The 144,179-nt window shown below is 42.0% G+C and overlaps 1 protein-coding gene and 1 long non-coding RNA gene across 3 annotated transcripts; one reads left to right on the top strand and one right to left on the bottom strand.

The window, feature by feature from the left end:
• Positions 1–28,235: 28,235 nt before the first annotated feature.
• Positions 28,236–125,450, top strand: LOC140727025 (interleukin-5 receptor subunit alpha-like). 2 transcript variants are annotated; one of them, XM_073044186.1, is made up of 11 exons: positions 28,236–28,306; positions 63,270–63,391; positions 73,814–73,956; positions 79,814–79,961; positions 83,021–83,141; positions 87,352–87,533; positions 88,762–88,901; positions 93,371–93,509; positions 107,055–107,151; positions 116,157–116,247; positions 121,320–125,450. In XM_073044186.1, exons 2-11 carry the CDS (start codon positions 63,304–63,306, stop codon positions 121,380–121,382), a joined length of 1,212 nt encoding a protein of 403 aa, XP_072900287.1. In that variant the 5' UTR covers positions 28,236–28,306; positions 63,270–63,303; the 3' UTR covers positions 121,383–125,450. The 2 variants fall into 2 exon arrangements, with proteins under 2 accessions (XP_072900287.1, XP_072900288.1); XM_073044187.1 differs by lacking the exons at positions 116,157–116,247; positions 121,320–125,450 and adding an exon at positions 109,346–109,856.
• LOC140727026 (uncharacterized) lies at positions 88,895–106,894 on the bottom strand. The gene is made up of 3 exons (XR_012098777.1): positions 106,774–106,894; positions 100,300–100,351; positions 88,895–89,076 (listed from the first exon to the last, which is right to left on the bottom strand). It is a non-coding gene; the product is annotated as an uncharacterized lncRNA (long non-coding RNA).
• Positions 125,451–144,179: the final 18,729 nt, after the last annotated feature.

Here is a 144,179-nt window from a genome sequence, read left to right as displayed (position 1 = left end):
ATAAGAAATATGTTTATATATTATATGGGGCAGCAGAGTAGTGTGGTAGTTAGCACAATGCTTTACAATACTAGCGACCCAGGTTCAATTCCTGCTGCTGTCTATAAGGAGATTGTATGTTCTCCCTCTGACAGCATGGGATTCCTCCAGCTACCCTGGTTTCCTCCAAACAGCCCAAATTTGTACCGGATAGTAAGTTAATTAACCATTGTAAACTATCCAATGATTGGGCTAGGGGTAAATAGGTGGGTAGCTGGGTGACGTGGCTTAAAGGGCTAGAAGGGCCTGTGCTGTATCTCAATAAAATAAAATCAAACGTGTAGTGTAAGAAGGGAGCTAAAAGGAACAGTGAAATAGCGGACATGGGCTCATTTTCCATATTGAAATTTCATTACTGAGGGGTAAAACCTTTCCTAAAACATTGAGTCTGTGTCTTCAGACTCCTGTAGCTCCTGCTTAATGGTAACAATAAGAACAGGGCATGTCCTGAGTGCTGAAGGTCCTTAAAGATGGATATTGCCTTTTAGAGGCATCGCCTTCTGAAGATGTCCTCGCCTGTTCTTCAATTATCCAAGGTTTAATTGTCCAAGGTTTCTCAACCTGCCTTCTCATCAACATCCTTTTGGACTCACATCTCCAAGACCTGAATCCTCACACTCCTCGCCAGCCCTATCTCTAGCTCTCATAACCGAGCAGTGAATAGACATGATTCCTTACTTTCCTCTCTAGACCTCTCTCTTTCCACCTCAGGAGATTCAGATATATTTATTTATCATATGTACATTGAAACATGCACTGAAATACATCATTTGTATCGACAAGTAACACAACACATGGATTTGTGCGTGGAAGGTCATGTTTGACAAATCTTATTGAATTTTTTGAAGAGGTTACTAGGAAAATTGATGAGGGTAAAGCAGTGGATGTTGTCTATATGGACTTCAGTAAGGCCTTTGACAGGGTTCCGCATGGAAGGTTAGTTAGGAAGGTTCAATCTTTAGGTGTTAATATTGAAGTAGTAAAATGGATTCTACAGTGCCTGGATGGGAGATGCCAGAGAGTAGTGGTGGATAACTGTTTGTCAGGTTGGAGGCTGGTGACTAGTGGTATGCCTCAGGGATCTGTAATGGGTCCAATGTTGTTTGTCATATACATTAATGATCTAGATGATGGGGTGGTAAATTGGATTAGTAAGTATGCAGATGATACGAAGATAGGTGGCGTTGTGGATAATGAAGTAGGTTTTCAAAGCTTCCAGAGAGATTTAGGCCAGTTAGAAGAGTGGACTGAAAGATGGCAGATGGATGCTGATAAGTGTGAGGTGCTACGTTTTGGTAGGAATAATCAAAATAGGACATACATGGTAAATGGTAGGGCATTGAGGAATGCAGTAGAATAGAGTGATCTAGGAATAATGGTGCATAGTTCCCTGAAGGTGGAACCTCATGTGGATAGGGTGGTGAAGAAAGCTTTTGGTATGCTGGCCTTTATAAATCAGACCATTGAATATAGGAGTTGGGATGTAATGCTAAAATTGTACAAGGCATTAGTAAGGCCAAATTTGGAGCATTGTATACAGTTCTGGTCACTGAATTATAGGAAAGATGTCAACAAAATAGAGAGAGTACAGAGGAGATTTACTAGAATGTTACCTGGGTTTCAGCACCCAAGTTACAGAGAAAGGTTGAACAAGTTAAGTCTTTATTTTTTTGGAGCATAGAAGGTTGAGGGGGGACGATAGAGGTATTCAAAATTATGAGGGGGATAGATAGTTGATGTGGATAGGCTTTTTCCATTGAGAGTAGGGAAGATTCAAACAAGAGGACATGAGTTGAGAGTTAGGGGGCAAAAGTTTAGGGGTAACACGAGGGGGAACTTCTTTACTCAGAGAGGTAGCTGTGTGGAACGAGCTTCCAGTAGAAGTGGCAGAGGCAGGTTCGATATTGTCATTTGAAGTAAAATTGGATAGGTATATGGACAGGAAAGGAATGGAGTGTTGTGGGCTGAGTGCAGGTCGGTGGGACTCGGTGAGAATAAGTGTTCAGCACGGACTAGATGGGCCGAGATGGTCTGTTTCCGTGCTGTAATTGTTATATGGTTATATGGCTATAATCTAAGGAGGTGCCATGGACTATGCAAGTCTTACACTAGGGTGTCTAACACCTCACACTTTCCTGCATTAAATTCCGTCTGCCAGTTTCAGCCCATTTCTCTACCTTGTCCAGATCAGATTCAGATTTATTTATCACTTGTGCATGGAAGCTTACAGTGAAACGCATTGTTTCCTTTAACAATCAACACGTCTAACGATGAGCTGGGTGCAGCCCGCAAGTGCTGCCTCTCATCTGGCACCAACATAGCATGCCTGCAATGTTTGGCAGAACAACTGAGAGAACACCACAAAACAGAGCAACATGAGAACAACAGCAAGGCAGGCCCCTTTTCTCTCTTGAACCCATCCAACCACCAATACACCCACACCGACAGTCCACGGCAGGCCTCCAGCAGACTAACCACCACTCCTTTCTTCCTTCAGCCCCCTCACATTTGCTTTGATGGTGACGCATCCCAAATAGACTCCTGAAATCTGCAAGTTTATATTTTTCTTTTATATTTAGTGAGTAACGCAGTAAACTGAAAACAGAAGACGCTCAGTGTCTGTGGAGAGTTAAATCTGGTTAACATTTTCGATCCATAAGCTGAATGGTTCAGATGAAAGAGGAATTCAGAATCATGTTGAATTTAAACACAAAATGCTGGCAGAACTCAGCAGGCCAGACAGCATCTATGGGAGGAGGTAGTGACGACGTTTCGGGCCGAAACCCTTCATCAGGAGTGAAGTGACATGGGATGGTCGAGGGGGGATAAGAAGTGGGAGGAGGGATGAAGAGAGAGAAAGACAACCAGACTAAAATTATAGATAGGGATGGGTTAAGGGTGGGGCAGGGTTATCAACGGAGGTTCTCTTTCTCTCTCTTTTCCCCCTCACTATAATCTCCCCCCAGCCCTACCTTTCTTTCTCTTTTATTTCCCATAATTCTCCACCTTCCCCCTAGCCCATTTCCCTTCAGCCTATCACTTCCGAGCTCTCTACTTCATCCCTCCCCCCACTTCTTATCCCCCCTCGACCATCCCATGTTACTTCACTTCTGATGAAGGGTTTCGGCCCGAAACGTCGTCACTACCTCCTCCCATGGATGCTCTCTGGCCTGCTGAGTTCTGCCAGCATTTTGTGTTTTTATTTATTTCCAGCATCTGCAGATTCACTCGTCATGTTTAATTTAATTGGCATTTGTCATGAAAGTTGCCGTTTTGCAGCAGCAGTACATTGCAATACGTAACAGTGAATTACAGCAAATATTTATCTATATATTAAAAAGATTAAATTAAGTAACAGTGCATAGAAAGAGAAAAATGGGAGTGATTGGATGGGCTAGGTGAGTTTTACCAGGAAGGAAAGAGTTTTCTTTATTTCACATACTTTGAGATACAGCATGGTGACAGGGTGATTGACCCTTCCAGCCCAACAAGCCCACCCTGCCCAATTACTGTCATGCGATTAATTAGCCTGCTGTCCTATATGTCCTTGAATGTGGGAGGAAACTGGAGCACCCGGAGTAAGCCCAGGCAATCACAGGGAGAAGGTTCAAGGTCCTCACAGACAGTGGCAGGAATGGAACCCAGGTCACTGGCACGGTGATAGTGTTACACTGACTGCTACAATACCATGCCATCCCAGCTAAAGGAACTAAGGAGTGATGTGATAGAGAAATATACGTACAACTAATAGAAGTATAGATATGGTAAATATTCAGAATAATTTTCCCATGACAGGGTATCAAAAATAAGGGGGTTTAGGATTAAGGTGAGAAATGGGAGATTTAATATGTATCATTGATAATATTAGTTATTATCACATAGATGTACACCATTACAGCATAGTGCAGGCCATGATCAGCCATGATGTCGTGCCAGTCTTTTAGTCCACTGTCAACTAACCCTTCCTTTCTACATATCCCTCCATTTTTCAATCATCTATTTGCCTATCTAAGGTTTTCTTAAATGCCCCGACCACCGCTCTCTGTGTGTTTATATAAAAAAAAACTTGCCTCTGACATTACCCCCCACCCCGTACTTTCCTACAGTCACGTTCGCACTTTGCCCCCTTGTATTAGTCATTTCAGCCCTGGGAAGAAGTCTCTGGCGGTCCACTCAATCTATGCCTCTTATCATCTTGCACACCTCCATCAAGTTACCTCGCATCCTCCTGCCGCCAGAGAGGAAAGTGGAGCTCACTCAATCGAACCTCTCTAGACCAGGCAGCATCCTGGTGTAACGCGCACGTTCTAAGATGCGTACAGTGAAAAGCTTCTGTTCACATACCAGTCAGCTAGATCGCGGTAAACGTAAGTACATCAAGACAGTAAAATGCAAACAGAACCAGAATCAGATTCATTATTGCTGACTTTTACATATGATGGCACAAATACAATGAAAAGATGTAAAATTTGCTGTAAATTACAGAAACGCACAAGTGCTTCAAAAGAAGGGAATGGCAAGGTTGCATTGTTGGGTTCATGGATTGTTCAGAAATCTGATGGTGGAGGGGAGGAAGCTATTTCTGAATTGTCGAGTATCGCTCTTCAGGCTCCTGTACCTCTTCCCTGATGGTGGTAACTAGCAGAGTTCATGTCCCAGATGGTGAGTTCTTCAGTAATGGATGCCACCTTCTAGACAAGGGTTCCCAACTTGGGTCCCACAGAACACTCAGTTAGTGGTAGAGGGCCATGTCATAAAAAAGGGTTGAGAACCCTGTTCTAGAGGCACCATGTCTTGAAGGGTGATTGTGGGAAGGTTTGTGCCTGTGATGGATCTGGCTGAGCTCTACACAAACTCTTGCAAACCTTTGTGTTTCAAACTCCACAGCACGCTGTGCTGCAGCCAGTCAGATTGCTCTCCTCTGTACCTCAGAATACAGAATATAGCAGAGCTGCCACGGAGGCAAACAAATAAACAATAAGGGCTTCAACCAGGTCGGTTGGGAGATCAATACAATGTTCATCTTTATGATGTAAGGCAGCTATTTTGTCTGAACTTCCGACTTCGGTGGAAGGAATAATTAACCGTTGAGATTCATTTCCCAGAATACACTGTATTATGTTTTCAAAACCCTTGGTGGCCAATTCAGTTCATATTTTATTCCTCCAGCCACATGAACAATTCCTCATGTATGGGAATCGTTCACAGTGTCTGCTTTATATTGCAACAAACAAAACCATTGGATACTGTGGGAGATAGATCCAAAACTAATAAAAACAATTTTTGCGATTAAGCAATTGTTAAAAGATGTGATTACATTGGAAAGCAGACTGAGGGGATTGACAGCAGACTTTGAGTGAAAAACAGTAGCTATGATTATAGGTTGACTAGGCTCCAGTTATTCACTTTGGAACAGAGGTGGCTTAAAGGAGGCTATAGAGTCACAAAGTTTTTTAAAAAATTTCTTTTAGTTTTGGAACGTGGACATAATTTTCATGGATTCCTTTTACTGTCCATTGTTCATTGTCCTTGCGAAGTGGGTGGTGAGATTCCCTCAAGAAAATCTGCAGTCCTTCTGATGAAGGTCCACACACAGCACCGTTGGGTACTTGTTTCTGCATCTAGGGCCCCAAAGATGGAGGAATGGAGACATACTTCTTAGTCAGGAAAGCTTGCAACTCGGAGGGGAATCTTTCAGCGGTGTTGTCAGAGCCAGAGAGAGGTTGAGCATTCCAGCAGCTTCTGGATGGCTACGCTGCTAGTTTGATAGAGAGGGAGAGAGAGAGAGAGAAGAGTCAGCTTGTGTAAGAGATGGAGACAGCCGAAGAGAGCGAATCAATGTGTGAGATAGAAATAGGAGATTTGGATTTAGAAATTTCTATAGATGTGTAGTGGAGAGTATGTGGAATGGCTGTGTCACAGCCTGGTATAGAAGCACCAATGCTTTTGAATGGAAAACCCTGCAAATGTTAGTGCATTTGGCCCAGTCCATCACGGTTAAGCCCTCCCTACCTATAAGAAGATCTACATGAGGTGTTGTCACAGGAAAGTGGCATCCATCATCAGGGACCTCCACCACACAGGTCATGCTCTCTTCTCTCTTCTGCCATCAGGAAGAAGGTACAGGAGTGTCAGGATTCACACCAGCCAGTACAGGAACGTTTATTACCCCTCAAACATCAGGCTCTTGAACCCCAAAGTAGATGACTTCACTTCCCCGTCATTGAAATGTTCCCACAATCAATGGACTGATCTTTCTCTTCATCCCATGTTCTCAATATTTATTGCTTATTTATTTATTATTATTTCTTTCTTTTTGTATTTGCACAGTTTGTTGTCTTTCGCACACCGGTTGAAGACCAAATTTGGTACAATCTTTCATTGATTCTGCAATTGTTATTATCCAATGGATTTATTGAGTGTGCCCACAAAAAATCAATCTCTGGATTGTATATGTACTTTGATAATAAACTTACTTTGAACAAGAGTAGTGTCATTGGCTAATTCATAGATGGCATTTGATGTGTACCTTGGCACAATCATGGGTGTAGAGAGAGTTGTGCATTGGGCTAAGCATCTAATCACATTTATGGACATTAGTCTCATAACTGTTTTCAACAAATGATTGTGCGGAGCCTCCTTGTGAGAGTATATTATCTGTGACCCTCTCCAGAGAAGCTAGTTAAATAATGGAACATGTGAAGGGGACAAGAAAGAGTTATAAAGAGTTAAGTGAGAGTCAAGTAGAGAAAAAATGTAATGTCAGAAAATGTAAAATTATCCACTTTGATTTAAAAAAAAACTGAAAAGGGGCGTATAACCTGAAATGTAGAGAAGTCAGAATTTTTCACAAAAGACCAGCACAGCCAGTATCTAGGGTAATCCATTAGATCACTCATTGGCAAAGCAACCTAATACAAAGATAGGGGAATTATTTTTCAGTAAAGTTTGGTTTCGATGAAATCAACAGCTGGAGTACTATGAACAATATAGACTTACTGAGGAAGTATTTTAAAGTGTTGGAAGCAGTTCAGATGATTTATATAATAATAATAATACTTGGAATGGGTGGGTTGTCTTTCTGAGGAAGAGTTGGTCAGGCTTGGCTTGTATCTGGGGGAGTTTAGAAAAGTGAAAGGGAATTTAACTAATACATGACATTTATACTTGATAATCTAGAACAAATATTTCCAAATAAGGAATTATCTATTGAAGACAGAGATAAATGAATTTTAATCTTTCAGAAACTGGTGATCTATTCACTATCTCATATACAGTGAAAAACTAGAAAGATCCATCCAGAGAGATATTTCTATATACCAAAATAGTAAAAAGGTAATCAGAATGCAAAATAATAATGTTGCAAACATAGAGAATGTGGAAAGCAAGTGGAAAAATAAAGAACAAGGGCCATATCAAGTTAAATTGAGAAATGAAGAGTTTATCTTTATTGTAGAAGAGATCCCTTCAAGTAGAAGCTGTCCTTGATGCCGGTGATGTGTGTTTTGATGTTTTTAATATATTCTGCCCTTGGAGAGAAGGGAGAGGAGAGAATGATCAGTGTGGGAGGGATCTCACTTTCTTAAGGCAGAGGGAAATGTAGGTTGAGGTGGTTTCCTTGATGCTGTGTCTGAAACTCCTTGCAATTTCTTGTGGCCTCAGGCAGAGCAGTTGCCATACCGAGCCATGGTGCCCCTGGATAGGATGCTGTCGATGGTGCATCTGTGAAAATTGGTTGAAGAGTCAATAGAGCTCTCTTCCTCAAAGGACAGGAAAGTGGACTTTTTCAATATTTTTAAGGCACATAGATACCCATTATCAGAATGCAGGCCAGCAGAAACTCCAGTTATCTGAGCTTGTGTATCCAAATGCTCTTGAAGGGCGGAATACCCCAATTCTTCTCCTATGCCTTATGATCTTATGGTCTTAAGTTTCGCATTCACACTTCTAGAAAAAAAATCTTCTTTGGAAGTTTGGGTTTCATCCTCAAGCTTCTAGAATATTAAATGAACTAGCCAGAGACATTGAGAAACACATGAACTGGGCTAAATAGTGAACAATGAGTGTGAATATACAGTACTGTGCAGAACTCTTAGGCACGTACAGTGCCTATTAAAAAGTATTCACCCTCTGGGAAGTTTTCATGTTTTATTGTTTTACTACATTGAATCACAGTGCATTTAATTTGGCTTTCTTGACATTGATCAACAGAAGTGACTCTCTTGTGTCAAAGTGAAAACAAAAATTCTACAAATTGGTCCAGGATTTATTCAGATTATTAAACAATAAAGCATGAAAACTTCCAAAGGGGGTGACTACTTTTTATAGCACTATATATAGCTAGGTTGCCTATGACTTTTGCACAGTATTGCACTAATTTTATGTATTGTACTGTATTGCTGCTACAGAAAAAAAAAACAAATTTCACGACGTAGGAGTGATGATAAACCTGATTCTGATATGGATCTCTATTAAGGACTGAGAGTGGGAAAGGGGCAGGGAGAGGGGAATCATGATTGGGAAAAGGGTTAGGCAGCGGAAAGGATCAGAGAGGCAATCTGTAATGATCAATAAACCAATTATTTGGAACCAAATGACCTTGCCTGGTATCTCAGGGCTGGATGTGATTGCATCTGTGCCTCCCCTTCCCCGGCATTCCTTCTCTGCCAGCTGTCCAACACCCCTCCTGCGACACTCTACCTTTGCCGTTTTCGCCTTTCCCATTCTCTGCTACCACCGCATTTACAAACTCACTCTCTGCTCCACGTTGACAGGTAGAGTACTGTGTTGGAGGGACTCAGCGGGACAGAGGGTATCTACAAAAAGGAATGAACTTCCAGGCTGGCTCTTCATCAGGACTTCCGATGAACGTTTACTCCGATGCATAGATGCCAACTAGCCTGTTGAATTTTGTGTTTATTGCTCTGGCGATGAGGGGGTGCTACTTTTCCAAAGAGTAGCAAATCTGTGGAATTCTCTGACCAGGGAAGCTGTTGAAGCTACTTCTTTAACTATATTTAAGACAGAGTTAGATAGATTCTGGTACAGTCGGGCAATTATGGGTTATGGAGAAGACATGGGTAGGTGGAGCTGAGTCCGTGGCCAGATCAGCCATGATTTTATTTAATAGCGCAGCAGTCTTGATGGTTGGAATGGCTAACTCCTGCTCCTAACACAATTACATTCTCATTGTTATGTTTTATAACTCCAAAAACTAATCAGAAGAGAAACATGGGGACTCAGGGTAACTTGTCTATTTAGTTTTACTTTTGTAAGGAGCTCACATAAGACATGGTGGTGTAATGACATAAGCCATTCACGTACTCTCATATAATCAATGAATTACATTAAAAAATGCTTAATCAAACAATATATTTACTGAAATATTGAATTCACTACGCTCCACCCTGATTAACCTTAAACTCCAACTCAATGCATTTCAACTCAGATCTGTAACATTTTGCTCTCCAGTCATTAATATATATGTATAAAATACAGTATACTATATTATAGCTACTATATAAGACTTCCACAGCATACTAGATTTTCAACTGTCCCATTCAGCCTAAAGATTTTATTGCCCTGAAGGATTTCTTACTCTTGGGGCATAACAAGGGGAAGGGTGTCACTTGGCTTGGCAGGTGAGACTTGTGGCTGTAAAACAATGTCAGGTTCCGGGGCCTCCTCTGTGCTGGTTGTAGGAGTTGACTCTGGGACAGCAGGAAGTGGTTCTGACAGCTCCGGACACCTTTCTTCTCTAACAATTGACTCCGCTCTCCCCAAATGATCGATGTGTCATCTCCAGATGACATCAGATGTAATCTCCACTGTGCAGGAGTGTGGTCCAGTTCTGCCCTTAATCTTTCCCAGTACCTAATTTTGATTATCTATTTAGCCCCTCACCAAGACCGCTGGTCCAGGAGTGAAACATTAATCCTCCTTGTTTGAGGAGACCTCAATTTGTCCTAAATACTCCTTCTGAGATTGGGATTGAGGAGATCCAAGTGTGAGTGCAAGGGACAACACATCAAGAAGTTTTGGTTGTGGAGTGTGCTGCATTGTAAATTGCAAGGAGAAAACTGATGAGTTTCTGATTCAGTGTGAGTATAGTCTTTTCTGCTGACCTTGCTCGCAGTACGTTCTTTAGATTAACTTTCTGCCAGCCCATCTGTAGTTGAGTGGTACAGTGCAGGTGTAATATATCTCATTCCACTCATCTTTAGGAATTGCTGGAACTGTTTCCACAACAAACCATGGACCATTGTCATTGACTAAGTGTTCTGGAACAGCAGTCTCTGAGAAGAGGCTTCCCAAAACATCAACAGTGTGTGAAGCTATAGTGGAGCAGAGCCCATCTCCGCATTCATGCTGCTGTTGTTAATGGAACGCACTTCTATGAATTGAAAATGGATCCCAGTGGCTGATGACCAATAATGACAGTAAACTCCCTCCCATACAGGTACTGGTTTAAATGTTTTACACCCCAAACCAGATTCAAGGCCTCTCTGTCAATCTGTGCAAAATATTTCTCTGCTATGATAAGGGGACATGATGTGGGGACTGTGGGGCGTTCACTTCCATCACTCATAACATGTGACATGACTGTACTTATACCATAAGACAAGGCATCACGGGCAAGCTTCACTGGACAATGTGGATCATAATGTGTGAGTACAGCGTCTGAAGTCACCAGTTCACTTACCTTTTGAAAAGCCTCCTCACATTGCTTTAACCATTGCCATTTCTTCCTGATCTGCAGTAATGAGTTCAAGGGATGGAGCACAGTAGTAGGTTTGACAAGAGCCTATTATAATAATTGAATTCTAAAAAAGGACCAAGACTCTGACACGTCCTTTAGCCTTGGGGCTTCCACTACTGCTTGAGTTTTCTCAGCACACTTAAGTAAATCTTGTGCATTGATGGTATGAATGCAGAAAGTGATGTTTAATTTAGGGTGTTCACACTTGTATTATGCTCTGAGCCCATAATCTTCTAATCCTTTTCGCACTTTTGAGATTTTGGAGATAGTCCTTGTCATTCTCACCGGTAACAATGATGTCATCCAGGTAACACAGAATGCCTGGGCAGCCTTGTGGTATCTGGTCCGTAGCTTTCTGCCAGAGTGCAGGTGAAGATGCTACTCCAAAAAGAAGCCTATTATAGTCAAAAAGCCTTTTGTGAATGTTTTTGTGGAGCAATGTCTTTGTCTCTTCTTCCATCTCTATCTGTAGGCAGGCCTCAGCTAATTCCACTTGGCTGAACTGTTTCCCTCCTCTATCCTCAGCAGCGGGTACTGATTTACTTTCAGTACTGGGTTGATGGTGACCTTAAAATTACCACAGATTCTGACAGACCCATTCTTCTTGGCTACTGGGACAACTGGTGCTGCCCATGGGCTCCCCTCAACCTTGGAAATAATTCTCTGGGGCTCCGTGCAATCTAGCTCACTGCCTATTTTATAACGGATTCTATAAGGAACCGGATGGGCTTTGTAAAACTTTGGTGTGTCATTTTCATTTAATACTATTTTACCCTTGATATGTTTGTGCTTTCCCGTGCCATCCTTGAACACTGTTGCGGTGTCATCCACTACCTTTCCTAATTTCCTTTCAGTTGACTCTATTGCAGGAGACGTGACATGCAAGGGGTGGATCTCCAATCAAAATATAGTTGTCTCAGCCATTTGTGGGTTCACAATGCTGGCCCTCTTGCTTTTACCATATACAAGCCCAATGTGGCTTGTTTGTTGTTCTGTTTCGCTACTACGAATATCGGTCCCACAAGAGTAATATTTTCTCCAACATAAGTTCTTATTTGGATATCTGCAGGCTTCAGTGCAGTATCTTTGAAACCCCTCTCAAACTCATTTTGTTCAATAACTGAAACAGCCGAGCCAGTGTCGAATTCCATTTTAATTAATTTGCTGTTCACTTCTGGTAAAGCCATATTGCTGGTATTACCTAAGATTTTGCATTATAAGTCTTAAGGCTACTCAATCTGTGTCACTTTCATCATTATCAGATTTTTCATCTGCAGTATGCAGATTAGAACTCTTTATGAAACTACAACCGGACTTTTCATTTTCTCTCCTCGTGCAGTCCTTTATTTTTGTCTCCCAACCTTCACTTTGTATGGGACCTACTTTGTTGCATTTTCTGTAAGTTTTGCCTTTAAACCTGGATTGGTCTATTGTATGTGAGCTCCTGCCACAACAGTAACACAATTTGTTCAGCCAGGCAGGTGTCTGTTTTAGACATTGCAATTCTTTTTGCACTCACTTTCATTCTGACTGCAATTCACTTGCGTCTGTATTGGCTCGAAATGTTAGCCATTGATTGCTATCCACAGACACTGTCTGACCCGTTGAGTTTCTCCGGCACTTTGTGTGCGAGATGAAGGTTTTACTGCTGGGTTCAAGAACTGAATGGTCGAATAAAAGTAGCTATTTGTGAACCTTTCAGTCATCACTCCATATTGCTTGTTTTCTGGAGTGGAAGACAAAACTGCTGGAAGAGCTCAGCATGTCAAGCAGCCTCAGTGGAAGCAAAAGCATGGTTGACATGATGAAGGATCTTGACCCACAACATCAGCCACTCCTTTCCCTCCACAGAAGCTGCTCAGCCTGCTGCATTCTTCCAGCTGTTTGTTTTTGCTCTGGATTCCATCCACAGCAGTCGCCTGTTTCTTCCCCTCTACCTTTTCTAAATATATTGTGCCCTGAAATATTCAGTGCCCAGTCTGCCATCTCTTGAAGCATGTTTCAGTCATCTAATTCTAATGCCACATTATCTTTAATACTTCCAGCTCACCAACCCCCATCACCACATTTAATGGGTTACTGACATGCAGTGTAAACAGGCTGTTGTGTTGCTTGTAATTCCTTTTAAGCTACGTCCACACTACACCAGATAAATCTGTAACCGAAGCTTTTTCTCTTCGTTTTCACCCTCTGTCCACACTAAAACGGCGTTTTCGTCCCCCAAAACTGGAGCTTTTCAGAAACGCTCTCTAGAGTGTGTATTTTTGAAAGCACTGATTCGGCAGATCAGTGTGGATGGGGTAACCGGAGAAATCTGAAAATGCTGTCAGACGGCAGCACACAATTTCATTGTTTTCTTTAATGCAACCTAACAATTTCAGAACAGACGGCAACGAGACTGACGCCAGAAGAGTTAGAAATGTACTCACCAAATACTTTGACCCATAACTTACTGAATAAATAAGTATACTCACTTTGCCCTGTTTTCTGTCCTTGCTTGTATGAAGGTGGTTTACCTATTTATGCAAGTACTTCTCTGACAATAGATGTGTAACAGCCTAATGTAACATTATGTGGAAATACACGATAATACTGATGCAGACATGTTTTACACATTTAACAAGGTGCTTTATTAAGGCAACAGAGTTAGTCAGTTTTTCAATGTCTGTCGTCAGCCGGGTCAATCTGTCCGTGAACTCCCTGTCGGTCGCCTCCATACGCTCCAGTATTTGTTTTTTTACTTTTAAATTCTCCTGCGCGAGAGCCAACAGCTGCCTGTCGTTTAAGTTTTTCTAGTCTGCAACTGCGCAAATACGAACTGTCTTTCACGGCGAGATTTGACACCAAACATGTCGCTTGTTTTCGGTAGATGTGTCCTGCGCATGCCCAGTAGGAGGAGATTCACCGAAATCTCCGTTTCAATGTGGACAGAGATATTTTTAAAAATGCATAGTGTGGATGCCTATCGTTTTTATGTGAAACCGGTGTTTTCAAAATTATCCGGTCTAGTGTGGATGCAGCCTTAATCTGCTTCTGTTTAATGCGGTACTACTTTCTTCACTAATCACATGTTTATTCTTTTATGCAATTTATTTGGCTGTCCTGTCAGGCCAAGTAAGTGCACCAGTGACCCTATTTTGCCAGGAAGCTAAAGAAATTTATCCCTTATTAATTTTTATCAATGCACCATAGAAAGCATTGCGGACGCCTTGTGGTTTAATACAGTGGACTGTCCTGCCCATGACTGCAAGAAACCGCAGAGCTGTGGACACAGTTTAGCACATCATAGAAAGAGCCACCATGCTGTAGAGTCAGAAAGGGGACTCTAGTGTCAGCTCTTACATGAAGGTTGCTATAATCTCTCAATATGAGATGAAGTCATCTCTCTATAGAATAAGGCATTCTAGATTGTTATGATTACAGGACTTATTCACGAGCAACAGTAATCAAATTATCAATTCATTGTAAATGTAGAAGACTTCTCTCCTTAAAAGGATATGAAAGTTTATGACAAGAATAAAGTCGTATCCTGAATTGGCATGGCATCTGATCTATCCTTGAACTCCAGAAACTGTGGACTGTGAATACAGCTTAGCAAATTTAGGAATCCAGCTACCCCTTCACTGATTTTGTCCACAATTGCTGCCTCAGTGAAGCAGCCAACACCTCAGGTATGCTCTCTTCTTCCCTCCCATCAGGAAGAGGATACAAAAGCCTGAAAGCATGTACCACCAGGACCGAGGCCAGTTTCTGCACGCTGTTATAATTGTTCCCTAGTATGATGAGATGGACTTTTGACCTCACAATTTACTTTGTTATGTTCTTGCATCTAATTGCCTGCCTGCACTTTCTCTGTAACTGGAACACTTTATTTTGCATTCTGTTATTAGTTTTCCTTGTTCAATGTAGGATGTGATGAAATTATCTGTATTGATTGAAGGTTAAATCAGGTGCTCCCAACCTGCGATCTATGGACCCCTCGGTTAATGGTATTGGTCCATGGCACTAAAAAAGGTTGAGAACACCTGGATTAAAGATTAGCTTTAGTTATAGCATGTATGTCAAAACATTGAAGCAAAGAGTGAAATGCACCCACAACAAACATAGTCCGAGGATTGTGCTGGCGGCAACTCGCAAGCATCGCCACGAGTCTAGGGCCAGCAGCACATGCCCGCAACCACTACACCTAACCGTACATCTTTTGGAATGTGGGAGGAAACCAGAGCACCTAGAGGAAACCCACATGGTCATAAGGAGTAGGTAAAACTCTTACAGACTGCAGTGGGAATTGAACACCAATTGTGCTAATGGCTATGCTACCGCGCTACCTAAACGCTACCAGATGATATGCAAAATAAACTTTTTCACCCCATCTCAATACAGTTGACAATAATAAACCAAATTGGCATTTCTACATGCTGGTTCCCTTCCCCTTTACTCCCTCAGGTGCTTCATTCCAAAAAATAGCCAAATTCAACACACACTTCACATACAACATATTGCCGTTCTGATCTTCTCATTGCCCTCCTCTGGTGTTTTTGTTACCGGTCTTGAACCTGTGTCTTCTTGAGCCCCTCTGTCAGTGGGAGTCAGTTCAAAGTTTATTATCGAAATACACATATGTCACCACAGACCAGCCCGAGATTCAGTTCCTCAGGGCATTCACAGTAAATACAAAGAAACACAATAGAATCAATGAAAGACCTCGCACAAGGAGAACAAACAACCAACATGCAAAAAACAACAAAATGTGAAAATACAATAAGAAAAAAAAGTAATAAATCTTGAGAACATGAGATGAAGAGTCCTTGAAATGAGTCCATGGGTCATAGGAATAGTTCTGTGTTGGGGTGAGTAAGTGAAGTTGAGTGAAGTTATCCTGTCTGGTTCAAGAGTCTGATGGTGAGCGATAATGACTGTTCCTTCCATTCCAATCCATTATCACTTCAGAGTTGAACAAAATTCTTGAGGGCCCACTAAAGGTTAACATTGTGTCAATGGGTGGTTTCAGTTTTTGTGTTATCACAAGAGCCACAAGGCTATTGCTTTAACCACTGCCAACTTCATCCTTTTCTGAATTCCTCTCCAAGTCAACATGTTTAACATATGTTGAGGATATGTCACTCTGAGTGTAACTATGTGATAAATACATCCATTTACAAGGAAAACTCTACTTTGTTAGTTGTGACACGCATCATACATCACAGTCAGCAAGGACATATTTATTTATAACATTGTTGTGTGGTTTTCAACTGAAGTATGTACTTGCTATCCTTAGTAAATCAAATAAAGTTGCATTGTCATGCCTTGCTGAGAATTTGTTGTGCAGCACTGAAGGAAGCCATTCAGCCCTTCAGTCCATCTGATCTATTCTGATCAGGTCTCTTTAGAACAGAGATGTGGAGGAATTTCTTCAGCCAGGGAGTGTTGAATCAATGGAATTCATTGCCACAATGGCTGTCGGAGCCAAGTCACTGGGTATATTTAAAGAGGATCATGATAGATTCTTGATTAGTAAGGGTGTTTACAGTTATGTAAAGAAGACAGGAGAACTGGGTTGAGGGGGAAAATAAATCAGCCATGATAGAATGGTGCACAGGCTCAATGAACTATATCTTTGTGGCATATTGGATTTTGTCAATAATGAATGAACGTCTGTCAGGTCAAATGACCACTTAACTCTTTGAGATCATGTAGCAAGTGAGGTCTGTTAGTAAAAAAAATATCTGTTAATGTCTATAGAATGTCTGTTGATAGCTGGATTCTTTCTTCAGGCTTACCACTCATATGTAATTGTTGATGCCCTTTCTAAGTCAAAGGAATGTTGTGTGCGATTCAAAGCATATTTATTACGTATGCAGTATACAACCCTGAGATTCACCTTCTCACAGACAGCCACAAAACAAAGAAGTACCATAGAACCCTTTCAAAGAAGCCATCCAACACCCAACAGCCAAAAAAATAGAACAGATTGTGCCAACATGAAAAAACAAGCGATAAACAGAATATAAAACATCAAACCGCAGAGCCATTGACACAGACTGGGAATGTTCAGTTTAGTTCAAGTTAGTGCTGTGTTGTTTGTTGATTGTAGGCTGCAGAACCAGTCAGCCCAGTCAAAATCGTACAAAATAGGAATTTAAAAAAAGGAGTAACCAGAAACTGGAAGCACATTATATCATGAACTACAGACTCCAATCCACAGACCCCATCGATTAAACCTTCCCAAAGACCCAAGAATCCGGCACCATCATCTGGCGGCATTGAGTGAGAGGGAGAGGGAGACCAGTCACACACAGACATCTTCCTCTAGGAACAGTGAACACGAGCGAGAGAAAAGGACTGCTCAAACTCAGGGAGCTTCCTCTGACAGCAGTGAGTGAGAGGGCGAGGGAGACTGGTCAAACGCGCTGAACAGCAACTCCGCTTTCATCCTCATCGATTTCAATCTTGCTCGACGCTTTAATTGGAGAGATCAGTGAGAAATGGAGTCGATCGTGGGCTCACATCTTGGTCTCCAGGCTGCACCTTCCACTCGAAACCTCACTGAACTCCCTTGGAGAAAGCAAAGCAACAGATCACTCACTCACCTGAAAGCACACCATCGAAATGTAAATAACACACACAAAATGCTGGAAGAACTCAGCAGGCCAGACAGCATCTATGGAAAAGAATTAACAGGGTCTCGGCCCAAAACATTTTTACTCTTTTCCATAGATACTGCCTGGTGTGCTGAGTTCCTCCAGCATTTTGTGTGTATTGCTTTAGATTTCCAGCATCTGCAGATTTACTCATGAAAATGCAAATCATAGGAATTTTCACAAAGAAGTAAAAGGAGTGACCATCAAAATATCTAATTGATTTATGAGGGTGTGATAAACGCTGTGTTAATGGATGGGTATTGTTTGAATGAAAGAAATCAAACTGAGTTAATAGCATGAGAACAAGAAAACAAAGGGTTTGTCTCTGTGGTTTCTCTGTGCTTGTGCAACTTGTACAAATTAAAGAATTTTTCATTCATTCTTTGGACTGTAGCTGGGACTAGAAGTCGCAATCGGTGACCCGGAGTTTCCACAAGAACAGCAACAATCAAGTGGCGACTAAGAATCGAGAGCCAGAAATCTTTGAGTTGCTACATCATATTTTGTGTTATTTCTTTGTGCTTTCCTTTTTTTATGATAATAAGTTGGGCTTTAGCAGCTTTGTTGTGCTTGTATGCTTATTACCACATCTCCTGGACACATGAAATGTTGGGTCTGATCAACCCAGCCCATTACAGTCTTATGATCTTGTGGTTTTCTGCTTAGTCCCAGCCATCTGCACCCAGACATAAACCCCTCATTCATGTACCTACCCAAACTTCTCTTAAATCTTACAATTGAAATCACATCTACCTTTTCTGTTGGCAGCCCATTTCAGTTTGTTTCTTCTTAGTTCTTGACTCCTTCAGTCAACTCACAGAGCGATGTTTCCTCCTTTGTGTTGTTTCCTCATTATAATGAGCTTAATTAATTGAAAAGAAAATCTCTCACTTTTCTTCTAATTGGTGCCAAATATTGATTGAGGTGCAAAATTGGACAATCGCACCAACATCTAACCCTGTGCTTTGTTCTGGACATTGATTTCAGTAATGTCAGAGAGTTATAGAACACTACAGCACAGAAACAAGTCCTGTGGCCCATCCAGTCCATGCTGAATTAGCCTTCTGTCCAGCCTTATCTACCTGCACCTGAATCAAAGCCCTCTAGTCCTCTCCCATCCATGCACCTTTCCAAACTTCTCTTAAATTTTATAATTGAACCTACAAATATCATTGTGTCATGTCTTGTTTTTTTGCCTCATTTGTTAAAATAATTATGATTCCAATCAGGAACTTACCATTGTTTCTATAAAATATGTACAGACCTTATACCCACTCTACACTGGATATATAAACAAATTGAGTAGAAGGGTGGATTGCTAACTTTGCATATGACTTAAAGGCTGGTAGTGGTGTTGATGGTAGGGAAGGTCATCATAGGTTGCAACAGGACATTGACGGGATGTGGAGCTGGACTGAGTTCAATTAGGAAAAATGGGAAGTGGTTCACTATAGAAGGTCAAAGTTGAAGGTAGAATGCTGGGGTTAACAACAGGATTATTATCAGTGAGGAAGATGGAGTTATCATGATTATCATGGAGTTCATACAAATGATCCATAAAATTTGCAACACAAGTTGATAGGATGGTTAAGAAGGCATATAGTGTGTAGCCTTTCATTAGTTGGGTTTTGAGTTCAAGAGCTGTGAAGGAACGTTCCAGCTCTATAAAACTCTGGTTGGACCACACTTGGAGTACTGTATTCAGTTCTAGTCTCCTCATTACAGGAAGGATGTGGAAGTGTCAGTGAGGGTGCAGAGGAGATTTACCTGGATGCTGCCCAGACTAGGACATGTTTTATGGGAATAGGCTGAGTGAGCTAGGGCTTTTCTGTTTTTATTTATCTAATTTTCTAACAAGATACAGCATGGAATAGGCCCAACAATCCCTCGATTCAATCCTAACCTAATCACGGGACAATTTACAAGGACCAATTAAGCCACCAACCTGTACATCTTTGAACTGTGGGAGGAAACCCATGTGGTCAAGGGGAGAACATACAATTCTTTACAGGCCACTGCAGAATTGAAACCAGGCCACCGCTATTGCAAAGTGTTGTGCTAACCACTGTGCTACCGCGACACCCCTTGGATCAAAGGAGGGTGAGAAGTGATTTGATAGAGGTGTACAAAACAATAAGAGGCAGAGACAGAGTGGACAGCAGAAACATATTCTGAGGCAGAAATGGCTGGTATAATGGGGCATAACTTTAAAGTGTTTGGAGGAAAGTCAAAGGAAGATGTCAGGTATAGGTTTTTTTTAAACACAGAAAGTGATAGGTCCCTGGGATGCATTGCCAGGATGGTAGTAGAGGCAGATGCATTAGAGACATTTAAGAGACTCTTAGACACGTGGATGAAAGAAAAATGGAAGGCTATAAAGCCATAGAATCACAGAAGAGTACAGCACAGAAACAGGCCCTTCAGCCCATCTAGTCCATGCCAAACCATTTAAACTGCCTACTTCCATCGACTTGCACCAGGACCACAGCCCTCCATACCCCTACCATCTATGTACTTATCCAAACTTCTCTCACCACTTGTGCTAGAAGCTCATTCCACACTCTCACGACCATCTGAGTACAAAGTTTCTCCTCATGTACCCGTTAAACTTTTCATCTTTCACCCCTAATCCATGACCTCTGGTTGTAGTCCCATCCGACTTCAGTGCCAAACCTGACTATACGGGACAAAAGGATGAGATTGAACTTGCAGTAATTTAAAGGGTACTGCAGTGTGCTGTTCTATGTTCTATACCCGATGTTTGATGTTACATTAGACCATTAGAGGTGGACATTTTGAGGGATTAAGGTTTCTGTGCTACTTCTGTCCTCACGAGGCTTTGAAGCAGTTCTGTTTTTAACATTCGTTTTCAGGATTATGGATTCATTGGCAAGATCTATGATTTATGTCCAGATTGTGACTGGCCTTGCAAACATAGCAGTGAGTTCCCTTCCGTGGAGCAGACTTGATTGACTGATTGGCCTAATTCTACTCCGATATCTTTGGCCGTCACTGCATTCATTCTGGTGAGAGCACTCCCCTTTTGGTGTTAGGGAAGCCTTTTCAGGATTTGGATTGAGCAATAACAAAAAAAAAACCAGATATATTCCCCCATCAGGTAACACTCAACAAATTTATAAGCAATAAGTGTTATGCCTCATTCCTGATTTCAGAAGAACCTCTGGATCGCAAAGAACATCTGGATCTGTTAGTATTATGTTGAAGAAAACTGACCTTGGCTTTCAAGTATGTTTGCACTTATCTATTATCTATTGTGCTTGAAAAATTCTTTGTTGGCTTTCTATTAAAACTGGATGTGAATTTTCAGGAATGGTTATGTTGTCCATCTCCATACTGGCATAGTTTTCTGTTCTGGCACACAGAACTCACAGGAATGATATTTGCATTAATACCTGGACATTTTACAAAGATTGTGGGAAATACTTTCATCCTTTTTAAGGTCACTGCGTACTGAACGCCTCCCTTGTTGTGGCTTGAAGGCTTGGTACCGCTATGACTTCAGCACCGGTGGAGTCAGGGCTTTATACTTTGGCTCTTGGTAGGGTCACCCATGCCAAACAGGTCACACGGTAGAGGCCAGACTAAGTGTGGTCTGCCTGTCCTCCAGGTTCAGGGGTTCAGCTCAGGGCTACCAACGCTGATTGGTAAAACAAAAATTGTTACGGAAACGGCGGTGGAGAATTTTCCACATCTGAGTATGATGGTATTCCTGAGTTTCCAACCAGGACCTGCATGACTGACAGTAGTGAAAACTAAGAGGAAGCTATTGACATGAGGAAGGAAGCTCTGAACACTGCCAGAGATGGATGTCCATCATTGTTGCACTAAATGCCAGCAGCGTAATGAGCAGTAAGTAAGAATGTGACAAAAGATCAAGGCAAGCGTGGTTAGGACCCAAGTGCTGAAGTATCCAAGACTAGAATAGAGACACAAAACAAAACTGAAATGAGGATAGGATTCTAAGCTAGATACTAGATGAGAATCCAAAGTAGAACTGACAGTTTTACACTGAACTTTCTTCGTCTTCTTCGTCTGCTTTTGACTTTTAATGGCAGTTGGCAGTCCAACTTAAGGGTGCATTACTGCCACCAACTGGACTGGAGTGTGGTGCAGCGAATTGGGAAATAAAATCCCTGCTAGTTTCTTAACAAATGAAGACTAAATTACCCCAGAAAGCCCTATAGATTGTAAACAGTGTAAAACAACACTGTGACTTGAATTCAAGTTCAATTCTGTGATTTGAAGTCACTTTTCCATATCTTAATTAAGTACTTAAATGAAAACTATCAACTCCCAAAGATAGTAGTAACCTGCATTTGGTTATGTCCATAAGGCCATAAGACACAGGAGCATAATTAGGCCATTTAACCCATTGAGTCTACTCCACTATTCCATTATGGCTGATCCTGGATCCCACTCAATTCCAAACACCTGCCTTCTCGCCATATCCTTTGATGCCATAACCCAATCAGGGAACTATCAATTTTCATTTTAATTATACCCAAGGACTTGGCTTTCACCACAGTCTGGGGCAGAGCATTCCACAGATTCACTACTCTCTGGATAAAAATAAATCCTCCTTACCTCTATTCTAAAAAGTCACCCCTCAATTCTGAGGCTGTGCCCTCTAGTTCTGGATAACCCCACCATAGGAAACATCCTCTCCACATCCATTGCATCTGGTCCTTTCAACGTTTGGTAGGTTTCAATGAGATTCCCACACATTCCTCTAAATTCCAGTGAGTACAGGCCTAAAGCTGCCAAACGCTCCTCATATGTTAACCTCTTCATTACCAGAATCATCTTTGTGAACCTCCTCTGGACTCTCTTCAATGACAACACAACCTTTCTGAGATATGGGGCCCAAAACTATTGGCAGTACTCCAAGTGTGGCCGGACTAGTGTCCTACAAAGCCTCAGCATTACCCCCTTTTTTAAAAATTCTATTCCCCTTGAAATGAATGCCAACATTGCATTTGACCTTCTTTACCACAGACTCAACCTGTAAATTAACCTTCTCGGAATCTTGCACGAGGACTCCCAAGTCTCTCTGCACCTCTGACATTTGAATTTTCTCCTCACTTAGACAATAGTCTGCATTCTTGTTCCTTTTACCAAAATGAATTATCATATATTTCCTAACACTGTATTCCATCTGTGAATCTTTTGCCTATCCTTCCAATTTGTCGAAGCCCTTCTGCAATCGCATTGCTTCCCTAACACTACTTACCCCTCCACCTACCTTTGCATCATATGCAAACTTTGCCACAAAGTCATCATTCCATTATCTAAATCATAAACAATGTGAAAAATAGTGGTCCCAATACTGATCTCTGAGGAACACCACTAGTCACTGGCAGCCAACCAGAAGGAACCCCCTTTATTCCCACTCCTGCCTGTCAGCCATTCCTTTATCCATGTCAGTATTTTTCCTGTAATGCCATGGGATTTTATCTTGTTAAATTAAGCAGGTTCATGTGTGGCACCTTATCAAGCACCTTTTGAAAATCCAAGTAAATGACATCCACTGCCTCTCCTTTGTCCACCCTGCTTGTTAATTCCTCAAATAACAGACCTGTCAGGCAAGATTTCCCTCAACTGAAACTATGCTGACTTTGACTTATCATTAGTGTCCAAGTACCCTGAAACCTCATCCTTAATAATAGACCCCAATACTTTTCCAACCACTGAGGTTAGGTTAACTGACCTACAATTTCCTTTCTTTTGCCTTCATTCCTTCTTAAAGAGTCAGAGTCAAGTGATTCTTGAAAGATCATGACCAACGCATCTGCTATCTCTACAGCAACCTCTCTCAGGACGCTGGGATGTAGTCCACCTGGTCCGGGTGACTTATCCACCTTAAGACCTTTGAGTTTGCCGAGCACTTTTTCCTTTGTAATAGCAATGGCACACACTCCTGCTCCCTGACACTCATGGACCTCTGGTGCCTGCTAGTGTCTTCCACAGTGAAGACTGATGCAAAGTTCATCCGCCATTTCTTTGTCCCCTATTACTGACTCACCAGCATAATTTTCCTGTGGTCCAATATCAACTCTCAGCCCCTTTTACTCTTTATATAACTGAAAAAACTTTTAGTATCCTGCTTTATATTATTGGCTAGTTTGCCTTTATATTTCATCCTTTCCCCCTAATAGTTTTTTTTGTTGCAATTTGTTGGATTATAAAAACTTCCTAATCATCAACTTTGCACTCACTTTTGCTATATTATATGCCCTTTCCTTGGTGTTTATGCAGTCCTTAACTTCCTTTGTCAGCCACGGTTGCCTACCCTTGCCAATTGAGAACAACATCTTCTATGGGATTTATCTATCCTATGCCTTGTGAATTATTCCCAGAAACTTCAGTCACCTGCTCTCTGCTGTCATCCCTGCCAGCATCCCCCTCCAAACCACCTGGTTAAATCTCTGTAATTCCCTTTATTGCACTGTGGTACTGATACATCTGACTATATTTCTCCCTCCCAAATTGCAGCATAAATTCAATCATATCACTGCCTCCTAAGGGTTCTTTTATCTTAAGCTCCCTAATAAAATCTAGATTATTACACAACACCCAATCTAAGATAGCCTTTCCCCAAGTAAGCTCACAAGGTGCTATAAAAAGCCATCTCTTATGCATTCAACAAATTCCCTCTCTTGCGAACTGACACCGACCTGATTTTCCCAATCCCTTGCATACTGAAGTCCCCCATTACAATTGTGCCATTACCTTTATTATGCGCCTTTTCCAGCTCCCTTTGTAATCTCAACCCCACATCTTGGCTACGATTTGGAGGCCTATATATGATTTCCTTAATTTTTTTTTCACCCTTGCATTTTCTTTACTCCACCCATAAAGATTCAACATTCTCTGACCCTAATTCACCTCTTTCTAAAGATGTAATTCCATCTCTTACCAACAGCACCACACCGCTGCTATTGCCTTCTTACCTGTCCTTTTGATACAAAGTATATCATTTTTATATTAAACTGCCAATTATTATCTTCTTTCAGCCACAACTCAGTGATACCCACAACATCATACCGACCAATCTTATTTATTTCAACCTTATATACTTTATACTGTAAAAGAATGTGTTCAACTGTTTCGTAATGATGTCAAAACCTACACAACTCAGAGTGATGTTTTCCAACAAGATTCAAGGAATAATTAGGCACAGTGTACCCAGTTATGAGTTGAGTCAATATAATTCCTTCCCTTCTTGTTTTACCTCCTTTTCCCATCAACCCAACGGTTTTATATATTCTTTAAAGGTTTCTCCCCTTATGTCCATTATTCTAATTCTAATTGCCATAACCCCCTAATTCTTAATGCCACCAATTTGTTACCTTCTGATTTTCTATGTGGACGGTCTATTATCCACAGCTGAACGTTTAATAGCTGTTTTAGCTAAACAATCAACCCGCTTATTCCCCGAACACCTCTATGTGCAGGGACCCATAAGAAGAAGACATGTAAATTAACACTTTCAATATGAAATAAAGTTTAAGAGCTTCCAGCAGTAAATCTGACCTACTGCTCGAATGATCCATTTTAAGACTTTTCAATGCTGAACAAGAATCTTTGCAAGGACAAATTTACCAACATTCCTAGTTAAACTATCTTTTGATCCAGAAGTAAAAATGTTAAACATATAACAATTTTCTTTAACATATTAATGAACCAACAAACCCTCAGGCATATCAGAATCCTTTGACCACTAAATCATGTAACCAAAAATCAACAAGTTATTCAGAAAATAAACAAAGAGGAGTTATTGAGACAGCTACAGTGGGACATATTGCACAATACAGCAGGCACACATTACTAGCGTGATAAGAACCCAGCCATCCAAAACTAAAAACACTCTTCTTGTGATGTTCCCAACAGTTCTCCAACACACCTTTAACAGGATGATCATTTCTTTGCCCCTCAAATTAATCCAGCATCAATCAACTTCAACCTCTGCAGTTGTAAGGGTAATTGTCCTAATAAAGCTGAAACAGGGGAGGAACTTTCTGCACAACAACACAATCTTAAAGCCTGTGCTTGTATCACACTCAAACATTTTAAATTTGAAGATGAAGCCACACAGCAATAATCAAGCACAGGTCTAATTAAATAAATATAAAGGGTCAACAAAAGATTTTTATGTAGCACCTGAAGAATACCCACATAGACACCTGAGAATATTTAATGCTTCTTTACATTTATCAGTTATATTACTGATAAAGCACTGAATCGCATTTCTGGTGCCCTTTAAATATTAAACTCCTGATACCAAAACATGGGCACCAATTAGCGGGGTCTTTAAAGGGGTTGTGCCAGCTATCCATATTCTGGGACAGACAGACCATCCAAACTCCGGAAGCTGTTGCGGACTGGTGTGTATCATAAACCGGTAGTAATATACTGAGTGGGACTCTTGTTGAGTTTGTCACCTCAAAGACTTTTGGAATATTATTCTATGCTTCTATTTCTATGGTAATTAATAATTGCTTTATTATTCTTCTGTTTGAATGCTATCAATCCTAACTTAAGTATGTCAATGTAATGCCAAAGGGAAAACAAATAGCAGAATACAGAATATAATGTTACAGCTACAGAGAAAGTGTAGTGCAGGTAGACAAAGCAGATGCAAAGGCTGTGACAAGATAGCTATAGAGATTATAGTTCGTTTTTATTGTACAAGATGTCCATTCAAGAGTCTGATAGGAATCTGTCCTTGGGCCAGGTGGTACATGCTTTCAAGTCTTCACATCTTTTGCCTGATGAAAGAGGGGAGAAGGAATGACAGGAGTTAGAGGGATATTTGATTATGCTGGAGGCTTTCCTGAGGCAGCGGATGAATTGGGGCTGGGGGTGGGGAGAGGTGTTTGTCGAAGAATGGGACAGGTTATCATAATAGACTGGGCTGAGTTGACAACTCTCTGCAACTTCTTGTGGTCTTGGGTAGATTAGTTACCATACCAAGCTATGATGGACTGGTGGGAAAATCAAGGCAGTGTTGAGAGAACAGGTTACAATAGAATATGAAGATTGCTCTGGCATAGACCAGGATCAGGTTTAATATCACTGACATATGTCACTCTGAAATCTAATAGCAGAGTGGAAGAAGCTGTTCCTGAAATGTTGAGTGTGTGCCTTCAGGTTCCTGTATATTTTCAACGGTAGCAATGAGAAGAGGGCATGTCCTGGGTGATGGGGTTTTTAATGATGGACGTCTTCTTTCTGAGTCATCACCTTTTGAAGGTCTCCTCAATGCTGGGGAGTGCCCATGATGGAGCTTGACACATTAGGGTCAAGGTCCAGTGACATGGCATCCAAGATGATCAGGGACACTTCAGACTTCCTCTGCCTTTACTGCCATTATGATATGTCATCATCTTTCACCAGCTTCACCACTGGGTCCCTCTTTGCCTGGAACCCAGCCCCCCCCCCCCCCCACCCTGCTCCTGATCTTCTCACCATGGATGACCCTACCAGTAGCTAAGCTCCAGGTTACATTCCTCCTGGGGATCTCAGGAAGTCAGAAGCTTCACCACCATGACAAGGTGCCGATCTCCGGAGAGGTCTCCCTCCAATGCAGAACTGGTGGTTGAGGCGATGTTTCACCTGAATTAGAAAGCGTTAGAAAATAACCAAGTGTCACGTGGAGAGCAAGGAGAAGATAGAAGAAATAAGAAGTCTGGAGTGAACAAAGGAAATCAGACGTCAAAAAGGATAATGATGTAAAGAAAATATCAGAGATAAACATGGATGTCAATATTGCATTAATTAGTAATTTATGGGCATATTCATTTTTAGGCTATGTATTATTATGGATTTTGGATTAAATTTCATCTTCATTGATTTACTCACGAGGTGATTCAACTGCCATAAGATATCTCCCCTCTGGTCTGTTCTACCAACCATGATATTTACACTTAGTGGGCCACTATTTTAGGTACCTCCTGTATGCTTATGGTCTTCTGCTGTGGTAGCCCATCCACATGTTGTACATTCAGAGATGCTCTTCAGCAACACCACTGTTGCGATGCCTGGTTATTTGAGTTACTGTTGTCTCCCTCATGGCTTGACAGTCTGAGCATTCTCCCCTGACCTCTTGCATTTTCACCCACAGAACTGCTACTCACTGGATGTTTCTTTTGTTTCTCGCTCCATGCTCTGTAAGCTCTAGAGACGGCAGTGCGTGAAAATCCCAGGAGATGGGCAGTTTCTGGGATACACTACTCAAACTACCCTGTCTGGCACCAATATTCAGAATCGATTAGATCACCTCTCTTCCCCTTTCTGATGTTTGCAATGAGCAAACACCTGCACCTCCTGACCATGTCTGCATGCTTTTATGCACTGCTGCTGCCACATGCTTGGCTGATGTTATTTGCATTACGGAGCAGGTGTACGGACGCACCTAATAAAGAGCTATACCTAATAAAGAGATTGAGACAAGAGACTGCATATCCTGGAACCTGGACAACCAAGAAACTGCTACAGGAAGGGCTGAGCAGCATCTGCGAGAGGAAGCGAATTATCGATGTATCGATTTGAATACCCAGTCTCGATGCGGAGTTTTGACCCAAAACATCAACACCGTCTTCCCCCCCCCCCCCCCCGCCCAACAGATGCCCCTCGACCCGCTGAATTCCTCCAGCAGATTCTTGGGTGCTCCGATATTTACATGGTTTGTTCTGTTAAATTCGGAACGGGATAGTGACGGAGCGGGGAGCAGGAGATGGGTGGAGCTTGCTTAGAATAAAACCGAAGAACGTGCCTTCACGAGGCTGGAACATAACAGTGCAGCGCCTCAGTGTCTCTGGACAGTAATCCTGGGGAATCCCGCTAGGTGAGTTCAGCACTCTTAGCGCTCTACTACCCTGAGCGGCGGCAGTATGGTAGCCGATAATGTTTAGGCGAGGCGTGATCATTACTCTTTGAAAACGTTTATTCTTTATCAGTGAACACATTCGGTAACTTTCTTGTCAGGACACCTCTCATTCTATTGTAGCTTGGAGGTGACTTCTGTCTAAAATGAATAATTCTCACAGCTGGGTTATAGAGTGGACATTAGCTTGTAGGGTGCCCAGAATTAAGGGATATTTCTTATATATACGTAATTAAGAGACAACATATATTCTGTATATGTTGTCCGACTCGACGGGTAACAACAGTCGATAGATTCTCAGGCACCCAAACTCCGTTTTTGAGACCGAAGCACAGAATTCTCAACCAGAGAGCCGTTGTGTAATAGCGAGGAGGCGTGGAAAAACGGTAAATCTTGGAAATACTCTGAACCGTTGTTTCTCATTTGTATTTGGGCAAAGTTTCTTTTTGAACATCAGGACAGGTTAGACATTATCCCGTGTTTTCTTGCCGTGCTGCCGTGGACAGCTTACCTACAGCATTGTCGTGGTGCTTTCTTGTCGTGGACCCTTGATAATTGGTTCCTTCTCGGTGTAACGGCGTCAGCACATGAGAACGCCTAACTGGCAGAAAGTACGTACAACTCTCAGCAGTGCGTGTCGAAAGTCAAGACGCATTAAACTTGAAGTGATGACTGCACACGAATAGAGTACGCACTAGGGTCTGCGGCTGCTGGAGTCCGGAGCCGCAAGCAAGTTGTTGGAGTGACTCAGCAAGTCAGGCAGCCACTGTGAAGGGGAACAGGGTAGTCGATGTTTGGGGTCGAGGTTCTTCATTTAGACTGCACTGGATGGAAGTGGTGATTGACGTTGAGAATGCTTAGATGCATGTAGTATTAGGAGCGCCTGTACTCGCTGGGGCTTAGCAGAATGGAGGTTTTGAAGTTCAGAGGGAGATGATGATACCTTCAGAGGTAAGGGGATAAGGCGAGAGAGGGAAATGGGAATGGGGAATAGTGAAGGAAGGGGCATTACCGCAAGTTCGAGAAATCGATGTTCATGGCATCAGCGTGGAGGCTACCCAGACGGAATATACGGTGTTGCTCCTCCAACCTAGGTGTGGCCTCATCACAACAGTAGAGAAGGCCACGGACTGACATGTCGGAATGGGAATTGGAAGTGGAATTAAAACGGGTGGCCACTGGGAGATCCCGCTTGTTCTGAAGCGGTCTCCCAATCTACATCGGGTGTCACCGATATACGGGAGGCCACACCGGAAGCACTGGATACAGTAGATGACCCCCCAAAGACTCACAGGTGCAGTGTCACCTCACCTGGAAGGACTGAGGTTCTGAATGGTAGTGAGGGAGGAGGTGTTGCGGCAGGTGTCATACTTGTTCCACTTGCAAAGATAACTGGCATGAGGGAGATCAGTGGGGAGGGACGAATGGACAAGGGAGCGATCCCTACGGAAAGTAGAAAGTGGGGTGGGGGGAGAGAGGGAGGGAAAGATGTGCCTAGTGGTGGAATCCGGTTGGAGATGGCGAAAGTTATGGAGAATTATGTGCTGGATGCGGAGACTGGTGGGGTGGAAGGTGAGGTGAGGACAAAGATGAACCCTATCTCCAGTGGGCAGATGTGCACGAAATGGAACCGATGCGGTTGAGGGCAGCTTTGATGGTGGAGGAAGGTTAGTCCCTTTCTTTGAAGGAGGAGGACAGCTCCTTCGTTCTAGAATGAAAAGCTTCATCCTGAGAGCAAGTGCGGTGGAGACGGTGGGGAAGTCCATTTCTTATGGGCTAGTGCTGCTTTACAGAACAAGCAATCGGCTGTGGGGGATTTCCTCAGCAGATTGCCTGTTGCTCCAGACCCCAGCATCTGAAGTTTCTTCTATCTTTTCCAAGTGGTAGGTGGTGATGAGGTTAGTGCTACTCGCTTCAGTACTTGGACGCCAGCTATGTATTGCATGTTTTCAATGTAATGTGTGCAAAGGACGCAAGGCTCCGGGTGACTGAGCTACTGGGAATGCAGAGAGGTTCCTGTAGTATTTATTGGGCGAGGGCAGTGAGCGGGCAGATGCAGCAGAATTTGAATAAACAGGATGTTATTTATCTGCTTGACAGCAATAGCGAGAGCACAGGAATGAATTGTGATAGATATGGAAAGTAAATTGATATAATGTTTAATTATTGTCATATAAGACCATCAGAACCTAAGACATAGAAGCAAAATTACATTTCGCCCATCGATTTGCTCTGCTATTCCAACTACATTCAACCACATTCCCTTGCCTTCTTCCTTAACTATTGATGTCCTTGCTAATCAAGAACCTATCAACCTCCACTTTAAATATACTGAAGACTTGGACTCCATAACCATCTGTGGCAATGAATTCCACAGATTCACCATCCTCTGGCTAAAGAAATTCCTCCTCATCTCTGTTCTAAAGGTTGCTTTTGTATTCTGAGTCTGTGCCCTCTAGTCCCGGACTCCGCCACTATGGGAAACATCTTCCCCATCTCCCTGTATCCAGGCCTTTCAATATTTGATAGATTTCAGTGAGACCTCCACCCCCACCCCACCTCATTTTTCTAAACTCCAGCCGAGCCATCAAATGCTCACCGTATTTAACCCTTTTGTTCCCAGACTAATTCTCGTAATCCTCCTCTGGAGCCTTTCCAATGCTAGCGCATCCTTTCTTAGATGAAGGGACCAAAGCTGCTCACAATACTTAATGGTTCCATGGTTCAGATTAATATCAGAGAATGCAACCTGAAATCCTTACTCTTCACAGACATCCGCGAAGCAGAAAAAAATCTCAAAGAACAAATGACAGAAAAATGTTCGAACCCTGAAGCCCCCCCATGCACAAGCTGCAGCAAAAGCATTAGCCCTCCCCTTCCCCCCCCACTTGCTCCAGCAAAAGCATCAACCCTCCCCCCCCCCACCACCCACCATGCAAGCAACAGCAAGCCCCTAGAGACCAACATCTAGGGTCCATCAAAAACTGCTGTCCATCACAACAACATCAAACAGGCTTGCTCTCTCACTAATGAGAGAGAGAGAGAGATTACTTCTGCCACAGCAAGAGGGATCTGACAACAGCCTCACAATTCCACATGTACTGAGGTACAGTAAAAACCTTTGTCTTACATTCCATCCAGTCAATACCTTGAGGTAGTACAAGGAACAAGCATCATCATAATTTAGATTATCTGAATTTTTAGATAATTCCTGATCCAGGAGCTCAGCCTGAAACATCGACTGTTTATTCCTCTCAATACACGCTGCCTGACCTGCTGAGTTCATTCAGCATTTTGTGTGTGTTATTGTACTAAGCTCTTTGGGCTTGTGTGGAGAACCGGAGAGTGTTGAGCTGTGAGGTTCTTAAGAACACCTGATTGTTGTTTGATGAGAGTTGTTAATCGTTTAGAGGTCCTTGTGTTTTCTCTCCAGTAATCTGCTTTTTATAGTGTGGTCTTCTGTTGCTTGTGCATGGGGGGTGGGGGGAGCAGTGGTGCCGAGCCACTAATGTTCTGCTGGAATTCTTATTAATAAATTATAGTCACCCCTCTACATTGGAGTCTGTCTTTCCTCTGCACTTGGGTTCTGACATTGCCAGCACACATCGTAACAATTATTTAATGTGTGTGTGTGTGTGTGTGTGTGTGTGTGTGTGTGTGTGTGTGTGTGTGTGTGTGTGTGTGTGTGTGTGTGTGGGGTGGGGGTGCTGTTGGTTTGTTTCTTGTTGTGTTCTGTGTTGTGGGCCAGAATGTGTGGCAACAATTAAGATCGCAAGATATAGGAGCAGAACTAAGCCATTTTGCCTATCACGTCTACTCCGCCATTTCATCATGGCTGATCCATTTTCTCTTTCAGCCCCAACCTCCTGCCTTCTACCTGTATCCCTTCATGCCCTGACTAGTCAAGGATCTATCAATCTCTATCTTAAATATACCCAATGACCTGGCCTCCACATGCACCTGTGGTAACAAATTCCACAGATTCACCACTCTCTGGCTAAAGGAATTCCTCCTCATTTCTATTCTAAAAGGATGCCCCTCTATTCTGAGGGTGTGTCCTCTGGTCTTAGACTTTCCCATCATAGGAAGCATCCCGTCCATGACCAAGACCAACACTGTCGGGGACAACGTACAAATTCCTTCCAGGTAGTGCCGGCAGTTGAAGCTGGGTCTCCTGCACTGTAAGGCGTTGTGCTAACAAATACGCTACCATACCGTCCCACCTGCAGGCTGCTTCGGTTGCTTTGGTTGCTAACAATTACTGCATTTCACTATGTGTTGTGGTGCACATGAGGTAAGTAAATGAATCTGAATCTGAACACCGTATTGCAGTTGCAGAAAGTGCAATGCAGACAGACAGCGAGATACAAATCCATGACGAGGTAGATTGTGAGGTCAAGGGTCCGTCTTGTTGGGCAAGAGCCCTGTACAATAGTTTTAAAAACAGCGGAATAGAAACTTGTCTTGACCTTGGCGGTATGTACTTTCAGTGGATGGGGTGGCCTTTAATTATGCTGGCTGCTTTACTGAGACAGTGAGATATGTAGAAAGAGTCCATGTTTTTAAATTAATTAATTAATTCACTTAGAGTCATGGAGTCATAGAAAACTACAGCATAGAAACATCCCTTTGGCCCATCTACTTCACGCTGAGCCATTTAAACACCCTACTGTCATCTACCTGCACCGGGACCATAGCCCTCCATGTCCCTCCCATCTATGTACCTATCTAAACATCTCTTAAAATTTGAAATTGAGCTCGCATGCACCACTTGTGCTAGCAGCTCGTTCCACACTCTCACTACCCTCTGAGTGAAGAAGCTTTCCCTCATTTCCTTAAACATTTCACCTTTCACCTTTAACCCATGACTTCTAGTTGCAGACCCACTCAACCTCAGTGGAAAAAGAGATACAGTGCGGAACAAGCCCTTCCGACCCAACGAGCCACACTGCGTAGAAACCCCACCTATTTAACCCTCGCCTAATCACGGTACAATTTACAATGACCAATTAACCTTGTAACTGGTACGTCTTTGGAACGTGGAAGGAAACCAGAAAGGAACATGCAGCCTTCTTACAGATGGCTTCAGAATTGAGCTCTGAACTCTGGCGATGGGCTGAGCTGGGTCCACAGCTCTGCAATGTCTTTCAGTTATGGGCAGATCTGTCGCCATACCAAGCTGTGGTGCATGCAGATAGGATGCTTTCTGTTATGTAGCTATAAAAGGGTAAAGTTGCAACAAGACTTCGGTGTCCTTGAGAACGGGTCAATGAAAGTAACCATACAGGTGTAGCAGGTAGTTGCACAGCAAACGGTATGTTGGCTTTAATAGCAACAAGGTACAAGGAGGCTTTACTACAGGGCCTTGTGAGACCACCCTGGTAGCAATGTATACCATTTTGGTCTCACCATCTGAGGACAGATGAGGAGGTCCCCGTCTGGGGCAATACAATAGCATAGCAATTTAGTGCATTGCTTTAACAGTGCCAGCTGTAAGATGGGAATTCGATGCACACCACTGACTGTAAGGAGTTTGTACATTCCCTCCGCAGCCATGTGAGTTTCCTCTGGGGGTTCCGCTTTCCTCCCGCATTCCAAAGATGTATGGTCAGGGTTAGTGATTTGTGGGCATGCTAGGTTGGTGCCAAAGAAGTTTGAGAAGAGTTGGCATATCAAAAACACTCAAACTTCTACAGATGTACTGTGGAGAGCATTCTAACCGGCCTCATCACCGTCTGGTATGGGGGGGGGGGATGGTGGGGGCTACTGCACAGGATTGAAGTAAGCTGCGGAGAGTTATAAACTAAGCCAGCTACGTCATGAGCACTAGCCCCATCGGTATCCAGGAGATCTTTAAGGAGCAATGCCTGAAATAGGTGGCATCCGTCACTAAGGATCCCATCACCCAGGTCATGCCTTGCTCTCATTGCTACCATTAGGAAGGAGGTACGGAAGTGTGAAGACACACACTCAATGATTCAGGAACAGTTTCTTCCACCCTGCCATCTGATTTCTGAATGGATGTTGAACCCACGAACACTACCTCACGACTTTTTTATTTCTATTTTTGCACTACTTATTTTATATATATATATATATATATACTTACTGCAATCTACAGTTTTTTCTCTATTATTATATATTGCATGTATTGCTGCTGCAGAGTCAACAAATTCTTTGACATATTAAACTTGATCTGAAGTGTGCCGATACTTCTGGGTTGCCCGTTACAATCCTCGTTGAATTGATCTGATGCAAGCAATGCACTTCACTGTATGTTTTGACGTAGGTGTGACAAATAATCACCAGACTGATTTGTAAGCATATCCTGCTCCTGTGCATCTGTTGCTTCTGGATCCTCCTTTTGGCTGCTTTCTCCAGAGGTCCGGTTGTCTATCACAGGTTCTGCACATATTGCCCTTCTCTAAGATGTTGCAGGTAGCACAATGCTGTACAGCTTCAGCTGTAAGATCGAAGTTCAACTCCCACTGTTTCCTGTAAGGAGTTTGTAAGTTCTCTCCGTGACCATGTGGGTTTATCCCGGATTAGGATTAATGAGCTATGTTGGCATTGAAAGCGTAGCAACACTTGTGGGCTGCCCACCACAGTCTTCATTAATTTGCATAAATGCAAATGTTGCATTTTACTGTGTCTTGATTAGCATATGACAAATATACAGTACTATGTAAAAGTCTTAGACATATTCATATAGCTACAATGCCTTAGACTTTGGAACAGTACTGTAGTCATAAAGCTGCCACAAAAATCAAGAAATTTCATGACATATGTGAGTGATGATGAACCTGATTTGGATCTCTATTGTGTATTGAGAGTGGGAAGGGGTAGGGAGAGGGAAATCATGTTTGGGAACAGGGGGAGGGAGTGACAAGCATCAGAGAGACATTCTGTAATGATCAGTAAACTGATTGTTTAGATCAAACGACTTTGCCTGTAAAGATGTTTGGTGTCTCAGGGCTGAGTGTGTCTGCACTCAGGGTAAGCTGTTGATTGGAAAGCTCACTTTCCTGTAAGGCTGTCTCTCATTTTCTTTTCATTTCTATCTAGAATTAATAATCCTCGTTAGATTATGGACTATAGTCTACGTTTGTCTTGGATTGATAGTGGCATTGGCTCTGTTATTGTCAAGTGTGCCTGAAGTGGTCTTCAGGAAGGTACAGGTTGACCCCTCTCCATTGCACGTCAATGGCTATGCCATGAAGAGTGTGAGGAGCACAAATTTCCTGGTTGTGCACATAATGGACGATCTAACCTGAACCCACAACACCTCATCACCAGTCAAGAAGGCACAGCAGCATCTATAATTTCTGAGGAGACTGAGGCATACACAACTCTCCATCCCATCCTAACGACTTTCTACAGGAGCATTAAAAAAAAACAAATTTCTTGACACATGTGAGTGATTATAAACCTGGTTCTGATATGGGTCTCTGTTGTGGACTGAGAGCGGGATGGTGGCTTGGGGAAAGGAATCATGGTTGGGACAGATTGTCATCATGATTACCCTTGAGAAAATAGCTGATTCTTCAATGTGACTCCTGAAAGCCTCCAGGACAAAGGAATGAATTGTTAAGCATCCTTTTCTAGCCATTGCAAGGATCTACACCAAAGTCAGAATGATTGTAGAATTGGTGGGAATGTTATGGATGATCCACCTACTCATTTTGTACTTACAGATGCTGGAAGTCACCAACTTTGAGGGTAACTCAGGGTTTCAAGTACTTTGAGACCTTTTTGAGACCTTTGACTCTCCTCTCCCTTCCCTTTCTTCCATGGCCTTCTGTCCTCTCCTACCAGTTTCCTCCTTCTCCAGCCCTCTTTCTCTTTCATTAGTTCACTCTCCCCCTCCTGATTTCACCTATCACCTACTACCTTGTACGTCCTCCCCTCTGCCCACCTTCTCACTCTGACTTCTGATATCTTTTTTCCAGTCCTGAAGAAGGGTCTCAGCCCGAAACATCGACTGTTTACTCTTTTCCATAGATGCTGCCTGGCCTGCTGAGTTCCTCCAGCATTTTGTGTGCATTACTTTGATTTCCAGCAACTGCAGACTTTCTCTTGTTTGAGTCCTTTTTATTAGTTTGCCAAACAGATTGGAATTTATTTCCAATTACTAATGATGGTGGTAGTGTTGAGCTGCCTTTTTGAAGCATTGCATTTCTTCTGCTAAGTATGTTCCTACTCTGCTGTTGTGTGGTGAGTTCTTGGATTTAGATACAATAATATGGACAAGTGTTCCCCAACCAGCGGTGCATGGCTTAGAGAAGGAACTGAAGGGGCTGGTGTTCTGAGGGAATTTAAATTAGGAAAATGGCTTGGTAGAAAGGCGAGTCACCCAGTGGGTTTCTATTAACGACTAGCTGCTTTAACTTTGATTGGGCTTCGGCATATGTTGGCAAAATCGCATTAGAGAGGCAAGAAAGTGAAATATTGCACATAGCCAAAAACTATATAAAAACACCAGTGTGTGTTAATAGTGCAATAAGTTACAAACATTGTAACTCTGGCATTTGTTTTTATAAATTAGGTCATATTGTTTATTTTCTGATGTGTGTAAGATTTACTGCATTTATCAATTTAGAATTCCAATGTAGAATAAATGTATTCCGTTTGGAATTGTGCCACAGTGAAAATGAATCAGACCATGCTGGCCTTGTCTCTGTCATAGTTTTGAAATTTTTCATGAATCTTATCAAATTCCCTCGTGGCTCTGCTCACACTCACTCCAGTGTGATGCAAATCACTGCTTGCTAAGTAAGAAAAGTTTTTAATGTCCTCCTCTGATTCTCTTTTCACATATTTTTACATCCTACTCATGAAATCACCAGACCTGTATCAACTCACTTACAACATCTACAAGGACTCCTGTCACCCAGGCCATGCTCTCTTCTTGCTGCTGCCATTGGGAAGGAGGTACAGGAACCTTTGGTCCCACATCACCAGGTTCAGGAACAGTTATTACCCTTACAACCATTAGGCTCCTGAACCAGTGTGGATAACTTCTCTCACCACAACACTGCACTGATTCCACAAACTATGCACTCACTTTCAAGGACTCTACAAGGTCTGTTCTCAGTGTTATTTATTTATTTTGTATTTGCACGGTTTCTCTTCTTTTGCACATTGGTTGTCAGTTTTTGTTTGTGTGTAGTTTTTCATTGATTCTATTTTATTTCTTTGTTCTACTATGAATGTTTGCACAAAAAAAAAAGAATCTCAGGGCTGTATATAGTGAAATATATATTGATAATAAATTTACTTTGAACTTTGAACTCCGTTGATGATTCTTCATGCCCAATTCATAGTACATTTGGTAAAGTTTCTTTCTCTGCTTGTCTGAATTTGGATATTAACTGGATGGAAGTAAAATGGTTAAGGGAATGATGGTGTAATGCTTAAAATTTTGGGCACCTCATCATTCCTTCTGTGGGAATAAATTTCGATCCAATCATATCCACTGCTGAATTTACATTCAATTAATTCAATAAATCTAGTAATAAGAAGCTGTGTCAAAATTCAAAGTAAGTTTGTTATCAAAGTGTGTATATGTCACCATCAGCTATGTTGAGACTCATTTTCTTCACAATTTGTACAGTCCTGGGGTCCTCTATCAGGGCGTCCTCTCCATGCAATGTGTGGGTTTTCACTGGGTCCTCTGGTGTTCTCCCATAGCCCAAAGTCATTCTGGGTTGATTAATTGGTCATTATGAATTGTCCCATGACTAGGTTAAGGTTATGTTGGGTTTCTCGGGGTTACAGGGAGGTGTAGCTCAAAGGGCCGGAAGGGCCTATTCTATGCTGTATCTCTAAATTAAGTAAATAAATAAGTAATACTGAGAACTTGAGTTGGAAAGTCCTTGAAAGTGAGTCCAGAGACTGTATTCAGTGATCAGTTCAGTGTTGAGGTGACTGAAGTTATCTGAAGCTATCAGTAATGATCCATGAAGGGATTGAGTTGCTCTAATCATCCAGCTGGTTTACAAGTGCCCCAGAGGGGAGGAAATCTGCTGTGATCATCCTGTGTATCTCCAGCCAGTGTGCATCATCCCTGTCTGTCCCTGTCTGAAATACACTGGAGGAGAAGCTGAGACTGGCTTCTCTCGAGCTGGTCTTGCCGGACATACCCATGTGGTTTAAATTAATAAAAGCAGCTGCTTTCACAACAAATACTGCTGACAGGAATTTGTGCAATTTCCAGAGTGACCTGCAGTATTACAGGATTTGGCCTCCACCCACCCTCGGTGGTAATGAATTTCACAGATTCACCACCACCCTCTGGCTGAAGTAATCCCTCCTCGAGCATTCCTTTAGTCTGATGGCGCGTGCTCCGATCTCAGACTCTCCTACTAATGGAAACATCCTCTCTACGTCCACTCTGCCAGGCTTTCAGTGTTCAGGAGGTTTCAATGAGGTCTCACCCCTCAATCTTATAAACTTAATCAATTATAGGCCCAGGATATCAAATGCTCCTCATATTTTAAGCCCTTTACTCCTGGAATCATTCTTTTGAATATTCTCTGGACCCTCTCCAGAGACGGCGTATTTCCTTGGATACACAAACCCATATTTCTCATAATATTCCAAATGTAGTCTGACCAAAGCCTCAAATCTACATCCTGGATGTTATATTCCAGTCCTCTTGAAGTGAATGCTAACATTGCACTTGTCTCCTTTACTGCCAACTCATCCGGCAAATTAACCTTGGACTGGGACTCTCATGACTACTTGAATCTCTGATTTTTGAATTTTCAGGCCATGTAGAAAATAGTTTGCATTTTTATTCTTTAACCAAAGTGTATAACCCCACACTTCCTTGGTCACTCTGCCAACCAGTCTAGGTGCTTTGACAGACTCTGTCACAGCACTGGGTCTTCCACCTATTTCTGTATCTTTTACAGCGCTGGCCACAGCGCCATCGCAAATTTAATGCATCAAGTGAAATGTTGAGGTCCCAACACTGAACCCGGTGGAACTCTAGACTAGACACCTAGGGGAGGAGTCGTCGGAGGTGGTGTGGTGCGGCGGGGGTCCGCACTGGGTTGGGGGCTGACTTCTCCAGTGTTCGCCCTGTGGAAAACAAGCTGGATTGCATTCATCTGTGGCTGCACTAGCTCATAACGAGGACTGCTGTGTGCTTGTTCCTGCGGACAACATCCCATGCACCATCAATATACAAGCCATAACACTCAGGGACGTAATTTTCTCCTATTGTAATTATTGTGGTGTGTGTGACTGTTAGTATCGTGGGTGACACCTTGGCTGTATCCATGCGTGCGTCTGAATGACAATTAAGCTTGAACTTTAACTTGTAAATGTATTATTAAAGTATGTATATGTCACCATGTACTACCCTGAGATTTATTTTCTTCCGGGCATTCACAGGGTAGTACGTGATGACATAAAGAACGTACTTGGATAATAAATTTATTTTGAGTTCCTCCATCATTGTGTGTATGTGTCTGTTGCTCTGGATTTCCAGCATCTGAAACATCCAGATGAAGGGTCTTAGCCCGAAACCATCTCTTGATTCCTCTCCATAGGTGCTGACTGACCTTTTGAGATCCTCCAGCATTTTGTCTGTGGTGTTAATCAGCTGAAGGAACTCAGCAATCCCAACCTCACAAGTTTTTCCAACTCCCCGCCTTCCAACTCACGGCTTTTGATCCCCATTTCTGCTCCCTTTTTTTCCCCTCCAGGTTTCATTTGCCTAAAACCCACATGCTTAACATACTGGGCCTCCTGTTCCTTTCCCTAATTGGTTTCATCTGTCCAGCATCCCTCCTGCATCTAGCTCCACCTATCATCTTCCATCGTCTGGCTCTACCTTCACCCTTTTCCTGATCCTGCCTAGCTCCATCTGCTTTATCTCTCTCCTTATCTAAATCACCCTTTCACCCAGCAGCCCACCATCTGTTAACCCCACCCACTTACCTTCCTCCTGACTTCATCCCTCCATCATCACTCTCCTAATTTACTCATTCCCCTGCTTAGTGCTCCTTCTTACGTCTTTATACTGGTCACCTCCCCTCTGCAGTCTCAGCTCTGATGCAGCGTCTCAACCCAAAATGTTGACCATCCCTTTTTCCTCCACAGCTGTAGCTTGACCCTTTGAATTCCTCCAGCGTGCTGTCTGTTGCCTTCTGATTACTTCATCTGCATTTTCCTCACATCATCTCTCCAGAGACTTATTGGCAGACCATATAGGTCTACAACTGTGCGTTGAATGTTAAGAGAGCCAGTTTGGAACCCATTCATGTGTTCATCTTGGGGATTTCAACGTGGTTCAATTAACAACTCTCTTGTTTCCTCTCTGTGATTTAAAATGGGGCAAAACTGAGGATGCTCTACACTGTATCAGTAAGATCATAAGACAAAGGAGCAGAATTAGGCCATTTGATTGTGGCTGATGTATTATTCTTCTTAATCCCATTTTCACCACGTAACTTTTGACACCCTTACTGATCAAGAAACTACCAGCCTCTGCTTTAAATATACCCAATGACTTGATCTCCACAGACACCTGATGCAATGAATTCCACAAATTCACCACCCGCTGGCTAAAGAAATTCCTCCTCAACTCTGTTCTGTGCTTCTATTCTGAGGCTGTGCCATCTGGTCCTGGACTCCCCAATCTAGGAAACGTTCTCTCCACATCTGCTCTATCTAGGAGTTTAAATATTGGATAGGTTTCAATGATGTTCCCCCTGCCCCCATATTTTTCTAAACTTCAATGAGTACAGGCCAGAGCCACCCTCATTCCTGGAATCATTCTCATGAACTCTTCTGGCCCCACTTCAATGCCAGCATATCCTTTCTTAGCAAGAGGGACCCAAAAGAGCTCATGATACTACAAGTGTGATCTGACTAATGCCTTATAAAGCCTCAGCATAACATCTTTGCTTTTAAATTCTAATCCAATTGATTTAGCAGTTTGGCAGAATAATTAGCAGTTTGCAGATCCCAGCTGTAGCAGTTCTAACAATTGTGTTCTTAGTTTAACTGCTAAAGAACCACCCATACACTGTCCGGTCCCACGGATTATAATGTGGTAAAAGGACAGGTTATTTGTTACGGAGATGCAAGATGTTGGAATCTAGAGCAATGCACAAAGTGCTGGAGGAACTCAACAGGTGGGAAATGAACAGTCAATACTTCAGGTTGAGACCCTTCATCTAGATTATTTACTTATTTATTGATTGAAATACAGTGTGGAACAGACCCTTCTGCCCCTTTGAGCCATGCCACCCAACAACCCTGGATTTAACTGTAGCCTCCTCATGGGACAATTTACAATGACCAATTAATTTACCAATCCCAAAGTCTTTGGACTGTGGGAGGAAACCAGTGGAAACTCCTTAAAGACAGCAGCGGGAGTTGAACCCTAATCTTTCTGTTTCCTCTGATTAATAGATAATACTAACCAGGACTGAGAAGAACACCTTTGTTCTCCTTTGAAAGTACTGAAAGATTTTTTACGTCTGCCTGGGTAGAGAGAAGTGGTTTTGAATTCAAAGTAAAATTCAAAATACAATTTACAAAAAAAGTATGTATATATTACTATTTGCTATCTCAAGATTCCTTTCCTGCGGCCATTTACATATAAAGAAATATAATAGAATTTATGAAAAGCAGTACATGAACAAAGACTGCCAAACAACCAATGTGCAAACCAAGACAAATTGTGCAAATAAAATAAATAATACTGAGAACTTGAGATGTAAGAGAGTGAGTTCAAAGCCTGATGACTGTAGGTTAATAACTTCCTGAACCTGGTGGCTTCTGTACCTTCTTCCTGATGGCAACAGCAAGAAGAGTGCATAGCCTGGATGGTTGGAGTCCCAGATGAACATTAACCATTAAATGAACATCAATCAGAATCAGATTTAATATCACCGGCATATGTCGTGAAATTTTGTTAACTTTACAGCAGCAGTACAATGAAATACATGATAAATAAATATAGAGGAAAAACAATGAGTTACGTTAAATATATACATGTCTATTAAGTAGTTAAGCTAAAGTCAGTAGTGCAAAAAATAGAAATTAAAAAATAGTGAGGTAGTGTTCATGGTTGAGGGGGAAGAAGCTGTTCTTGAATCACTGAGAGTGTGCCTTCAGGCTTCTGAACCTCTTTCCCAATGGTAACAGTGGGAAGAGAGTATGTTCTGGGTGGTGGGGATGCTTAATGAAGCATTCTGCCTTCCCTAGGCATTGTACCTTGCCGATATCTTGGATACTATGGAGGCTGGTACCCATGATGGAGCTGATGAATTTTACAAGTTTCTGCAACTTAATTCAATCTTGTGCAGTAGCCCCCCCCCCCACCCCCTCCCCCGTACCAGAAAGTGATGCAGCCAGTCAGAATGCTCCCCATGGTACATTTGTAGAAGTTTTCGAGTATTTTAGTTAACAAACCAAATCTCCTCAAACTCCAAATGAAATGTAGTGCCGTTTTGCCTTCTTCTTCGCTGCATCGATACGTTTCATCCAGGTTAGTCCTCAGGGATATTGCCACCTAGGAACATGAAATGATTCACTCTCTCCACGACTGATCCCTCTATGAGGATTGGTTTGTGTATCCCCCGTCTTACCCTTCCTAAAGCACCCATCTACACTAATCCCACACTAGTTCCATTTGATTCTCCCATCAACCTCCCTCTGATTCGATCACCAGGAATGTTTGAAAGGGGCCAGTTAATTTACTAAATCACTTGCCATTGTAATAAGAGAAAAAGATGGAGCACCTGAACGAAATCTGTATTAATAACATTGCGAACATGAGTTGTAGTGTTTTGAAAGAGAGTCCATCGGTTGTGGAATCAGTTCAGTTTTGAGGTGAGCCAAGTCATCCATGCTGGTTCAAGAGCCTAATAGTTGCAGCATGATAAATGTCCCTGAATCTGGTGGTGTGATCTGTTCAAACAATGCTGTCCTTGACTGTGGCACCTCTGCAGTACAGAAGCCAAAAGCTGGCCCTAAATCTGGCCTCACGTCCCTGGAGTAAGACTTGAAGTCTGAACCAGAGATGAGAACGCAGTCGACTGAACCACACACAGCTTAAGGTCAGAAAGCAGGTGCACATCTAATAGGCAAATCTTTATGGTTCATAATCCCTTGGGCCAATTGTTGCAGAAGGAGTTTGATTTGGTTCAAGCGAAGTTCACTTCATGCTGCTGGTCTCTTTGCCCCGGCTGAACTTCCCATCTGGGTAGATAGAAGAGCTTTCCTTGAGTTAAACGGCAGTTAGCACTCCTCCTCAGCTCTGTAGGGAATAATTCCATGGATTCAGCACTTGGGGAATCCAACCCAGTGGTCTTGACCCAACGCGTAGCTGGCAGTGGAGTCAGCTGCGCTTAACCCTATTCTTGAAAGCTGCAGCTTGAGTCTCTTTAATTCTCTTCTCTTCAGGAAAGATGTAAATTTTTATGTGCTTCTCCTTCCCACTGCCCATCTCCAATCCTCCTCAGGTTCTCCGGGGCCACGGGAGACAGACAAGTGGGTCACAGTCAGGATGGGGAAGGGGAAGAGTCAGGTACTAGAGAGTACCCCTGTGGCTGTACCCCTTGACAATAAGTACTCCTGTTTGAGTACCGTTGGGGGGGAGGGGGAAACGGCCTACCCGGGGGAAGCAACATTGGCCGTGCCTCTGGCACAGAGTCCGGCCCTGTGGCTCAGAAGGGTAGAGAAAAGAAGAGGAAGGCAGTAGTGACAGGGGACTCTATAGTTAGGGGGTCAGACAGGCGATTCTGTGGACGCAGGAAAGACACTCGGATGGTAGTTTGCCTCCCAGGTGCCAGGGTCCGGGATGTTTCGGATCAAGTCCAAGATATCCTGCAGTGGGACGGAGAACAGCCAGAGGCCGTGGTACATATTGGTACCAAGGACATAGGCAGGAAAAGGGAAGAGGTCCTGAAAAAAGTGTACAGGGAGTTAGGAAGGAAATAGAAAAGCAGGGCCTTAAAGGTAGTAATCTCAGGACTACTGCCTGTGCCACGCAACAGTGAGAATAGGAATAGAATGAGGTGGAGGATAAATGCGTGGCTGAGGGATTGGAGCAGGGGGCAAGGATTCAGATTTCTGGATCATTGGGACCACTTTTGGGGCAGGTGTGACCTGTACAAAAAGGACGGGTTGGACTCGAATCCCAGGGGGACCAATATCCTGGTGGGGAGGTTTGCTAAGGCTACTGGGGAGAGTTTAAACTAGAATTGTTGGGAGTTGGGAACTGAACTGAAGAGACTGGGGAAGAGGAGATTGGCTCACAAATAGAGAAAGCTTGGGGACAGTGTGAGAAGGAGGATAGGCAGGTGATAGAGAAGGGACGCGCTCAGACCGAAGGTTTAAGATGCGTCTATTTTAACGCAAGGAGTGTTGTCAACAAAGCGGATGAGCTTAGAGTGTGGATCGGTACTTGATGTGGTGGCCTTTACAGAGACTTGGATGGCTCAGAGACAGGAATGGTTACTTCAAAGACCGGGTTTTAGATGTTTCAGAAAGGACAGGGAGGGAGGCAAAAGAGGTGGGGGCATGGCACTGTTGATCAGAAATAGTGTCACGGTTGCAGAAATGGTGGACGTCATGGAGGGATTGTCTACAGAGTCTCTGTGGGTGGAGGTTAGGAACAGGAAGGGGTCAATAACTTTACTGGGTGTTTGTTATAGGCCGCCCAATAGTAGCAGGGATATCGAGGAGCGGATACGGAAACAGATCCTGGAAAGGTATAATAATAACAGAGTTGTCGTGATGGGAGATTTTAATTACCCAAATTTCGACTGGCATCTCCCTAGAGCAAGGGGTTTAGATGGGGTGGAGTTTGTTAGGTGTGTGCAGGAAGATTTCTTGACACAAGATGTAGATAAGCCTACAGGAGGAGAGGCTGTACTTGATTTGATATTGGGAAATGAATCTGGTCAGGTGTCAGATCTCTCAGTGGGAGAGCATTCTGGAGATACGTAGTTACCATAATTCTATCTCCTTTACAATAGCATTGGAGAGAGATAGGAACAGACAAGTTAGAAAAGCATTTATGTGGAGTAAGGGGAATTATGAGGCTATCAGGCAGGAAATTGGAAGCTTAAATTGGAAACAGATGTTCTCAGGGAAAAGTATGGAAGAAATGTGGCAAATGTTCAGGGGATATTTGTGTGGAGTTCTGCATAGGTACGTTCCAATGAGACAGGGAATTTATGGTAGGGTATAGGAACCGTGGTGTACAAAGGCTGTAATAAATCTAGTCAAGAAGAAAAGAAAAGCTTACAAAAGGTTCAGAGAGCTAGGTAATGTTAGAGATCTAGAAGATTATAAGCCTAATAGGAAGGAGCTTAAGAAGGAAATTAGGAGAGCCAGAAGGGGCCATGAGAAGGCCTTGCCGTGCAGGATTAGGGAAAACCCCAAGGCATTCTACAAGTATGTGAAGAGCAAGAGGATCAGAAATGAAAGAATAGGACCTATCAAGTGTGACAGTGGGAAAGTGTGTACGGAACCAGAGGGAATAGCAGAGGTATTTAATGAAATACTTTACTTCAGTATTCACTATGGAGAACGATCTTGGTGATAGTAGTGATGACTTGCAGCAGGCTGAAAAGCTTGAGCATGTGGATATTAAGAAAGAGGATGTGCTGGAGCTTTTGGAAAACATCAAGTCGGATATGTTGCTGGGACTGGATGAGATGTTCCTCAGGCTACTGTGCGAGGTGAGGGAGGAGATTGCTGAGCCTCTGGCGATGATCTTTCCATCATCAATGGGGACAGGAGAGGTTCCGGAGGATTGGAGGGTTGCAGATGTTGTTCTTTTATTCAAGAAATGGAGAAGAGATAGCCCAGGAAATTATAGACCAGTGAGTCTTACCTCAGTGGTTGGTAAGTTGATGGAGAAGATCCTGAGGGGCAGGATCTGTGAACATTTGGAGAGGTATCATATGATTAGGAATAATCAGCATGGCTTTGTCAAGGGCAGGTCATGCCTTACGAGCCTGATTGAAGTTTTTGAGGATGTGACTAAATACGTTGATGAAGGAAGAGCAGTTAATGTAGTGTATATGGATTTCAGCAAGGTAGGTGATAAGGTACCCCATGCAAGGCTTATTGAGAAAGTAAGGTGGCATGGGATCCAAGGAGATATTGCTTTGTGGATCCAGAACTGGCTTGCCCACAGAAGGCAAAGAGTGGTTGTAGATGGGTCATATTCTGCATGGGGGTTGGTCAGCAGTGGAGTGCCTCAGGGATCTGTTCTGGGACCCTTACTCTTTGTGATTTTTATAAATGACGTAGATGAGGAAGTGGAGGGATGGGTTAGTAAGTTTGCTGATGACACAAAGTTTGGGGGTGTTGTGGATATGTGGAGGGTTGTCAGAGGTTACAGCGGGACATTGATAGGATGCAAAACTGGGCTGAGAAGTGGCAAATGGAATTCAACCCAGATAAGTGTGAGGTGGTTCATTTTGGTAGGTCAAATATGATGGCAGAAAATAGCATTAATGGTAATATTCTTGGCAGTGTGGAGGATCAGAGTGATCTTGAGGTCTGAGTCAAAGCTGCTGCGCAGGTTGACTCTGTGGTTAAGAGGCATATGGTGCATTGGCCTTCATCAATCATGGGATTGAATTTAAGAGCCGAGAGGTAATGTTGCAGCTATATTGGACCCTGGTCAGACCCCACTTGGAGTACTGTGCTCAGTTCATGTCGCCTCACTACAGGAAGGATGTGGAAACCATAGAAAGTGTGCAGAGGAGATTTACAAGGATGCTGCCTGGATTGGGGAGCATGCCTTATGTAGGTTGAGTGAACTCGGCCTTTCTCCTTGGAGCGACGGAGAATGAGAGATGACCTGATAGAGTTGTGCAAGATGATGAGAGGCATTGATCGTGTGGATAGTCAGAGGCTATACCCAGGGCTGAAATGGTTGCCATAAGAGGACACAGGTTTAAGGTGCTGGGGAGTCAGTACAGAGGAAATGTCAGGGGTAAGTTTTTTACTCAGAGAGTGGTGAGTGCGTGGAACGGGCTGCTGGCAACGGTGGTGGAGGTGGATACGATAGGGTCTTTTAAGAGACTTTTGGGTAGGTACATGGAGCTTAGAAAAAGAGCTTAGAGCTTAGAGGGCTATGGGTAAGCCTAGTAATTTCTAAGCTAGGGACATGTTCGGCACAACTTTGTGGGCCGGAGGAGCTGTATTGTGCTGTAGGTTTTCTGAGTTTCTATGTTTCCCATTTTTTGCTGCTTTTCAATCCCCCTCTTCCATCTTTTCTCCCTCACCCAGCACACAAACAGGTTTCTCTCTCTCATCAGTGCCACCTAGACCTTCCTCCTATATCTGGATCTGGTTCCTTCTGCCATTCACCTCTTCGCTAATGATTCCTATTCTCACCTTCTTTGCCTATCAGATGGCAGCCCATTGTGCTTCTACTCACCTCCCTCCACCTTCACTCAGCCCTTTCTCCACCTTGCTCCAACACTTTATTTCTCTTGTGTTTCTTTCATGTCTGCTTCCACCTTCCACTCTCCTCCAACTCTATCTCCAACCTGATCGTACACCGTTCCAATCACCTTCTCCTGGTCTTCCCACTCCCCCTCTCCTCTTTATTCTGGCCACTCTCCACTCTCCGTCCTGGTGCAGGATCAGGGCCCAAGCTGTAGACATTTCCTTTCTTCCCACAGATACCGTCTGACATTCTGAGTTCTTCCAGCAGATTATTTGTTGCTCCAGATTTCAGCATTGTGTCTCTGAGACATTAAATTCTTATTGATGACTATTTCCTTACAAACTGGAGTTCATATTTAAATTCTGCACAGCTGGCAGGACCATCATTTATTGCCTATAACTAATTATCCCTTAGTAGGTGAGAGTGAGTCAACCTCTTGAACCACTTCAGTTCTTCTGCTGAAAATCTTCCTACTGTAGCCTACTGGGTTGCTACGGTAACGTAGCATAGCAGTTAGCTGGGTATGTTGGAGTTCAGTGTTCAGTTCTGGCGTCCTCTGTAAGAAAGTTTGTGCATTCTTCCCGTGTGCATGTGGGTTTCCTCCTGGTGCTTTGGTTTCCACCCACGGTCCAAAGCCATCTCGGTTAATAGGTTAATTGGTCTCTGTAGATTGTTTTGTGATTAGGCTAGAGTTAAATCAGTGCATTGCTAGGTGGTGTAGCTCAGTGGGCTGGAAGGGCCTGTTTATTTCTCTAAAATAAATAAAATATAAAATAAATAAAAATATCATGCCGTTGGGGAGAGCACTCTCCGATTTAGACCTGGTGAAAATGAAGGCACAGTGATAAGTTTCTCTCAAGTATGGCAGCACAGGTAGACAGGGTGGTGAGGAAGGCCCTTGATATATTTGCCTTCATTGCGGTGGCGAGGTGGAGATACGTCTGTACCAAAGGAGGTACAAAACGCTGCTTCCCTCCACTCGCCTGCAGGTTACCCTTGGGTAAGGTGTAGCACCTGCTTAGTTCCCCCCTCCTCCCCACCCCCCCACCCCACTGATCAGGGTCACATGAAGCCATGGGAGCGGGAGGTGGATGGTCACATGAGCAGCTGGAGCATATCACAAGTTCTGGATATGCGACCACTGATGCCAGATAGACAATCTCTGAAGAGTATTGATTATGGCTGGGGTCACCTGTCTTGTAAAGACACTGCCCTGAAGAAATCAATTCTGTTGGAAAAATTTGCCAAATACAGTCATGGCCACCATGATTACCTACATCATACAATACAGCACATAATGATGATGCCTGTATTGATCAGGATGTTGAGTGCAGGAGTAGGGATGTCATGCTATAACGGTACAAGACCACAAGCTGTTCTTGTTGCCCTGCTTTAAGAAGGATGTTATTAAACTAATTTATTCATTATGTGCATGTTGAGGTCACAAGACTATGGCACAAAATGATGCAACAGAATTCAGCCCTGACCTCCAGTGGTGTCAGTATGGAGTTTAGACAGTATATCTGTGATTCTGTTGGTTTTGTTACACAACCCATGGACATCATGGTCTAACTGGGTTAACTGGTCACTGTAAATTACTCCTTGGGAGTTAAAGGGGAGGTGATGGGCATGTGTGAGGGATATTCCCTGTAACCCATAAGGAGCATACATCCCTCTGTTATAGGGCTAAAGGAAAAAAAGAAGAGGAGAAATGTGAATAATTGGATTTCTTTCCGGGAAGCTGGCATAGACCTACTGGACCAAATGACCTCTGTTTTTTTCATCATTATATGCATAAGGGCAAAAAAGGAGACCTGACTGGGGTAAAGGAATTTATAAGACTCACAAATCATCAACAGAAATTCTGCAGATGCAGGAAATCCAATCACACACACACACACACACACACACACACACACACACACACACACACACACACACACACACACACACACACACACAATGCTGGAGGGACTCAGCAGATCAGGCAGCATCTATGGAAATTAAAAAACAGTTGACGTTTCGGGCTGAGCCTTTTTCAGGACTGGAAAGTAAGGGGGAAGGCACCAGAATAAAAAAGGAGGGGCGGGGCGAGGGGAGGGAGGTTAGTTGGAATGTGATAGGTGAAGCCAGGTGGGTGGGGAAGATCAAGTGCTGGAGATGAAGGAATATAATAGGAAAGGAGGGTGGGCCATAGGAAGAATGGAAGAAGAAGGGGCCCCGGGGGAAGTGATAGACAGATGAGACTGGAATATTTTTTAAATGATGAAAGGGTTAAAGGCACTAGTGTGTTTTCAAAATGTCCTAAGTGATCTTGCACATGAATCACTGTAAATTAACGTGTAGTAGACACATCAGTGATCAGACATTCAATATAGGGTCTTCACATCTTTCCTCAATGTGACACTCTTCAGCACAGCACTTCAGTTGTGTTCCAAACCAATATTTTAAAGCTGTTTATTGACTTTTTTCTCTTGTACTCACTGCCACTATTGACAAAGATAAGAATCCTGGAAATGTTTTTATTTTAACCACGTCCTCAGTCTGCTCTCCCATTTCCAGAGGTCTGTTCAAACATACTCCTATATCTCTTTGCTCTAGTATGTGTTTTAGTGTTGTGCTCATTAGACTGAGTGAGTGCACGGGGAGAGCGAGGCTTGTTTTGCTGTTGTTCTGCCATGCATTGCGTGCATGTTATTTTGGCGACAGAATGTGTGGAGACACTTGTGGGCTGCCCCCTGCACATCCCTGGTTAACACAAACGATGCATTTCACTGTATGTTTTGAAGCAGAAGTCTTGGACACATACATATAACTGAGGTGCCCGAGACTTTTGCACAGTACTGTATATTATGTCTTTTCAGTTACCAAATAACACTTAATTCTACTGAGGAAATACAAAACTAAGTACTCCAATTTCTGTTTCCCAACCACCTTGCTGATTTAAACAATATACAGTACTGTGTGATAGTCTTAGGCACCCTGGCTCCATATATGTACCTAAGACGTTTGCATAGTACTGTACACATGATAAACTTGAATCCTTAACCTATTCACAGTTCACTGATAATCAGACAACTTTCAGATTTTGCTAAGTGTCAGCCAAGTCATGGCTAGGAGGGCAGAAAGAACCTCTACTCTTTGATTTCTCACAGCAACAGCATCTCCAACAGCGCAACACTCTCTCAGTTCTGCTTCGAAACCTCAGTGTTAGTCAATCTTGCACGTTCACCTTACACGTAGTGCAGGATTGCTTGATATTTTGATGCCGAGCTGAAAGCCGTTGACACTCAGGCATAGATTTTACCTCAGCTTCTGCATCTTGCAGCATAAATTCATAGAGAGGAGGAATCTACAATGCATACAAGAGGAACTGAAATACTCTGAGTATTGTGAGGGGATGAGTGCAGACCATCGATGATGGCAGGCAGATGCAGAGGGCTGGTGATTTAGGTTCCGTATCTCTTAGCACTTATTTTAGATATAGGAAAAAAAATGTTTGTTTTAAACAGCTGTTAGAAAGATACAATACAGAGAGTGGAGAGAATAAAACAGGAGGTCATTGAGGCATAACAAGTAAGCAAACAGAAGCTGCTCGCTGTACTGGGCACTACTCAGTGACGGCTGTAGAGCGTTCCATCACAATTGCTGAATGGAGATGTAATTGAGGTTCAACACAGGGTTACTGCTAAGTACACTTTGGTTGGACAAAGAGGGTATTGCAAGTGTGGAATGAGCTGCCAGTGGAGGAGATGGAGGTAGGTTCATTTGCACAACATCATGGGCTGAGGGGCCTGCACAATGCTGTAGCTGGTTGGGTTGAATTGTTTTCCGATCTTGGTAATCCATTTGCAAACGTTTCATCACCATACAAGGAGACAACATCAGTGTGCTGCTCACTCGTGAGTCCTCCAAATGCTCGGCTTTTATATACAAATGGTACTTATCAATCGGTTGGTTGGTTGTCATTACGAAAACTCAGTTGTGACTTGAGGGTTTTGGTTGCATGGCGAGCTCTGTGCGTTGTCTGGAATTTTGTCCAAATTAGTTTATAAATGGAATCGCGATCTACATGTCTCTTTATAGAATTGTTTGCAGAAAACTATGCTTCTAAGAATTCTCTTCCATGCCGTTGTCTTTGCTTGCGACATAACTTCACTGATGCCCAGTCAAATTTGTGCCCCTCTGGACCTTCATGGGTAGAGACTAGGGAGCGCTGGTCATGGTGCTTGATAGTCAGTTGATATTCATGGATCCTTGTGGATAGCTTTCTCCCAGTTTGACCAATGTAATATTTTCTGCAGTCCCCCTTTTAGATTTCGTAGACCATACTAGTCTTGTCCAATAGCTTGGCTTGTTCTTGGGATCTGCAGGGTACTCTCCTCAGTGTTGCTGTTGGCTTAGGCACGACCAAATTTCTATGTTCTTGGAGCAGTCGGGCTGTCATTTCCAAGATATTACAAGACGTGTCACCTTCAATCCCATTTATAAGCCAGTGTGGGCAAAATTCTGAACAATGCACAGAGTTCATTTCTCAACCAATCAACAGCGAGACCCCCTGTCTATGTCGTAACTGAGTTTCCATAATGACGACCAATCAACTGATTGATACTGTTAGTATCTAAAGGCCAAGCATTCGGAGGACACACCACAAGTGAACAACACATTGGTGATGTCTCCTCATATGGTGATGAAATGTTTGCCAAGATCAGAGAACAACTCAAGCCAACCATCAGCCACCCGAGCTACACATTTTCTGAGTTAATTCCCATGCTGTAATTTTCTACGTTTTACCTTCTAAGAAAAACACACTTCCATACTGTATAACTCTTTGACTATGAACCTGTTGGATTGAGGTGGAGGTGTATTTGACTGGTAAGCATGAATCAACCAATTGGAGATTGAAGGGCCCATTCACGTTCCAAATGAAATAGGAAGGCGATGACTCCCGAGTTTTAACGTGCCCAATGAATCGTGGGAGATGGGGAGCTACAAGTTCTTGGAAAAAGGAATTTATACTGAGGATGGGCACTGCCCCTACCAATGAAGAGCAAGAGTTTGGGTACAGTGATTGGAAGCAGGGTGTCATGTGATAAAGATCTGAAGAATGTGTTTGGAGAATGCTTCTTTAGCAATTTCATGTGATAGATAGATAGATAGATAGATACTTTATTCATCCCCATGGGGAAATTCAACTTTTTTTCCAATGTCCCATACACTTGTAGCAAAACTAATTACATACAATACTTAACTCAGTAAAAAATATGATATTCATCTAAATCACTATCTCAAAAAGCATTAATAATAGCTTTTAAAAAGTTCTTAAGTCCTGGCAGTAGAATTGTAAAGCCTAATGGCATTGGGGAGTATTGACCTCTTCATCCTGTCTGAGGAGCATTGCATCGACAGTAACCTGTCGCTGAAACTGCTTCTCTGTCTCTGGATGGTGCTATGTAGAGGATGTTCAGAGTTATCCATAATTGACCGTAGCCTACTCAGCGCCCTTCGCTCAGCTACCGATGTTAAACTCTCCAGTACTTTGCCCACGACAGAGCCCGCCTTCCTTACCAGCTTATTAAGACGTGAGGCGTCCCTCTTCTTAATGCTTCCTCCCCAACACGCCACCACAAAGAAGAGGGCGCTCTCCACAACTGACCTATAGAACATCTTCAGCATCTCACTACAGACATTGAATGACGCCAACCTGATGGCACTCTGCGTGTAGGGCTGGAAATTGCACTCAATGGCCACTTTATTATGTACAGGAGTGGAACACACCACAGTATTCTGCTACTGTAGCTTATCCAGAGTGGCCGCTATGCGTACTTCTGTACGTTCATTGTTTCCAGCTGCACTAGTCTACCTCACTTAGTTTGACACGTTGTGCATTCAGAGATGCTCTTCTGCACACCACTGTTACTTGAGTTACTGTCACCTTCCTGTCAGCTTGAACCAGTCTGGCCATTCTCCTCTGACCTCTCTCATTAACAAGGCTTTTTCACTCACAGAACTCCCACTCACTGGATGTTCTTTGTTTTCAGTGCTATTCTCTGTAAACTCTGGAGACTGCTGTGCGTGAAAGTCTTAGGAGATCAGCAGTCTGAGATATTCAAACCACTCCATCTGACACCAACAATCAGTCCACCATCAAAGTCACTTAAGATCTCAGTTCTTCCCTGTTCTGACATTTGGTCTGAGCAACAACTGAACCCCTTGACCATGTCTGCATGCTTTTATGTAGTGAGTTGCTGCCACATGATTGGCTCATTAGATAGTTGCATTAACAAGCTGGTGTACGGATGTACCTAATAAAGTGGTCACTGAGGGTGTATCACTGTTCGTTATTGCTGTACTTTAAGTGCTGGAGTGCCCTGTACAACAGCACTGTGGAATTGCATTAGATGCACAGTACTGGAACAATAGAGGGACATCCTTTATGAATAGAGATAAGGAGGAACTTCTTTAACCAGAATATGGCTGTGGAGGCCATATATTAGGTATAATTAAAGGCAGAAGTTAATAGATTCTTGATTATTCAGGGCATGAAGGGATATGGGGAGAAGGCAGGAGATTAGGGCTGAGAGGGAAAATTGATCAGTCATGGTGAAATGGTGGAGCAGACTCAATGGGCCAAAGGGCCTAATTCTGCTCCTATATCTTATGTCTTATGGTCTTGGGACATAAATATCTATAAATCATAGAAATAAGTAAATAGTGCAAGAGAAAAGAAGGACAATATAGTGTTCAGGGGTTCCTGGACCATTCAAAATCTGATGTTGGTGGGGAAGAAGCTGTTTCTGAATCATTCAGTATGGGTCTTTAGGCTCCGGTACCTACTCCCCAATGGTAGTCAGATACATCCTTTCTTAGGTATAGAGATCAAAATAGTACATAATAATCTGAGTAAGGCCTTAGCAAAACACTGCACAATTGCAATAGACTTCTAGTAATTAGATCCTGTCTTAATTATGAACACAAAAGATTCTGCAAATGCTGGAAATCCAAAGCAACACAGACAACATCTCAGGCAACACACACAAAATACTGAGTTCCACCAGCATTTTGTGTGGGTTGCTTGAATTTTCAGTATCTGCAGATTTCCTTGTGTTTGCGCAGACAGCATCTCAGCTTAGTGGAGCAACTCCGCAACTTCATTTGAGTAGCCTCCAACCAGCTGGCATGAACATTGCTTTCTCTAACTTCTGGTAATTTTCCCCCTCCCCCTTCCCTCTTCTTCCATTCCCCATTCTGATTCCCCTCTTACCTCTTCTGTTCTCCTCACCTGTCTAACGCCTTCCCCTAGTGCCCCTTATCTTTCCCTTTCTCCAATGGACTACTCTTCTCTCCTATCAAATTCCTACTTCTCCAGCCCTTTACCTTTTCCACCTATCCCCCACTCCCCCAGCTTCTCACGTCATTTACTATGCCCCAACCCACCTGGCTTCACCCATCACCTTCTCTCTTGTACACCTTCTCTGCCCCCACCTTCTTAATCTGGCTTCATCCCCCTTCCTTTCCAGTCCTGTTGAAAGGCGTCAACCTGAAACATCGACTGTTTATTCCTTGCTATGGATGCTGTCTGACCTACTGAGTTCTTCCACCATTTTGTATATGCCCTCACTTAGAGTCATACAGGATGGAAACACACTCATCTATACAACCTGTCCATGCCAACCATGGTGCTATTTGTCCATGTTTGACCATAATCCTCAACATTTTTCCAATCCATATACTTGCCGAAATGTCTTTTAAATGTCATTACTATATCTACCTCAACCACTTCCTTTGGCAGCTCATTCCATAAACAATCCACCCTTTGTGTGAAGACATTGCCCTCAGCTTGTTTTTAAAATCCTTTCTCCTCCAGAAACTTGAGAAAATGCCTGTACATTCACCTTATCTATGGCCCTCACGATTGTGCACACCTCTGTAAGAGATGTAGACAGTCTCCTTTGCTTGAAGGAATAAAGCCCCAGACTGCTCCATTTCTCAGTCATAGAAACATAGAAAATAGGTGCAGGAGTAGGCCATTCAGCCCTTCGAGCCTGCACTGCCATTCAGTATGATCAAGGCTGATCATCCAACTCAAAACCCTGTACCTGCTTTGTACCTGCTTTGAGATCATCCAACTCAAAACCCCATATCCCCTGATCCCTTTAGCCACAAGGGCCATATCTAACTTCCTCTTAAATATAGCCAATGAACCGGCCTCAACCGTTTCCTGTGGCAGAGAATTCCACAGATTCACCACTCTCTGTGTGAAGAAGTTTATCCTCATCTCGGTCCTAAAAGGCTTCCCCTTTATCCTTAAACTGTGACCCCTCGTTCTGGACTTCCCCAACATCAGAAACAATCTTCCTGCATCTAGCCTGTCCAATCCCTTTAGAATTTTATACGTTTCAATAAGATCCCCCCTCAATCTTCTAAATTCCAGTGAGTATAAGCCTAGTCAATCCAGTCTTTCTTCATATGAAAGTCCTGCCATCCCAGGAATCAATCTGGTGAACCTTCTTTGTACTCCCTCTATGGCAAGAATGTCTTTCCGCAGATTAGGGGACCAAAACTGCACACAATACTCTAGGTGCGGTCTCACCAAGGCCTTATACAACTGCAGTAGAACCTCCCTGCTCCTGTACTCAAATCCTTTTTGCTATGAATGCCAACATACCATTTGCCTTTTTCACCGCCTGCTGTACCTGCATGCCCACCTTCAATGACTGGTGTACAATGACACCCAGGTCTTGTTGCACCTCCCCTTTTCCTAATCGGCCACCATTCAGATAATAATCTGTTTTCCTGTTCTTGCAACCAAAGTGGATAACCTCACATTTATCCACATTAAATTGCATCTGCCATGAATTTGCCCACTCACCTAACCTATCCAAGTCACCCTGCATCCTCTTAGCATCCTCCTCACAGCTAACACCACCGCCCAGCTTTGTGTCATCAGCAAACTTGGAGATGCTGCATTTAATTCCCTCATCTAAATCATTAATATATATTGTAAACAACTGGGGTCCCAGCACTGAGCCTTGCGGTACCCCACTAGTCACTGTCTGCCATTCTGAAAAGGTCCCGTTTACTCCCACTCTTTGCTCCCTGTCTGCCAACCAATTCTCTATCCACATCAATACCATACACCCAATACCATGTGCTTTAAGTTTGCACACTAATCTCCTGTGTGGGACCTTGTCAAAATCCTTTTGAAAATCTAAATATACCACATCCACTGGCTCTCCCCTATCCACTCTACTAGTTACATCTTCAAAAAATTCTATAAGATTCGTCAGACATGATTTTCCTTTCACAAATCCATGCTGACTTTGTCCGATGATTTCACATCTTTCCAAATGTGCTGTTATCACATCTTTGATAACCGACTCTAGCATTTTCCCCACCACCGATGTCAGACTAACCGGTCTATAAGTCCCCGGTTTCTCTCTCCCTCCTTTTTTTAAAAAGTGGGGTTACATTAGCCACCCTCCAATCCTCAAGAACTAATCCAGAATCTAAGGAGTTTTGAAAAATTATCACTAATGCATCCACTATTTCTTGGGCTACTTCCTTAAGCACTCTAGGATGCAGACCATCTGGCCCTGGGGATTTATCTGCCTTTAATCCCTTAAATTTACCTAACACCACTTCCCTACTAACATGTATTTCCCTCAGTTCCTCCATCTCACTAGACCCTTGGTCCCTTACTATTTCCAGAGGATTATTTATGTCCTCCTTAGTGAGGACAGAACCAAAGTAGTTATTCAATTGGTCTGCCATGTCTTTGTTCCCTATGATCAATTCACCCGTTTCTGACTGTAAAGGACCTACATTTGTCTTGACCAATCTTTTTCTTTTCATGTATCTCAAGTCCCTCAAGTTCTAGCAACATCCTCATAAATCTTTTCTGCACTTGTTCCAGCTTAATATCAGAATCCGAATCTGGTTTACTTTCTCCAGCATATCGCGAAATTTGTTGTCTTTGTGGCAGCAGTACTGTGCAATACATAATAATACTGAAAAAATGTGAATTACAGTAAATATTTATGTATATATTAAATAGTTAAACTAAATAAGTAGTGCAAAAATAGAAATAAAAAACAGTGAGTGAGGTAGTGTTCATGGGTTCAATGTCCGTTCTGAAATCAGATGGCAGAGGGAAAGAAGCCGTTCCTGAATTGCTGAGTGTGTGCCTTCAGGCTTCGGTACCTCCTCCCTGATGGTAACAGCGAGAAAAGGGCATGTGTGACTTGACTTGACTTGACTTGATGTCCTGGGTGATGGGGGTCCTTCATTTTGGATGCTGCCTTTTTGAGGCATCGTTCCTTGAATATATTCTGGATTCTACGGAGGTTAGTGCCTGTGATGGAGCTGACTGAGTTCATAACTCTTCGCAGCTTATTTCGTTCATATGCAGTAGCACCCCCCCCCCCTCCAGACTGTGATGTGGCCAGCTAAAATGCCCTCCATGATACATATGTAGAAACTTGTAAATGCTTTTGGTGACGTATCAAATCTCCTCTAACTCTTAAAACAATATAGCTGCTGTCACGCCTTCTTTGTAACTTCTTTCCTGCAACACGTTGACCAAAATTGAACACAGTACTCCAGGTGTAGCCTCAGGAGCATTTTGTATGACTGCAGCACAACGTCCAAACTCTACTTCCTCAGAAGGTTAAAGAAATTTGGCATGTTCCTGTTGATTCTTGACAATTGTTATCGATGCACCACAGAAAGCTTTCTGTCTGCATGTACAGTATAATGGCTTGGTTTAGCAACTGCTCTACACATAACCACAAGGACACTGGTCAGCACATCACAGACACCTACCTCCCCTCTATGGACTCTGTCAATACTTTTCACTATCTCAGTAAAGCAACCGGCATTGTCAGGGACCCCACTCAGTAAAGTAGCCGGCATTATCAAAGACATTCTCTTTTCTCCCCTCTCCCATCAGACCATAGATACAAAGGCTTGAAAGTACATCCCACCAGACTGAAGGACAGCTTCATTCCCACTGTATTCAGATTGCTGAATGAACCCCTTGCACCTGAGATAGACCACTGACCTCACAATGTACCTTGTTACGATTGTACACTTTGTTTGCTGATACTGCACTCTCTCAATTACATTTTTATGATTTTTATTGTTTATCATTTACCTGGACTGTATTCTTTTGGTAGTTTTTATACTTTATTCTGCATTATTATTGTTTTACTTTTTTTCTACTTCAATGCACAGTGTAATGATTCGATCTGCATGAATAATATGCAAGGCAAACTTTTTAACTGTATCTTGGTATATGTGACAAGTGTAAAGCAATATCAATACTTGTGAATTTGTGCTATGTAATCAAAGTTCAATGTTGAAAGTTCAAGGTAAGTTTGTTAGGTTATTTTTGGGGTTAGACATATGGTACATAACTTGAACACCTAACTTCAGCCACCCATCATCAGAACTGAATATGGACTGTAGATTAAATTTAAAAGGCAGCTCTGCACAATGGGATCCTAGAGCTGTGAAAACAACAGTTGGCTGAAGAACCAGACAATGTTGATTAACATTGCTTGGAGTGTAGGTGTGAGAGTTATGAGTGGTTCAAAGGTAGCATTGTACAAACCCCATTTCCAGAAAAGTTGGGATATTTTCCAAAATGCAATAAAAACAAAAATCTGTGATATGTTAATTCACGTGAACCTTTATTTAACTGACAAAAGTACAAAGAAAAGATTTTCAATAGTTTTACCGACCAACTTAATTGTATTTTGTAAATATACACAAACTTAGAATTTGATGACTGCAACATACTCAACAAAAGTTGGGACAGAGTTAAAATAAGATTGAAAAGTGCACAGAATATTCAAGTAACACCGGTTTGGAAGACTCCACATTAAGCAGGCTAATTGGTAGCAGGTGAGGTATCATGACTGGGTATAAAAGTAGCGTCCATCAAAGGCTCAGTCTTTGCAAGCAAGGATGAGTTGTAGCTCACCCCTTTGTGCCAAAATTTGTGAGAGAATTGTTAGTCAGTTCAAAAGGAACATTTCCCAACACAAGATTGCAGATAATTTAGGTATTTCAACATCTACGGTACATAATATTGTGAAAAGATTCAGAGGATTCAGAGACATCTTAGTGCGTAAAGGGCAAGGTCGGAAACCACTGTTGAATGCGCGTGATCTTCGAGCCCTCAGGCGGCACTGTCTAAGAAACCGTCAAGCTACTGTGACAATTATAGCCACCTGGGCTCGGGAGTACTTCGGAAAACCATTGTCACTTAACACAGTCCGTCACTGCATCCAGAAATGCAACTTGAAACTGTACTATGCAAGGAGGAAGCCATACATCAACTGTATGCAGAAACGCCGGCGAGTTCTCTGGACCCGAGCTCATCTCAGATGGACTGAAAGACTGTGGAACCGTGTGCTGTGATCAGATGAGTCCACATTTCAGCTAGTTTTCAGAAAAAACGGGCATCGAGTTCTCTGTGCCAAAGATGAAAATGACCATTCTGATTGTTATCAGCGAAAGGTGCAAAAGCCAGCATCTGTGATGGTATGGGGGTGCATCAGTGCCCACGGCAGGGGTGAGTTGCATGTATGTGAAGGTACCATTGACTCTGAGGTGTATATTAGGATTTTAGAGAGGCATATGTTGCCATCAAGGCGACGTCTCTTCCCGGGACGTCCATGCTTATTTCAGCAGGACAATGCCAGACCACATTCTGCACGGGCTACAACAGCGTGGCTTTGTAGACACAGAGTGTGTGTGCTTGACTGGCCTGCTGCCAGTCCAGATCTATCTCCTATTGAAAATGTATGGCGCATCATGAAGAGGAGAATCAGACAACGGAGACCACGGACTGTTGAGCAGCTGAAGTCTTATATCAAGCAAGAATGGACAAAATTTCCAATTGCAGATCTACTACAATTAGCATCCTCAGTTCCAAAACGATTAAAAAGTGTTATTAAAAGGAAAGGTGATGTAACACAATTGTAAACATGCCTCTGTCCCAACTTTTGTTGAGTGTGTTGCAGCCATCAATTTCTAAATTTGTGTATATTTACAAAATACAATTAAGTTGGTCAGTAAAACTATTGAAAATCTTTCCTTTGTACTTTTGTCAGTTAAATAAAGGTTCACGTGAATTAACATATCACAGATTTTTGTTTTTATTGCATTTTGGAAAATATCCCAACTTTTCTGGAAATGGGGTTTGTAGATACATTGGTAAATATAGAATTGTCCTTTGATTTTTAGCATAGAAAATAGTATATAGTGTTGGGTCGAATTGGCTTCTTCCTCCGAAAGAGTCTCAATATGATTGCTGCAGTGTCTCATTTTGTCGAATAAAAGACTACTCCATTTCTACGAGCTATGTCTCTCCAGTGACTTTATTCACACAACAACATTGTCACCATATACGTCCCTGAGATGTATCTTCCTGCGGGCATACTCAATAAATCCATTATAGAGTAATAATCATAATGCACTCAATGAGAGACTGCACCGACTTGGGAATTCAACTAGTGTGCAAAAGACACAGACTATGCAAATATAATGAGAAAGAACCAAAAATAAATACGTGACAGATTCTGAGAATGTGAGATGAAGAGTCCTTGAAAATGAGTCCATAGGTTGTGGGAACATTTCTATGATAGGGCAAGTGAAGCTGAGTAAAGTTATCCCTTCTAGTTCAAGAGCCTAATGGTTGAGGGGTAATAACTCTTCCTGAACCTGGAAGTGTGAGTCCTGAGGCTCCTGTACCTTTTTCCTGATGGCAGCTGTGAGAAGAGAGCATGGTCTCTGTGTTTTCCTACAACAACAGTTCAATGGTGGGTAGGGCTTTGCCCGTGATGGACTGGGCCATGTCCATTACTTTTTGTAGGATTTTCCATTCAAGGACATTGGTGTTTCCATACTAGGCTGTGATTAAGCTAGTCAGTATTAATAACTTGTGTCATAACCTAACAGGAATTTGCGAGTAACACGTGCAACACGCTGGAGGAACTCAGCAGGTCGGGCAGCATCCGTGGAAACGAGCAGTCAATGTTTCAGGCCGAGACCCTTCATCAGGACTGAAGAGGGAGGGGGCAGGGGCCTATAAAGAAGGTGGGGGGAGGGTGGGAAGGAGAAGGCTGGTAGGTGCCAGGTGAAAAACCAGTAAGGGGAAAGATCAAGGGGTGGGGGAGGGGAAGCAGGGAGGGCATAGGCAGGAAAGGTGAAGAAGGAATGTAAGGGGAAAGCACTATGGGTACTAGAAGGAGGCGGGATCCTGAGAGAGGTGATAGGCAGCTGGAGGAGGAGGCAGAGTGAAACTGGGATGGGGGAAGGGAGGGAGAGGGAATTACTGGAAGTTGAATTCAATGTTCATGTCAAGGGGCTGGAGACTACCCAGACAGTATATGAGGTGTTGCTCCTCTAACCTGAGTTTGGCCTCATCATGACAGTACAGCAGGCCATGTATGGACATATCCGAATGGGAATGTGAAGCAGAGTTGAAGTGGGTGGCAACCGGGAGATCCTCTACATCAGTGAGACCCGACGTAGATTGGGGGACCGTTTCATCGAGCACCTCCGCTCCGTCCGCCACAGCAGACAGAACCTCCTGGTTGCCACCTACCTCCTCTACTGCCATGATGAGGCCAAACTCAGGTTGGAGGAGCAACACCTCATATACCGTCTTTGTAGTCTCCAGCCCCTTGACATGAACATTGAATTCTGCAACTTCCGGTAATTCCCTCCCCATCCCTTCCCCCATCCCAGTTTCACTCTGCCTCCTCCTCCAGCTGCCTAACACCTCCCTCATAGTTCTGCCTCCTTCTACTACCCATAGTGCTTTCCCCTTACATTCCTTCTTCACCTTTCCTGTCTATCCCCTCCCCCACCCCTTGATCTTTCATTTTACTGGTTTTTCACCTGGCACCTACCAGCCTTCTCCTTCCCACCCTCCCCCAACCTTCCTTATAGGGCCCCTGCCCCCTCCCTCTTCAGTCCTGACGAAGGGTCTCGGCCTGAAACATTGACTGCTCGTTTCCACGGATGCTGCCCGACCTGCTGAGTTCCTCCAGCATGTTGTACGTGTTGCTTTGACCCCAGCATCTGCCGTGTACTTTGTGTTTAAGAATTTGAGAATTACATTCAGTAGGAATACACCCCACTCTTCTGTATCCAGAGTCCTTAAGCTGAGTTCAAAGTTTAAAATAAATTAATTACCAAAGTACGTATATGTCATCATACACAACCCTGATATTCATTTTCTTGCGGGCATACTCAAATTCATAATGGAATAATAATCATAATGGAATCAATGGAAGACCTCACCACAATGACTTTGGATGAACGTTGTTTGCTGCTGGCTACAAATAATTTACTCCAATGTGATTGGGTATTGGGGGCTGTTTAATTAAATAAAATAATTAAATTAAAGTGCACTGCAGCTATGAAATACATCACAAAGTTTATTTTAATTTGTTGTACACTCTTCTTTAGGTTTCCCTGGAATTTTTATTGCACTTGCATTGTCATGACGCTTACAAAAACCTTCCTGCTCCTGGCCGCTTTTGGGGCTGTTAAAGCACCTCCAGCTATCCTCAGTTCCCTGAGAGAAATGAGTGAGTAAATTCAGTTGTTTCATATTAAGTTAATTGATGAACAAGTGTATTCCATTTAGGAATCAGATGGCAGAGGGGAAGAAGCTGTTCCTGAATCGCTGAGTGTGTGCCTTCAGGCTTCTGTATCTCCTACCTGATGGTAATAGTGGGAAAAGGGCATGCCCTGGGTGCTGGAGGTCCTTAATAATGGATGCTGCCTTTCTGAGACACCGCTCCCTAAAGATGTCCTGGGTACTTTGTAGGCTCGTGCCCAAGATGGAGCTGACTAGAGTTACAACCTTCTGCAGCTTCTTTCAAAACGTTTGGTGTGTTTGAGTATACATGTTATGCCGACCACTGACACTTAAAGTTTAATGTTAATTCTGTATGGAAAACAATCTACTCTCATACTTAATGCCATTTGATAAATTATTTTCACCCCATGGTACACAGTAATTTGTTTGTTATCTTTACCTTAATAAATGGCCAATATCATAAAGATGCAGGCTTGTCTCTTCACTGCCTGTTACACCACTGGCATTTAGGGCAGCAATGATGGTTCACCATCCCTGGTGGTGTTCATTGTGCCTGTAGCTCAATTTTCACTGATGTCAGTCATTCAAGTTCTGGATGGAGACTCAGGAATACCAACACACTCAGATGTAGAAGGATTATTCATTGCTGTTTCAGTAATCATTTTTTTTTTTATCAGTCAGGGTTGTTAGCCCTGAGCTGAACACCAAACCTGGAGGACTAGTGGACTACTCTTAGTCAGGCCTCTACCCTTTGACCTGTTTGGCATTGGTGACCCTACCAAGAGCGGAAACATAAATGGAGCTCTCCAGTTCATTGAGGCAGACAAGGAGCACAGACTTGTCTGTGAGCATGATATTTTTTGGGCTGGACTGCAAATCTTGACATCATTAATAGAACATTGATCAGTACAACACAGAAACAGGCGCTTTGGTGCATAATGTCTGCACCAAATATGATACCAAATTAAATTAAATCTTTTCTGTCTGCACATGATCCATATCCCTCCAGACTCTGTATACTCATGTGTTTATATGTAAATACAACTATCGTATTTACTTTCACCACTGTCTTTCTGAGCCTGTTCCAGGCACCTAGTCACTCACTATGTAAAGAAAATATTGCCTATACATCCCCCTTTACCTTTACCCTCTCTCACCTAAAATGTATGGCAAGGATTAAGGGTCAAGGGTCAAGAGTCAACTTTACCCATCATATACATTTGTACATGTAATTTGCCATATGCATTTATATATATACAGTACTGTGCAACAGTCTTTCACACACACACACACACACACACACACACACACACACACACACACACACACACACACACACACACACACACACACACCTAAGACTTTTGCATAGTACTATAGTAAATTTATGTATGGCATTGCATTGCTGCCACAAAAAAACAAATTTCATGACATATGTGATTGATGATAAACCTGATTCTGATATGGGTCTCTGTTGTGGACTGAGAGTGGGAAGGGATCAGTAAGAGAGGGGAATCATGGTTGGGAAAAGGGAAAGGGAGAGGGGAGGGAGTGGGAAGCACCAGAGAGACATTCTGTAATGATCAATAAACCAGTTGTCTGGAATCAAATGACTTTGCCTGGTGTCTCAGGGCTGGGTGTGTCTGCACCCACGCCAACCTCCACCCTTGGCACTCCTCGCCATTCTCAACATCCTTTGCTACACCAGATTTACAAACTCACTCTCCACTCCATGTTAACAAATATAGTGCTATGCAAAAGTCTAAGCACCCTAGCTATATATGCTGTAGGTGCCTAAGACTTTTGCATGGTACTGTACGTATATTAGAAATTTGCTGTGTTATGTGGTTGGGAAATGTAACAAAAGACAAAAACATCAACAATTCTATGGAATGAAGAATTATTGAAAATAAGTACAGATATGGACAAAATATGCATAAATACCAGAATGTATTTACAATGTCCTCAAGTATTGTAATTGATATTTCTACTCTGGGAGAAAGATTCTAACTCTTTTCCCTATCATTGAGCACATTGATATGAAATCTTGTTGTAGAAAAGCAGCATCCATCACAAAGATCTTCACCACCGAGGCCATGCTCTTTTCTCACTGTTGCCATCAGGTGGAAGGTACAAGAGCCTCAGGACTCGCACCACCAGGTTCAAGAACAGTTACTACTCCTCAACAATCAGGCTCCTGAACAAAAGGGGATAACTATATTGTTACGTACCCGTGACACGTGACAGTGGTGTACTTGTCACGTGACTGGGGTTGAAGCTATACTGGACGAGGTAATGGTCTTGTGATGGTGGAGTGACGTCATTTTCCCGCCAGTAGAGGTCATGTGACATGTTTTTTTTACAGGGTATAAGAGGAGGACCCCTCCCTGTGAGGAGGGGCAGTTCGTGGCTGGATTTGCCATGTTGACTTCATGCCGCTGCGTGATTTAATGTTATGACGCAGTTTAGTTGAAAGATGAAGTTTTATCTAATGCCTAAAGTTTAAAAAGTCATTGCCAGCAGTTTCTTTATAATACTGCTAGTTGAGAATCAGTGGAGAGTGAAGATCGGAGTTCGGGAGTTAAAGATCGAGGAGAATCGATTTCGACGGTGAAACAGGTTCGACCTTGTTTGATCCTTATTCGGAAGGAATTTGTTGAATATTCTCGTGTTAATCCCTGCGAAATAGCAGAAAGGATTGGGAATAGTTCTGTAAAGGAAAGGTCAGTGCCTTTAAGCCGTTTCGTTTCGGTACGTAAATTCATCGTGGGAAAAGTTCGATCTTGGGAACCGAAGCAACACGACGTGAAAGAGAATTTAAATCGACTTAAAAATTCTCTCCCTTAAATGGACTGTGAGCATTCTGAACTTTTGGCAATACTACTTTGAAGAACTGTTTTTGCAACATCGCTTAAGAACTGTTTAAGCTGCCGCAGAGCAGCTGATTTCCGGTTACGTTAGTGATTTGTTTATTTTTGGGGGGTTTGTTTTCAGTGTTTAATAAATGTGTTATTTGTTATAAAAACCCCTGCCTAACTCATATATTTATTGTTGCCTGAATCCGTAACATAAATATGGGGGCTGCGTCCGGATTGGATCATTTGAGTTTAAATGCTTGTTAAATTTTGAGTCGGTGTTTTGGAAACAGGGAATACTCGATTTTTTGATTGGCTTGTGTGTGGTATTTGGCAACAATGAATATTGATGAGTTTCTGGTTTCGCCAGGCGCGGAGTTGCTAGTGAAGGCGAAAAAAACTGAGGTGTCTGAGATAGCTAGTAGATTGCAACTTAAAGGTATTTTGAAGACTACATCAAAGGCTGTAATACAGAGAAAAATCGCGTCACACTATGTGGATTCGGGTGTTTTTGATGAATCGACTTTAGAGTCGTTTCCAATAAGTAATTTGGAGATGCAGTTGCAAATCGAACAAATGAAGTTGGAACAAAGTAAAGCAGAATTGGAGCATTGTAGGTTAGAAGCTGATCAGAAAAAAAGGGATTTGAATATGCAATGACCGAATTAAGGTCTGGGAATCAGTCTACTGGTTCTAGAAAACCGTTTGTTGCTGGTCAAGAAATTAAATTGGTCCCTCCATTTAGTGAAACAGAAGTGGAAAGATATTTCCAACATTTTGAAACAATTGCTTGGATGTCAGAGTGGCCGAAAGATAAATGGTCAGTGTTGTTACAGAGTGTAATCAAAGGAAAAGCACAACAAGTTTACACAGCTTTAACTGCTGCACAAGCATTAGATTATGATATTGTGAAAATGCATATTTTAAAGTCATACGAATTAGTCCCAGAAGCGTATAGAGAAAGATTCAGAAGTTTGAAGAAGTCTGTGGAAAAGACTTATGTGGAATTTGCCTATGATAAAGCTATGTGTTTCGAGAGATGGGTTTCTTCTAAAAATGTAAATGAGGACTATGGTACATTGAAAGAGCTGATTTTAATGGAGGAATTTAAAAGAAGCATTCCTGTTGAAGTAAGGACCTACTTAAATGAGAGGGATACTGATAAATTGTAGGACAGTGCTAGATTAGCTGATGAGTATGTTTTAATCCATAAGAATAAATTTCCTCAGGGCAGAATTTTTAAGAGGAAAAATAACATGGAGACCCAAGGTAAATCAGAAATTAAATCAGAAGTTAATGAGAAAGGTAAGGAGGAAGGAAAACCTGTGAAGGAAAGACAGTTTGGTCTTATTTATAACTATTGTAAGAAATCTGGCCATGTAATAGCTAACTGTTTCAGATTGAAAAATAAAGAGAAGGAAGCAGTTCCAGATGCTTGTGTGCAACATACTGAAGCACCTGTAAAATTACAGGATTCGATAAACACAAATGAGGTTTTGTTAGAGTCTGACCAAGTTAAAAAGGGATATGATCATTTTATATCTGAAGGGTTTGTATCCTTGAAAGAAGGATCTACTCTGGTGCCAATAAAAATCCTTAGGTATACTGGAGCTTCTCAATCACTGATGTTAGACAGTGTATTGAAGTTTAATGAAGAGTCTGATACTGGTGAGGTAAATTACATAAGAGGTGTTGGGAGTGGTTTTATGCCTGTACATTTGCATAAAGTAAATTTAAAGTCAGGGTTAGTTACAGGATTTGTTAAAGTAGGATTACAGCGTAGCTTACCTGTGAAGGGTATTTCTTTATTGTTAGGTAATGACTTGGCAGGTGGACAAGTTTTTCCTGAAGTGCATTTGACAATGGAGTCAGAGGAACCAGAGATGAATTCTAACACAGATCCTTCCTGTGTTGTGACTAGAGCTATGGCTAAAAAGATTGATGCGCAGAATGAGGTTGTTACTCATGACTGTTCAACTCAGGATTCGAGTTTTGAGAATGTGTCAGAGACTTTCTTACCTTCGTTGTTTGAACAAGATTCTTGGAGTAAGTCTGACTATGAAGATTTATCTCTGTCTCGGAAGGAGATGATAGCAGAGCAGAATAGAGACCCTGAGATTATAAAATTAAGAGAACAAGCTTTACTAGATAGTGAAATTGAGAAGGTGCCAGTAGGATATTACTTGGAAAAAGGAGTGTTGATGAGGAAGTGGTGATCGCCTACAATTCCTGCAAGTGAGGAATGGAATGTTGTTTATCAGGTAGTTGTCCCTAAAATTTATTTATTAAAATAAAATTTATTGAAATTATTAGCTCATAGTGTGCCTTTAGGTGGACATCAAGGGGTAAGGAAAACTGTGGACAAGATTTTAAAACATTTTTACTGGCCTGGTCTAAGAAAAGATGTGGCAATGTTTTGTAAAACGTGCCATACTTGTCAAATTGTGGGTAAACCAAATCAGGTTACACCAGTAGCTCCATTACAGCCTATTCCAGCATTTGGTGAACCATTTTCTAAAATTATTGTAGATTGTGTTGGTCCATTATCAAAGACAAAAACTGGTTATCAGTATTTGTTGACTATCATGTGTACTTCGTCTAGGTTTCCAGAGGCAGTACCACTTAGGAATATAAAAGCTAAAACTGTGACAAGGGCTCTTATAAAATTCTTTACTTATTTTGGATTACCTAAGGAAATACAAACTGATCAAGGCAGTAATTTTATGTCTGGATTGTTTCAACAGATAGTTTATAAATTGGGAGCTAAGCAAATCACTTCGTCTGCATACCATCCAGAGTCGCAAGGTGCCTTGGAGAGGTTTCATTCTACCCTCAAGAATATGATTAGGACATATTGTGTGGAAAATGAGAATGATTGGGATGAGGGTATAAACTTACTTTTATTTGCAGTAAGGAAATCGGTACAGGAATCTTTAAGTTTTAGTCCATTTGAACTTGTATTTGGGCATAGAGTTAGAGGACCGTTAGCTTTATTAAAAGAACAGTGGATTAGTAAAGAAATACACACTAATTTGTTGGACTATGTTTTGGAATTTAAGGACAGGTTATGTAAAGCTTGTAGCTTAGCCAAGGAAAATTTAAAATTGGCTCAGGAGAAAATGAAAACTTGGTATGATAAGGAAGCTAGGATGAGGATGTTTAAGCCTGGAGATAAGATGTTGGTTCTTTTCCCAGTGCAAACAAATCCTTTACAAGCTAGATTTCATGGTCCTTATGAAATTGTGTCTAAAATCAATTATGTGGATTACGTAATAAAAACTCCAGATCGTAGAAGGTCAACACAACTTTGCCATATAAATATGATAAAACCATATTTTGGGAAGCAATCTGATACTGTGACTGTTGTGGTTAGTGAGAATGATTTTGATTTAACGAGGAACATGATAGATGATTCATCTGAATTTCATTCTAAATCCAACATTGTTTCTGTTAGGTTACCAAATTCAACCATTCTGGAAAATATTGATGAGAAACTAGCACATTTACAGCTAGAGCAGAAACAGCAGATGAAGGAATTAATTTTTAAATATAAGGATTTGTTTCCAGATGTTCCGAGAAGGACTACTATAGCTTCGCATGATGTAGATGTTGGAGATGCCAAACCTATTAAACAACACCCATATAGGATGAACATAGAAAAATGTGAACTTGCTGAGAAAGAAATTGAATATATGTTAGAGAATAATATTATTAGGCATTCTAACTCGAATTGGAGTTCACCATGTGTTATGTAGCCAAAACCAGATGGTAGTATTAGGTTTATTCGGACTATAGGAAGGTGAATGCTGTAATGAAAATAGATGCATATCCAATTCCTAGAGTAGATGATTGTGTAGATAAAGTTGGAAAAGCAAAGTTCCTTACAAAGATTGATTTATTGAAAGGGTATTGGTGTGTTCCATTAACGGACAGAGGTAGAGAGATTTCTGCATTTGTAACTCCATCTGGGTTATATGAATATAATGTTCTTCCATTTGGGATGAAGAATGCCCCAGGTACTTTCCAGGGGATGATTAACTCTGTGATTCAGGGATTGAAAGATACTGATGCTTATATTGATGATTTAGTGACAGGAAATGATACTTGGGAAGCACACATTATTGCAGTGGAGAAATTGTTTGAAAGGCTTTCAAAAGCTAACTTAACTATTAATTTAGCTAAGAGTGAATTTGGACATGCCACTGTGACTTACCTTGGTTATGTTGTGGGTCAAGGTAAGGTAGCTCCTGTTCAGGCAAAAGTTCGGGCAATTTTAGAGATTCCCACTCCAACAGGGAAAAAAACTCTCAGAAGATTCTTGGGAATGGTTGGATATTATCAAAAATTTTGTAAGAATTTTGCTAATGTTGCCCTTCCATTAACTAACCTCTTGAAGAAGAATGTGAAGTTTGTGTGGACAGTGCCTTGTCAAGAAGCATTTGAAAAATTGAAAACAATGATATGTCAACAACCTGTGCTTAAGGCACCTGACTTTGGAAAACCTTTTTCATTAGCTGTAGATGCTAGTGATGAGGCTGCAGGAGCAGTATTACTGCAAAGGAATGAGGGTGATGAGGTTGATCATCCAGTAGCTTACTTTTCTAAGAAATTTAATAAGCATCAAAGAAACTATTCGACAATAGAGAAGGAATTGTCATCTCTTGTTTTAGCTTTGGAATATTTTGAGGTATATGTTGGTACAACTCAAAAACCACTTATTGTTTACACTGATCATAATCCGTTAGGTTTTCTGAGTAAGATGAAAAACAAAAACAGAAGATTATTAAATTGGAGTTCGATGTTACAAGAGTACAATATTGTGATAACTCATATTAAAGGTAAAGATAATGTACCGTAAATTCCGGACTACAAAGCGCACCTGATTAAAAGCCACAGGCTCTAATTTTAGAAAGAAAATCAATTTTGAACTTGTACAGGCCGCACTGGATTTTAAGTCGCAGATGTCCCACGTTGTAATATGAGATATTTACACAGAAAGATATTACACATGAGGATTTTTTAACTTTTAATTAAATCCGTATGGTAACATAAACAAATACATATTGCAAATGCTTTTTTTCGAACCGTGCCTGTAACACAGCTACTTTTAAATATACATACGTATCGGTAACACACAAATTACGTTGCGTATACTTTTTTACTGAACAGTGCACGAACAACATTCCAATATCTCCTAACGACTGGTAAAAAAATATATACTGCAGCCTACCAGGAAAAGTTATTGATCGCCTTTAACTTAAAAGCTGCATAATATGTTTGCAGCGTTCTCGCGCGGGTCTAATGCACTCGCCCCCTCCTTTCCGTTTATCCCAAACAGGTATTTTCCCACAAGACGCGGCAAAACCGGATGTGACGTCATAGCATTCCGGGATGTAGCACAGAAAACAAATATACTTAAAACACTTATAACTTATAACTTTAACTAGAAATTAACAAATGAATTACTAAGCGAAAATATTATAAACTAAATAACTGCCATAAAGGCAGCACAATGCTTTTCTTCGAGTGTTTTCCATGTTGATGAGGGTGAGTACAAATGACTGATTTACAATAATTTAATTGTGAAAGTGCGCTTGATTTATCATCCAATTTCATTGGACCTCTGTGAACTACTCATCAATTTTATTGGTCTACTGTTACGAGGCAAAATGTTTTTGGCGGCTTGAAAAAAAACCATGCCTTAGCCGCACCGTAGTAAAGGCCGCAGTGTTCAAAGCTGTTCAAAGCGTGGGAAAAAAGTAGCGGCTATAATCCGGAATCTACGGTAGTTGCTGGTTGTCTATCTCAATGTTGAATGTACAATGTAATTTTTTTTATGGAGTGGTTTTTTTTACAATTGTAACACTCCTACTGTATTGTGAGTTGTAAGATGTTATATGATGATACTGTATTGTATATTGTGTATGTTATAAAATTTATACATTTGTTTTTCTTGTAAATAATTTTTGAAATTTTTGTTCTTGTCAGACCAAAAATGTTTTTTTGGAGGGAGGTGTTACGTACCCGTGACACGTGACAGTGGTGTACTTGTCACATGACTGGGGTTGAAGCTATACTGGTCTTGAGGTCATGGTCTTGTGATGGTGGAGTGACGTCATTTTCCCGCCAGTAGAGGTCATGTGACATGTTTTTTTTATAGGGTATAAAAGGAGGACCCCTCCCTGTGAGGAGGGGCAGTTCGTGGCTGGATTTGCCATGTTGACTTCATGCCGCTGCTGTGATTTAATGTTATGACGCAGTTTAGTTGAAAGATGAAGTTTTATCTAATGCCTAAAGTTTAAAAGGTCATTGCCAGCAGTTTCTTTATAATACTGCTAGTTGAGAATCAGTGGAGAGTGAAGATCGGAGTTCGGGAGTTAAAGATCGAGGAGAATCGATTTCGACGGTGAAACAGGTTCGACCTTGTTTGATCCTTATTCAGAAGGAATTCGTTGAATATTCTTGTGTTAATCCCTGCGAAATAGCAGAAAGGATTGGGAATAGTTCTGTAAAGGAAAGGTCAGTGCCTTTAAGCCGTTTCGTTTCGGTACGTAAATTCATCGTGGGAAAAGTTCGATCTTGGGAACCGAAGCAACACGACGTGAAAGAGAATTTAAATTGTCTTAAAAAGTCTCTCCCTTAAGTGGACTGTGAACATTCTGAACTTTTGGCAATACTACTTTGAAGAACTGTTTTTGCAACATCGCTTTAAGAACTGTTTAAGCTGCCGCACAGCAGCTGATTTCCCGTTATGTTAGTGATTTGTTTATTTTTGGGGGGTTTGTTTTCAGTGTTTAATAAATGTGTTATTTGTTATAAAAACCCCTGCCTAACTCATATATTTATTGTTGCCTGAATCCGTAACAATACCAACTTGCCCATGCACCGACATGTTCCCATATCCAGTGATCTAACTTTAAAGACTCTTTATGTCATGCTCTCATTATTTATTGCTATTTACAAAGTGTATTTAGATTTGCATTTGCACAGTTTGCTGTCTTCTGCACTCTACTTGACCTTTCATTGATCCTGTTTACAGTTACTGTTCTATAGATTTGCTGACTATGCCTACAGATAAAAGAATCCCAGGGTTGTATGTGGTGACATATATGTACTCGGATAATAAATTTACTTTGAACTTTGAACTATACCTCTCAGAATTTTATAAACTTCTCTGAGGAATGAATGCAGAAGCAAGTTATTTTCAGTATTATAAAGTGCATAATTTGAAAGTGCATTCCATTTCATGCAAATAAAACGTTTTAGGATTGCTTCTAGTAGGTGACCTTGTCTCCGCATTAAAATTGTCAGTGATTCCAGTTTGACATAATTAGTGTCAATCTCCAAGGAATAATTTTAATCTGCTAGTTAGGTGAAAATATGAATAATATAATGAAAGGTGTGTCAGTTTAAACTTTGCATGATTTACACATGTTAGGGCAATGTATTTGTGCCCTTTATTGAATATTCAACACCATATTAATGTTAGACATGTGCCTTCCATTTATAAATGTTTGCTTACCAACTAATTCAGCTCACATTATCTTCCAAAGTTAAGGCGAATCCACCTTCGAATATTCGGCTTTCCAATGAAGGGCTGGGATCGTACACTTTGTCTTGGGATGGAAACATCACGTTTGCCGATCATGTATATTACCAGCTTAGCTACAGGTACCTCAATGCAAGAGATAACAAGGTAAATCTTATTCAGTCTCTCAAAAATACCACCACATCGACACCGTGAGCTGTTGGCCTGCCCTCTTGCTGTGGCAGGAGCAATATCTCTCTCTCCCTCATTAGTGAGAGAGAGGGCCTGTTGAGATGTTGAGGCGTTAAGATGGATAGTAGTTTTGGATGGTCTACTGATCATGGTCTCTGGGGGCTTGCTATTACTATGTGGGTGGGTGGGGGACTGATGCTTTTCGCTGGAACAAGTTGGGGGAGGTGAAAGGGAGGTGCTTGTGTGTGGGAGGAGTTCCAACGTTTTTCTGTCATTCATCTTTTGTTTACTTTTTCTCTCTCTCTTTCTTGGATGTCTGCCAAGAGTAAGGATTTCACGTTGTTTGCTGTGTACATTCTCTGACGTTAAATTGAACCATTGAACAGGGTAGTCCTGCATCCCAGGTAAAGAGTACAGGAAGCAGTTGAACATGGACTGAACCACCAAGTTAGAGTTTTGGTCATTCCCCAACAACGTGGATGCTATGGAAAACTAGGAGCACCAGTGCCTCTGCTTCCTCAGAGGGCGAAGGAAATTTGGCATGTTCCCTGTTGACCCTCACTAATTTTTGCAGATGCATCTCTGCAGTTGCATCACGGCATGGTATGGCAACTGCTCTGCCCAAGACCACCAGAAATTGCAGGGTTGTGGGTACAACTCAGTTCCTTATGAAATCCAGCCTCCCCTCCAACGATTTTGCCCACACTTCTCACTGCCTTGGGAAATCAGCCAGCATAATCAAAGAACCCCCTCCCTCCCCGACATTCTCTCTTTTTGTCCATTCCATCAGTCAGAAGATGCAAAGGCTTGAAAGCATCTACCATTAGGCTCAAAGATGGCTTCTCTCCTGCTGGTATAAGCCTATTGAATGGACTGTTTTGCAATGTCTACCTCATAATGATGCTTGCACAGTGGCGTATCTAAGGTATGGCAGGTATGGCACGTGCCTTGGGCACCACTTGAAGGGGGGCACCACTGAGCAGTTTCTATTAAAGTCAGACAAGCCATCCGCGGATAGTGAAAAAAGAATTTTCTTCAGATGTATGATCTGTCTGATTGTCATGGGTGAGAAGCACTAGGATGGCCTTATTTCAGAGCATTGTGTAAGAAAACCATGAAATGTTTCTTCACGAAGAAGGAAAGAAGATCTGAAGGACGGAAGAGATGAAAGTTGGAGGCAGAGGAAGCCAAGAAGTCGAGCAAATTCTTCATGCCCTTCTTTGAAAAGCCTGGAACAAGTAGTTTGACACATTTCATGGAGTCACCTGCATCTGCTACAAGTTTGTTAGAATCCAAAGGTGGATCAAGTACAAATGTGTCACAAGCCGAGGAGGAAGTCAAGTCAGATAAATCTGAGTATGTTGAGATTAAGAGTGAGGCTGCCACAGAGAGCGTGGACATGACAGGAGGGAAGACGATAGTGGTGGTGGTGATGTTGAGTTTATTGATGAGATTTTACCTGACAAGATTGAACCTGATGACTCTGAACCTAGTGAACTGGACGGTGTCAAAGAGCCTTGAACTGTCATACCAGAAGTAGTTGAATAGTATGACATTGGACTTCTGAAGTTCGACAAGGATACTGGAAAAGGAATTCTGCTTGACGTGTTGAGAACAGAAATAATAAAGCTGGGTTCAAATTATTTCCAGAACAGTGAGCGCCCTTTCCCACCAACAAATAACCGCTCAATGAACAAAACTTGGTTCAAGAGGAAATTGGGAAATGGTCGTGGTGAAGAAGTGACTTGCTCATGGCTGGCCTCTTCCCCTTCTAAAAAGTCTGCATTTTGTATCTGTTGTCTTCTCTATTCCTGGTCAGACCATCAATCCTCATTGGAGCAGGAAAGTGGAGTCAACTAGTGGAAAGCACCTGAAAGGATTAGTGTTCATGAAAATGCCAAGAATCAACGGGAATGTTTCACACAGTGGAAAAAACTGGAAAGAAATTTAGCTAGAAACAGAGGAGTTATTGACGCATTATTTCAGTCACAGATTGAGAAGGAAAAGCAGAAGTGGTGTGATATCTTGACGAGAATCCTTCACTGCATAAAATTCCTTGTGACTCAGAACCTGGCTTTGCGAGGACACGGAGTCACTTCAGCTAGACAATGACTCCAATGTGAGAAATTTCCTTGGCTTACTGAAACTACTGGCCATCTTTGACCCTGTCATAAAAGAACACCTCACTCATTTGGAAAGTCATCCTGGATCCACGTCTTATCTTTCACCAAAACGAATTCATCCACATGATAGCATCTACTGTTTGCCAGAGTTTACTGAGAAGCATTCGTAAAGCCAAGTACTATGGCCTCATATTCAACTCAACTCCTGATCAGGCACACTGTGAGCAGATGTCAGAAGTAGTGAGGTATGTGGAAGCTGATTTTGAGAGGAAAACAGTCTGTGTTAGAGAGTCCATCCTTGGTTTTATCCAGATAAGCCAGAAGGATGCTGAGAGCTTGGTTGAAGACATCTTGAAACAGCTAAAGAAGGATGAAATGGAGCTACAAGATTGTCGGTCAAAGTGCTATGACAGTGCTGCTGTGATGGCTGGACACAGAAGTGGTGTTCATCAAAGAATAAGTGAGAGATACAACCTGGCAGTGTTTGTGAATTGTGACAATCACTCAATCAACTTGGTGAGTGTACATTCAGCCAAGCAGGATACAATGATGGTCACGTTTTTTGGAACCATCAAAGCTCTCTATGTGTTTTTCTCTTGTTCAACACAGCGCTCAGAAACATTCTAAAACGCTCTGTCTGTGGTTGTTAATCAAAGTCTGAAACCAGGTGGAGTGCAAGGACAGAAGCAGTGAAGCCCGTCAACAGATACCTTGAGGAGATACTTCAAGTTCTCCAGGACATGATAGACAATGAAAACGAGACCAGTGAAACAAGAAGTGCTGCAAGGCAGCTGTACAACCGCATGTTGAGTTAGGATTTTCTGATTTTGCTAGGATTTTGGAACAAAGTACTCATTCACATTGACTGTATTCAAAAGAGGCTTCAGGATCCTAGCATGAACTTCTATGATGCTGCCCTGGATTTGAAAGCCCTCCGAGATCATTTTTATGATGAAAGAGAATTGTTGGTCATTGAGTCACTTGAAGAAGGAATTGGTCTCTATCAAGAATGGAATATTGAAGTTGAAAGACATCAGAGACGAAAGAAACAAATGGCTGATGAGAACTTGAGAGATGCTGGGTTAACAGCTAAGGAGGAAATGGAAAGAGTCATGAAGGGAACACTTGGCCGTCTTCACAGAGAAATAGATGAAAGGTTCACTCGTTTGCATGACAGTAATGCCAAGTTTGGGTTCCTTCTCAATGTTGAGGGATTGTGTTACGGCACCAACAGTAACAATCTAAAGAAGAAGTGTGAAAATTTGGGTGAATTGTACAGCTCTGATGTTGACGGACAGCAGCTATATGAGGAAATTTTGGATTGCAGAATGTTGCTATCAAGGCGGGTCAACATGAAAATATCAATACCTGAAGAGCTTCTTGAATTTATTGTTCAGTATGGTGATGACAGCATCTTCCCCAGCTTTCACATTGCTATTCAGATAATGCTAACCATCACAGTTTCCATTGCCAGCTGTGAGAGATCATTCAGCAAATTAAAACTAATATTTTCATATTTGAGAGCCTCCATGGGTCAAGGCAGACTCTGTGATCTTGCTCTGCTGAGTGTAGAAAGAGAAGAAAGTGAAAAAACTGACTTTGATCACATCATAGACTAATTTGCATCAGTGAAAGCAAGGAAGGTGCAGTTGTAATTTTCATGTAGTGCCATAATTCGTTAATCAAAAGATTAATGAGCTTGACTTGTATTTTTGAGCTGATATTATAGTAAAGTTATCTAAAAGATGGGTGTCAGATGTTTGGACAGGGGCGCAATTTCAGTGCTTGACATAGGCGCAATTTTCTGTCGATACGCCCCTGCTCTCACATCTTATTTACAGTATCTATCTGCACTACACTTTCTCTTTAAGTGTAGCACTATATTCTGCAATGTAGTGTGGGCAGCACGGTAGTGTAGGGGTTAACACAACACTTTACAGTACAGGCAATCAAGGTTCAATTCTCACCACTGTAAGTAGTTTATACGTGTCTGTGCATGCTTCCTCTGGGTACTCCGATTTCCTCCCACCGTCCAAAGATATACTGGTTGGTAGGTTAATTGGTCATTATAAATTGTGCCCTGATTAGGCTGGGGTTAACTTGTGGAACGGCCTATTCCACCCTGTATCTCAATAAATAAATAATAAATTAAAAAATCGTAAACACAAGAGATTCTGTAGATGCTGGAACTCAGCAAGTCTCCAGATGAAGGGTTTTGGCCGAAGCAGTAACTGCTTATTCCCCTCCACAGATGCTGCCTGACTTCCTGAGTTCCACCAGCATTTTGTGTGTGTTGCTCCATATTCGATAATCTGTTATTGCCTTTTCCTTGGTATGGCCTCATTTAACTTATATTTTGAAATGAACTGTATGAATGACATACAAAATAAAGCTTATCACTGTATCTCAGTACATATACCAATTTACAAGCCATTTACCAATTACCATTTTTATCCAACCCACCATTTTCCACTTGCATTTGCCAGCAACTTTTTGTTTTGCTATTCCCCACCCTCCCTCCCAATTGTTTTCGTCAGTCTCACCTCCATTTCAGATTCCAGCTCTGTGTTCCTGATTATCTCTCTCCAGCAGCAGTCTCATATCTTCATACTCTCCCCCATCCACTCCTCTCACTAATCCTGCTCCATTCATTTTAACCACCTCCCTCCCTCTTTTATTGCCTCTGTCATTCACCTGCCACTCATAAACACAAGAGATTCTGATGATACTGGAAGGTGAGTTGCAGTGGAGTTTGAAGACAATGGCAGGTAGATAGCACACACAAAATTCTGGAGGAACTCATTAGGTTAGGCAGCATCTATGGAGGGGATTAAACAGTCAACTTGGTTTCAGACTGAGACCCTTCTTCAAGACTGGAAAGGAAGGGGACAGAAGCTAGACTAAGTAGGTTGGGCAGGTGAAGGAGTACAAGCTGGAATATGATAGGTGAGGAGAAGGGTGGGTGGGTGGGGGAGAGAGATTCCAAATGTCGCTCCACTCTTTAAAGATGGAGGGAAGCAAAAGACAGGAAATTAGAGGCCAGTTATCCTGACTTCAGTTGTTGGCAAGACTTTGGAGTCTCTTATTAAAGATGAGGTTTTGGGGTTCTTGGAGTCACATGATAAAATAGACTGAAATCAGCATGGTTCCCTTAAGATGAAATCTTGCTTGACAAATCTGTTGGAATGCTTTGAGTAAATAACAGGCAGTATAGACAAAGGAGAGTCAGTGGATGTGGTTTACCTGGATTTTCAGAAGGCCTTTGATAAGGTGCCTCACATGAGGCTGCTTGACAAGATAAGAGCCCATGGTTTTACTTTCACAAACTTATTGAAAGTTGGATTGAGCTTGAGGGCCAAACGCTTCTGGGGATTGCCAAATGTTATGTGGATTTTCTGGTGTAGTATGTTTTATCATGTGCTTTTGTGATATCATTCTGGGGGAATGTTGTTTCATTTTTAAACTGCATTGCAGTTGTGGTTTCTAAATGACAATAAACCGAAATTCAATTCAATTCAATTCCTCCTCATGCTTATGTTTGCAAAAACTAGCCATTCAGTACATTTTGGCTCTTAATGCTTCATATGAGAACCATTCCCACCACCTAACTCTCTATGTAGTTTTTTCAATTGACTTCTAGATCTAATTTTCATCTCCTGCAACTTGGTATTAAAATGAAGAGTTCTAAATATGTTTTTTTTTAAATTTAGAATGCAACGCATTTTTTGCAAGAATATCAAAAGACGATGGATTTGGAATTACACCGGGGACTATTTACCCAAGTCAAGCTGTTATATAGTGCAGAATACGTTGATGAAATATCTAGCAACTGGACTAAAAGAACTTTTCATCGACCACGTATGTTTTCTTTTTAATGATTTGCTGAATCACTTTGCATATTGGTATTCACTTAATGGGATGGGAGATGGATAACTTATACCTTAAGTTTAATCTACAGTCCATTTTTCAAATCTGAAATGCTGGTGGCTGAAGTTAATGTTTTATTATACACCCTGAGTCCAGAATATGCTCTAACAGCTATGAGAAATTCTTTTAATCTACACTTATACAGTCAATTGTGTGTCATTCCGGTCACCCTCCCACAACAAAGATATCAATAAGCTTGAAACAGCGCAGAGAAAATTTACACAGTTGTTGCTGGGACTTGAGGATCTGAGTTATAGGGAAAGATTGAAAAGGTTAGGACATCATTGCCTGGAGTGCAGGAGGATGAGGGGAGAAGGTCTCTTCTCTCTGAGGCTGGTATGAGTGTGGAATGAGCTCCCAGTAAAAGTGGTAGTTGGGGGTTCAGTTGTAACATATAAGAGAAGTTGGGGTAGGTACATGATGAGAGAGGTATGGGGGGGCTAAAGACTGGGTGCAGATAGATGGGACTAGACAGAAAGCCAGGCTGGCACAGACTAGATGGGCCAAATTGCCTGTTTTTGTTCTATGGTTTCCTCTGATTCTATGACTTGCACCCTCTGGCATTTACTGGACTGACTATCCCAAGTGTCCGTGATTTGCCCCTACTGTCAGGAAGGAGGTACAGGGCATCAAGACTAGAACTGCCAGACTGGATAACAGCTTATTCTCCCAGGCTGACAAACCACCAGCAAAGTCTTGTCACTAAGAGAATGAAATGTTTACTGTTTACCCGTGTTGTGCACTGCATGCACTTTGAATTATATTCTATGAAAACTTGTGGTAATATTTAGTTTAATGTGCTGTGTGTGATATATGTTGAGTGGGGTGGGTACACTGTGGACTGGAGGAATGTTGTCTTGTTTGGTTTTACACACACACACACACACACACAGGAAAGTAATGCACAGAAACTGATGATGCATTCTCTGCCAGACAGGACTCTTTAGACATTCAGAATTTACTATCTTCTGGCATTGAATGGGGTGACATAGAACATAGAATAGTACAGCACATTACAGGCCCTTCGGCCCACAATGTTGTGCTGACCCTCAAACCCTGCCTCCCATATAACCCCCCACCTTAAATTCCTCCATATACCTGTCTAGTAGTCTCTTAAATTTCACTAGTGTATCTGCCTCCACCACTGACTCAGGCAGTGCATTCCACGCACCAACCACTCTCTGAGTGAAAAACCTTCCTCTAATATCCCCCTTGAACTTCCCTCCCCTTACCTTAAAGCCATGTCCTCTTGTATTGAGCAGTGGTGCCCTGGGGAAGAGGTGCTGGCTGTCCACTCTATCAATTCCTCTTAATATCTTATATACCTCTATCATGTCTCCTCTCATCCTCCTTCTCTCCGAAGAGTAAAGCCCTAGCTCCCTAGACGTGGAGCACAACCTCTCAAGGCTAAATGAAAATAGGAAAAAACCTGCAGATGTTAAAAACTGGAAATTAAAACAGAAAGTGTGAGAAACACTCAGCAGATCAGGCAGCATCTGTGGAAGGAGAAATGGTGATAGCGTTGCAGGAATGAAACAGAACAAATAGGCAGAGAGATATATCAGGCAGACAAGTAAGCAGGTGGATAGTAGCCAGATAGATAGAGAAAGAGAGATATGGAGAGATAGACAAAATAACGGACAGACTGACAGACATGTCTACAAAAGGAGAAGTGAAGAAATGTCAGCAACACACACAAAGTGCTGGTGGAACACAGCAGGCCAGGCAGCATCTATAGGAGAAGCACTGTCGATGTTTTGGGCCGAGACCCATCGTCAAGACTAACTGAAAGGAAAGATACTAAGAGATTTGAAAGTAGGAGGGGGAGGGGGAAATGCAAAATGATAGGAGAAGACCGGGGGGGTGTGGGATGAAGCTAAGAGCTGGAAAGGTGATTGGCGAAAGTGATACAGAGCTGGAGAAGGGAAAGGATCATGGGACGGGAGGTGTCGGGAGAAAGAAAGGGGGAGGGGATCACCAGAGGGAGATGGAGAACAGGCAGAGTGATGGGCAGAGAGAGAGAAAAAAACAAACAACTGAATATGTCAGGGATGGGGTAAGAAGGAGAGGAGGAGCAATAATGGAAGTTAGAGAAGTCAATGTTCATGCCATCAGGCTGGAGACTACCCAGCCGGTATATAACGTGTTGTTCCTCCAACCTGAGTGTGAAGAAATGTGAATAGACAGCAAACCGATGTGCAAATTAACTGGGGCAGCACGGTAGTGCAGTGGCCAGCACAATGCTTTACAGTACCAAACTGGGAAATATCCCCAGTTCTGATGACGGGTCTCAACCTGAAAAGTTCTTCGTTCTTTGATGCTGTTTAACCCACGGAGTATTTCCTGTATTTTCTGGTTTTATGTCCTATCTATATCATATCATAGCAAACATTCTGTTTGGCATTTTGTTAACTGTTAAACAGCTTGTCCTTTTGCTGTGCTGTAGGAAAAGTACATGGACTAGAAGGGTACAGAGGGGTTGTGGTCCAGGCACAAGTCAATAGGAGTAGGCAGGATAACAGTTTGGTATGGACTAGATGGGCTGAAGGGCCTATTTCTGTTCCATAGGATAGGTACATGGAACAGGGGAGTATGGAAGGCTATGATCCAGGTGTAGGTTGATGGGTCTAGGTAGAATTACAGTATGGCATGGAGTAGATGGGTTGAGGGGCATGTTTCTGTGCTGTTGGATAAGAAACACAAAATACAAGTACAGGAATGTTTTTTGATTCAATAAGACTACAAGAAGTGATCAGATTACACCATATTTCACTGCACCACCCCATGTGCTCACATGCATTTTGCTTCAGTATAAGCAGGAGCTTTCTTAATCATAAGTGAAAGACTTGGCAGTGGGAATGCATATTAACTTTGAAACTCTAATTATGACAGGAATGGGAGGTCACACCTACAATATATGCATAATAAAACTGACATACAAAATAGTGAACTATGCTAATGTTTACTTTCTGATTGGCTCATTCCTTCAGGCGATTCATTTGCCTCAGTTGACAACCTGACCTGTGTTTTTTATGGGAATACTTACATGAACTGCACTTGGGATGTTTATGATGATGCTACAGAGGATGCACAATACATTTTGTCCTACAGGTAAGGACGGAACTTGTGTTGGACCTACTGCTGATGTCTATCTGTCCAGCCAGTTATCCATTTAGTTATTTTTAATTTATTTATTGAGATACAGTGCGGAACAACCCCTTCCAGCCCTTTGAGCTGAACCACTCAGTAATCCCCCAATTTAATCCCAGACTAATCACGGGGACAATTTACAATGACCAATTAACGTACCAACTGGTATGTCTTTGGATTGTGGAAATAAACCTGAGGACCTAGAGGAAACCCACATGGCCACAGGGAGAAGGTACAGGCAATAACAGGAATTGAACCCTGGTCACTGTAAAGCATTGTGCTGACCACGACACTACTGTGCTGCCCCAGTTAATTTGCACATCGGTTTGCTGTCTATCCACGTTTCTTCACTTCTCCTTTTGTAGACGTGCCTGTCAATCTGACCATTATTTTGTCTATCTCTCCATATCTCTCTTTCTCTGTCTATTTATCTGGCTGCTTATCCACCTGCTTACTTGTCTGCCTGATATATCTCTCTGCCTATTCATTCTGTTTGCCTGTCTGCCTGTCTATTCTTCAAAATACCAAGTTGCACCCAGGGGCCACTTAATTAGATACCTCCTCTACATCATAAAGTAGTCACCGACTGTACGTTCGTGGTCTTCTGCTGCTGGAGCCCATCTACTTCAAGGTTCAATCTGTTGTGCATTCAGAGATGCTTTTCTGCACATCACTGTTGTAATGCATGGTCATATAAGTTACTTTCAGCTTGCTGAACCAGTTTGTCCATTCTCCTCTGACCTCTTTCATTAACAAGGCATTTTTCCTCTTAGAATTGTCACTCACTGGATGTTTTTTTTTGTTTTTCACACCACTCTCTGTAAACTCTAGAGACTGTTGTGCATGAAAATCTCAGGAAATCAGCAGTTGCTGAGATACTCTAACCAACCCATCTGGCACCAACAATCATTCCACAGTCAAAATCGCATAGATCACATTTCTTCTCTATTCTGATGTCTAGTCTGAACAACTGCATGCTTTTATGCATTGTTTGCTGCCACACGATTGCTTGATATTGCATTAACAGGTCCCTCAGCCCATCTAATCCATGCCATACTGTTATTCTGATTAGTCTCATCAAGCCACACCTGACTATCACCCCTCCTAGTGCTCTCCTTCCTTTTCTCCCATACGCCACTCTCCTCTCCTTTCCAGATTTCCTTTTCTCCAGCCCTTTACAGTAAAAGAACCCTTAGGTGTAAGTGGTCTTAATATGACTGAATTTACCCTGTCATAAACAAGCGAAAATTTGCAGACGCTAGAAATCCAATAAACAAGCACAAAATGCTAAAGGAACTCAGCAGGCCAGGCAGGCTAATTTGAGAAGGAGATGCTAAAGTCAGATATATCGGTATTACAGTGGAGTAAAGGGAATTACAGAGACACACAAGCGGAGTTGTCCAGAATTGTTTGGAAAAGAACACTGGTGAGGATGCAGATGGTGTACACTCCACAGTTCTTAAAGAGGCGGCTGAAGAGATTGTGGAGGAATTAGTTATGATATTTTTTTAAATATCACTAGATTCTGGAATGGTTCCAGAGGAGTGGAAAATTGCAAATGTCACTCCACTCTTCAAGAAGGGAGAGAGGCAGAAGAAAGGAAGCTATAGGACAAACAACACACACAAAATGCTGCCTGGCCTGCTGTGTTCCACCAGCATTTTGTGTGTGTTGTTTGAATTTCCAGCATCTGCAGATTTCCTCTTGTAAGCTATAGGCCAGTTAGTCTAACCTCTGTGGTTGGGAAGATGTTGGACTTGATTATTAAGGATGAGGTCTCAGGGTACTTGGGGGCACATGATAAGATGGGCTGTAGTCAGCATGGTTTCCTCAAGGGACAATCTTGCCTGTTGTAATTCTTTGAAGTAGTTGAGACAAAGGAGAATTGGTTGATGTTGTGTACTTGGATTTTCAGAAGGCCTTTGACAAGGTACCAAACGTGAGGCTGCTTAACAAGCTATGAGCCCATGGAATTACAGAAGAGATTCTAGAATGGATAAGCAGGTCTGATTAGCAGGAGGCAAAAAGTGGGAATAAAGGGAGCCTTTTCTGGCTGGCTGCCAGTGGTTAGTGGTGTCCCACAGGGGTCTATGTTGGGACCGGTTCTTTTAACGTTATATGTCAATGGTTTGGCTGATGGAATTGATGGCTTTGTTGCAAAGTTGATGTGAAGATAGATGGAGTAGCAGGTAGTTTTGAAGAAGTAGAGAGGCTACAGAAGGACTTAGACAGATTAGGAGAATGGGCCAATAAATGGCAGGTGGAATACAGTGTTGGGAAATGTATGGTCATGCACTTGGGTAGAAACAATTGAATCTTCTCTAAGTGAAGAGAAAATACAAAAAACTGAAGTGCAAAGGGACTTAGGAATCCTTGTGCAGGATTCCCTAAAGGTTAATTTGCCAGTTGAGTCTGTGGTGAGTAAGGCAAATACAATATTAGCATTCATTTTAAGAAGGATAGAATATATTATCAAGAATGTAATATGAAAACTTTATAAAGCATTGGTGAGGTCTCTCTTGGAGTATTGTGAGCAGGGTTGGTCTATGTATCTTAGAAAGGATGTGCTGAAACTGGAGAGGGTTCAAAGAAGGTTCACGAAAATGTTCCCAGGATTGAATGGCTTGTCATATGAAGAATGTTTGATGGCTCTGAGCCTGTATTCAGAAGAATGAGGGGTGATCTCATTGAAACCCGTTGAATGGTGAAAGGCCTCGGTAGGGTGGATGCGGAGAGGATGTTTCTCTCCACATGGTGGGGGAGTCTAAAGCCAGAGGACACACCCTCAGAATAGAGGGTTGTCCTTTTAGAACAGAGATAAGGAGGAAGTTTTTTTTAGCCAGAGAGTGGTGAATCTGTGGAATTCATTGCGACAGGCAGCTGGGGAGGCCAAGACTTTATGTATATTTAAGGCAGAGTTTGATATATTCTGGATTGGGGAGGGCATGAAGGATATGGGGTGAAGGCAGGAGATTGGGGTTGAGAGGAAAATTGGATCAGCCATGATGAAATGGCACAGCAGACATGATGGGCCAAATGGGCTAATTCTGCTCCTATATCTTATGGTCTTGTGGTCCTACCATTTCCACCTATCACATCCCAGCTTTTTACCTCATCCCAACCCTCTCAGCCACCTAGCTTCACCTATTACTTCCTAGCTTGTAATCCTTCCCCTTCCACCAACTTTCTCCTCTGTCTTCTTCCTCTTTCCCTTCCAGTGCAGATGAAGGGTCTCAGTCCAAAGCATCAACTGTTTATTCCTTTCCAGCTGTCTAACCTCCATTCTTCTGCCCATCTACCGGCCTGTTGGTCATTCAGTTTATCTGCCTGTGCATCCCTCTTTCTGTTTTCCTGATCTCAGCCTTTCTGTCTGCCTGTCCATGCCTCTGTCTACCAGTCACTCAGCCTGTTTGTCTGCCTTCCTGTCTGTCTGTACGAACACACCCAAAAATGCTGGTGGAACCCAGCAAGTCAGGCAGCATCTATGGAGAGGAATAAATCTATAGGTCCTTCATTATGACTGGAAGGGAAGGGGCAGAAGCTGTCGTAAGAAAGGGGAGAGGAGAAAGGAGTACAAGTTGTCAAATGATAGGTGAGGCCATGTGAGTGAGAAGGTGGGTAGAGGAGGTGAGATGAAGTAAGAAGTTGGGAAGGTGTGGGTGGAAGAATCAGAGGGATGAAGAAGAAGAAATCTGACAGGAGAGGTCATATGAGATCATATGACAGGCAAGCAGACATGCTCCACCATTCCATCATGGTTGATTTTTGTTTTATCCCTCTCAACCCCAATCTCCTGCCTTCTCCCCATAAACTTTGCTGACAGTGATCCATGAGAGAAAGGGAAGTAGGAGGAGCACTAGGAGGAGATGATCAGCAGGTGAGGAGAAGACAAGAGGCGAGAGGGTAACCAGAGAGAGAGAAGGAGTGATTGCGGAGAAAGTATCAGAAGCTAGAGAAATCAATGTTCATGCTATCAGGTTGGAGGCTACCCGGACGGAATATACGATGCTCCTCCAACCTGAGTTTGGTCTTAGCATGGCAGTAGAGAAGGCCATGGACTGACTTGTCAGCACGGGAATGGGAATGGGAAGTCAAATTGACATGTCAGAAGTCTGTCTGTTACCCCTATCATTCTTTGGAAGAACTTACAATTCAATTTACTTTTTTTAAGGATGCAAGATGCAAGTGTCATATACAACTGTACAAATTACCGTGTGGATGGAACGAGGAACACTGGCTGCATCGGCCACAGATATGACCTTCAATTGTTTTCCGAGATTACGATGTGCATCAGTGAATTGACCAACAAAACCAAATTACCGTATTGCAGGATATTTGGACCATACAAATTCCGTAAGATACTCTTTATCTCTTTCTGATCAGAACATGTGGAAACATAAATCAGAATATTGGCAAGTGGAGTTTAATGTGGAGAAAACTAAATGTAAGGGGTTTCTTCTTTTATGTTACTGCTAAGGCTAATAAAATGGCTTCTTTGTTAAAAGTAAAAATGCCTCTTTGTCATGTTAACTGGTGAGAGAGTGCTTTCTCTCGCAGCTTGTTTGGGTTATAATTACTAATAACAAGAATTGTATTCATTTGTTAACCAATTGGGATAGCTGTTATTCTTTCTTGTGGGTCTATAAGCTATTGTCTTGCGGACTTTTGGGGAGAAGGCATGATGCTGTAAGCTGGGCGACAGAATGGACCCCGAGCGGGGTTCCCAGGCCCAGGGTTTTTGGCGAGGAGAGGGGACGAGGACAGATTCATGTGGAGCGTCTGGTCGACCACCGTGGTTGGTCCCAGGCGGCAGGTCGAGGAGGTCGGAGGGGGTCGAATGGTGGCAAGAAGACGTTGTTAACTGAGCTTCAACGGTTGTGCATGAAGTGGTTGAACTTTGTTAAGTTTGGTGCTTTTTACTTTTCCTTTTATATTGTATCTCTATTAAGTACAAATTTCCAGTAAGATCTATAAAGTGTAATCATTTAATCGCATATGGTGTACTGTCTGTTATTTGGCGGGGTGGGGACATCACACAGTGTCTACACAAGCTGACTACCCAGTTTGGCGGGGCCGAAGGCTGCTCCCCCTAGACAGAAGCGAGCTGAACGAGCCTGAAGCTTACCAGGGGGCTACATGAAGTAAAGCACTTAGGCAAGAAGTTGAATCCACAAAACATGGTTGAGGAACAGGGGTGGGTGTTGGAATATGGAATGAGTGTGGTGCCATACACTCAGTGGCCACTTTATTAGGTACACCTGTACACCTGTTTGTTAATGCACATATCTAATCAGCCTATCATGTAGCTGCAACTCAATGCTCATATCCAAAGATGAATTAAAAAGTTTGAGGTAAAAGAAAGACTATACAAAAACAAGACTTTAGTCCAAAACTAAAAGCAATCAGAGACAAGTCCATGGTATTGCAAGAGATGGTCCCCAATTATTCCATTAAATGAGATGAATTGCCAGAACTGTAGTGTTGAGCTTTGCACAGACATTAAATCATATTTACTATGTTAGAATTTTTTTTGCTGTGTCTGAACCATGCTATGGCATGAAACTAAATTATCTTCTTTCAGATAAGCTCGGCAGTCCAATAAATGTCAAGATAAATAAAAGCACCGATGAAGTCACATGGAATCTTGCAAAAGATAATTTAAGCCTTATTTGTTACGACGTTCAATTAAAAATCACAGATTGGAATAATGGAGAGCAGAAGGTAAGGAAATGTGTACTTTACTATGGATTGGAATATGCTGGAATCTGCTTTCTGGGACTTCAGCACTGTTGTTGCATTTGGGCGGGATGCTGGTCAGGATAGATGGTTCTATGACTCCTTCGGTATATCTTGTAATTCTCTCAAGGTTAGTGTTGGATCCCGGTCATTTTGTAATCTGTAAGTCAAGAATGAAGCATAAAACTCGGTGGTTATGGCCATTTATTGAGTGTGTTAAGAATGAAAGAAAGAACAAAGAATTTGTGGTTATCTTATACTCAAAGCTAACTCAAGTTAACTCAAATGTTCATTGACTGTAGTTCAGCATTCAATACTGTGACCCCCTCCAAGCTGATCGCCCAACTTCGCCAGCTTAGTATCAGCTAATCCCTCTGCAATTGGACCTTGGACTTTCTGACTAACAGACCTCAATCTGTTAGACAACCTCTCCTCCTCCACTCTCGCCACAAACACTGGTGTGCCTCAAGGCTGTGTGCCGAGCCCTCCTCTGTACTCCCTTTTCACCTATGACTGCGTTCCTGTACATGGTTCTAAGTCCATAAGCAAGTCCACAGACGACACCACAGTGGTTGGCCTGATCAGAGGGGATGATGAGACAGTCTACAGGGACAAGGTCCAGCACCTGGCCGCGTGGTGTGCCGACAACAACCTGGCCCTTAAGACCAAGGAATTCATTGTGGACTTCAGGTATGCTAGGAGCCACACTCACTTCTCCATCTACATCAATGGAGCTGTAGTGAAGCATATATCAAACTTCAAATTCCTTGGCGTCCACATTTCCAAGGATCTCACCTGGTCCCTGAACTCCTCTATCCTGCTCAAAAAGGCTCAACAGTGCCTTTATTTCATGCAGAGCATCAAGAGAGCTCACCTCTGTCCCAGGATACTGACGGAATTTTATTGCTGTATCATTGAGAGCATACTCTCAGTGTGGTATGGCAATTGTCCCGTATCAGACCGCAAAGCACTCCAGCGTGTGGTGAAAACTGCTCAGTGGATCATCGGCACCCAATTGCCCACCATTGAGAACGTCTACCATAAACGCTGCGTGGGCAGGGCGAAAAGCATTATCAAGGGTGCATCTCACCCTAACCATGGATGTTTTACTCACCTCCCATCCGGTAGGTGCTACAGGAGCCTCCGCTCCCACACCGGCAGGCACAGGAAGAGCTTCTTCCCTGAGGCTGTGACCCTGCTGAACCTCACATCATAGCGCTCAGCAGTATTGCACCCATATTGGACTGTCTCAGTACTTTTATATTTGTGTGCTGTAGCACTTACTTTTTATTTGCAGTTATTTTGTAAATAACACTTTTCTTTGCATTTCTGGTTAGTCGCTAACTGCATTTCATTTGGCTTTGTATCTGTACTCGGCATAATGACAATAAAGTTGAATCTAATCTAATCTAAATTAGAGGATAAGACACCACCTGAAAAAAACATAAAACCTATGAAATAACCAGATTTAAGTGGCCTGACACTTGTTGAAAAAAAGCCAAGAAGCTTCCAGAAAAGAACAGAATGAACCATACTGCAAATGTTGAAAAAATCACTGAGCAATTATATGAATATATAAAAAAACACAAGCAAGCATAGGAAAGATTGAATTATGAGAAAAAATAACAATTTTACACTCTAATCCAACATTAATGGAATAAAAACAATTATCTCTGGAAACACTTAGCAAGTCAGGCAGAATGAGTAGAAAGGTTAGTAAGAAATGCTGTACCTGACTAATGACTACACCTCTCCCCACACAGAACAGAGATAGGCTTCTCCTGGTCCTCAACTTTCACTCCAGTAGCTTCAGAGACAATTCTTCCATCTTTTCCTTTGATGACTTAGTGACCTCTTCTCGTGACAGGACAGAACAGAGTGCCTGTTTTGAGAGTCTGGGGTCAGACATGTGAACCATGTGGAGACACAAGAGAACAGATGCTCAGTTCCAGAGCAACAGACCACAGTATCTGCTGGAGGAATTCAGAGTAGGATGAGAGTAGGGGTGGGATGGTGGGGGGGGGGGGGGGGTGGTGTTGCGGGTGGAAGGGAATGGTCAATGTTTCTAGTCAAAAGCCTGCATTAGACTAAGAATTGGGAGGGAAAATGACCAGTAAAAAACAGGAGATGATGAGTGGTGAAACAAGAGCCAGTGATGATTGAGGAGAGGCGAACATTGTGACCTGCGGAATGCACTGACTGCTTCTAACTAGGATCTCAACACTGGGAAATGTTGGGCTGGGAGAGGACAACACCATTGGTTCTCCTGTCTTTCTGGCGAATTTTAATGCTCTAAGTTCCAGGTAAATTTATTAGCAAAGTACGTGTATGTTAGCATATACTACTTTGAAATTCATCTTCTTGTTGGCATTGACAGGGAGAAAATAAACAGAATAAAACTTTACAAAAAAATGATATGTAAACAGACAAAGACCAACAAGAGGCAAACTATGCAAATAAGAATGAGTTGTGAATTTGGAAGACTTTGTACAGTTATCCATGATATACAGGAAAGATATAAAAATACAAAATGCTGGCAGAACTCAGCAGGCCAGACAGCATCTATGGGAGGAGGTAGTGACGACGTTTCGGGCCGAGACCTTTCTCTCCTGATGAAGGGTTTCAGCCCGAAACGTCGTTATTACCTCCTCCCATAGATGCTGTCTGGCCTGCTGAGTTCTGCCAGCATTTTGTGTTTTTATATACAGGAAAGATGATTACTTTCCAAGCTATTTTAGACCATAAGATCATAAGATGTAGGAGCAGCGTTTTGGGTGGCCATTTAGCCCTTCAAGTCTGCTTCACCATTTCATCATGGCTGATCTATTTTCCCTCTCAGACCCCATCTCCTGCCTTCTCCCCTTTCGTGCCCTGACCATCAAGAATCTATCAATTTCTGCCTTAAATATACATAAAGATTTGGCCTCCACAGCCGTCTGTGGCAACAACTTCATTTCCAGAGGATTAGAATATAAAAGTAAGGATGTAAGGATGAGGCTTTATAAGGCAGTGGTGAGGCCTCACTTGGAGTATTGTGAGTAGTTTTTGTCACCTTATCGAAGAAAGGATGTGTTGACACTGGTGAAATTTCAAAGGAGGTTCGCCAAAATGATGTGGGGATTGAAAGGCTTACAGTATGAGGAGTGTTTGTTAGTTCTGGGCCTGTACTCACTAGAATTCAGAAGAATAACAATGGGATCTAATTGAACCCAAGCAAATGTTGAAAGGCCTTGATAAAGTAGATTTGGAGAGGATGCTTCTTCTAATGGGGGAAGTCTAAGACCAGAGGACACAGCCTCAGAATAGAGGGACGTCCACTTAGAATGGAGATGAGGAGGAATTTCTTAAGCCAGAGAGTGTTGAATCCATGGAATTCATTGCCACAGACAGCTGTGGAGACCAAGTCATTGGGTATATTTAAGACAGATGTTGATAGATTCTTGATTAGTCAGGGTATGAAGGGATACGGGGAGAAGGCAGGAGATTGGAGCTGAGGGGGAAATGGATCAGCCATGATGAAATGGCAGAACAGACTTGATGGACTAAATGGTCCAATTCTGCTCCTTTATCTTATGGTCATAAAGTCTCATAAATTGGCAACTTGTTTATTATTGTTGCCTCTACAGAGATAGAGTGAAAAGCAATGTTTGCATGCTGTCTAAATAGATTCTCCCATACATGATTAGACTGAAGTAGTACAAATTTAAACATGGTAACAGTGTGGAGAATTGTTGTAGAGAAAGCAGATTGCAAAGACCATGACAAGATCGGTTGAGAGATCAAGAGTTAATCTTGATACGCCTCTCTCATATAGAACATAGAACACTACAGCACATTACAGGTCCTTCAGCCATGATGTGCTGACCTTTTAATCTACTCTAAGATCAACCAAGCCCTTCCCTCCTCCATAGCACAAGAATTCTCTGTTACTCATGTGCCTATCAAAGAGTTTCTTAAATGCCCCTAATGATTCTGCCTCTAGTATCTTGGCAGGATGTTCCATGAACCCACCACTCTCTGTGTAAAAACTCTACCTCTGACATCCCCTATACTTTCCTCCAGTCACCTTAAAAATATGCCCCCCCCCCTTGTATCAGCCAATTAGTCTCTGGCGACCCACTCTATCTATGCCTCTTATCATTTTTTTATATCTCTATCAAGTCTCCTCTCATCCTCCTTCGCTCTAAAGAGAAATCCCTTCACTCGACATATCTTCATAAGACATTCTTTGCAATCTAGGCAACCTCCTAGTAAATATTCTCTGCACTCACTCTAAAGCTTCCATATCCTTCCTATAATGAGGTGACCAGAATGGAACACAATACTTAAAGAGTGTGGTCTAAATATCTCTGAATTTGTCTTCAAATAAGTCTATGAATTTGTGAACGGTCACAGAATCTATAATCACTTCTGCCAATTTAATGAATTGTTATTAACCAATATGTTTGTTTCAGGTTAAAAATACATCTGATACAAAATATGTCATCAGTCGGGATAAAACAAAGAAATATTCAGTGCAAGTAAGGGTGAAAGTGAATAATGTTTGTTTGGAAAGCTTTATCTGGAGTGACTGGAGCAAACCACTTATTATAGGTAAGAGGATTATTTTATACAGTAGCAAATGCAAATGCCTTATCCCTGAAACCCTTGACACCCTTACTAATCAAGAACCTATCAATATATCCAATGACTTGGCCCCTGTAATGTATGGATCTATTTCTTTTAGTACAATGACCTCCCTCCCACCTTAGCATGACGAATGGACTGATAAATTACCTATGCGCATTGATCTATTGTCTATACATGCACATTGATCTGCGCTCTCTCTCTCTCTGTCATGTGAATAGACCAGTTAAAGCCATCTCCCACATGTATGCTTTTATTGATTTGATATGTAGTTGCACAGACACAACAAATTGGCAATGAGAACAAACTTGAAAATCAGCAAATATCAGCAATGACACCAACAGTTATGGGACGACAAAATTTGGAGGAAGAGACAGTGAGGGGAAAGAGTAAGTCAGTGTGGAGAAGGCCGTCACGGATGCTAACAAAGGGCATGTGAGCAACTGAGTAATACACAGTGAAAGATGCACAACTAGCAAATTTAAAGTGAAAGTAGCGTGTCAGTGGCCTTAGTCAGGAAAGTTGACTAATTTGGTAGTGCTAATGAGGACTAGAAATTGTATATCAAGAGGGTTGAACTGTATTGTAATAAGATCAACGTGGATGTGGAAAAGGAAACCACTGTGCTTCTTTGCTTAATGGGTGCTAAAATGTACGGTCTTTTACATAACTCCTGAAAAGCCAGCAAGCAAGACGTTTGATGCAATTTTTGGTATTTTACAAAATCACTAGAGCCCTAAACCACTGGTAATAGCTGAAAGATTTAGATTTTACAAAAGTAACCAAAGGATGAAAGCATTTCTGAATACACTACATCACAAACTTTCCCAATACTGTGACTTTAAAGTTGGAATTTCTAGTGCATTAAAGGACAGGCTTGTATGTGGCATGCATAATCAGAGCACTCAAAAAAGGCTACTGGCAGAAAGAGACCTATCCTTAGAATGGGCATTGGCCTTTGCAATATTGTTAGTGACCACAGCAAAGGATGCAGCAGAATTACAGAAAAAGAGTTTCGAATCTGAAATGCACAAAATGTCACTGAATGGTTCAGAAAGCCAAAAATGTTATCGATACGGCAAATCGTCCCATGATGTTGGTTCAATGAAAAAGTTTGCACAGAGTGTCACAGACAAGGTCACATACAGTGTGCAAGTCAGAGAAAAAGCACAACCAAAGTGGAAAAACAACAGACTGAAATGATTCAAACACTAAACTAAACAAATGGACAAAGTGACTGAATGTAAAACTGCATCAGACAACACAGAGTCTGACAAAGGTGAGCTGTCATGCCTGGAACTTCATAGTTTTACTGAAGCAGATCACAAAATCACATGGATCACAGTAGATGTGTCTGGTGTAAAACTGGAAATGGAGCTGGATGCAGGGTCAGCTTTGTCTATGATTTCAGAGGGTGACTAAAACAGACTGTTTTCTAAGCTATAATTAGAAAAGACACCAGTGATGCTAAAGACCTACACAAGTGAGAAAGTGTCTCTCAAAGGCAAACTGAAAGCAAATGTGATGTATGGAAATAATACACAGCAGGTAGTGCTTTATATGCCAAGGTTGAGTGGAGGGATTGGACCACATCGATCATCTCAGTGATCAAGAAATGGAAGGACAGAGCTGTTGACATATGCATGAACTTCAAAGTGAGTATCAACCCTGTGCTGCATACTGTGCAGTATACCATGCCATGAATAGAAGACATTTTTTGTATCTTTGGCAGACGGGAAGAGGATTTCAAAGATTGACGTCACAAGCCGATCTGCAAATGGTGATTGATGAGTCCAGCAGGAAGTTCCTCACAATCCACCCTCATAAAGACTGTCCCAGTATAATCGTCTGATCATAGCATCGCAGTAGTTCCAGCAATTTGGCAAAGAACAATGGCCAAGTGCTCCAAGATATGCCAGGAATACAATGTTACCTTGATGACATCATCGTGACTGGCAAGAATGATGAAGAGCACCTCCAGAAAAATGGTCTGCAATATGAAATCTCTTATTGTGGACATGCCATTGACAAGCATGGTTTACCTAAGTCACGAGAAGATTGAAGCAGTGCTACAGGCAGATGAAAAGGAAAATGTGTCATACTTTTTTGTCATACTACAGGTCATACTTGGGCCTGGTAAATTACTACCATAGGTTACTGCCAAATATTGCTTCAGTGCTGCATCTATTGAACGCACTGTTGCAAACAGGAGCAAAGTAGGAATGGTTAGAAAGATGTGAAAGAGCATTCAAGGAAACAAAGAGACTAATAGCATCAGATAAACTGCTCACCCATTATGACCCATCTCTGCCCTCAGACTTGAGTGCAATGTGTCCCCAATGGCACTGGAGTCATTTTGTCATGTGTTATGAAAGATGGATCTGAACGCTCAATTGTGTTTGGTTCAAGATCACTGAGGGGCGCAGTACACAATTATGCACAGATCGACCAAGAGACCCTTCGTCTAATTGGAATAAATTAGTTCCACCACTACCTCTATAGACAAAAGTTTATGCTAGTCAAGTCAAGTCAAGTCAAGTCACCAGCCGCTTATGTCCATTTTCAGTCTCAGGAAGGGATTCCAGTGCTGTCTGCTACCCGGTTGCAGTGTTGGGCACTTTTCCTAGGGGCTCAAGCTTATGACATAGAGTTCAAGGGTACCAAACAACACAGCAATGCTGATGGCTTGTCGCCTCTTCCACTGTTGGCAACTGAAGAAGACAAGTCTTCATACTGTGACCATAATGTGTGGAGTTTGTGATTCTGCTCCTGACCCTCCTCCTGAACTTGGTGGGTGGCAAATATCATGTCAATGGTCCCGTGACCTTTGCGAAAGCCACACAGTGACTCCGGCAGCAGGCCCAGCTCCAGATGAGTGACCAGACAATTCAGCAGGACTCTTGCAAGAGTGTTTCCTGTGATGGAGAGCAGCTAGATTCTTCGGTAGTTATTGCATACCTGTCGATTGCCCTTCCTCCTGTAGAGGTGTACGATGGATGCACCTTTAAGTTCCTGAGGAATGGATCCTTGCTTCCAAAAAGACTGGAACAACTCGGTGAGCTTCTCTAAAAGTACAGGACCACTGGCTTTGTAGATCTCTGTAGGTATGGCGTCTGCCCCTGGGACTTTGTCACTGGATAGCTGGATGACAGCTTTCGTGACTTCAGCTGGTACTGGTGGGTCACCATGGCACTGATGATGTCGACCTGGGGAATCCTGTCTATTGTCTCATCGTTAATGGATGACGGTCGGTTGAGAACGACTTCAAAGTGTTCAGCCCATCTCTGCAGGATCTGAGCCTTCTCTGTAATGAGAGTTGTACCATCTGTACTCAGGAGGGGGGAGCTTCCAGGAGACAGAGGTCCGTAGAGAGTGTTGAGGGCTTCATAGAATCGTTTCAAGTCATTTCTGTCAGCGTATCCCTGTATTTCATTTGCCTTGGCGCTCGGCCAGGCATCTTGCATTTTACGCGGTTTATTCTGGACTGTCCTGCAAGCACTGGTAAAGGCGTTTTTCTTGGCAGCTGATGATGGGTCGTTCTGATGGGCACGATGAAGGTGGTGCTTTTCAGCAAGCGGAGCTTGTATCTCCTCATCATTCTCCTCAAACCAGTTGGAATGCGGATCGAAGGCATGCAAGACAGCTCAACCATTTCCACATGACTTGTCTTTGCAGAATATTAGGCATCAGATGGCAAGACAAAGTACCAGACACGAAAGTTCTCCCTAGAGCAAGTCTCCCATCAGTCCACACACTGCTGATGAGAGCACAGACCCGGTGGGCAGGTCATGTCATCCGCATGCCGGACGAGCGCATACCCAATCAGCTTTTTCTTGGGGAACTCTCTGCTGGAAGATGCTTGCATGGAGGGCAGAAGAAATGTTACAAAGACACTCTAAAGGCCTCCCTGAAGTCGCTTGATATAGACACGACCTCCTGGGAAACGCTGGCACCAAACCGCCCTACCTGGCGCAGACTCATCCACGAGGGCTGTCAAGCTTACAAAGACAGGCGCGCTGCTGAAGCACAACATCAGCGTGAACTGCGCAAGTCCAGAGCCACCAGCGCAACAACTGCAGTGCCTACACACGTCCGCCCAACATGTGCCAGGACATTCCGTGCCCGAATTGGCCTGACCAGTCATCTCTGGACACGCCGCATCCAGTCTCAAAATGACTAATGGTGTCGAGGTCTTCATCGACGACGATGGACATACTACATGCTCATTTGAAGTGGCCTGAAGTCATACCAATGATGTCCACCACATCAGAGAAGACTGTTTCCACTCTGAAGACTATCTTCTCCAGAAATGGTTTACCAGAACAAATTGTGAGTGACGATGAACCTCAATACATGTCAGAAGAGTTCAGACTGTTCTTGAAGAAAAAGGGCATAGGACATTTCAAGTCAGCTCCTCACCACTCATCAATTAATGGGTTACTGAAAGGTTTATCTAAACCTTCAAGAAGTCCATTAAAGCGATGGATAAGGAGTACATTTATCTACATCACAAGGTGGACAACTTCCTTCTTGCGTATCGGAACTGTTCATACAATGACAAATCAAACACCAGCAATGCTGTTCATGAGCAGGAATCTGAGATCTTGCATAGACCTCCTGAAAGCAGGTCTACGGGGGGGGGGGGGGGGGAAGTACAGAATAAACAGTTCAGCCAGTTGCCATGTGAATCAGCAAGGGGCTTCAAGGTTGGACAGGAAGTCCTAGCGCATGATTACTGGGGAGATGTGGACAGCCGGTAGAATATCTACAAGCGCTGGACCACTGATGTACACAGTGGATGTTGGAGATCAGACATGGAGATGTCATTTGGACCAGATACTGGATGCTCAGCCAACGAACACACCTGAGTCGGCTGCATCCAACTAAACAGACACATTACAGCCACTGGACTTGCCTCTCAGCGATGATCATGTCATTAGATAGATAGATAGATAGATAGATAGATAGATAGATAGATAGATACAACAATGTGACACCTGCAACAGAGAACGTTGTCTTTGACAAGACACCTGCTAAACCTGATGTCACTCCCCAGGTCCAAAGTTGCTATCCTGAAAGAAACAGAGCAGCACCCAAAAGACGGAACCTTCAGCATAGTGAAGTTAGTTATGGACTGTTATTGTGAAAGCATGTTTATTTGGAATGTGGCTTGTTAAAGGGAAATTGAATGTTTTGTTACTGATACAATTTTAGAACATAGAGCACGGAAATTTACAGCACATTACAGGCCCTTCGGCCCACAATGTTGTGCCAATCATGTAACCTACTCTGGAAACTGCCTAGAATTTCCCTAGCGCATAGCCCTCTGAAAAAATTTTAGCTCTGAATCCTTGCCAGAAGGGTTTAGTAGCCATCATTTATAATATGATCGTGAAAATACAGCCAGGAGTATCAGAAAAAATTAAGAAGGAATGGGAAGAAGAACTTCACTGTCTTATACTGAGCAGTGGGAGAAAATTTTACAATTAGTCAATTTTTCTTCTATTTGTGCTAAACATGCCCTAATACAATTTAAGGTCATACATAGGGCTCACATGTCCAAGGATAAACTTGCTCGATTTTATTCTTATGTTAATTCAACCTGTGACAGATGTCATTCTGAAGTCACTTCATGTTTTGGTCTTGCCCCTATTTGCAAAATTATTGGAATGATATTTTCGGTATTATTTCAACAGTTCTGAATATCAAATTGCAGCCGCATCCTATTATTGCAATTTTCGGTTTACCATGGTGGATAATAGTTGTTTATCCCCCTCAGCCTGGTGGATGATTACTTTTGTTACATTAATGGCTAGAAGATCTATCCTATTGAACTGGAAAGAAATTAATCCTCCAACCATATTTCAGTGGTTTTCTCAAACTATTTCTTGCTTGAGTTTAGAAAAAAATAGAAGTGTTGTCTTTGACCCTTCAGTTAAATTTGAAGAAACTTGGAGACCATTTATTCAACATTTTCATATGAGCTAAACTGGCTTTTCCTAAACCTTACTTTTATTATACTTAATTATTTGGATGGAGGTGCGGAGTTATTGACGCTACTGTGTATATTTGATATAATGCAATGGCCCATGTTGGTTAGGTTTTTGCTTTTTTTTGGGGGGGGGGGTTCTTATTTATTCCATTTTGTGTAACTACTATGAGTTTGGGAGGTTATTATATATGGATTATCATCTATTTGTATTTATACCTTAACCTATTAATTATGTACTCTCAAGCTCTTTGTATTCATGTTTCATTTATGTTTGTTTAAAATTAATAAAAAGATTTAAAAAGAAAGAAAGAAAGCCCTCTATTTTTCTACACTCCATGTACCGATCTAAGAATCTCTTAAAGGACTCTATTGTATCCTCCTCCACCACCGTTGCTGGCAGTGCATTCCTCGCACTCACCACTCTCTGTGTGGAAAAACTTCCCCTGATATCCCCTCAGGACCTATTTTCACCTTAAAGTTATGCCCCTCGTGCTAGCCATTTCAGCCCTGGGAAAGAGCCTCTGGCTATCCACACGATTAATGCCCCTCATCATCTTATACACCTCTATCAGGTCACCCCCCATCCTCCGTCGCTCCAAGGAGGAAAGGCCAAGTTCACTCAGCCTATTCTTATAGGGTACGCCTCCAATCCTTGTAAATCTCTATTATGTTACATTAATCTAAAGGGGGAGGAAGTGTAATTTATGGATCCATTACCTTTATGCACTGACTCCGCTTGGCACTAAGTATAGACTGATAACTTACCTCTGCGCATTGATCTGTTGCTTACACACGTCCTCCCTCTCTCTCTTTCTCCCTGCAATATGAATACACCAGTTAAAGCCATCTCCTGCATGCGCGCTTTTATTTAGTCGATATGTATCTGTACAGACACAACACCCCCCACAGCTGTCCATGGGAATAAACTTATTATCCCTCTCAACCCCATTGTCCTGCCTTCTCCCCGTAATCCTTGACGCCCTTACGAATCAAGAACCCTTCAAACTCTGCTTTAAATATACCCAGTGACTTCGAAGGGCGGTGCTTTAAGAAGTCAGCATCCATCATGAAGGACTCCTACCGTCCGCGATTTACTGCCTTCCCATCGGGGAGGAGATACTTTAGTGTCCTTCTTATGCCTTGGTAGCGTAACGGTTAAAGGAATCTTATTTTCATCTCGGGGCGTTCTGGAATTTGGAGTTCAAATCCAGTGCTGTCTGTAAGGAGTTGTACGCTCTCCCCGTGACCACGTTGGTTTTCTCCGAGTGCTCCGATTTTCTCCCACAGTCCAAAGACATATAGCTAGTCGATCAATTAGTCATTGTAAATTGTCCTGTGATCAGGCTTGCGTTAAATATGTTGGTTGCTGGGTGGTGCACCTTGTTGGAACGAAAGGGCCTGTTCCATACTGTATCTCTAAATAAAATAAAGTAAAATTGCATTGAATGCTTTCTGTCTCAGCTTCTGCACCAGAAGGGCTTCGGTTCAAGTCCCACTCTGGGATGTGAACATCAGGGGACAGAGCTGAGACTGCGTTAATTGACCAGAAATATGATATCAAATAACTCAGGTTGAACTTCAGGTTCAAATTGCTTGTTGCCATAAGGAAACATGAACTGGATATAGGTGCGATGAAATTTTGCACCTGTACTGCAGTACAAGAACAAGAGAACCATAAGCAAATATGAATTTAACTTGAGGTAAATTTGTTGTCACAGGCAGCTGTGCAGGCAAGGTCATTGGGCACATTTAAGGTGGAGGTAGATACGTAGATTCTTGATTAGTCTCCCCTCAGTCCTTTATTATTTAATTTGGCTTTAGAACCACTTGCTATTGCTCTTAGGGATTCTAATTCTGTGCAGGGTATTAAGAGAGGGGATAAATTACATAAGGTTTCGTTATTTATTAGTTTACATTTCAAATCCTAGGAAATCTATTCCTTTTATGTTATCTATATTTATGGAATTTGGTATTTTTTCTGGATATAAACTTAATTTACATAAAAGTGAATTATTTCCTATAAATAATCATTCTGATTATTATGATCAAATACCTTTTAATATTGCCAAAAAACATTTTACTTACCTTGATATCAAAATTACTAAAAAATTTAAAGATCTATATAGGTATCATTTCTCCCCTTTAGTTGAATATACTCAACAGGTGCTTTCTAAATGGTCACCTATGTCGATGTCATTGATAGGTCGAATAAATGCTATAAAAATGGTTATTATACTGAAATTTTTATATATATTTCAAGCAGTTCCCTCTTTTGTTCCAAAAACATTTTTTGATAAAATAGACTCTTTGATTTTGTCTTATGTTTGGAATAATAAAAGCTCTAGAGTGAATAAACTTTTATAGCAAAAATCAAAAAAATATGGAGGACTGGCTTTACCAAACTTTAGATTTTATTATTGGGCAATTAATATTCATTATATTACTTTTTGGATTTATGATATAGATGACCAAGATTGCCCTTCATGGTAACAGTTGGAGGAAAATTCAGTAATGGGGTTTTCGTTAGCTTCTTTATTAGGAGCTCCCCTTCCGTTTTCGCTCTCCAGAATAGGTAGACAAGCTCTCAACCATATTGTTAAACATACTTCAAAAATTTGGTTTCAGTTTCGTAGATTTTTTGAATTAAATGATTTTCTGCTTTCTAGAAATATTTATTCTAATTTCTTTTTTAAACCATCAACTTTGGATAAGGCTTTTTTAACATGGAAAATTAAGGGAATAAAAACTTTTTTAGATTTGTTTTTACAAAACTGTTTAATGCCTTTTCACAGTTAATGGATAAATATGGTATCTCTAATACACATTCTTTCAGATATTTACAGGTTAGGAATTTTCTACGTGATTTTTTACCGAATTACCCCTCGGCCTGCTCTTTAAATTTGGCTTATGCTATTTTTCAGTTTAACCCTTTTCAAAAACGATTAATAGCTATCATTTATAAACAGTTAATGAATGCTCGCATGTCGCCTAATGATAGGGTTCAACGCATCTGGGAAGTAGAACTTCAATATTCACTTTCAGACAATCAATGGAGTAAAATTTATTATTTAGTCAATAATTTATCTATCTGCGCACGCCATATCTTAATTTAGTTTAAGATAGTACACAGGGCCCATAGATCCAAAGATAAATTGGCGCATATTTTTCCTAATATAAGCCCTATTTGTGACAGATGTAATGCAGAAGTGGCTATTCTAACTCATATGTTTTGGTCATGTGTAAGTTTAAACAATTTTTGGAGGAATGTGTTTGGAATATTATCTAAAGTTATAGATTTGGATGTTCAACCTAATCCACTTAGAGCAATTTTTGGGATTATTCCAGAGGAAGCAAGCAAAGTGTCTGCTTCTGCTCAACATGTGATATGTTTTTCAACTTTACTGGCTAGGAGAGCTATTTTGCTACACTGGAAAGAATCTAACTCGCCCACTGTTTTTTATTGGCTCTCCTTCATTATGTCATGTCTAAGCTTGGAGAAAATTAGAAGCCGGACATTTGATACATCCTTTAAATTTGAAGAAGTCTGGGAACCCTTTATTCAATATTTTCATATGGTCTAATTTATTTATTTATTTATTTTCCCCTTTTTTTCCTCTCTCTTTGGGGAAAATCTTTATCTGTGAAGGTTCGGAGATGACTGGAAGGATGTTTTTTTTCCTCTTTTTAATTTTGTCTTCAATTGGACTGCCCAATCTTTCTTTTTCTTTTTTTTCTTTCTCTTTTTTTATTTCAGTTTAGTTAGTGGGTTTTTTTTTCCTTTAAAAAATTTCCAATTTTTTTTAATGATTGCTATGAGGAGTTGTAGTTTTTTTTGACCATTGTATATATAACAACGTAATATTTTACCTATTTGATTTTGACATTATATACTTTCTGTTTTTATTATTGCAGTTTATATGTCTTTTATATTATCTGTTTGCTAAACTCCTCCTCTGATTTGTATATTCTTTATTTGAAAATCAATAAAAAGATTGAAAAATGAAACAAAATGATTAGTCAGGATGTGAAAGGTTACGGGGAGAAGGCAGGAGAATGGGGTTGAGAGGGAATGGATCAGCCATGGTGAAATGGTGGAGCTGACTCGTTGTGTTGAATGGCTAATTCTGCTCCTATGCCTATGGTCTTATGATCTAAATTATGTTTAACTCACATGTGGAAAAATTAATAACAAGTTAAATAGTGACCATTATTTCTTTGGACTGTGGGAGGAAACTAATGTATTCGCAGGGAGAACGTATGAGCTCCTTACAGATGGCACCAGAATTGAATTCCAAATTTCGGGGAAAAATATAGCGTTACAGGTCAGTTCAATAATCTAATGACAGTTGTGCAGAAGCTGTTGTTGAACCTTGAACTAAAAACAAAAGAGTTGTCCTCCTTCTTCAAAGAAAGATGCTTGCCGTCCTCCATCATCGATGCTACCCTCACTCCATCCTCCCCTCCAGGGTTAGGCTTCCTCTGGTTTTCACCTGCCACCGCAGCAGCCTCCGCCTCCAGCTCAAAATTCTCCATAACTTTCATCATATTCAATAGGGTCCCACCATCAGTCACATCTTTCCCTCCCTCCCCCACTCTCTGCTTTCCATAGGGATCGCTCCCTATGCACTCCCTTGTCCATTCGTCCCCCCTGCTGACCTCCTTCCTGGCACTGATCCTTCCAAGCAGAATAATTGCTATGCCTGCCCCTACACCTCCTCCCTTTACTACCACTCAGAGCCTCAAACAGCCCTTCCAGGTGAGGCGACAGTTCACCTGTGAGTTTGTTGGGGTCGTCAGCTGTATCCAGCACCCCCAGTGAGACCTGATGTAGATTGGGATACTGCTTCGCCAAGCACCTACGCTCTGTCCGCCAGGAAAAGTGGGATCTCCCAGTGGTCACCCATTTCAATTCAGCATCCCATTCCCATTCCGGCATGTCAGTCCACGGCTTCCTGTACTGCCGTGATGAGGCCAAGCTCAGGGTGGAGCAGCAACACCTCATATCCCATCTGGGTAGCCTCCACGCTGATGGCATGAACATTGATTTCTCTAACTTCTGTTAATGCCCCCCTTCACCATTCCCCATTCCCTTTTCCTTCTCTCAGCTTATCTTCTTACCAGCCCATCGCCTCCCTCCGGTGCTCCTCCCCTTCCCTCTCTTCCATTGTCTTCTGTCCTTTCCTATCAGATTCCCCCCTCTTCCTGCACTTTATCTATTTCACCAATTGGCTTCCCAGCTCTTTACTTCACCCCTCCCTCCCTCCTGGTTTCACCTATCTTGTATTTCTTCCTCCGCTCCCCCCGGCTTCTTACTCAGGCTTCTCAACTTTTTATCTCCAGTCCTGAAGAAGGGTCTTGGGCTTGAAACATCAACTATTTACTCTTTTCCTCAGATGCTGCCTGGCCTGCTGAGTTCCTCCAGCATTTTATGTGTGTTGCTTGGATTTCCAGCATCTGCAGATTTTCTCTTGTTTGTGGTTGAACCTTGAGGTACGGGCAATCAGGCCCCTGTACCTCTGCTTGAGAGTTGCATTGAACTGAGGTCATTGTACAGATGCTGTTGAGGTATATAAAATTTCGAGGAGTATATTAGGGCTGACTGCAGGAATCATTTCTTCTTACCATAAGACCAGAAGACCATAAGATATAGGAGCAGAGTTTGGCCATTTATCCCTTAGAGTCTCCTCTGCATTTCATCATGGCTGATACATTTTCCCTCTCAGCTCCAATGTCCTGCCTTCTCCCTGTATCCCTTCATACCCTGACCAATCAAGAACCTATTAACAACTTTAAATATACCCAAAGACCTAGGTTTCTAAGCCATCACCGCTCTATGGCTGAAAAATTCCCACTTATCTCCATTCCAAAAGGACCCCCCTCTATTCTGAGGGGTTGTACCCTGTGGTCTAAGACTCTCCCACCAGAGGAAACATACTCTCCACATCGCCTCTATAAAGGCCTTTCATCATTTGATAGGTTTCAATTAGGTCACCCTCATTCTTCTGAATTCTAGTGAATATAGGCCTGGAGCCAACAAAAGCTCTTCATATGACAAGCTGTTCAATCCTAGAATCATTTTCATGAACCTCATTTGAACCCTCTCCAGTTTCAGCACATCCTTCCTAAGATAAGGGGCCCAATACTGCTCACAATACTCTAAGTGAGGGCTCACCAGTAGTTTATAAAGTCTTAACATTACATCCTTACTTTTATATTCTAGTCCTCTTGAAATGAATGCTAAGATCTTATTGGCCTACCTCACCACACGCTCAAACTGCAAATTAACCTTTAGGAAATCCTGCACAAGGACTCCCAAGTCCTTTTGTGCCTTTATTCTCTCCATTTAGAAAATGGTTAACCCTTTCATTTCTTCTTCCAAAATACATAACCATACACTTCCTGACACTATTCCATCTGCCACTTCTTTGCTCATTCTTCCAATCTAAGTCCTTCTGCAGCCTATTTCCTCTAAAACTATTTGCCCCTCCACATACCTTCATATCGTCAGCAAACTTTGCAACAAAGCCATCAATTCCATCATCCAAATCATTGACATATAACGTAAAAAGAATCAGTCCCAACGCAGACCCCTCTGTGGAACACCACTAGTCACCGATAGCCAGTCAGAGAATGCTTCCAATAGTCCCACTCATTGCCTCCTGATATCCAGCCACTGCCTATTCTATGCTAGAATCTTTCCTGTAATACCATGGGCTTGTAGCTTGTTAGGCAGCCTCATGTGTGGCACCTTATCAAAGTCCTTCAGAAAATCCAAGAACACAACATGAACCGATTCTCCTTTGTCTATCCTACTTGTTATTTCTTCAAAGAATTCCAGCAGACTTGTCAGGCAGGATTTTCCCTTGAGGAAACCATGCTGACTACAGCCTACTTTATTATGTGCCTCCAAGTACCCCAAAGCCACATCCTTAACAATTGACTCCATCTTCCCAACCACTGAGCTCAGAATAACTGGCCTATAATTGCTTTCATCTGCCTTTGTCGCTTGGAGAGTAGAGCGACATTTGCAATTTTCCACAAGCAGCAGCAAAAGCAGTAAGCTGGAAGGGTTGGTGGTTTTACCACACACTCCAGTACCAACATACTGTGTAGCATGCCCACAATGTTTGGCAGAACATAGAAGTCAACAAAGCAGAACAGATCAATCAACAAATCTTAACAGTGAAACAACCCCTATTATTCCTTTCCCTCCCAAATTCACATATACAGTCCTCTAACCTCAGAACAGGCCATCCTTGGCCTCCAGCAGACTTATGGATTCCCAGACACTGTGCCCTGACTTCCCAAGTGGACTCATAGAGGTTCTCGAGGCTGGCTATCGGGCCTTGACTTCTGTACCTCCAATTGGCAAAGGGTGGCAAGTAGCTACATACAGTAACTGGAATACACTGCTGGATAGAGCATTGAAGGTGGTGATAAATAAGGAGCAACAGCTGTTCTTGATATGCCAGCAGGTTTATTGGATCAGATATTAATGGAAGCCTTATTTCTTTTTCTAGCGCCTGATGCAAGCGATATGTCTGTTCTGGCAATTGCTTCGGTGTTTGCAGTGATTCTTGTTGTGCTAATATTGCTATTGGTATTCATCTGTATAAAGTAAGTTTATTTATATCATCTACTTTGGTTTATCAGTTGTTGAATTATAGAGTTGTGTAGCACAGAAAGATGTATTCATGTGTGGCTTTATCATAGAACACAGAATCTAGAACAGTGCAACACAGTACAGGCCCTTTGTTCCATGATGTTGTGCCAACCCTTTAACCTACTCCAGGATCTTCTCTCCTGCATAGTCCACAACCCTCCATTTTTCTTTCCTCCATGTGCCTATCTAAGAATTATAGAGGAACATGCCAATCAGCTCATTTAGTCTGTGACGAACCATTTAACCTGCCTAGTCCCATCCACCTGTACCTGGACCATAGCTCTCCACACCGCTAGCATTCGTGTACTTATCCAAACTTCTCTTAAACATTGAAATTGAGTTCACATGCATGACTTGCACTGGGAGTTAATTCCATACTCTCACAACACTCTGAGTGAAGAAGTTTCCCCTCATGTTCCCCTTAAACTCTTCTCCTTTCACCCTTAACCCATAACCTTAGTCCCGCCAAACCTCAGTAGAAAGTGCCTGCTTGCATTTGTCCTATCTATACCCCTCATAATTTTATATACTATCAAATCTCCTCTCAAGCATCTACATTCCAAGAAATACTCTTTCCATATAACTCAGGTCCTCCAGACTCGGCAACATCCTTGTAAATTTCCTCTCTACTCTTTCAACCTTATTTACACCTTTCCTGACCAAAACTACACAAAATATTCCAAAATAGGTCTTATTAAAGTCTTACACAAGTTCAACATAACATCCAATCTCCCATACTCAGTAATTTGACTTACGAAGGCCAAGGTGCCAAAAGCTTTCTTTACAACCCTGTCACTAAATGACTGCACTGTAGACACTTTAAGTCACTTTTTATAATGTTGTTTGTATTGTAAAAATATACAAGAATTTATTTACTTGTGCACAGTTCACATCCATCATTTAACCTCTAACTTTATTACCTTCTCTTTATTTATATGTACAGGACTGCACAGAAGTCTTGAGCACATTTATATGGTGAGGGCGCTTAAGACTTTTGTACAGTACTGTGGTAATTTTATGTACTGCACTGTACTGCTGACACAAAAAAAAACAAATTTTGTGAAACATGTGAGTGATGATAAACCTGATTCTGATGCGGGTCTGTATTGTGGACTGAGAATGGGAAGGGGAAATCATGGTTGTGAAAAGGGGAAGTGAGAGGGGAGGGAGCGGGAAGCACCAGAGGGACATTCTGTAATGATCGATAAACCGATTGTTTGGAATCAAACGACCTTGCCTGGTGTCTCAGGGCTGGGTGTGTCTGCACCTGTGCTACCCCACCCCCTCGCTCCGACACTCCTTCTCTGCTACTTGTCCCACACCCCTCCCAGGGTGCTCCACCCTCACCATTCCCAACATCTTTTGCTCCTGCCAGATTTTAAAACTTGCTCTGTGCTCCACGTTGACAAAAACAGTACTATGTAAAACGTTTTAGCATCCTAGCTATATCTATATGCCCAGGACTTTTGCACAGTACAGTAGTTCTTTATTTTTATATAAAGATGTCTTTTTTTTTTGCTGGTCATTTCCTGACCAACTCATCACAGCAAATTCCTAATATATGTAAATGTATACAGTGAACAAAGTTGATCCTTGATCTTTGAAATGTTGCTAATTTATCAGTCTCACCCACCACTCCTGGCTATGCATTCCAGGGACCTACCTCTCTGTGTGTAAAAATCCTGCCTCTAACAGCTCCCCCTAATTTTCCTCCCATTACCTTAACAGATATCCTCTAGTATTGGCCACTGACACCCTGGGAAAAAGGCACTGGCTGTCCATTCATTCTGTGCTTCTTAACAACCAACATTTTCACTGGATTGCCTGTGCCTTGCACCTATAGCTCCTGTTATGTCTCCATGCTACTGAACTGCTGCCCTTTAATTTTTTTCTTTGCATTTAAAATCTATTTCTTTAAAAATGTTTTACACATGCCCTTTAATACTACTGTATGGCATCATAAGCAGCAAGATTACTGAACAGGCCATTCTATCCCACAAACTCATCCCACTATTCCATAGAACCATGTCTAATCCGACATACTTCATTCACTTAAAGAGAGATACTAGCTTTATTTATCACATGTACATGGAAACATACAGATATCCTTAAAGATGTCCTTATACTGTATTTTCTTTCAACCTCAAGTTGCTGGACAGGTGAACCAATGAAGCAATTGATTCCGGTTAACTGAGACAGATCAGGACCAGTACATTTGGCACAATTAGGTGGCTGACCCTGTTCACCAAAGTCTCATGGAAATAGTTAAAAGGGTATAAAAAAAGACAAACTACCATTTAACCACGTAACAAGTTATTTATTTAAATGAAATACAGAACAAGTTAGAACACTGGGAATGCCACTACAGTACTGTAAACCTGTGTATTAGTTCCTAATAGTTATTGACAGAGGAATTCATCCAGTATATGCTGTTAAGTTTTATGACTTCAAAACATTAAACTAATTCAAAAGAGGACGTGGGGAGTCAGGGAATATGGGTCTAGTTTGAGGCACGCATGTATCACATGGAATTGTGATGACGTATGCAATTAATGTATTTATACATAAAACCTGTAATAAATTATTTAAATGAACATGAATGGATATTCAAACAATAATCAAATATTATTGAAATATTAAATACATGACATGCGATGCCATGTTCTTTTGATTCATTGTAAATAAACAAAATCAGCACAGATACCTGGTGCAGATAATGGTCTGTCTTCATTGCCTTTCTGCATGAAGTAGTGTCACTTTTGAACAATAATCTTCCTGGTATCAAAATTATCAAAAAGGACTGTTTTGTGAATCATCATCCGTCAGCCCAAATGGATAACACAATACAAGCATGTGCAACTGATGCAATTTAAAACCTGTTTGCTCTAAGCTCGGTGTAGTGTCTATTAGGTCTAATGGCCACACAAGTAAACACGCCTGACGCTAGTTAGCAACAGTCTCCTGTCCCATTTAAGCAGCATAGTGTCCCAAATAAATGGAGGAATTGCCGGCTATTTTCTTGATCGATTTTTGTTCTTCAAGAGTTGTCCAAAATAAGAGGTTGTTCCAATTAACCAATGGCCCAATTATCTGTGATCCACCGGCATTCATCTCCCAACTGGTCTCTTATTCTTTCCCTGTGCTTCCTTGCCTTCCATCTTTTCCTTTCCCCTTTTCTTTCAATATATGGAGTCATAGACCACTAAAGCACAGAAACAGACCTTTGGCCCAGCAGGCTCATGATGAACTGTTATTCTGCCTAGCCCCATTGACCTACAGCCGGACTATAACCCTCCAAACCCCTCCCATCAATGTTTCAATAGGTACATTTAATGTCAGAGAAATGTATACAATATACTTCCTGAAATTCTTTTTCTTCGCAAACATCCACAAAAACAGAGGAGTGCCCCAAAGAATGAAGGACAGTCAAACGTTAGAACCTCAATGACCCCGCCCAGCTCCCCCCTCCCACGCACAATCAGCAGCAAGGCCACGAGCCCCCTCCCCCACCAGCAAAAAAGCATCGGTGCCCCCCACTGAATACTCAAGCCTGCAGCAAAGCATCAATAAAGGCACAGACTTGCAGCACCCCAAATACTACTCATTCACCAGTTAATTCAAAATACCGTATCTCTCTCTCTCTAATAAAGGAAAAGAGGTGTCCCTGTTTCACAGCGAGAGGGAGACATAACAAACAACCGGCCAATTTATAATGTTAAAAGCCTGTACCTGTAGTATCCAAATTTCTCTTAAATGCTGAAATTGAACCCATATCCAGCACTTCTGCTGGCAGCTCATTCCACACCCTCACCACCGGCTGGTCTGAGTGAAGAGGATCCCCCTCATGTTCCCCTTAAACATTTCACCTTTCACCCTTAACCCGTGATCTCTAGTTCTAGTTTCATCCAACCTCAGTGAGAAAAGCATGCTTTCGTTAACCCAATCTATTATCATCATCATCATTACGTGCCATGTCATATGATGTGGGCTATCATAGTCCCATGATCATGGTTGTTCTTGGCTACATTTTCTAGAGACATAGTTTGCCATTACCTTCTTCTAGGCAGTGTCTTTACAAGATGGGTCACCCCACCCATTATCAATACCCTTCAGAGATTGTCTGCCTGGTGTCAGTGGTCGCATTACCAGGACTTGTGATATACACCAGCTGCTCATATCACCATCGACCACCTGCTGTCAGGGCTTCACGTGATCCTGATTGGGGATGGCGGGGCCTAAGCAGGTGCTATACCTTACCCAAGGGTGATCTGCAGGCTAGTGGAAGGAAGGAGCGCCTTACACCTCCTTTGGTGGAGATGTATCGCCACCCTGCCACCCCGCCACCCCAACCCGATCAATATCCCTCATTACTTTTCATGCATCTATTAAATCTTCCCTTATTCTCCTACACCCTAGGGAAAAATCAACCTTGTCCAGATTCTGTAAAAGAAATATTTATGCTCTTTACCACAATTTCTACCTGTGGGACTAAGTTGACATTAATTGTGTAAACAAGTTACTTATCATTTCCCATTGGATTTATTAGTAAATATCCAGTATTTATGCTCATTTAGTTTGGGTTTCCTCACAAGAGGAAACATTCCCTGCAATTCTATGTAACTCACAAAAACTGCTGGAAAAACTCAACAAGTCATGCAGCATCTGTGGAAGGGGATAAAGAGTCAATGTTATAGCTCACAACCTTTCATCTTAGCCATAATTTTTAAAACTGCAATCACATCATCTCTATCTTCCATTATCTACCCTGCCCAATATTTTGTAATCATTATTCTCTTGGTTTTGTCCACCTCTATAATTCTTTGTTGTACTTCACTGAAATTTCTATGGCTTTAATAGTCTGAAGACCACACTGCACCCAAAGTCTGAGTTTGGCTTTAGCATTTGTGGTGACATGGTAGTGTAATGGCAAACACAACACTTTACAGTACCAGCAACATGGGGTTCAATTCCCACCACTGCCTATAAGGGATTTGTATGTTCTCCCCGTGACTGCATGAATTTCTTCCAGGTCCTCCCACAGTCCAAAGATGGTAGGTTGGTAGGTCAATTGGTCAATGTAAATTGTCGTGTGATTAGAGCAGGATTAAATAGGGGGGATTGCTGGACAGCGCGGCTCAAAGGGCCAGAAGGGCCTATTCCGTGCTGGATCACAATAAATAAATAGAAGTAAATACCCTGTTGTTGCTACCTAAAATGTGAATCCATGACCATTGGAAAAAAAACAGACAATAGCCTACGGTATATCAGTGCAAACCAACGCAAGCTGGGAGACCGCTTCGCTGAGCACGTATGCTTCATCCGCCAGAAAAAGTGGTCACCCATTACACTTCTACTTCCCATTCCTATTCCGACATGTGAATCCATGGCCTCCTTTACTGCTGCATTGAGACCACACACAGGTAATCCCCCCCCCCGCCCCCCGCCCTTCACTTTTCCCTCTCGCACCTTATCTCCCTACCTCCCATCTCCTCCCTCTGGGCTCCTCCCCCTTTTCTTTCATGGTCTTCTACACCCTCCTATCAGATGCCCCTTCTTCCAACCTCTTATTGCTTTCACCAATCTTCTAGCTTTTTACTTCACCCCTCCCCTACCCTGTATTTCTTCCTCCACTCCCCCACCTTCTTGTTCTAACTTCTCATCTTTTTTTCAGTCCTGATGAAGGGTCTCAACCCGAAGCATCGACTGTTTAAGTTTTTCTATATTTGCTGCCTGGCCTGCTAAGTTCCTCCAGCATTTTGCATGTGTTAATAGGACAAGCTTGGAAGCAGCCAGACCAGTGGAAGGCTTAACTATCATAAAATAAAGGTTAGAGCTTACAACACATGCAAAATGCTAGAGGAACTCAGTAGGTCAGACGGCCTCTATACTTGGCCTGGTTTACATATTTAATCCTGACTTTCCTGGTCTTGGTGAAACTTAGTAGCTCTAGAGAAGCAAGGAGCGCTTAAGGAAAAAAAAAGAGACGTCATTTTTACGCTGCACCCCACAAGGCTTAGCTGCTAGCCGGGTTTGACCCTCCACACTCTCATTAGACTAAAACCCTCAACCCAATCCATCTGTCAGAGAATCAACCTTCCATGGCTTCTTACCTGCTAGCCCACAGTGATTGGAGGCTAAACCTGCCAGTCAGGTCGACCTACTGATGAAATTATGGTGAAGAAAGCACGACGGCATCTCTACTACCTCAGGAGCCTGCAGAGGTTCGGCTTGTCATCGAAAACCTTGTTGATTTTCTATTGATATTTTGTGGAAAGTGTGCTGACTGGCTGCATTATGGCCTGGTATGGAAACAACAATGCCTTTGAGTGGAAAATCCTACAAAAGGTTGTGGATTCGGCCCAGTACATCACAGGGGAAACCTTCCAAACCATTGAATACATCTACATGAAACTTTGCCGTAGAAAAGCAGCATCCATCATCAAAGATCCTCATCACCCAGGCCATGCTCTTCTCTCGCTGCAGCCAACAGGTAGAAGTTACAGGTGCCTCAGGACTCACACCACCAGGTTCAAGAACAGCTACTACCCCTCAACCATCAGGCTCTTGAACAAAAGGGGATAGCTACACTCATTTAAGGACTCTTAAATATTATATTATTATTTCATGCTCATTACATATTGCTATTTATTTATATCTGCATTTGCAAAGTCTGTTAGCAGTTAGTAGTTCCTGATATTTATAGTTTACAGTTGCTGTTCTGTAGATTTGCTAAGTATGCCTATAGAAAAAGAATCTCAGGGTTGTATGTGGTGACATGTGTGTACTCTAATAATAAATCTTACTTTGAACTTCAAAATTTTTGAACTTTAAAGGAGGTGGTGATAGCCCCAGCTGTATGCAAGCTAATGTAGTCATCTTGGTTTCCAACACAGGCTTGGAATGTGTGCTTGTAATTGAATCCAGTGTCTGCAAACCACAAATTACTGATTAAATAATAAACCAAGATATCTATCTCACCCAACACCCACATAACTATCTAACTTGAGTTTAGATTGTGTGGAGAAATTACTGAGGAGGACTGTCTGAAAGCATGTTCTTCTTCAATAGAATCCTTCTAAAATTAAATTGAAAAATCCTTTTGAAAGAAGCCATTTGGTCTAAGTTCCGTTTTAGGTAATAAAGAAGTATTCTGCCCATTCTGTCTTCACAGAATTTGTAGCCATAGAGTCACAGAACACTACAGCACAGAAACAGACATTTTAACATATCTAGTCCATGCTGAACTGTTAATCTGTTTAGCATATAACTGTTAACTGTTCATCCACATAGCGATTCAAATTTCTCTTAAATAGGGAAATCGAACCTGCATTCACCATTTCTGCTGGCAACTCGTTCTGCACTCGTACCACTGTCTGAGTGAAGAAGCTCCCCCTCATGTTTGCCTTAAACATTTCACCTTTCACCCTTAACCCATGTCCTCTGGCTGTAGTCTCGCCCAACCTCAGTGGAAAAAGCCCATTTGCATTTACCCTATCTGTATCCCTCACAATTTTGTATACCTTGATCAAATCTCCTCTCATTCTTCTATGCTCTAAGGAATAAAGTTCTAACCTGTTTAACCTGGCAACTAATGTTCCTTCTAAAATGTGCACGCACACACATCTTTTGGAATCTAAGCTGCACACAAAAAGTTATCACCCCTCCTTCGTTGGCGTGTTACTTATATTTCGTGATGCACCAGTTTCCAGTTTCTGTTGTGGACATGGAGTTTGCAATGACTTGTCTGCAAATTTTAGAACTGGCTTATGTATACTGTTTTTATTGAAATAATTATTGATTCTCTAAATGCCAAGACAGGAGTGAGGAAAAAATGGCTAAGCAACCTAAATATGTTCATTATCTTGTTCAACTTTATGTCTCTAATGAAATTATGCTACAAAATCTGTCTTATGCAATGATCTCCAAATAAAATACCTTTCTGGATATTTTGTCAACTGGCTTTGTAATTTTATAATTCTGTTTGACTGTTTCAAACAACTTCAAAAGCATATGAAAAAATTGACATTATTACATTCTGTCATATAGTATATGAGAAATAAGATTATGTGATGAGTATTATTTTATTTCTTTTAAACAATGAACAACATATTGAACTTGGTAGTTCATTATCTTTAGAACGACTTCAGGTTTGCTTCCACTTAAAAATTCAGTGTGCACATTGTTGAAACTGGGCAAAAATTGCACAACACAAGATTTTTGTGCACACTAGTCATTACACATTAAAGGGAACATTGCTAGCAACGTCCTTGTGAAGTTTGCATGCAGTTTTTCAATTCTTCAGGTGACCAAATATTGGGCCCAGTATTTGGAATATTGCACACAATATTTTGCATAGTAGTGGAAATGAGGGTTATGGGAAAAGGCAGGTAGGTGGAGATGAGTCCATGGCCAGATCAGCCATGATCTTATTGAATGGCGGAGCAGGCTCGATGGGCCAGATGGCCGACTCCTGCTCCTATTTCTTATGTTTTTAGTCCAAAGTCCTCTATATTATTTTGCTAAAGATATACTTAATTCATAAAGTCATCATGACAATCAAATGATGGAAGTCTAGAATTAAAATATCAATGGGGAAATATCTGATACTACACCACCAGCAGAGTGTTTCTAAGATTTCATGTATTATTATCATTCCCTGCAGCAAGAATTTCACTACCATCACAGAATATGTAAATATTTGAGAGATTATTTTGTCAGTTACACTTGGTTAAGTGCTCATCCAATGTGTGGCAGGCTTCTACCTTGAATCATTGACTCAGGCAGGGAATTTCATTTACCCTCTGAGTGAAACATTTTCTCCTCCTCTCCATTCAAACTGTTCCCTTCATTTTCTGATCCTGTGCTCTTTTTAGTATGATTAGACGAATCCAATAAATTTGTCTCCTCTTCCCTAACGTATTCTGACTGAAAATGATTTGGCATTTTGTATTTCCTCCAGATGCAAATTTGTGTCAAAAATGTGCCAACCAATCCCTGATGCTGGAGAGAAGTTCAAAGGACTATTTGAGGAGTACAATGGCGATTTTCAGGTAAGCGATGATTAGCAGAAAATGCGCATCAGAGGGCAGGTGGAAAAACAATAGATCAATTTGCAAATCCTGATTTCTCACGTGTAGGAACTGTATTTAGTGGAACACTTCCTGTCTGCAGAATGGATGCTTATTAAATAATGCTTTGAAGTTCATTAATACAAGAGATTCTGCAGGGTCTAGATATCCAGAGTAACTAACACACACACACTCAAAGTGCTGAAAGATTTCAGCAGGTCAGGTAACATCTACGGAGAGGTGTAAGCAGTTAGCCTTTTGGGCCGAGACTCTGATCAGGATTGTAGAGGAAGGGGAAGAAGCTATAATGAGAAGATAGGTGGAGGAACGGGGTACAAGCTGACAAGTGATAGGTGCAAAGAGTTCGAGACAAACAAAGGGGGAGCAGTGAGAGAGTGTCTTACTAAACTTCCATTGAAGAAAAGATTTAAACTTCTTCAGGGTACGCATACCTCAAAGAGACTTAAGACATTAGTGGAAAAGAAAACAGTCAGAGATAAGTCCATAGTAGTAAGTGTTTCTCCATTGCTGAGGTAAGGTTAGAATGGTGCAAGTCAGTTCTAGAACCTGATTGCCTAAGGAAGTAACTCTTCTTGAACCTGGTGTTGTGGGACTACATATTCCTTTAGGATAGATTCCGATTTCTTGAGGCACCACTGCTTGGGTATACTATCAGTGGTGGGGAGGGCTGTGCCCGTGATTGTCCATTATCCATCACTCCCTGCATTCCTATGCACTGGAATTGCCACATCAGACCATGCTGCAAGCAGTCAGGGGAGACTCTACAGGAAGATGTGCTGGTATTGGAGAGGGAAGGCTTCAGGAGTAAACCCCGAGGAAAAATCCGGAGCTGAAGTCCCTAGGGCAGGCCAACATTGAGCTCAATGCTGGCAGGCAACTCCTGCAATGCTGCTGATGCCGAGCTGTGTCGGTCTCTGCTGTTGCATTGGGTTCATCCGCTGCGTGGAGAGAGGGAGCCTGCTGCATGGGCTTGCTCTCCATTTCCTACTGCTGGCTTGCATATCACGTAGACAATCTCCATGGTCAACCCTGACCAATGGAGGGGGCCTCAAATGCTACTGCTGCTGCAAAAAAAACAATTTTTCAAGGCCTGTATATCCTGGGCATACATGCATATGACAATAAACGAACTTGAATACCATTGTAGTAGTGGAATCACAGAAATCACAGACATAAGAGATTCTGCAGAATCTGGAAATCTTGTGCAACACACACAAAACGCCGGAGGAACTCAGCAGGAGCTGTCTCGGCCTGAAGTGGTGGCTGCTGATTTCTCTCCGTTGATGCTGCCTGACCTGCCGAGTCCCTCCAGCATTCTGAGTGTGGTGCTGAACACAGAAATCAATTTGCATCTTGTATGTCCTTTAAACTGCTGTTTGGTAACAGCCAGATAATTTATTCACTTGATAATGTTCATTGCGACGCACCTACAGAAGTCATTTGACAAGGTGCTGCACGCGAGGGTACCAAACAGGATAAGTGCCCGTGGCATTACAGGAAAGACACTAGCAAGGATAGAAGATTGGCTGACTGGCAAGAGGCAAAAAGTGAATTAAAAAAGTTCTTCTGTGTTTGACTGTCAGTGACTCGTGGTGTTCCACAGTGGCTGCTGTTGGGAGCATTTCTTTTCATGTTATATGTCAGTGATTTGGATAACACAATTGATGGCTTTGTGACCAAGTTTGCAGATGATACAAAGATAGGTGGAAGGGGAGTTAGCACTCAGGAAGCAGAGAGTCAGAAGGAGTGGGACAGATTAGGTGGATACAATATAGAATAGAGAAATGAATGTTCACACACTCTGGTGGAAGGAATAAAGGTGTTGAATGTTTTCCAAACAGGAAGCAAATTCAGAAATCAGAGGCGCAACGGGATTTGGGAATCTTTGTGCAGGATTCTCTGAAGGTTAACTTTCAGGTTGAGTCGTTAGTGTCGAAAGCAAATGAAATGTTAGCATTCATTTCAAGAGGACGAGAAAACAAAAGCAAGGATGTAGTGCTGAGGCTTTGTAAGGCATTGATCAGACTGCACTTGGAGGATTGTGAGCAGTTTTGGGCCCCTTAACTAAGCAAGGATATGCTGGCATTGGAGCGTGTCCAGAGGAGGTTCACAAGCATGATCCTGGGAATGCAAGTGTTAATGTACAGTGCTGTGCGAAAGCCGAAGGCACATATATATAGCAAGGGTGCCTAACACTTTTGCACAGTACTGTAGTAATTTTATATATTGCACTGTACTGCTGCAGCAGAAAAAAAAACAAATTTCATGACATATGTGAGTGATGATAAACCGGGTTCTGATATGGGTCTCTATTGCAGACTGAGAGGGGGAAGGGGGCAGGGAGGGGGGAATCATGGTTGGGAAAGGGGGAAGGGAGAGTGGAAGGAGTGCAGCAGCACCAGACAGGCATTCTGTAATGATCAGTAAACAAATTGATTGGATTCGAGAGTGATGTGTCTGCATCCACACCACCACCCGCTACACCTGGCACTCCTTCTCTGCCAACTGTCCCACACCCTCCAATGGCACTCTACCCTCACCATTCCCAGTGTCTTTTTCTCCCTACAGATTTACAACCTCGCTCTCCACTTTGCATTGACAAAAACAGTATTGCGTAAAAGACCTAGGCACCCTAGTTATGTATATGTGCCTAAGACCTTTGCCCAGTACCTTATGAGTAGCATTTGGTAACTCTGGGCATGTAATCACAAGAATTTAGAAGAATGAGGAGCATCTCACTGAAGCTTATCAAATATTGAAAGGGTTAGATAGAATGAACGTGCAGAGGATGTTTCCTATAGTGGGTGATTCTTGGACCAGAGGACACAGCTTCAGAATATAAGGATGTCCCTTTAGAACAGAGATGAGAAGGAATTCATTGCCACAGTTGGCTTTGAGAGCCAGGACTTTAGGTATATTTAAAGTGGAAAATGATAGCTTCTTGATCAGCAAGGATCTCAAAGGTTATGGGGAGAAAGTTGGATAATTGGGTTGAGAGGATTAATAAATCAGCCATGATGGAGCAGACTCAATGGGCTGAATGGTCTAAATCTGTTCCTATGCCTCCTGCTCGTGTGGTCTTATGGAGAAGGGAAGTGCCTTATTTGCCACTGTCCACAGTAATTTAATGTAATTGGGTAGAGACTTGAACTGTTATATTTTCTGAGAGATGTCATTTACTGAAGTATAACACTCCCTTAGTATTAAATGGGAACAAGAGACTTGAACTCACCAAATGCCACCTATGAGTGTTTTACTTGATATCCTCAAACTCCTTATGCAATTTAGCCACTGTCTTGCCTTCTTTATAGCTACATCAATATGTTGCATCTGCGTTAGGTCCTCAGAGGTATTGACACATAAGATCATGAAACTGCTCACCCTCTCCACTTCTGATCACTCTATGAGGATTGGTTCGTGTTCCCTTGTCTTACCCTTCCCAAAGTCCACAATCAGCTCATTGGCTTTGCTGACGTTGAGTGCAAGGTTGTTGCTGCGACACCACTCAACCAGCTGGTATACCTTACTCCTGTGAGCCCTCTCGTCACCATCTGAAAATTTGACAACAATGGTTGTATCATCAGCAAATTTATAGATGGTATTTGAGTTATGCCTAGCCACACATTCATGGGTATATAAAGAGTGGAGCAGTGGGCTAAGCACACACCCCTGAAGTGCACCAGTGATGATTGTTAGCAAGATAGAGATATTATTTCCAATCTGCACGGATTGTGGTCTTCTAATTAGGAAATCGAGGATCCAATTGCAGAGGGAAGTACTGAGGCTTAGATTCTGTAGCTTTTTGATCAGTACTGTCAGATGATGGTGTTAAATACTGAGCCATAGTCAATAAACAGCATCCTGATCTAGGTATTTGCATTGTCCAGGTGATCCAAGGCCATGCAGAGAGCCTTGAGATTGCGTCTGCTATTGACCTATTTTGGCAACTTGGACCTATTGATAGGCAAATTGCAGTGGATCCGGGTCCATCCTGAGACAGGTGTTGATTCCAGCAATGACTAACATCTCAAAGCGTTCCATCACTTTAGATGTGAGCAGTACCGGACGATTGTGGTTAAGGCAACTCATGCTGCTGTTCTTGGGAACAGATATAACTGTTGCCTGTTTGAAGCAGGTGGGAACTTCTGACCATAGCAATGAGAGATTGAAGGTGTCTTTGAATACCCCTGCCAGTTAGTAGGCACAGGTTTTCAGAGTCTTACCAGGCACTCTGTCGGGCCAGCTGCCTTGCGAGGGTTCAGCCTCTTAAAAGGCAGCCCGACTTTGGCCTCAGAGACAGAGAACACAGGGTCGCCAGATGCTGCAAGGCTCCTCATAGCTGTGGTTTAAATCTGCGTTTCAAAGTAAACATAAAAGGCGTTGAGCTCATCTGGTAGTGATGCATCGTTGCCATTCAGGATGTTGGGTTTTGCTTCGTAGTAAGTGATGGCCTGCAAACTCTGCCAGAGTTGTCATGCATCTAATGTCACCTCCAACCTCTTCCAGAATAGTTTCTTGGCTCTTGAAATAGCCCTCTGCAAGTCATAGATGGTTTGCTTATACTGACCTGGGTTGCCAGACTTAAATACCACTGATCTGGCTCTCAACAGTCTATGAAGCTCCTGGTTCATCCATGGCTTTTGGTTTGGGAGGGTACTGCATGTTTTTGTGGGCACGCAGCTCATCCACACAGTAGAGCCAAATCGTGCAAATAATAACAGAAAACTAGATAAATAATACCGAGAATGCGAGTTGTAGAGTGGTTGTGGAGTCAGTCCAGCTTTGAGGTGAGTGAAGTTACCCACACTGGTTCAGGAGCCTGATGGTTGCAGGACAACTGTTTCTGAACCTGTTGGTGTGAGGTTCAGTCTCCTTTATCTCCTGTCCTATGGTGGTAGAGATGGTAGAAATGCTGACAGTATTAATCCCCTTCATACTCCACCTGAGATATTGTACATTCACTATTTCCAATTTATCCTTCCTAGAATATTTATGCTGCCATCAGAATAACCTCAATTTGTTTTCTTCCGTAGAAATGGATTAACAAGAATCCCCAGCTGGCAAACAAAACCGAAGTACACTCAAGTTACTGTTAAAGAATTCTACAATCCTTAAAAGCTGTTGTCACATTCTAGACTTCCAGCAACAGGGATGTTCGATTATCCTCAAGATGTTTTTCTCTTCAATAGGAGAGAAAGAAAGAGAAAAAAAATGTATTTCAAAGGAAGAATGAGAGGAGACTGAGACATTTATTGTAGTTTATCAAGTATCTTTTCACAACTTTTTTTAAAATCAGCTGACTGCAATAGTTTTTTTTTCTCTGTGGGTGTGTGTTTCATTTGAACGAGACCAGATTATCCAGTTAAACATGGATCTAATGACAAACTTCAGTAAAGCATTAGCAAGCAGAGAGAGGAGTGACACAGTGAGGTTCCTGACTGCAGAAAACTTTACAAGGAACCTCTGTTCAATAATATGAAGCTGTGCCCAGACACACACACGATGGATGTAGAGACAATTAAGTAAGACTATCAAATCTCTTTTCAAGGAGTTCTTGCCAAGTTTCAAATCCAACCTCAGTGGACAGTGTGAATCCAATTTCAAGTGCAGTTCTTTGCTTCTAGGTCTTGGTGTTTACTGTGGTGATTCAAGTCAACTCATTCTATGTTTACGGCCATATGTGATGGCACAGAAGCATCAAGGTTTCTTCGGTAATTTACTCAATCAAGAGGCGTTTGGATAAGTAATTGGTTGGGAGGGGTGTGGAGGACTATGGTGTAGCTGCAGGTCAATAGGACTAGGCAGAATAACAGTTCAGCATGGACAAGGTGGGACGATGGGCCTGTTTCTGTGCTCTTTGTCTACCAGTGGAACTCATTTTTTTTTTAAAAATTCATTTATTGAGGTAATGCATGGAGCAGGCCCTTCCAGTCCTTTGAGCCGTGATGTCCAACAATCCCACAAATATAATCCGAGCCTAATCACAATCTACAATGCCCAATTAACCTACCAACCTGTAGGTCTTTGGACGGTGGGAGGAAACTGGAGCACACAGGGAAAACTCATGTGGTCACAGGGAGAACGTACAAACTCCTTACAGGCAGCAGTGAGAATTGAACTCAGGTATCTGGTACTATGAAGCACCGTGCTAACCTCTACACGACCGTGCTGCCTGAGTGCATCCACAGGCCACGTTCTCACAGGAGCCGTAGAATCACTCCTCACTGAGTGGTTGCAAGTGTAGGGGATAAATTTTCTCCTTTTAAAAAAGAGATATTGTAGTTTATTCTGGTACTGTAGCCAAGACTACAATAAGGGACAAAGACTGCACATCAGAGGAATGCTGTTGTAAGATAAATCATATGCTGTCAGATTCTTCAACTTGTGAGCCAATTTCAACGCCTGCTCTTTTTGCAATGGAAGAGATGCTTGAGCAGATAACGTGCACGGGTAGGGAGTGACTCTTACACACCCAAGTATTTATGTATCCGTGCATTGAATTTTTACCTTCTTGTTATTGCTTTCTAATTATTGCTCTCCCAGCAGCTTGCTGAGAGTAGGTCAAGATCTTTTATAAGCTGTTTCTCATAAACTCTGACTGACAATTTATGACAAGGAGGTTTATTATGAACAATGGATGTACTTTACTTTGAAAATTCAGTATCTCCGAACAGATTTTCATCAAAAAAAAAGATGCAAATCACATACATTTGTTGCTTATACCATTATATAAAGCCAAGCATCAGGTAAACTGTAATGAGACAAATCTAAAGCCCCAAGTCAAATAAGAATTGTAATCAGATTTATAAGCTCATAAAACACAGGAGCAGAATTAGGCCATTCAGCCCATCAAGTCTGCTCCACCATTCAATTGTGGCTTATTTATTAGCCCTCTCAAACCTATTCTTCTACCTTCTTCTCATGATATTTGACACCCTTACCAATTAAGAACTTATCAACCTCTGCTTTAAAAATACCCAATGACTTGGCCTCCACAGCTGTCTGAGGCAATGAATTCCACACTCAGAAAACTCTGGCTAAAGAAATTCCTCCTCATTTCTTTTCTAAAGGAATGTCCCTCTATTCTGAGGCTGTGCCCTCTGGGTCTAGCCTCCCCCGCTATAGGAAACATTCCCCTCACATCTACTCTGTCTAGACCTTTCAATATTGGAAAGATCTTCCCTCAAATCTTCTATTATGATTGACATATGTCATGAAATTTGTTGTTCTGTGGCAGCGAGACAAAAATTTACTATGATTAGCAATACCAGTAAAATAAATAAATGGTGCAAAAAAGGAATAACGAGGGACTGCTCATGAGATCATGGACCATCAATTAACTCATGTTCAGAAATTTGATGGCAGATGGTAGGAAGCTGTTCCAAAATGTTGAGTATGGGCCTTCAGGCTCTCATACCCCCATCCTGATGGCAGTATTGATGGATGCAACATTCTTGAGGTACCCCCGTTTTAAGATCTGGTGTCGTGTGTGCAATTGCAAGCATGCACAAGTACAGTGATAAACTTACCAGATAACGCCAGAACATCAAACCAGAGAAGAGAGGTTAACCAGGAGCACACTGGAGTCAACGACACTGTCATCTATCTGCTGAACAGAGCCTACTCCCATTTGGATAAGCAGCGCAGCACTGTGAGGATCATGTTTGTATGATTTTTCAAATGCCTTCAATACCATACAGCCCTCATTGTTGGGGGGAAAACTCTGTTCAATGCAGGTCGGCACTTCCATTGTATCCCGGGTAATGGACTACCTAACTTGCAGACCACAGTTTGTGCAGCTTCAGAGCTGTGTGTCAGACACGGTTATAGCAGCACTGGGGCCCCACGGGGCACTGTATTCTTTCCCTTCTAGTTCACCCAGTATACCTCGGACTTTAGATACAACACTGAGTCACGTCATCTGCAGAAATTCCCTGATGACTCAGCAATAGTTGGATGTATAAAGGGAGGATGGGAGGAAGAATACAGGGCCCTGGTGGAGGACTTTGTCAAATGGTGCAAGCTGAATCATCTGCAGCTCAACATCAGTAAGACAAAAGAGATTGTGATGGACTTTAGGAAGACTAAGCCTATATTGTTCCTTGTTACTATTGATAGTGATGATGTGGATGTGTTGAGGACCTACAAGTATCTGGGGGTGCACCTGGATGACAGACTTGAGTGACTGTGTACAAGAATGGCCAGAATCACCTCTACTTCCTGAGGAGAGTGAGGTCCTTTAATGTATGCAGGCCTCCCCTTCACATGTTCTACCACTCTGTTGTCGCCAGTACAATCTTCTATGCAGTGAAGTGCTGGGGCAATGGCACCAACGTGGGTAATGCCAATAGGCTCAACAGAAAGGCTATCTCTATAGCATAGGAATCAAACCGGACACACTGGAGACTGTGGTAGAACCCTGCGGAAAATCCTGACAATTCTGGACAATGTTTCTCACCCTCTGCATGCCACCTTGGCTGAACAGAGGAGCACTTTCAGTTGTGGATTAAGACAACTGTGCTGCTCTGAGGAGCACTATATGAGGTCATTCTTACCCTTAGACTTTTGGCTCTATAATGAGTCAATCTATAGCCAAGGAGGTGATGACCCACACCCCCCCCCCCCCCCCACTCCTGTTAGACTGGGAATTTAAAAAAAATTCTTTCTATTTCTCTTCTAATATTTATATCTGTGCACTTGTAATGCTACTGTGACACTGTAATTTCCTTTGGGATTCATAAAGTATCTAGCTAATTGATAACATTTTCATTAAGCAACAAGAAACTTAAAAGTTTTGATAACATGAAATTAAACCAAATTTCAAACCTGTGAGGTATGGTTGCAAATGTTGGGTATCCTCTAGTGGAGAAACTTAATGTACAAGAGAGAGGCAAAGGGAAAATAAGTGGCTGGAGTGTAAAGAGGAAGGGTAAAGAAGGGAAAAGAGGGGATGTGAATTTGATGGATGTTTTACTTGCAGAGGGAAGGGAAATTGAAGGAGAAGGACAAGCTAGTCTATATTGGAGAAGGATCAGTGCGACTTTGAAAGACATCTTTAATTCTCTGATTTTACAAAAGAATCAATTGTGTAATTTAAATGAAACTTCTCCTTAGATCTGATTGTTCAAGTGTTAAATATTAGAATAAAAATAACATTTAATTAATTTGAATTATGTGTGCTGATTACACTGGACAACTAAGATATTGCCTCTGAAATACTTTTGGGTGCATCTTATGGATTTTGGGCTGATGATCATGATAATCACCATGAAATTTCCCTATGACACACCATTTTTTAAATTGTATCTATTTGTTATTTCAATTCATGATTCGAGTTGGAATAACTGATGCCAAGGTTAAGGAAGGCAGTTTTGCTGAACCACAAATCAAACAGGTCATTAAAGACGGGAAATTTGAAGAACTTTAAGTGGAATTGGAGAAAGTCACTTGGAAGGCATTCAAGGATGTTGCGGAAAATTTTCTTGGCAACAAAAGAGCACCAGGCTACATACAGCTGGTTGACAAGCTACATGCTTACAAAACCATGAAGTGCAATATGTGTTCACTTTCTGCATTCCCATTTAGACTTCGCTGCAAATCTTGGTGCTGTCAGTGATGAGCACGGTGAAAGGTTTCACCAGGACATTATCATGATGGAGAAACAGTATCAGGGCAACTGGAATCCATTAGTGCTGGCTGATTATTGTTGGACAGTTAAGCGAGAATCCTCAGACACTAACTACAATCAAAAATCATCAACAAAACACTTTTTGACGTTATTGCAAAGTGTCAGCATCATTATGCAATTAAACACATTATATTCAATAAAATTTAATTTCTCGTTTCTCCAAATTCCTACCTGAGGCAAGTAGTCTGAAATATATGTTCACTTTGGCTTCAAGCGTTCTATTACAGAGCTGGATTAAGCTAGTGTGGGGCCTGTAGCATATGTTATAAAGGGTCCCTAAATTTAAAAAATGCACGTAAGTGTTAAAACATAAATTATTTACTTGCATAGTAAAGTAATTCAATTTTTTCATTTGCTATACAGCCAGATAATAGGACAAATGTCTGACACTTCAGCAATAGTATTACTTACATGTAGGTATCAATTTCAAATGTCAAAAGTAACAAAACTACAATTCAAAAGTTACATTTTCTAGATTTAGCATGAACAAATTTGTTGATGATACTGGAAATGTCCATTTCACGCAGTAATTCATGTTCAATGCTCATTAGAGTGAGATTGTTCAATCTGTTTTGACCCATGGTGCTCCTTAGTTCATTTTTAATCCTTTTCAGATTGGAAAATGAGTGTTCTCCACTACAGTTGGTAACCATGAGTGAGAATTAGATGCGCAAGGCATTTTCTACATTTGGAAAGCACAACTCCAAAGAATTGTCAGCTATCAAACAGTACAACTGTAACTCCACAAGGTCTTGTTTGGTGCCAATATGAGAAGCAAGATCAGTTTTCAACAGCAAACACGAGGAAATCTGCAGATGCTGGAAATTCAAGCAACACACACAAAATTCTGATGGAAAGCAGCAGGCCAGGCAGCATCTATAGGAAGCAGCACTGTCGACATTTCAGGCCGAGACCCTTTGTCAGGACTAACTGAAATAAAAGATAGTAAGAGATTTGAAAGTAGGAGGGGAAAGGGAAATCCAAAATGATAGGAGAAGACCGGAGGGGGTGGGGTGAAGCCAAGAGCTGGAAAGGTGATTGGCAAAAGGGATACAGAGCTCGAGAAGGGAAAGGATTATGGGACAGGAGGCCTAGGGAGAAAGAATGGGGAAGGAGAGCACCAGAGGGAGATGGAGAACAGGCAAGGAGTGATGGGCAGAGAGAGAGAAAAAAAAGGGGGGAATAAATAAATCAGGGATGGGTTAAGAAGGGGAGGAGGGACATTAACAGAAGTTAGAGAAGTCAATATTCATGCCATCAGGTTGGAGGCTACCCAGCTGGTATATAAGGTGTTGTTCCTCCAACCTGAGTGTGGCTTCATCTTGACAGTAGAGGAGGACATGGATAAATTCCACATCCCATTCCCATTCTGATATGTCTAGCCATAATCCTTTCCCTTCTCCAGCTCTGTATCCCCTTTGCCAATCACCTTTCCAGCTCTTGGCTTCACCCCTCCCCCTCCGGTCTTCTCCTATCATTTTGGATTTCCCCTCCCCCTCCTACTTTCAAATCTCTTACTATCTTTTCTTTCAGTTAGTCCTGACAAAGGGTCTCGGCCCAAAACGTTGCCATTGCTTCTTCCTATCGATGCTGCCTGGCCTGCTGTGTTCCACCAGCATTTTGTGTGTGTTGCTTCAGTTTTCAACAGTTCAGTAAACTGTACAAGTTCTTCATCAAGACTTTCTTCCAGATCTTCCGGATATGATTCAATAAGATTCGATGAACTTTTTACGATCTCTTCAGGTGTAAACGACTGTAACTGATGAAGGAATCCAAAAACACCATTCACCTTTAGATAAGCTTTCTGCCTTTTTGACTGGGCAGAAAGCAAGCTGTCAATAATGGCAAGAAACGTTCGGCTTTTAAACTTCTGAGAAGGCGTTTGAGATTCAACAAGTGGATCAAGAGTGCTGGAACCACTGAAATCATCATACACGCGATTTTGCCTGTGTTTTCTTCGAGTTTGCTGTTGATAATCTTCAAACTTAGTCAGATCCTTGGCTTTTTGTTCAATGTCTGAAAAAGTAGACCGCATAGCTTGAAAATATCCATGCAAGGATTCATAGAGTGCACAAGCTGTGTTCAAGTCTTGGCCAGAAGATTGCAAAGAAGCACTGGTCATTTGAAAATGCTGTAATATTTGATCCCACAATATGACCATTATTCCTGTTTCCAACTTCACCATGGTTGAAGGTAGTCCACGAGCCTGTTGTCGACACTCTGCCTTCTGATCATTGTTATTTGAAATGTCATCCAAGACTTGTTTTATTGCAGAGAAGCTGTGTAAAAGTTGCATCTGCATGAGCTGCCCACCTGGTATCTGACATTCTTCTCACAATGGGCAAATGAGCACCACCGTCAGATAATGCAGCAGAATGGAGATCCCACCGATAAGTAGAAGCAGAAAAAAAATTGTGTACAGGCTTTCTATGAATTGAAAGAAAATTAATGCTTCTTGACAACATTCAGCAGCACATTTTCCAACCAAATTTAGTGAATGTGCAAAACATGGAATGTAATCTGCAAACTCATTCAGCTCTTTAATTCGTGTTTATAAGCCTCTATACTTGCCACTCATGTTGCTGGCATTGTCATAACTTTGACCACGTCAGTCAATGTCATTTTCCTTTAAAAAGTCAAGAAAACTTTGAGTGAGCTGTTCAGCACTATGACGTTCTATATCCAAAAACTTCAGAAATCTTTGAACTGCTCCAGACGGCAAAACATCGCGCACAGTCAAAGTCAGCTGGTCCACGTGAGATATATCTGGAGTAGAATCCAATGAAACAGAGTAATACTTGTATTTCTTCACTTCACCAATAATGTGATCCAGTATGCTGGATCCAATCAGATTGATGAGTTCCTCACATGTTGTTTCAGTTAGGTATGATTTATGCTCCCTTCCTTGGTTTGCATGAACATTTATATGTTCTGCCAGAAAAGGGTCAAACTAGGCCAGTAATTCTAACAACCCCAAGTAATTTCCATTATGAGGAGAGCCAACCGTTTCATCATTACCACGAAATGAAAGGCCTCGTTCTGCTAAGAACTTTACAACTTCAGTTATTTGCTCTAGAAGTGTGCGCCAATACTTTTGTTCAGTCTCCATTTCTTTCACAAGGTGGGAACCGACACATTTAACAACACGAAACTCACAGTCTAATCTGATCTTGTATGTTCCTGAGCTGGTTTGGACTATTTTTCTGGTTGCCTCATTATCGGAAGAATATGGATGTTTTAGAGAGGACGGAGAGGAGATTTGCAGCATGTTGCTTGGAGTAGAGATCTTATGTGGAAAGGTTGAGTGAACTGGGGCTCTACTCTATGGGGCAACGAAAGATGAAAGACGACTTGATAGCAATGTATAAGAGCAACTTGATAGTTGTGCATAAGATTATAAGAAACATAGATAGAATGGAGAGCCAGCATCTCTTTTCCATGGTGGCAATAGCTAATACCAGAAATCACTTTAAGGTGAGTGGAAAAATGTTTAGGGGTGATGCCCCCTAAAAGGGCTGGTGATAGCGTCTGATATAAAAGGGACATTTATGAGATTCTTCTATAGACATATGAATGAAAGAAAAATGAAGGGTTATGGACCTCATAGGAGGTTAGATTGTTCACAGAGCACAACTTCGTGGGCTGAAGGACCCATAAGATGTTGTGGTCTATGTTCTAAACTGAGAAGGGTGTTGAAAAAGTGAAAGAGATCTTTGGCTTCATTTATAAAATGCAGGAGATTAAAACAAGGAAGAAATACTACATACTGTATTAACATAAGTTAAGACTTTAGGTGTCGATGGCTGGAGGCATAGTGACATCCAAGGCAAGTGGCCCCGGGTTTGAACACGGCCGGCTCCTTGCACGCTTTCCATCCGTGCTGGGTTGAGCGCTGAGCTAGCAACTCAGCCTCATTAAAAAACAGACAAGTGCCAAAGAAATGGTAGGGTTGCCACCCGAAGAGCCTCAAGGCACGGAGCAGAACAACAAGACTTAGCTGGAATAGTATGCTTCATTCTAGCCACTGCATTGCTATCCTTGTCAGTTGCAGGCTTTTCTACTTTCAAGATTCCTAATACAATCCAAGCAAAGTCAGGACGACAGCAAACAACCGCTTTGCTCTCATTTACACCTATGTACTGAAAAATGACAATAAATAATCTTCTATCATGGAAGCCATTGTGTGTGTGGTATGTAAGCTATTAGCCTGACAGATTTATTAATGAACATATTCACTGCAGAAAAGTAGTGCTTGAGAACGATGGCATTGATGCCTCTTGAAACACTGGTAGTTTGAACTGTGAGATTGTACTGTCATTTCATTTCCTCTTGGTCTAGCCCCTCGTCACTTGCCCTCTCTCCCTTTCTGATTCAATGGTTCAATGGTTCAGTTTAATAGCAGAGAATGTATACAATATACAGCCTGAAATTCTTACACTTCACAGGCATCCACGGAATGGAAAAAAAACCCAAAGAATTAATGACAGACCAAGTCCCCTGGCTCAAGGTCCAAAAGGCTCTCACTCACCATTTTGATCAGGGGAACTTCATGCACTAACAGTTTCTCAAAGGCAACCAAAGCTGGGAAGTAAATAGTTATATTTTCACATTTACTGAAATGAGGGATCATTATTCCATGGAATACATTCCTTGGAAGCACAAATATTTGCAAAGCTACAGTATGGTAGAGGAAGCTGCCAACTGCAGCTCAGGTTATTTTCTGCCAACTCAGAAAAACAAAACAATTACTCATATAAATATGTGCATATTTACTACAACCAGCCACTTCCTTCATATGCTGGGGTTTGGAGGCCTGTCTATGAGTGGATAGGTTGGTGGGCGGGTAGGGAATGGGCTTGGCTTGCTGTTGTTATTTTACTATTGTGTTGTTGCGTGTGTTCTGCTGAACACGTGGCATGCTATGTTGGCACTATGATATGCGGAGACTCTTCCAGGCTGGCCCTAGCACATCCTTAGATAAACATATCTTTACTTTCCCCACCTCCTTCCGCTTTCCAAGGGAATTGCTCCCTCTGCAATTTCCTTGTCCATTTGTCCTTCCCTACAAATCTCCCTCCTGGCACTAATCCCTGTAAACAGCCTAGGTGATACACCTGCCCATTCAACTCCATTCAGGGCACCCAGGTCAGGCAACATTTCACCTGAAAATCTCTGGGGTCGTCTATTGTGTCTGGTGCTCCCGATGCAGCCTCCTCTACATTGGTGAGACCTGTCATAAATTGGGGGAATGCTTCGTCGAGCACCTGTGCTCTATCCGACAAAAGCGGTACGTTCTCCAACCAGATGGCATGAATATTGATTTCTCCTTCTGGTAAAATAAAATTACCTCTGCCCTCCTTCTTCTATTCCCTACTCTGGCCTTTTACCTCTTTTTGCCTACCTATCACTTCTCCCTGGGTCCCCTTCTCCTTCCCTTTCTATGGTCCACTCTCGTGTCCTATCAGGTTCCTTCCTCTCCAGTCCTTTACCTTTCCCACCTACCTGGCTTCACCTATCAACTTCTAGCTAGCCTCCTTCCCCTCCCCCCACCTTTTTATCCTGGTGTCTTTCCCCTTCCCTCTCAATCCTGAAATGTTGACTGTTTATTCATTATCATAAACACTGCCTGACCTGCTGAGTTCCTTCACATTTTGTGTGTGCTGCTTTGGATTTCCGGCATCTGCAGAATTTTCATGTTTATCCTTAGGGCGTGTTGGTTTTTAATGCAAACAACACAATTCACTGTGCGTTCGATGTTCATGCGATAAATAAATCGGTCTGAATCTGAATCACGTACTCTCTCAGATGTTTTAGTCTTTTTGAGTTGCATTAGGTCAAAGTATGTTTATTATCAAAGTATGTATAAATTATACAACCTTGGGAGTCATCTCCTTACAGGCAGCCATAAAACAAGAAATCTGAAAGAACCCATTTAAAAAAGACCCGATACACAGAGAGAGTGAAAAACATACACATTGTGCCAAACAACAAAAGCAAGCAACAGCATTCAGAACTAAAGTGCATCCTTAGACATGAAGCCTGGAGCCTCAGCCTCAGTTCATCACACTGTGGAGCAAAATGCAGATGGAGACATGGAGCCCAGAGCAGTAAGAACAAGCCACAGTATCAGCCTCAGTGCTGTGGAGAGCAGAGTAAATACAGAATTAAGAAATTTAAGCTAGAAAGACAAGGAAATGCTTTCTTACCTGTAGATTAACAGGTACCCTAACAAATATTTATCATTTTTTTATCTATACATTTCTGTGCAAAGGTCTTAAACATATATATATAGCTAGGGTGCCTAAGATCGTCGTAGTGGCCATTGTGATCATCGTAGCGGCCATTGTCGGAGTGGACTGAGGCAGAGTGAGACAGCTTTGGCTCAGTCAGGCATTCGGCGAGAACAGGCAGAAGCGAGGTTGAACGGGACACCACTGCGCAAGTGCGTGAAAGTCGGCCTCTGAGATCAGCGGGAGAATTTAAAAAAGCGAGCAGAGGCTGAGTATGAGCTTCACTCCAGGTGAGGTAAGGCCGGGTAAGCTCTTTTAATTAATCTAATTAGCTTAGCAGTAGGTAATGGAGGCAGCGGTTAGGGCAGTTGAGTGCTCCGTTTGCAGTATGTGGGAAGTCAGGGCGAGCACAGCTGTCCCTGATGACTACACCTGCAAAAGGTGCATCCAGCTGCAGCTCCTGACAAACGGTGTTAGGGAACTGGAGCTGGATGAACTTTGGATCATTCGGGAGGCAGAGGCAGAAATAGACAGGAGTTTCAGGGAGATAGTCACCCCTAGGAGTCAGGAGACAGGTAGCTAGGTGACTGTCAGGAGAGGGAAGGGGAATAGACAGGAAGAACAGAGCACCCCTGTGGCTGTTCCCATCGACAATAAGTATACCATTTTGGATACTGTTGGTGGGGACGACCTACCAGGGACAAGTTGCAGTGGTTGCATCTCTGGCACAGAGACTGGACCCTCAGCTCAGAAGGGAAGGAGGGAAAAGAGGAGAGCAGTCGTGATAGGGAATTCAATAGTGAGGGGGACAGATAGGAGGTTCTGTGGAAGAGATCGAGAATCCCGGATGGTCTGTTGCCTCCCTGGTGCCAGGGTCCGCGATATCTCGGATCGAGTTCTCAGTATTCTCAAGAGGGAGAGTGAGCAGCTGGATGTCGTGGTCCATGTAGGGACCAATGACGTGGGGAGGAAGAGTGACGAAGTCCTGAAAGCTGAGTTTAGGGAGCTAGGTGCCAAGTTAAAGGACAGGACCTCCAGGATAGCAATCTCAGGATTGCTACCAGTGCCACGTGCAGGTGGGTTTAGAAATAGTAAGATAGTGCAGATCAACATGTGGCTGAAGACATGGTGCAGGAGGGAGGGCTTCAGATTTATAGATAATTGGGCAGTTTTCCAGGGAATGTGGGACCTGTTCCAATGGGATGGTTTACATCTGAACTGGAGGGGGACAAATATTCTTGCAGGTAGGTTTGCTAGAGAGGCTCCAGTGGATTTAAACTAGATATGAGGGGGGAGGGGAACCAGAGTGCAGGAACAGATGTATGGGAGAAGGAAGAAAAAGAAGACAGTAAAGTTCTTTGTACTGTTAGAGATAAACAGAGAGGAAGAGGTGGAGAATTTCTTAAATGTATTTATTTTAATGCTAGGAGCATTCTAAGAAAGGTGGATGAGCTTAGAGCATGAATTGATACCTGGAAATATGATGTTGTAGCTATTAGTGAAACATGGTTGCAGGAGGGGTGTGAGTGCTTACTCTCACCTAGTCCCACTGGCCCGCACTCAGCCCATAACCCTCCGTTCCTTTCCTGTCCACATACCTATCCAATTTTACTTTAAATGACAATATCGAACCTGCCTCTACCACTTCTGCTGGAAGCTCATTCCACACAGCTACCACTCTCTGAGTAAAGAAATTTCCCCTCATGTTACCCCTAAACTTTTGCCCCCTAACTCTCAACTCATGTCCTCTTGTTTGAATCTCCCCTACTCTCAATGGAAAAAGCCTATACACATCAACTCTGTCTATACCCCTCATAACTTTAAATACCTTTATCAAGTCCCACCTCAACCTTCTACACTCCAAAGAATAAAGAACTAACTCGTTCAAACTTTCTCTGTAATTTAGGTGCTGAAACCCAGGTAACATTCTAGTAAATCTTCTCTGTACTCTCTCTATTTTGTTGACATCCTTCCTATAATTTGGTGACCAGATCTGTACACAATACTCCAAATTTGGCCTTACCAATGCCTTGTACAATTTTAACATTATATCCCAACTCCTATACTCAATGCTCTGATTTATAAAGGCCAGCATATCAAAAGCTTTCTTCACCACCCTATCCACATGAGATTCCACCTTCAGGGAACCATGCACCATTATTCCTAGATCACTCTGTTCTACTGCATTCTTCAATGCCCTACCATTTACCATGTATGTCCTATTTTGATTGTAGCACCTCAATGTAGCAACCAAAATGTAGCACCTCACACCTATCAGCATTAAACTCCACCTGCCATCTTTCAGCCCACTCTTCTAATGGACCTAAATCTCTCTGCAAGCTTCATTATCCACAACACCACCTATCTTAGAATTATCTGCATACATACTAATCTAATTTACCACCCCATCATCCAGATCATTAATGTATATGACAAACAACATTGGACACAGTACAGATCCCTGAGACACACCACTAGTCACTGGCCTCTGACCAGACAAACAGTTATTCACCACTACTCTCTGGCATCTCCCATCCAGCCATTGTTGAATCCATTTTACTACTTCAATATTAATACCTAACGATTGAACCTTCCTAACTAACCTTCCGTGCAGAACTTTGTCAAAGGCCTTACTGAAGCCCATATAGACAACATCCACTGCTTTACCCTCGTCAACTTTCCTAGTAAGCTCTTCAAAAAATTCAATAAGATTTGTCAAACGTGACCTTCCACACACAAATCCATGTTGACTGTTCCTAATCAGACCCTGTCTATCCAGATAATTATATATATCATCTCTAAGAATATTTTCCATTAATTTACCCACCACTGATGTCAATCTTACAGGTCGATAATTGCTAGGTTTACTCTTAGAACCTTTTTTAAACAATGGAACCACATGAGCAATGAGCCAATCCTCCGGCCCCATCCCCGTTTCTAATGACATTTGAAATATTTCTGTCAGAGCCCCTGCTATTTCTACACTAACTTCTCTCAAGGTCGTAGGGAATATCCTGTCTGGACTCGGGGATTTATCCACTTTTATATTCCTTAAAAGCACCAGTACATCCTCCTCTTTCATTGTCATAGTTTTCATAACTTCCCTACTTGTTTCCCTTACTTTACATAATATCCTTCTCCTTAGTGAATACCAAAGAAAAGAAATTGTTCAAAATCTCCCCCATCTCTTTTGGCTCCACACATAGCTGTCCACTCTGATTGTCTAATGGACCAATTTTATCCCTCATTATCCTTTTGTTATTAATATAACCGTAAATCCAAACCCTTTGGATTTATTTTCAACTTATTTGACAAAGCAACCTCATATCTTCTTTTAGCTTTTCTAATTTCTTTCTTAAGATTCTTTTTACATTCTTTATATTCCTCGAGCACCTCATTTACTCCATGCTGCCTATATTTATTGTAGATCTCTCTCTTTTTCCGAACCAAGTTTCCAATATCCCTTGAAAATCATGGTTCTCTCAAACTTTTAACCTTTCCTTTCAACCTAACAGGAACATAGAGATTCTGTACCCTCAAAATTTCACCTTTAAATGACCTCCATTTCTCAATTACATCCTTCCCATAAAACAAATTGTCCTAATCCACTCCTTCTAAACCCTTTCACATCTCCTCAAAGTTAGTCTTTCTCCAATCAAAAATCTCAACCCTGAGTCCAGTCCTATCCTTCTTCATAATTATATTGAAACTAATGGCATTGTGATCACTGGACCCAAAGTGCTCCCCAACACATACCTTTGTCACCTGACCTATTTCATTCTCTAACACTGAAGATCCAACACTGCCCCTTCTCTAGTTGATACCTCTATGTATTGCTGCAAAAAAATATCATGCACACATTTTACAAACTCCAAGCCATCCAGCCCTTTTATAGTATGGGCTTCCCAGTCTATGTGTGAAAAATTAAAATCTCCCACAATCACAACACTGTGCTTACTACAAATATCTGCTATCTCCTTACAAATTTGCTCCTCCAATTCTCGCTCTCCATTAGGTGGTCTATAATACTCCCCTATAAGAGTTACTACATCTTTCCCATTCCTCAATTTCACCCAAATAGACTCCCTAGATGAGCCCTCTAATCTATCCTGCCATTTTCTCTGAAAAGGAATGCAACACCTCCCCCTCTTGTCCCTCCGATTCTATCACACCTGAAGCAACGAAATCCAGAAATATTTAGTTGCCAATCACACCCCTCCTGCAACCATGTTTCACTAATAGCTACAACATCATATTTCCAGGTATCAATCCATGCTCTAAGCTCATCCACTTTTCTTACAATGCTCCTAGCATTAAAATAAATGCATTTAAGAAATTCTCCACCTCTTCCTCTCTGTTTATCTCTAACAGTGCAAAAAACTTTACTGTCTTCTTTTTCTTCCTTCTCCCATACATCTGTTCCTATACTCTGGTTCCCCTCCCCCCTCATATCTAGTTTAAATCCACTGGAGCCTCTCTAGCAAATCTACCTGCAAGAATATTTGTTTCCCTCCTGTTCAGATGTAAACCATCCCATTGGAACAGGTCCCACATTCCCTGGAAAACTGCCCAATTATCTATAAATCTGAAGCCCTCCCTCCTGCACCATGCCTTCAGCCACGTGTTCATCTGCACTATCCTATTATTTTTAAACCCACCTGCGTGTGGCACTGGTAGCAATCCTGAGATTACTACCCTGGAGGTCCTGTCCTTTAACTTGGTGCCGAACTCCCTAAACTCACCTTTCAGGACCTCCTCACTCTTCCTACCCATGTCATTGGTCCCTACATGGACCACGACATCCAGCTTCTCACCCTCACCCTAATATGATTAGGAATAGTCAGCATGGCTTTGTCAAGGGCAGATCGTGCCTTACAAGCCTGATTGAATTTTTTGAGGATGTGACTAAACACATTGATGAAGGAAGAGAAGTAGAGGTTATGTATATGGATTTCAGCAATACATTTGACAAGGTACCCCATGCAAGGCTTATTGAGAAAGTAAGGAGGCATGGGATCCAAGGGGACATTGCTTTGTGGATCTAGAACTGGCTTGCCCACAGAAGGCAAAGAGTGATTGTAGACGGGTCATATTCTGCATGGAAGTCGGTCACCAGTGGGGTGCCTCAGGGATCTGTTCTGGGACCCTTACTCATCGTGAATTCTATAAATGACCTGGATGAGGAAGTGGAGGGATGGGTTCGTAAGTTTCCTGATGACACAAAGGTTGAAGGTGTTGTGGATAGTGTGGAGGGCTGACAGAGATTACAGTGGGACATTGATAGGATGCAAAGCTGGTCTGGGAAGTGGCAGATGGAGTTCAACCCAAATAAGTGTGAAGTGGTTCATCTTGGTAGGTCAAATATGATGGCAGAATATAGTATTAATGGTAAGACTCTTGCCAGTGTGGAGGATTGGAGGGATCTTGGGCTCTGACTCCATAAGACACTCAAAGCTGCTGCACAGGTTGACTGTGGTTAAGAAGGCATACTGTGCATTGGCCTTCATCAATCATGGAATTTAATTTAGGAGCCAAGAGGTAATGTTGCAGCTATATATGACCCTGGTCAGACCCCACTTGGAGTACTGTGCTCAGTTCTGGGTGCCTCACAATAGGAAGGATGTAGAAGCCATAGAAAAGGTGCAGAAGGGATTTACAAGGCTGTTGCCTGGATTGGGGAGCATGCTTTATGAGAATAGGTTGAGTGAACTTGGCCGTTTGTCCTTGGAGCGACGGAGGATGAGAGGTGACCTGATAGAGGTGTATAAGATAATGAGAGGCATTGATCGTGTGGATAGTCAGAGGCTTTTTCCCAGGGCTGAAATGGTTGCCACAAGAGGACACAGGTTGATGGTGCTGTGGAGTAGGTACAGAGGAGATGTCAGGTCTAAGTTCATTACTCAGAGAGTGGTGAGTGCGTGGAATGGGCTGCTGGCAACAGTGGTGGAGGCGGATACGATAGGGCCTTTTAAGAGACTTTTGGATAGGTACATGGAGCTTAGAAAAATAGAGGACTATAGGTAAGCCTAGTAATTTCTAAGGTAGGGACATGTTTGGCACAACTTTGTGGGCCAAAGGGCCTGCATTGTGCTGTAGGTTTTCTATGTTTCCATGTAGAATGCTTAATTAACCCTATATATATATCTAGTAGATTACTCAAATATTATTGAAATTTTAAATACACAACAAAAAGTGCTGGGTATCCACTCTACCTATGCCTTTTATCATCTTATACACATCTATCTTGTCACCTCTCATCCTTCTTTGCTCCAAAGACAAAAGCCCTAACTTGCTCAGCCTTTCTTCATAAGATTTGCTTTCTAATCCAGGCATCAACCTGGTAAATCTCGTCTGTACCCTCACTAAATCATTCATATTCTTCCAAGAATGAAGCAAGCATACTGAACACTATACTCCAAATACTATTGTATGACTGTTCCAAGTTTCCGGTCAACGGCAACCCTCGGGGGTTGCCGTTGACCGAGGTGTTTGAAGGTGATGTGCTCAATGATGGTAATATCAAGGTATGGCCTAGACTTTGTGCTTTCTGGTCATTGGCACTTTTATAGTGCAATTTTTACCTGCAGCTTACCATCCCTTTTTGGCAGGTAGGTTGAACTCCAGACAAATACACATAAGGTTGTGGAAGTGTAAAATAAATTCACCTCAAAAACCAATGTGCTGGGGACCAGTGTAAAATTTTAAGGCTTGCTAGAACTTTTCAAAGCATCAGTATGACGAGTTAAAGATCTGCAAGGGTGTAGAAACATTTCTGATAAAGGAAGTTTGCATAACACTTTCCTGTACAAATACGTTTACTAGAAATGGAATCCATTACAACAGCATAATGTTTGGTTTTGCTATTTACTGTGAAGGCGCATTATATAAAAAAAATCTGAATATCATTAATTTCTCCGAATTGAAAGTCATCAAGGGTTAATCCCAATGTATCTTGCCTAACAAGCAGGCAATTTCTGATGAGAACCAGCGGGCTTTCCCATAATCTGCTATCACCCTGTTTACATTTAGTGACAGCAGCTTGAAATTCATATTAAAAAGGAAGACTTTGATTTGTCAATTGTTGATGATAATTTATTTCCTCCCATGGATGCTGAGTTTTGGGTTTATTTATTTAGAGAATTTAGAGATACAGCCTGGAACAGAACATTCTGCCTCAAAGAGGCACACAGTCCAACAACCTGACTGACTAATTAGCACTTGCATTATCACAGGACACTTTACAATGACCAATTAACCTTCTAATTGGTACTCCTTTGCACTCTTAGAGGACACCAGAGCACCTATAAGGCCATAAGACATAGGAGCTGAATTAGGCCATTCAGCCCATTGAGTGAGCTCTGCCATTTCATTATGGCTGATCTATTTTCCTCTTAACCCCATTTTCCTGCCTTCTCCCTTTCACATCCTGACAAATCAAGAACCCATCAACCTCTGCCTTAAATGTACCTAATGACCTCGCCTCCATATCTGCCTGTGGCAAAGAATTCCACAGATTCACCACTCTCCGGCTAAAGAAATTTCTTCTCATCTTTGTTCTAAATAGATATCCCTCTATTTTGAGGGTGTACCTTTGGGTTCTAGATTCCCCCAGCAAAGGAAACGTCATCTCACATCCACTATATCTGCACTTCTCAGCATTTGATAGGTTTCAATGAGATCCCCCATCGTTCTTCTAAATTCCATCAAATACAGGCATAGAGTCTTCAATCACTGATTATATTATACCCCTTTCATCCCCAGAATCATTCTCATGGTCACCCGTAGGAAATTCATGAGGTCACAGAGAGAATGTACAAACTCCTTACAGATGGTGCTGGAATTGAACTCCAAACTTTAAAGTTGCGGTAATGTTATTTGTTGCCAAGAAGAAGTCCAATCTTCGATAAGATGAAGGAGCATCATCTGCACTGAGTAATTTTACCAGTGCAAAGCAAATGAAGAAACCCACACTGTTCCCATGGACCAAGAAATATTTTTCAAATATTTCATATTTTGATGTCAACATCTGAGAATTTATCTATCAAATGCTATCCATATTCTGATGGACATTATGTAACCTTTCATATAATTCAATATAACTTCCATCCAGTTACACTTTGTTTTGCTTTAACTTATTCCTGTTTGACATGCTGTATTGCATGAGTCAGAGTTACTGAGAAATACTCTATGAATGCATGCCTTTTGGCCCAGCGAGTCCATATCAACCAGGATGCCCATCTAGCTGGTCCCAATTTCCTCTATTTGGCCTTGCCCTGTACCTACTAAAGTGGCCACTGGGTGAAAGTCGTGGTCTTCAGCTCTTGTAGCACGTCCTCTTCAAATTTAAACATGTTGTGCATTCAGAGACAATCTTCTGTTGTAGTGCATGGTTATTTGATTTACTGTTGACTTCCTGTCAGCTTGAACCAGTCTGGCAATTCATATTTGACCTCTCTTTTCAACAAAGCATTTTCACCCACAGAACTGTCATGCATGGATGCTTTTTGGGTTTTTTTACACCATTTTCTGAAAACTCTAGAGACTGTTTTGCATGAAAATCAGCAATTTCTGAGATATTCAAACCACCCCGTCTGGCTCCAACAATCATTCCACAGTCAAAGTCACTTAGATCACATTTCTTCCCCATTCTGATGTTTGGTCTGAACAACAACTGAACCTCCTGACCAGTTCTGTATGTTTTTACGCATTAAGTTGCTGCCAGAGGATTGACTGATTAGATATTTGCATTAGCCAGCAGATGTACAAATGTACCTAATAAAGTGTATTAAATACTGAGTGTATTAAACTTCTCAATCAGGCTGTTAGCTGATAGGAAGATCTGAAGAAATTGCTGACACCAAACAAAAAGAGGATGCAATTGTACAATAACGTTTGGCAATTTCCTATGAATCTCCACAGTGTAGATATCACAGGCTCAAGTAACACTTTAAGTAATGAACATTTTTTTAATTAGTTTAATTTAATGAATTTGTGCTCACCAACCTTCCAAAGTGGTAAAGAGTAGAACCGTCATTAGAATAATATAAGCTGACCAACTTTTCACACAGTTGATAAGTTCAAGAATATTCACATCAAAATATTTTAATCTTTATTATGGTTTATGGTTTAATATTATGACATGTACCAAGATACAGTGAAAAACTTATCTTGCATACTGTTTATACAGATCAAATCATTACACAACACACATAGAACAAAGTAAAATAAGGTAGAATAAAGTGTAAAAGTTACAGAGAATGGGCTTGTGTAGATAAAGATTATAATGACAAAGGTAGAGTCGTAGAGAAGTACAGCACAGAAATGGAACCTTCAGCCCATCTAGTCCATGCCGAACCATTTAAACAGCCTACTTCCATCAACCTGTACCGGGACCCTGGTCTTCCATACCCCTACCATCCATATACCTATCCAAACATCTCTTAAATGTTGAAAGCGTACTTGCAAACACCTGTGTTGCCCACAAGCTTGTTCCACACTCACACGACCCTCTGAATGAAGCAGATTCCCCTCATGCTCCCCTTAAACATTTTACCTCTCACCCTTAACCCATGACCTCTAGTTTCAGTCCCACCCAACCTCAATGGAAAAATCCTGCTTGTGTTTAGCCTACCTATCCCCCTCATAATTTGGTATACCTCTTTCAAAACTCTAATTTTTTTAAAGTTCCAAGTAATGAAATCCTAACCTATATTCAATCTGCGGTAAAAGTAATCATTTTTCATGCTGTTACAGAAATAGAAAGAAAATAAAACAAGTAAATGCAGTGCTTGAAAATGAACGTGAGGAATTTTATATTGATGTGCTCTGTGAAAACAAATAAAGTAAGAATGACTGGACTATCCCATTGCAAGTGAACCAAAACAATATTCTGTTTAAACTTGATACTGGAGCACAAGTAAGTGTTCTTGCAGAATCTGAGTTTAATGCATTAAAGCCAAGACCAAAGTTACATCAGACAAATATAAAAGTGACTGGGTATTCAGGTGCAGACATTCCAGTTAAAGGAACATGTGTGGCAAAAGTATCACACAAAAATATGGTGCACACGCTTTCATTTGTGGTGGAGCCAAAGAATGTACAGTCAATACTGGGTTTATCTGCCTGTGAGAGACTGAATTTAGTGAAAAGAATCTTAGTCCTGGACAGTGACACAGAGTCAGAATACAGTGATTTAATGAAAGAGTGTGAGGACTTGTTTGTCTTCCAGGAGAGCACAACACAGTGCCGCCCATGGTATATCCATGTGGAAAAGTGCCTTTTGCATTACATCATCAACTGAAAACAGAATTTGACAGAATGGAACGGCTAGGAGTCATTAAAAAATTTCATGAACCGACCGAATGGGTCAATTCGCTTGTCATTGTTGATAAGAAAAATAGAAAACTGAGTATTTGCTTTGACAAGAGACTTGAATTGAGCCAATAAAAGACAGCATTTCAAATTGCCTACTCATGAAGAAATTCTGTCACAGTTTGCTAATGCAAAGTACTTTAGTAAATTAGATGCATCCTCTGGATTCTGGCAACCTAAGCTAGATGAACTGAGTTCAAAGTTGTGTACCTTTAACACTCCTTTTGCCAGATATTGTTTTCTTCAGCTTCCGTTTGGAACTGCATCAGCTCCTAAAGTGTACCATAAAACCATTCACGTGCTATCTGAGCACATTGAGGGTGTGGATATTTCCATGGACGATATTATTGTTTGGAGATCATCTAAACAAGAGCATGATGCCGGACTTAGACAACTCTTAGAGGCAAAATACAAGGCAAACCTGCAGTAGAATAAAGACAAATGCCAGCTAGGAGTGACTGAACTTACCTTTGTGGGTGATATGATCAGCAAAGAGCGTGTGCGTCCTGATCTATTGAAGGCTTCTGCTGTTGAGTACATGCTAAGACCACAATGTAAAAAGGATGTTCAAAGGTTTGTGGGAATGGTCAACTACATGGGAAAATTCATACCCAATCTTTCAGAACAGCTTGCTCCATTGAGGCAGCTAACAGAAAAGAAAAACGAATGGAGCTGGAACCATGAACAGGAGAAGGCATGGCAACATCTCAAGAAAGTCCTCACTAAAGAAACTGTGTTGAAATTCTGTGATGCTGAGAGACCCATCAAAACCTCATGTGATGTATCTCAAGCAGGCTTAGGGGCAGTGTTACTCCAGAAACATGATAAGGAATGGCTACCAGTGGCATATGCATGTCATTCATTATCTGATCCAGAAACAAGGTATGCTCAAATTGAAAGAGAATTACTCAGTATCATGTTTCCTTGCGAGAGATTTCATCAGTTTGTGTCGGGGCAATCTACTGATGTTGAAACTGATCATAAGCCTCTGATTGCATTGTTTAACAAACCTTTAAGTGACTGTCTTTGCAAATTCAGCGAATGATGATCAAATTGCAAAGATATGCATTGAATGTGTCGTACACACCTGGAAAATTCATGTACACAGCTGACACTCTTTCCAGAGCTGTGGATCCAACAACAAAAGACAGTCACAGGGACGCTGTTGATGTTCAGGCATTTGTTGATATGATCATAGAGACTGTACCTGTTGCTCCCGAAAAGATGGAACTGCTGCGTCTTGAGACAGAGAAGGACAAAATTATCAGACAGGTAGTACAAGTGGTGATGGATGGATGGCCAGATAATTCAAATACAGAGGAGTGGTTGAGAGTGTGCAGACCTTTTGCATCACAACCTGGTACTCCAGCTGCAGTGCTGCTGCCAAAAAAGCCTTGCAGAGGGTGGTTAGGGGAGCAGAGAAGGTTATTGGGGTCTCCCTACCTTCTGTCCAAGACCTCTTTCAGAGTCGATGCCTCCAGAAGACACGGTACATCATTAAAGACCCCGCACACCCTCTCCATGAACTGTTTGTTCTTCTGCCATCAGGTAAACGTTACAGGAGCATCAAAACAAAAACCACAAGGCTACTAAACAGCTTCCTC

This window comes from Hemitrygon akajei, chromosome 4, assembly GCF_048418815.1.
Source record: "Hemitrygon akajei chromosome 4, sHemAka1.3, whole genome shotgun sequence".
Taxonomy (NCBI): domain Eukaryota; kingdom Metazoa; phylum Chordata; class Chondrichthyes; order Myliobatiformes; family Dasyatidae; genus Hemitrygon; species Hemitrygon akajei.
This window is presented reverse-complemented; position numbering and strand designations above follow the sequence as displayed.

What these genes read in the sequence shown, in the direction of transcription:
- LOC140727025 (XM_073044186.1), top strand. Translation starts at nt 63,304, where the DNA reads ATGACGCTTACAAAAACCTTCCTGCTCCTGGCCGCTTTTGGGGCTGTT. An exon ending in GGAATAATGGAGAGCAGAAG is followed by an intron (nt 88,902 to 93,370) that starts GTAAGGAAATGT and finishes TGTTTGTTTCAG; the next exon opens with GTTAAAAATACATCTGATAC. An exon ending in GAGCAAACCACTTATTATAG is followed by an intron (nt 93,510 to 107,054) that starts GTAAGAGGATTA and finishes TTCTTTTTCTAG; the next exon opens with CGCCTGATGCAAGCGATATG.